A 144,179-nucleotide genomic window follows, 5' to 3' on the forward strand; every position below is an offset into this window, starting at 1 on the left:
CAGAGCCTTAAAACCAGCCGTCAGGACTTCCTGTCACTTTGTGATGTCACAACTAAGCCCCGCCCCCTCACCACCTCCTGGTTTAGAGCCTCCTCTCTTTTGATTGGCAGTCACGAGAGGAAAAGCTGCTAATGAATGTATCAAATATCATCATCTTCTTCTATTTAATTCTCTCAAACAGTTATTTTTGGGCTAAAAGATCAAATTTAACCAAAGAGTGACACTTTTGCCACCTGAACTTGCTTTTATTTTATTCTTTTTTTTACTTTCCTCCAATAATATTTGATTCCTAGAAGTTCTTTTTCCATCATGTTTCCACTGACCTCGAACGCCTCGGCCTCGACTTTAAGCCGCGTCCTCGAAAACTTGGGAAAAAAAGTAAAAAAAAAAAAAAATCTTTAAGCTGGTTTGTCAGAAATCTGTCGAGCTGACTGACGTCTCATTTCAGCGAGAGGCGAGATGGTGAAATCAACTGTCTCCGTCCGTGACTAATCCGGACCGCTCTGTGATCTCAGGCCTCGTATAAATAAACACACATTTAAAAGTACAGTATTTACATCCGATGCATTATCATCGTGCTTCTATTTTTACCCGCGTGAGAGCGTTTTAATCCGGGGGCGTCGTGCGGTTTGCGTGACAGTGGAGCATTGAGCAAACACAAGGAATCTGACCGAGGAGCAGCAGCAGCAGCAGCAGCAGCAGCACGACTAATTACACACACACTGCTGTTACCACACAAACCCATCAGCCATGATTAGGAGCATCGTTACGTGACCGTCAGGACGGACCGAGGAGACGCTGCATGCACGCCGTCGTCCTGTGGGGTCGCCGTGGAGACGCTGAGGGGTGGTGAGGTGATTAGGGAGCAGCGCGTCCGTCCGTCCGACCGTCGTCCTCCTGCAGCCCCGTAACCTCGACTGAGCTCTACACACACACACACACACACACGGGCCGCGGGAGAAACAAAGCCGTGAGGAAGTTATATAACAAACACACACACACACGCATATATATATATATATATTTATATTTCTACACACACACGTAGAGAGTGGCAGTCCTCAGCTGTAACCTCCACTGCTGCTCAACCAAACCAGGAAAGCTGCAGCGAGAGAGCAAAGATGAGGCCGATCTTTAAGATTTTTAAGATTTTATTTTATTTTATTTTATTTAAACCAAATGACTAAAAAAACCTCCGGCTGCAGTTCCTCTCCTGACCACTGACCATGATAAAATGTCCTTTAACTTTACAGTAGAAATTAACATGTTTACAGCCTGGTACAGAAACAGACTTGGTCTATAGAAAACTTTAAATTAATCCAACCTCAGTTATTTAGAGGATTGTAACTGGTGTTTCAAGTCTAATGCATCTCAAAGGAGGTTAAATCGAACTGGTTATTATACAAATAACTAAGTCCAGTTGCTTTCGATTTAACCTCCTTTGAGATATGACCTGGACAAATGAGAATATGCACAGGCTTAAGTCTAATGCACAATTCACAATGCACAATTCCAGTTGCTTTGACTTGTTATTCAACTGTTAATGCACGAAATTATAATGTGGATTAAAAATAAGACAAGAATAGGAAAGGCATGTTTCCCCACTTGATTTGAAATGTGAAATTTCATCTGAAAATAGACTAAGTCGGTTGAGAAACATCACTTGTTGTTTATTTCGAAACGTGTTAAAATTTGAGAGCTGAGAGAAACGAGTACAAAGCTGCTGATTCCTCCTGAGGTCTGTTTTATTAACTGATCTCACCTGGTTTTATTAAAGTATAAAGTTATGTATCGTTGGGGGTGTGGCCTATTTGAGTGGCATTCAGAAGGTTTGATGAACTCTCATGTTTCGCATGTAGTGAAAAGGCTCGTGCACAGAAATGGTGTCTGGTGTGGATGAATGGTTGTTGGTTGTTGTGCTGCAGGTGTTGGTACCTCAGGATTTGAAGCTTTAACTCTGACAAAAGTAGTTTATCTTTGTAAGATGCATCTGAACTGAGTCGTTATTGTCTAGCAGCTCATGAAACGCTGGTTCTGTTTCAAAATCTGTCACTTTTTTCCAGTTTCGGTTTGATTCTTTAACCAAAAAACTTCATGAAACACTGAAACAACCTTTGTCTTTACCTCATTTAAACTCTGCAGAGCTTCTTCACTTCCTTCAGCCTGCAGACGAAACCCAAGGCTCAATACACAACCTAGTAACTCTGCTGATCGTCAATCAATCACCCTGAAAGTTCACTTGTGTTTGTGTTTGTGATAGAAAACAGAATATGACTGTATGTCTTGACTGTGAATCAGCCTGAGAGAAGCAGTGAAGACGTGTAGAACATCGTAGTTTTAACAGTGGAGCCGCTGTGACCTTTGACCTCTGACGGAGGAATTACTGCCTGACGGTAATTAGCATAAATTACATCGTTGGGATGGAGCTGGATGGAGCTAAAAAAGCTAAAATGTTAAGTGAAGCAGAGTTAATGCCCCCTCTCCCTCACCCCCTCCTCTCTAATCTGTGTGGGTGATGGGCAGGACTTAACCCTCCAGTTGCATAAGAAGCGATCGTGAGTCTGAATCCCAGGTGTCCACGTCTTCTCTTACCTGTTAGCGAAGCAGCAGCTGTGTCACACCACATCTGACCTGCTCAACATGGAGACCAACGTGAATGTTTTTAGAGGGAAACGACATCAGCTAAAGACTGTGGGAAGTGGGATTCATATAGAGACTCACTGGGACGGTTATTGATCTGTTGATTGGCAGCAAGACGGACCGATCGGTTTGTGTTTACACACTGTGAAGGACAGGGGAAGTGAAGATGATGTGTTGTATGTTTTTGTTTTAAATATAAAAGCTGAGAGCGGTGGGAATCAGAAAACACTGATATATAACTGGTAAATTCATGACTTTATTTATTCCCCAGGGGGCAATTAAAAAGCACAAAGGCAGCAGCATCGATATCGAGAAGGTGTACTGATACAAAATGTAGAAAAACTATATAAAATTATGCAGAAAATATAATAATAATACAAAGATGATGATCAGTATAACCTTGTACAGTGCAAAAGACGTGTATGTTTTACGGAAAAAGTGCAAATGGAAAATTTAAATCCTCCTCATCCTCCCTATAAACGACGTCATATTAGTTTATTATCAGGATTCACGATCCAGTTAAACAGTTTAAACCTTTAAAATCCGATGCTAATGATGTTTAACGTCCTGTTCTGTTAATTTATTACATTACACATTAATAATTATTATTCATGTTCAACTTACAGGACTGACTCAGAGATTAATGCTGTTATAAATATAATGCATTTAGATTCTGACCTTGGCTTTAGTGTTATTCATTAAATCCTTATCTTTATTCAGTAACAGAGAGGAAACATTTTTCTTCCAATGTGAGTTTTATTTGCATTTCCACTTAAAGACTGAGACGGTGTTAAATCAGATTGAATATATATAGAGATATAGATATATATAATGAGAGGTTGTGAGCCTGAGCTGAACTGTGCTTTGTTCTCTACAAATATAAATAGACGGTCGTTTCTGAACCGGCTGTAAAACACACACACAGACACGCAAAGACAGACACACACACAATAAACCGTGAGTGCAGTGAACGCCCCTCGCGCCCACACACTCCTCAACAAAAAAAAGAAAGAAAGGACCGATCAAAACGGCCTCGTGGAGTTCACTACGTCCTCAACGTAGGTTATTTTGGACCTGGGCTGCAGCGGGTGATTAACTAGAGCTGCGTGTGTGTGTTAGTGTGTGTGTGTGTGTTAGTGTGTGTGTGTGTGTAGAAGTAAATAGGAAATGATTTGCCTCATTGGCGTGTGATAATTAAGGGTTTTCAGCCGGAGCTGCTCAGCTGGCTCGAGGTCTGTGACATGGAAATGTAAGACTCATATGAGCTTATGTAACCTAATTGTTTAGCCTGGGAGAAGAAGAAGCGCTTATCTTTAAAAATGGAAAAAGCATTGTGAGGCCCCGAATTAATCGAATATAAACTCTGCTGAGAATGCTAATTAATCCCTCTGCATGTTCCCGCCCTGCACTGCTGCTGCACATGGTAACATCATCACCTCCACTTTAATACCACACACTGACTCATCCTGACAAACGTCCCAGTGATTAATGAACGCTTAACATGTGAAACGCAAATAAACAGATTCCTCATTGTGCTCCGAGGAGGAGGAGGAGGAGGAGGAGGAGGAGGAGGAGGAGGAGGAGGAAGAGGAGGATGTAGGTGCAGGAAATAGTCAAGAGAAGAGGAAGTAACAAAAATACAGTTTTTATTTTTTTATTTTTTAAAGGTTAATTTGTGCATTTTTTAATTTCAAGTCAACACAGGACAGGACGTTGAATTTTTATGCTCTCATCCCACAGAGCCACAGGGCACAGCTTCAGACTTTTATTTTGAAAATGTACTATAACAGAATATAATAAATATGTTATCCTATATAATACATTCTACATAGAAATCACATAAAATAAGATAAAATTGGAATATTATTATAAGATAAGATAAGATAATCCTTTATTTGTCCCATGATGGGGAAATGTACAGGGTTGCAGCAGCAGACAACAGCAAAAGAAATGTATAGGACAGATAATAAATAGCAGATGGCAATAGTAGTAAAAAGAAAGCAGTAATATTATTGAGATTTTGATTAAGACAAAATAATAAATAAGAAGAAACATAAATATATGATGTTGAGTGCTGAGAGCAGCTCTTGTTGTGGAGTCTGACAGCTGCAGAGGGGAAGAACTTGGCATTAATAACATCATTATTTATAATAATAATAACATTAGTGGTTGTAAAAGTGCATGTTTACATATAAAATATATGAATGTGCATGTATTATGGTATACAATATACTATATATATATAAAAGACAAATATGACATATATGATATCATATGTGGGTTTTACGTTCAGACTCTGTGGAGCGTCTGTGAGCTCAGAGAGAAAAATCAAATAAGCAGAAAACAAGCAAACAAAGAGGCATCAGAGGAGTGTGTTGCTGCTGCTGTTGTGTTGTTGTGTCGTTGTGTTGCTGTGTAGTTGTGTTGTTATCTAACCAGACTGACTGAATGCAGCGTTTCCACATGAGCGCTCGCTGCCATCGCTTCTGCATCATCTGCTTTAAGTGCAGCCCTGTAACCGTCGGCCACAGGCCACACAGCACCTCACCGCTGCAGAGTGAGGAGGAAGAGGACCATGGTGATGATGACACCTCGGGGTAGAGCTGCCTGCACGCCGCCGCCGCTCTCAGCCAATCACAGGCCACCGAGGCATCACCTTGTGCGTCCAGTGGCAGTATTTGTCTTTTTTTTTTGCTTGTTGTTATGTAACGTTATACAGAATATCACCATCATCCTCATCATCATCACGGTCTCACTCTTTCACTCTTCACTCGTCGTCGTCTCACTCTCGGCTCTTTGTGTCCAGTCTCCTCTCACTAATTTACTGGCTTTTAGCCGCTGGTGGAGGCCAACTAGTGCAACAGTGGTGATCCTAAAGTCTGAGGGGCCCCGGGCTCAGAGGGGCCACTGAGGGCCCCCCACCCCCACCCACCCTGTAGAGTTAGACTTCAGATAGAGACATAGAAACAGGTTGGAGCAACTTATGTAAATCTGAGATACTTTACATTCAAGGAGCTTTATTTTTTATTTTTTTAAGTACTTTTTCTTCTTCTTTTATTGCTTAAAGCAGAAGTAAGCGATCCGGTCGTTTTGGCTAATGCTGCGTTCCAGGCAGGCTTTTGAAACCGTAAGTTACAGCTTCAAGTCACGACTTACGACTTTGTAGCGTTCCAGGCAACCCACTCGTGTTTTTCCGACCTGTTTTACCTGTGAAAGTCACTATAACGGCCACTCGTAACTTCTGACCCGTGAACTCGTACCAGATCGAACTGGTACCACTTCACAGGTCAGAAAAACACGAGTTACGGGTTGCCTTGAACGCACCATAACGTCTTGTCAGCCGATGGAGTTAGCAGTCCCCGCCCTCGTCCCTACGTCACCACATTCAGGCGCATCCCTTGGCTGCACACACAGAGAGGACCGCCCCTTTATGCCGTTCTCTCTCCTCATTGGATAAAGGTTGTAGGATACAAGGAAAGTTTTCTCCTGGGCTCAGAGCAGAGCAGAGTGACTGACAGACCCGTGTTTCAGACCAAACACTCTATAGAAGTGATTGCTGTCGGAAGATACAACTATTTAAGACTTATATTAACACAAATATTCTGCTTACTTCTGCTTTAATTCTCACTTTGCTGGATTTCTTTTTTTTTTTTAAGGTACAGAAATGGCCGTTTGTCCTGTTTGTCGCGCCGAGTTTTCACAAGTTGCCGCACGAGTTTACCCGAGTGAGGATGACGGATCCAATATCAGTGGCTGATGAATCGTGAGCAGCGTGACTTAAAATCCGTGCGCCTGCATTATCCAATGCGGAAAAAAAAAAAAAAACACAATTTCATCCCGAATTTACTCAAAAATAGAATTTTGCACAAAGTTTGAGCTGCATCGTCTGATAGATGAGTTATTACACTAATGTTAAGACCCACAGTGGGCTCTAATTCAATTTTCTTTTCTGTACAGCTTTAATAAACCAAACGTTCAATCTGATTGAGTAACTGAGAATTTTTGGGGTAATTTGTTGTATAACAATATTTAAAATAATAACTTAACCTGGTTGGTCAAAAAGCTGTACATATCCCTGAATTGTGAACTAATTGATACTTGACGTAGATTTTTTTATTTTATTTTTTTTTACTGATTTTCACTTCAGGACTTTTACATGAAACACAGCGACTTTGTTTACAGTCAGAGGTCAAGGTTCAGCTGCACAAAACAGTGTTCCCCTTAACTCTTCCTTTAAAGGGACAACGAGGAGTTTCTATTTGGTTATAAAAAAGTCTCACGTTAATGTGGATGAATCTACTGTACGTTACCCACACTTGTTAATGGCTCCATTTTCGATAAATATATCGTTTTGTCTCTATCGTTATTTTGTTATTTTAATTAGTGGTGGAAATGCTGGGCGAGCCGACCAGCGTTTCCTTGCTTTCAGTTTCACAGACGCTGCCCGGCGAGTCATGAGAATAACGCCGCCGACTCGCCGTTTATGGTCGGAACTATGATACTATCTGATCGTCTTCCAACCTCTGACTTTCATTCTTGATGAATGAAAACATTCTTGGCAAATGCTTTTGCTTTTGTCCGTCCTGCTCTGGTCCAAGAATTTCACCATGCGCGCGGAGGCTCATGGTAAATGTAGTGTGAAAACACTTCGCTCATTGTCCCTTTAAGATAATAATTTTGTGAATTGTGAACTTCTTGATACTTGACGTAGATTTTTCTTTTTACTGATTTTCACTTCAGGACTTTTACATGAAACACAATGACTTTGTTTACAGTCAGAGGTCAAGTTTCAGCTGCACAAAACAGTGTTCTCTCTGTTCTTCCTTTAAATGTTCACTTCAATATTGAATGTTTTGTCCTTGTCTTAGTCTTATACTTAATCCAGAATCACTTAAAGTCAGTTGAACGGTTGCAGAAAAGACCTTAAAGACTTGATCTTAACTTATCTTATCTTAAGAAAATCAATGACCATGTTGTTCCCCCGAATGCCTCATCTTCTTCCTGAACTAAATGCATCAATCAAATGTTTAAAAAAAATTGACAAGTCTGCTGCTTTGTGCAAATTAACGTCCATTATACACGTGAACCAAAAGCAGAAACTATTGTCCAGACGCCCTCAAAGGCCACACTGTCTTTGGCTCAAATAATAAAAACCACTGCGTCACTGTTTCTGATCCGGTCACATGCAGATTTGTTGTTGCTGGAAGTGAACGTGACGCCGCTGCAGCAAAATCTGAACATAAAGGTCAGTGTCAGAGAGAGAGAGGACGGACCAGAGGACGGACTACTGGACCCTCAGACCAAACACAGACAGAGAGACGAGAGATGAGAAAACAATAAGAAGTAAAAACCAGATCAGATGTTGGACTGAGTTTCCAACTACAACAAACAGCGTTGGCGTGTCTCCATGTTTATTAAGGTGGAGAGAATTTATTTTGGCAGCGACGCCGGTGATGAGCTGTTAAACACTCTGACTCCAAACAGTTTATTCTAAAAAAAAAAAACACATATTTATTAAATCTGTGAATCAGATTAATACTAAGTGAATAAATACATTCATAATCAGCAAAATAAAAAAAGGAAACATAAAAGCCTCAGTTTATAGAATAGGATTTAGTGTCATAGATTAAACCACCTGAAAACACATAAAACAACTGCAAGGTGAGAATTGTTCATTAAAGAGGAACTAAACCCCCAAACCACTTCTTTTTGCTGAAAACAAATATATTTGGGTACAAGGTAGTGTTGTCAGTTGATTCTGGTCCAACTTTTGACATTTTAGTCAAAATATTTCAATTTGGTGTATTTTGTAGTAAAAATGCAGAGTGACTGCCCTCTATGGGTTGAAACACGGCTATTACAATCGAATTTTTCTATTGGCTGAGATGGAGGCAGATGACGTTTTGGAGGCAGCTTTCGTCATCGGCCACCAGCTCCCCGACCAATCAGCACCGGCTGCTGCCTGCGGCTAACGGTTGCTAGGCACTCTAGCTGCTCTGCTGCGGCTAACGGCTGCTAACGGCTGCTAACAGCTGCCTGAACGGGAGTCGTTAGTGCCGCTGGCGCTAACGAGCCGTTAACGAGCTAACGAGCCGGCGGATCAGCTGTAGATGCACTGTGTCAGGGCTCCTAGTAGTGTCCACGCTACTAGTGCTGTTAGAGTCGCTCGTTAGTAGCTCGTTAGCGCTAGCAGAAGTGTCGATGTGTGTTTATTACTTTTTTTTCTCTTTTGTGTGATTTCGCGGGTGTGAGTGGGGCGCAGGGGAGGGGGAGGGGGGATCGGAGAGTGCTCCTGAGTCCCGCCCATAATCAAGGCATTTTTTGAATTTCAAGCTTAGAGCACGTCATCCAAAACTGAGGGGTTTAGTTCCCCTTTAATATTAACTAATCTGTTTAAATGATTCACACACCACTGCTTTTACTTTTTTGACAGAACTTTTGTCACAATGATACTTAAACTTGTGTAAAAAGGAAAAACTATGTGAATATATACATATTCTACCACAGTAATGGTGAAGTCACACATCAAGGTAAAAAAAAAAAAACATCCGTCAGGACTTCCTGTGACTTTGTGATGTCACAACAGAGCAGTCGCCCAAAGCCCCGCCCACCAACAACTTTGCAGGATTTGGTTTCTCTGAGTGTTTTATTCTGAAATCTGCTCTGTTTTTATTTTAGAAAACAGTCAGCCAATCAGAAGAGAGGCTCAGAGCCTCCTCCTCCTCTCTTCTGATTGGCTGACACCGACCTGTTGTTAAGAGATTGAGGAAGAGGAGAGTGGAGATGGAAAACTAGCTGCTCTTTTCTATTCTATTCTTTTCTTTTCTTTTCTTTTCTTTTCTTTTCTTTTCTTTTCTTTTCTTTTCTATTCTTTTCTTTTCTTTTCTTTTCCTTTCTATCATTTTCTATTCTTTTCTTTTCTATTCTATTCTATTATTTTCTTTTCCTTTCTATCATTTTCTATTCTATTCTATTCTATTCTTTTCTTTTCTTTTCTTTTCCTTTCTATCATTTTCTATTCTTTTCTTTTTTCTTTGCTTTTCTTTTCTTTTCTATTCTATTCTATTCTATTATTTTCTTTGCCTTGCTTCTATTCTATCAGACCAACACACAGTATTTGAACACTCCTCTACCTGTTTATCTGTGTTTACCTGTGTGTCCATCAGCAGGAAGTTGTGTGAACACGATTGTTGACTTGTAGCACTTGGAGTTTCATTAGTTTTTGTTCCGTCACCTTCAGACTGTGTGAACGCAGCAGCAGCAGCAGCAGCAGCAGCAGCATTAACAGCAGCATTAACAGCAGCAGCAGCAGCAGTAGCAGCAGCAGCAGCAGCAGCAGCATTAACAGCAGCAGCATTAACAGCAGCAGCAGCAGCAGCAGCAGCAGCAGCAGCAGGTCACCCAGGCAGCTGGATGATGTGAGGCCGCAGCTTTTCACAGCGATGACAGAGACATGAGGTTTGTCCTCGGGGCGACGGAGCGACGCCCCCTGTGAGGCTCTGCTGTCCACACTGATCTGCGGTTTGGGGAGGACTGGACGACGAGCGGTGTTCGCTCGGGCCGGGCTGCGTAATGAATTCACTTTGACCAAAGGTCAAACCGAGGCGGATCTTTTCCAGCTCGCGGTCCGTCCTCATCACTGTCAAACGTCTCCGATCGGACACGAGCGGCCACGTCTTCCTCGTCTTCCTCGTCTTGTGTAACATCACAGACGTTGAGTTCGTGTATTGAACTGTATCTGCTGCTGCTGCGTTGTCTTCATGTTCAACAATCATGCTTGCTGCATTTTATAGGTAAAATACTATTTTTAGGACAATATTTATATCCTAACTTCATATAAACCGTAATATACTGAAATCAAATGATGGATGTCTGACCTGAAAACAATGAAAATCCATTTATGTGCTTAAATATTCATACAAAAAAGAGAAAATATACCTTTGGAAAGTCAGAATCAGTTAGAGTTTAACTTTCAACATTAAAGCAGATATCAGCTTCACGGCCGTTTCGGCTAATGCTGCGTTCAAGGCAGGCTTTTGAAACCGTAAGTTACAGCTTCAAGTCACAACTACGACTTGGTAGCGTTCCAGGTAACCCGTAGCTCGTGTTTTTACCATCCTGTTGTCTGTGAAAGTTCCCTATAACGGCCACTCGTAACTTCCGACCCGTGAACTCGTACCAGATCGAACTGGTATGACTTCACAGGAAGGAAAAACACAAAGTACGAGTTTCTTTGAACGCACCATGAGTTAGCAGCCCCCGCCCTTGTCAGGCATCAATTGGTCCTCGTGCTACGTCACCACATTCACGCGCATCCCTTGGCTGCACACACAGCCCTTCATGCCGTTCTCTCTCCTCATTGGATAACACTTGTATCCCACAAGGAAAATTTTCTCCTCGGGTTACAGCAGAGCAGAGTGACGGAGAGACTCGTGTTTAGGCTGAAATACTTCATGTAAGTGATTGCTGACGGAAAATAGGACTATTTAGGACTTATATTAACAAAAACATTCCACTGATATCTGCTTTAAACTCTGAACAATACATATCACCTATAAATAGTTTATTTTAAAAACTCCACATAGATTAAGATATAAAACCGTAAATGTAAAATAAATGACAAAACTGAAAAACTGAAAAACCACAAACTAGGATTATTTTATCAATTCACTTTCACTCTGAAAAATATATAATAGTAGAGAGATGTTAAAATCTAAAAACAGCTCTGTCTACAAACCCTTTCAAAATAAAAGCCCCCAGTGTACAGTCCATGCAGAAAGACTCCTGTCAGTTAATCTAATCTCATAACTAACTGTCTCAGTCACTTTTTCCAATGATCATATATCAGTCAAGTGAAAAACCAGAATCTCACAAAACATTTATTACATTTACAGATACAGTAGCCTATATTTGCATTTTCTTTTCTTTTTTCCTACAACAGAATCAGTGCATCGTTGTTAACTTTAAGATTTGCATGATCGTGATAAATAAGATGTGATGTCGTAACGGCAAAACACTTACAACACATAATCAAATGAATAACATAGAATATTTAATATAGCCTATTGATTATCTAGTAAAGTGGGAGGAGCTTAAAACAGAAGTTAGTTGTGGATCTATAGTTGAACATGTTGATGTAAAGACGGAGGACAGTAACATGTAACAGTAACTGAATTTGGGATCTATTTATAGGAAGTTAAAGAGGGAAAATCCTGTTATCATTGTCTCATTATTCACAGACGAGGTGGCACAACTGCGTCATGTAACTCTGTGTGTGTGTGTGTGTGTCATTGTGTGTCAGTGTGTGTGTGTGCGCGTGTTGTATTTTCTCATGTTTTCAGCTGACAAGCTACAGTAGCACGTTCGACTCCATGTGCCACATCAGTCATGCATGAACACACAGATTTAATTACTCAGTAATAATATTCACCATGTCTAACCCCAGATATAAATAGACAAAATGTGTGTGTGTGTGTGTGTGTGTGTGTGTGTGTGTGTGTGTGTGTGTGTGTGTGTGTGTGTGTTGTTTGTAGTAATCAGAGCGGAGTCTGCTGCTGCTGTTGGTGTCACAGCACACACACAGCACACACACACACACACACACACACACACACACACACACACACACACACACACACACACACACACACACCAACAGCAGCAGCAGCAGACTGCACAGGAGGCCGAGGTCACATGCTCCCAGCGGCCAATCACGGCGCGGCGTTCGCTCGATCGAGTCTCATCATCATCGTCGGTCGTCCACCGTTAACGACGCGGCGTCCAATAACAATAACGCCCGAGGCCGCGGACGCTAGTGGTCACAGATGTGTGTCAGCGCTGACGGAGACGTGACGACAGGCGGGAGAGAGGGAGGGAGGGAGGTGGTGTCGAATTATGTATCAGTTCCACCTTAATAAAGGCGGTAACGATCAGTTTGGATGAAGTGTTGGTGCATTGAGCCGCTGAAAATAGGAGATTGAGGCGTCTTCTCTCTGTAACTCTGTGGAGAAAGTTGTTGGAGGGTCTTTTATTTTGAAGGGCTGATCCATGAGAAGATCTAAAAAAAAAAAAAAACATCTCTCTCTCTGGCGCTCTAGTAACAACAGGTCGGTGTCAGCCAATCAGAAGAGAGGAGGAGAAGGATCTGAGACTCTCTTCTGATTGGCTGACTGTTTTCTAAAGTGATCCAATAACAAAATTAGAGATGAGATTTCAGAATAAAACACTCAGAGAAACCAAATTCTGTAGAGTTGTTGTTGGATGGATGGTGGGTCCAGGTGGTGAAGGGGCGGGGCTTAGTTGTGACATCACGAAGTGACAGGAAGTCCTGACGGCTGGTTTTAAGGCTCAGTTTCTGAATACAGGCTGTGTGCATTTCTCTGTGGACTGAGGCTTTGATACTTTCACAGTATTAATATAGAACCTAGAGCTGCTTTATAATCACACTACACATGGACATCTACCTTTATACTGTATGGAGCTTTAATACAAACATCTACCTTTATACTGTATGGAGCTTTAATACAAACATCTACCTTTATACTGTATGGAGCTTTAATACAAACATCTACCTTTATACTGTATGGAGCTTTAACACAAACATCTACCTTTATACTGTATGGAGCTTTAACACAAACATCTACCTTTATACTGTATGGAGCTTTAACACAAACATCTACCTTTATACTGTATGGAGCTTTAATACAAACATCTACCTTTATACTGTATGGAGCTTTAACACAAACATCTACCTTTATACTGTATGGAGCTTTAACACAAACATCTACCTTTATACTGTATGGAGCTTTAACACAAACATCTACCTTTATACTGTATGGAGCTTTAACACAAACATCTACCTTTATACTGTATGGAGCTTTAACACAAACATCTACCTTTATACTGTATGGAGCTTTAATATTCTGGTCATCTGGCTTTTATTTTTGACATAATTGTTGAATAGAGCTTCATTTTTCTGGCTCAGTGTTAATGACTCTATATGAAGTGTTTGTCCTGCTGCTCTCTCTGGGCTCAGTTTGGTCACTTCAGTGATGTAACTCTGCAGAATCTTTTGGTTCGTTGGTGAAATCAGCTGCCGTCGTCTCCTCTGAGACTCTGGTTGAAAAACAGCTCTGTGGAAAAAAAAATGGAAAAAAAAGTGTGTCTCCATCACACTTCTTCTTCCCTCTCAGCGAGGACGCGGGTGTGAAGTCGTGGGCTGTGTCGAGTCGACCAAGAATGTTCTTTCATTCATCTCAGTCAGACGGTTTAAAAAAAAAACAGTGAAGGAGAAGAAGGAGAAGTAGAGGAGCGTCAGGTTTCTTCTCTTAGATCATGAGGACAAGTTATAAACCAGAACACATTCATAACATCCATTATGTCCTCATAGATCGACGATGAGTTCATGAAAATCAAAATATATTAGCGCGAGTGTCACTTTGAGAACTGTATGAGAAAATAAATGTGCCCTAATCATGTCCCACAATCACAATCCTTCAAAATAAAAGTCACCACTCTCTCTACAGAGGATTTTACAGCAGTGTGAAATGTTCTGTTCATAATTCAGTGCAACAGCAACATATTTTGTATGAATGTTTTTTTATGGATGTTGTGAATTATTAACAGGATTTTAAATTGCTGTTAAACGATGTTCAGTTTCAGTGGAGACTTTTATTTTGGAGGATCCTGTCGATGCTTTGGATTTGACCTTTATGTTTCATACAGTTCTTTAAGTGTTGATAGTATTTTATTTTATCTTTTACTTTTCATGAATCAAGAGTTAAGAGTCATTCACTTTCAAGAGATTATTCCATATTCAACATTCAATATTTAGCTGCTGTTTTATTTTGTACCTAAATGTATTTAGTTTTTTTAGTTAATGATAAGCTGGTGTTGCTAGCTTCTCTTGTTGTGTTTGTTTTGGACTTTTCCTCAGAGTTTTGACCCAAACTGATCGATGATCGGTTCTGTTGATCGATCGCTTTGATCCAGACTTAATTATTACTAATTATCCTGACAGTGATTGGATTGGTGTTCAGGCTATGCTGTTGTGCTAACGCCGTAGTTGCATCAGATTAGCATCCTTACAGTAAATCAGTTTCTGTTTCTTCAGGTTGTGATCAGTAGAAAAATACAAGTTCATATGAAGTTTTGTTTAGTTTGAACAGTTTGTCGTCAAGTTTGAAAAGTTTTTGGAAGTATGTTTAATCTGCTAATTAGAAGAGAAGCTCATTAAGGCGTAGTGGGCGGGGCTTAAGATGCTGCTTATGATGCTTATGAGGATCTCGTCCCACCACAGATTATTATAATTAATGCGACAGCGTCCTGAGAGTGAACTGAGTCAGTCACGTCTTCTGTTTCGTCAGTTCAGGTTAAAATCCGACACCTCAGAGTCACCGACACCGTTTGTTTGATTAACAAACTGAAGTTGAACTGATGTGAACCTGCTGCTCTGGAGCGCTGCCAACGTCTCATGAATAATTAATGAGCTGCTGCTGCTGCTGTGAGTTTATCAGTCAGTCGACATGAGTCAGTCGATCAATAGTTTCTCTGACGGAGGAGAAAATAAATTCCTGTTTTTGATTATCTAAAGAGAAAATCCTGTAAAACATAAACAATGGGTTTTTAGACTCATAAGTAATGTTTAAATGATCATTTATGTAATGGCATAATAATGAGCCTAATCTATTTCATCCATCTTTAAAGGGATAGTTCAACATTTAGGCAAATTGGCCCATTGCCATAATCCCAGCTGTAGGTTTGTTACCTTTAATTGTCGGTGCAAGCTGTTTTTAGAACGGCGGAGCAGAGCCGTGAGCTGCTCAGAGCTACACTACAGAGGCTCATTATGGGATTTCTTGGTTTCCCTCATCAAACTCATCAAATACACAATCCAACAACTCCACAACGCTCTGGTGGACAAGTTGTGACCTGCACATTCACCACGCTATGAGATAATAACACAACGTTACCACACAGAGTTGTTTTAGAGGGAAATTCATCTCAAACCAAGAAATCCCATGAGCCTCCGTAGCGTAGCTCTGAGCAGCTCGCCGTTCTAAAAATAGCTTGCACCGACAATTACGTAAAGCACCTACTGCTAAGACTGTAGGGGTTATGGCAATGGGCCAATTTGCCAAAATGTTGAACTATCCCTTTAACCGATCCTCATAATGTTAACTATAAATAATCAAAGTTTTAAGAAGTTATTTTATACTTTTTAATGTTTAAAGCTCCATTGATCATGTTCAGGCTCATTTATCTCTATAATTACATTGGATTTTAATCAGATGCAAAAACACAACTCTATATATTTGTAAAACAACTCGTCCTTTATGATTTGCAAAAAAGAAAAAAAAAAGTTTTTACTCACAGACTAAAAAAAAACAAACCCTAATGATTTAAATCCCCAGGAGATATTAAGTGAAGGAGATGGGATTTACAGTTTACCCTCCTTTTTTTTTTGTGTGGCAACGACGTCAGTGATGAGGCTCAATAAAAAAAAAAGAATATGTGTGTAGCCCCATTAAGGCAGGATTAACGTTACAGAGGGAGGTGGGAGTGTAATCTTCACCGAGCTCCTGAGTCATTTAACTCGACGTTTTTTGGGATGTTGTTTAAAACCCCCGTGTGTGATCTGTGTCAGACGTGAAGCAGGACGACGACACGACACGACACGACACGACACGACACGACACGACACACATATCAAACCTGTCGGTGACAGAAAGAAAGAAAGAAGCTGCAGCTGAGTTCATTCAGAAAAAAAACAGAACAAATATGAGTTTTTATTTATTTATAAGTTTCCTGCAGCGTCACAGAGCGAATCAGTGACTTGTGTGTTTATTATTGTTCAGTCAGCTTCAAAATTTAACGGTGATGTCGTCAATTTATCAACCTGTAGCCGCTTGTAACCATGGCAACGTGAGCATCCTCTCCTCTCATCCACGTTCTCCTTTAAATCCAAACCACACTCATCTTTTTGTTTTGTTTTTTTCCCTTTCCAACATCTAAACCAATGTGTCATTATTGTTATATTATTATTATTATTTTTTGACTGCGTGTTTATCACCGTCCTCCTCCTCCTCCTCCTCCTCCTCCTCCTCCTCCTCCTCCTCCTCCTCCTCCTCTTTGCTCTTCAAGGACTTGTTGAATAAAAACACAGGAACATTCAGCTCTTTGTGCAAAAAAACACAAAAGATAGATAGATAGATAGATAGATAGATAGATAGATAGATAGATAGATAGATAGATAGATAGATAGATAGATAGATAGATAGATAGATAGATAGATAGATAGAACAATAGATAGATAGATAGATAGATAGATAGATAGATAGATAGATAGATAGATAGATAGATAGATAGATAGATAGATAGATAGATAGATAGATAGATAGATAGATAGATAGATACACATACACATACACATACCCTCACACACACACATTTTAAAATAAAACAATTGTAAAAAAAAATCGCTCTCAGTAATAAATAAACTAAGATAAAAAAAAATTTAAAAACACAAATAAATAAAAGTCAGATCCACTTTACAAAAAAAAAAAAAAAAAAAAAAAATGAGAACACGACTCTGGGACAGGATTTAACAGAAAACACTGTGGGTGTAAGTATTACTGTGGAGGGGGGGGTGGGCGATGACAGGATTAAAAGCAGCGACCAGAGCAGGTGAAGTTAAACTCTGCAGGTGGAAACTGATCTCAGCTCTGCATGTGTTGTTTCATGTGTGTGTTAGTGTGTGTGTGTGTGTTAGTGTGTGTGTGTGTGTGTCGACACATATGTGGTGCGGTGGTTCAGTGTGTGACAGCTGCAGGGCCTCGTCTCCGCAGCCTGTCACTGTCACAGATTTCCCATAATTCCCGGCCGGCGTCGATGCTGGAAACAGCCTCAGATTACGTAGGTTGGGTGTGAAAACAGATTTGGATCCAGTCAGTTCAGTTCATGATCCAGACTTCAGATCTGTGTCGTGTGTCGTGTTGTGTGTTGTGTGTTTGTTCTCTTTTTCTTTTTCTTTTTTTCAAACTGCCGTGGGAATAATAAACCCTCTATGTGGTTGTTTAGGGCCACAGCCGTTAGGTGGGGGGCCACATGATCAGAAAGGTACCGGGGTTCATCAAGTCATTTAAACATCCTGAGGTCTGCACGTGCAGCTATGAGCTTTATATGTAATGTGAAGTCAATATTCAGCTTCTTTTATCTCACATTTGAGACATTTGGTGAAAATAGAACGGCAGAATGACAACATTTATGCTCAAAAAGCAATCTTACAAAATGTCATTTTAGACTTGTTTTCTACACTTCTCTATTACTGTATTCATATCCTATTTCAAGCACCAAAACAGTTCATTCTCATGACTGAAGGAGTGTTTTCACAAGGGATTTGAAATGTTTCAAAAAGCAGACCTCAAATTTCCAGCATTTTGCCTAAATTATTTCTTTCTACAGTGTTCTAGGACAAACTGGCCTCAGTGTGCTTACAGCGGAGGTTCTAATATTTAGCAAGTATCTTAAAAATATAAATTTAAGAAAATATGTAAAAGTGGAGAAAATGGCCTCAAACCTCAGAGGGATAAACACGTCTGTATTCAGTTTTAACCAGTGATTTGGTGTTTGCGCTTAGAGTGCAGGGCCACAAACAAAAATCTTGTTTAGGGGGCCACCAAAATCCTAGGGCCGGCCCTGCGTGGGATCTGTGTGTGTGTGTGTTCACAAAAAAAAACACCCACACACAACAGCCCTTTGGCTCAGGCTAAGTCGAGCTGCAGGCTGCACGCGGGGCTGACCGCCGCCGCCGCTCGGCCTGCTGGGATTTGCAGTGTGTGTGTTATTAAGAACATAAAGCTGAGCGTGCTGTGTGATCCTCGCTGCCAGAGGTCACCGAGGGTCGCTGATGAAAACACACATCCACACCTCGAACACCACCACCAACATCCTACACAAACATGGAGGCGCTTTCTTTTTTTCTTTTTTCTTTTTTCTTTTTTCTGTTTTCTTTATTTATTTTTTTTAACCCTCCTGTCGTCCTTCTGGGTCAAATTGACCCAATCTGTTCCCTTCCTCCATCCTTCCTTCTTTCCTCCCTTCTTTCCACAATCCTTTTTCCCTTCCTTCCTCCCTTCTTTCCTTTCGTCCGTCCTTCTGCTTCCTTCCTTGACCTAATCTTTTCCTTCCCTTCATTTTTCCCTTCCTTGCATCCTTCCTTCCTTCCTTCCTTCGTTCCCTTTGTCCTTACTTCTTCTTCCTTCCTCTTTTGATCCAATTGACCCGATCTGTTCCCTCCCTCTATCTTGCTTTCCTTCCTTTCTCCATTCCTTCTTTCCACAATCCTTTTTCCCTTCCTTCCTTCCTTCTTTCCCTTCGTCCTTCCTTCCTTCAATCTGTTCCCTCCCCATCTATCTTTCCTTTCTTTTTTCCCTTCCCTCCTATCTTTCCCTTTGTCCTTCCTTCCTTCCTTCTTTCCCTTCGTCCTTCCTTCCTTGACCCAGGAGGGCAACAGAAGGGTTAAATCAATGCTGTTATTTGTGTCAAAGCTGCAGACATAGAGTGAGAATAATCAATATTTATAACATTCACAATATTGAATATTTATATTTGGACTCTCTGGGACACATTAATGACGTTATGTGGAGAATTATGTAACACAAAAACACACTTTATTGTCACTTTTAGGACGCCATACTTGTCTGACACACCCCAGTGTGTTTGTTTCTAGCATGAAAATGTAATAAAATTCAAGAAAAGTGTTAAATACAATCATGAATAAGAGATAATATCAAAGATAATCAGTGCGCAGGATATAATCATAAATAAAAGAGTGAATTCAAGCTGCTAACTGAGCCAATTATCATCTGCCATGCCATCAATTTATTCCATTGTTTATTTAATTTCGAGAAATATAAAGATAATGAATAAAAAAATAATGAAATAAGTGAATGAGTGGATGAATAGATGAATAATATTAGTAAATGATATAAATTTAGTAGCATTCAGTACTGACTAACCTATAATGGACCATCATTTATACTTTAGGGCCATATAGAAATGTTATGAAATTGATGAAAGATTTAATATATATCAATTATATTTCCTTTAATGTACATTGGCTACATGTTTTTTGTTTCATTGTGTCCCTACTGGGCCACCGTACTCTCCAGTCAGACTTCATCTCTCTCTGTTAACAACCATCAGCAGCCACTTATGATGATGTGACAATGTTTTTTTTTCTAAAAAGGTGAAAGTCAAGGTCACTCCTCAGTATGGGAAACAGTTACCGTAGCAACCAGGGATAAAAATCCAAATTAGTGTTGGTCCCATAAAAAAAGAAGAAAAAAAAGCGAGAACATGAAATAAAAGCTCTCCCACTTTGTGAGCTGACAGCAGAAAAAAAAAATAAAACCACACAACACCACCAAACCCAACAGCCTGCAGGTTAGCGTGATGTTTCACAACCACAGCAGTGAATCATCAGATCTAACGCACACACACTTTGTTCTCTGTGCATATTTTACCACCGTGCAACAGCAGATATGGAGGACGCGTCTCCATCTGAACCAACACACACACACACACACACACACACACACACACACACACACACACACACACACACACACACACAGCTCTTTGCATTTAATCTGCTTTGCATTGACGAATAAATTCATGCTGGAAAAGAAAAAAGAAAAGAGAAACTAAAGAGGAAGCAGTCCGGAGGGGAATCACAGCCCAAATGTCACTGTTTCTATCTGAATGTGAAATCACATCTGCAGACGTCAGAGGTCACAGCCGAGGTGAGACCAGACCAGACACACACAGACTAGACAGACCATAATGACCAGTCTGTAGCCTTGTCGTCACGGTGATAAACGCCCGTGTGATCACAGGATGAGCAAAACAGAACCAGAACCAAGAAAGAAGTGGAGCTCTGCAGAAACGCTGCAGCTCCACCTGCTGGTTGTTACCGAGACCGACCGGCAGGAAGAAAGAAGAGAAAGTAGCTACAGTCACATCCTGAGGTCAAAGGTTCACTAAAACTACAAAATATATATTTAGTAAACTGAAATGAAAATAAAAACTAAAGTAAAGTAAAGTGTAGTCAGATAACAGCAGCTTAGTTGTAGTTTTCTTGTCGATGTCTAAAGCTGCAGGAAGAAAACGCCACAGCTCAGTATGGGACGACTTGGAGTACGACCCACAGCTAGATAAGAGAGAATGGAACCTGATGGGAACATTATGGGATGGATGCAACTAAAAAGGAACAAGTTCATCTTCAGAGGTCTGACAGAGACTTTCTCCTAAAACCTGAACAACTACAACTAAGACTTGACTGAATAAAAACTAACTAACTAAAACTGATTCATCACTTGTAGAACTCACTAAAACTAAACTGTTTTAGTGAAAACTCCGACATTTAAGTAAAAACACATCAATGTAAAGTAAAAGTTTAAAGGGATAGTTCACCCAAAATTGAAATTTCACTCATTGGACTCACCCTCATGTGGACTAAGGGCTGGGAGAAGTTTCAGAGTCCTCCGTGGCTTCTCTGAGTTACAGCGGGGCTCTGTGCAGCACTGCATGTCCATATGACGGTTGCGAACAGAGCTCACTTTTCTTCGTCCAAAAAGACACACCAAAAAACATCCAAATACCTCCATGCTGCTCGTCTGTAATGTACCTCTTGTACTGAAGCCCCGACATGAGAAATTGTTCCGAAAAAAATTTAATAAGTCTATATTTGAAGCTTGTTTGTAGCGGAAGCTCCCAGTGTCTCAGTTCACTGTTCTTCCTGTGTCAGTGCAAATCTCGCGTGATTTGCACTGACACAGGAACTATTTCTCATGTTGGCGCAATCGTCATATGGACATGCAGTGCTGCGCCGAGCCCCGCTGTAACTCAGAGAAGCCACGGAGGACTCTGAAACTTCTCCCAGCCCTTAGTCCACATGAGGGCGAGTAGTAGATAATGAGTGCAATTTGAATTTTGGTTGAACTATCCCTTTAAATATTCAGTTCGTGTTGAAGAAGCCGAGGACAGCTAGAAATCACAGCTGCACTGATGTTTAGGATTTAAAGCGATCAGCAGACAGAGTGGACGGCTCAGGGCAACAAAAGCTTTTTACATCATTTGATTAATCGCTAATGTGTCGGACATTTGCACCACTTTACTACATCATCAGCTGCTGTAATGGAGCCGCCGACCGAGGCTCCCAGCTTCATTAATCATCTCATTTATTATAAAACTCAAACCAAAACGAGTCACTGAAGCTGCAAACAGCAGTCGATGGTTTTTACACATCTGGAATTTGACTCCAAATTTGACAAATATCTATAGATACGAATATAAAATGATGATGAATGAATGTTCATTATAAATAATAATACAAATATTCACTATAATGTAAAGTCAGCATATTCTGACACATAAACCTTCATAGAAATGGAAGTCTATGTTTATAATGTGATAAAAATAAACTGAGATCTAATAATATTTAATATTTACAGTTGTGTCATATGTATTATAACTGATCCAGATGTTCAATAACCTGTCGATTGATCCGAGGCCGGAGACTCGTCGTCGTGTCCTTGATGAACTTTGAGGGGTTTTTTTTAAAGGGGGGGTGGATCAGTGTCTCGTCCGTCTGTCAGAGTGATTACAGACGGACGGAGGATAATCAATGATTAAGCCATTCAGAAAAAAAAAGAGAAAAAAATGCAGCAGCAGAAGAGAAGGTCACAGGAAGGTGAAAGGGTTTATTGATGTTATGAATGAAAAAAAAAAACAGAGACACAGGTTTTAGATTTATGATCTTTGCTTCGATTGATTTTATTATTTTATTATTTACATTAAAGGGACAACGAGGAGTTTTGTTAAAGCGAAGTGTTTCCACACTACATTTATGAGCCTCCGCACCGTGAAATTCTCAGACTCATGTTTTCATTCATCAAGAATTAAAGTCAGAGGTTGGAAGACGATCACATACCGTCGTAGTTCCCACCATAAACGGAGATTCGGCGGCGTTATTCTCATGACTCGCCACAAAACCGAAAGTAAAGAAACGCTGGTCGGCTCGCCCAGCATTTCCACCACCACTAATAATAACAAAATAACCATAGAGACAAAACGATATATTTATAGAAAATGGACCATTAACAAGTGGTAACGTAGATTCATCCACATTAATATCAGACTTTTTTATTGTCGCGGAAATTTTTCGTTCTGCCGCCGGAGAAACTCGTCGTTGTCCCTTTAAATATTCTGAAAACAGATGTTTTTAATCCACTTGAACACAAGAAAGTCATCATTCATCATCGTTTCATCAGTTATTTCAGTGTGAAATGAAAAACTACAGACTGGGTTTGCACCATTGGCTGAAACGCTACCTTTGTCTGCTCAGAGACGGTTTGTGATTGGTCGATGCCACAGGTTAAAGGTCGTCATCATCCCTGTGATCGATGCTGATGCTTTTAATCCTTCAGATCTTTACAGACGAGCTCCTTCAGATTCAACTTTTAAAAGAATAGTTCACCCAAAATTCAAATTTCACTCATTATCTCCTCCCCCTCATGTGGACTAAGGGCTGGGAGAAGTTTCAGAGTCCTCCGTGGCTTCTCTGAGTTACAGGGGGTCTCGGTGTAGCAGTGCATGTCCATATGACGGTTGCAAATGGATACCAACTGTCTTCATAACAAAAAGACACACCAAAAAACATCCAAATACCTCCATGCTGCTCATATGTAATGTCCCTCTTGTATTGAAGCCCCGACATGAGAAATTGTCCCGAAAAAAATGAAATAAGTCTATATTTCAAGCTTGTTTGTAGTGGAAGCTTCTCGAAGCTCCTCTTCCTGGTTCGTCCAAATTTCACGCTTCTTGACGCTTGTTTGTAGCGGAAGCTGAAATATAGACCTTTAAAAAAAATTTCGGGACAATTTCAGGGCTTCAATACAAGATGGACATTACAGACGAGCAGCATGGAGGTATTTGGATGTTTTTTGGTGTGTCTTTTTATTACGAAGACAGTTGGTATCCATTTGCAACCGTGATATGGACATGCACTGCTACGCCGAGACCCCCTGTAACTCAGAGAAGCCACGGAGGACTCTGAAACTTCTCCCAGCCCTTAGTCCACATGAGGGTGAGTAGCAGATAATGAGTGAAATTTCAATTTTGGGTGAACTATCCCTTTAAAGGTCGTCACCATCCCTGTGATCGATGCTGATGCTTTTCATCCTTCAGAGCTTCACAGACGACATCAAGCTCCTTCACATTCAACTTTTACTGTAGTTTGACCCTGAATTATTTGTTTAAACGAGCAGCAGCAGCTAAGTGAGGAGGAGTCACATGACCCGGCAGGTCGGCCCGGCCCGTCGCCATGGTGTCGACACCTCGCGGCATCCTCGGAAAGAGAGAGAGAGTGAGTGAAGGAGGGAAGTTTCTCCTGCTGCTGGATTTGCCCCGGCGGGCGGTGCGGGCGGGCGGCTGCATATGCTGCAGTGGATTACACTGATCTGACTTAATGCCTAAGACCGTGCAATCATTCATAACTACAGGAGCCGCTGAGGCCACGGACGCCGCGGCAACCATCTGCTGCCGGGGATTAACTTCCAGGAAGATGTTGGAAAGATGGGGGGTGGGAGCACGACACATATGTAGACCATCCATCTATCCATCCATCCATCCATCCATCCATCTAGACAAGAACAATCATTTTTTAAAACTGTGGTGTAGTCTTTTATTTAGAAAAAAGCCTGACATTTTTCATTCTAAAAATTGTAAGTACTGTTCGTTTGGCTTTTATTCTGAAAATTGTGAGGTTGCCTTTTATTTTGAAAACTCCAGGGTCGTGTTTTAGCTTGACAGCTCTTTTATTTTGGAAAGCCTGCATTCATGTTTTATTTTGAAAACTCTGAGGTTGCGTTTTATTTTGAAAACTCCTAGGCTGCATTTTATTTTGGAAACTTGTGTTTTAGTTTGACAACTCTTGGGCCATCTTTTATTTTATGTTTTATTTTGGAAACTCTGAGGTTGCCTTTTATGTTTTATTTTGAAAACTCTGAGGTTGTGTTTTATTTTGGAAACTCTGAGGTTGCCTTTTATTTTGAAAACTTCAGGGTTGTGTTTTAGCTTTGCATCTCTCTAGCCGTCTTTTATTTTGGAAAACCTTCATTTATGTGTCATTTTGAAAACTCTGAGGTTGTGTTTTATTGTGAATTTCCCGGGCTACGGTTTATTTGGAAAATTCTGGGACTGTGTTTTATTCTGAAAAGTTGAAAATGAAGTCTAAAGAAGATGAAGCGAGTTATAAAATAGAAAAAAAACTAAAGACAAATCTATCAATATCTGAATATGTCAGATAAACATGAACATAAAATAGTTAAAAATCCGTCCATATATAAGAAAAAGACGAAAATATAAAGTAGGAAGGTGACCTTTCAGTTTGCACTTGAACACATCCATACTTTATTGTGTATCAGACCTCAGTTGCCATGGTTACACTAGTAAACACAACAGCACTGTGTGTACCAACCTTTTGACCTCTGACCTCTGTGTGTTTGTGTGTTTGTGTCTCCACAGAGTTGAAGCTGCCGTCCTCCCACCTGGAACAACAACAACAAACTGCTGCTGCTGCTGCTCTTCAAAATAAAAGACAAAAATACAAAACAGAACAAAAAAACAAACCAGAAAAAAAAACAAAAAAAACAGCATCTACGACTACGACCCTTTTTTTGGAAACTGTGCCTTCAACCAAAAATTCACCAGTGATACTTCTGAAGATTTTTTTTTTTTTGCTCTTTTTTTTTTATTATTTATTTCTTTATTTCTTTTTTAGTTTTTTCGTTCTTGGAGCGACTCAGAGGATTTACAGCATCTATCTGCCTGATGTGGGACGACGGCCTGGGACCGTGCTGCTTTGTCTCTCTGGAGAACAAAAAAAAAACTTACAATAATAATAATAATATGAATAATAATAATATAATAATAATCAAACCTAACCAGGACATGATGCAACGTTTGATCATTTTAATGTCCTAACGTTATTTATTTTTCTTTTTTCTACGAGTCGTGTCAGTGATTTCCTTCGTATCAGAAGGAATCCCTCTCTGTGCAATATCGGTCCATTTCTGTGAAGTTGTCATGTGGATGTAGAACTTTGACTTTGACTTTGGACTAACTTTTTGGTTTATTTTTGTAATGATGTTTTTTTCTTGTATTTTTTTTTTCTTTTTGTTCCTGATTTATATTTTTCTAAAACGATAAGACGGAAGAAGAAAAAGAAGAATTAAAAAAAAAAGAAACATATGATGTGAGTTGTTGTGGAGGAGAGAGGATGGACGTCTGCTTGTTGCTAAGGTTTAGTTGTTCCTCCTCCTCCTCCTCCTCCTCCTCCTCCTCCTCCTCCTCCTGCTCCGTCAGGGCCGAAGCCATAGCTGAACTCAGATAACATTAACCCTATAACAGCAAAATGCATTCAGGGTCTCGTTTTATTTTATTTTTCTTCAGCCTCTTCGTCGTCGTCGGCTCGTCTTTAGCTGTTGGACTGTGGAGGAACGTTCAGGGGCTTGAATCTGAATCTGAATCTGAAGTGTTTAGTTTTCTCTCTACCTTCGTGTGGCCTGTTCTTCTTGCTGTTCTCTTTTTGTACTTCCTCCTACATATCAACGAGCAACTAGAAGTGGCATGAGTTCATCTGTGTGTGACACACCGAGTGACTGAGTGACTGAGTGAGTGAGTGAATGAGGAGGTGAAACACTGTAAACTCTCAAACCAAACACAAATCAACAAGTGGAGATACTTCACTGACCTTCTTAACATCTGCAGTATGAATCAATATCACATCTGTCGATTAATTAAAGGAATAGTTCAACATTTTGTCAAATTGGCCCATTGCCATAATCCCTATAGTCATAGCAGTAGGTTCGTTACCTTTAATTGTCGGTGCAAGCTGTTTTTAGAACGGCGGAGCAGAGCCGTGAGCTGCTCAGAGCTACGCTACGGAGGCTCATTATGGGATTTCTTGGTTTCCCTCATCAAACTCATCAAATACACAATCCAACAACTCCACAACGCTCTGGTGGACAAGTTGTGAGCTGCACATTCACCACGCTATGAGATAATAACACAACGTTACCAGACAGAGTTGTTTTAGAGGGAAATTCATGCAAAACCTCTGATGCACGTTGCCTTCAGGGACAGTTTTTCATCAACATTCTCTGTATTTCCCTCTAAAACAACTCTGTCTGGTAACGTTGTGTTATTATCTCATAGCGTGGTGAATGTGCAGCTCACAACTTGTCCACCAGAGCGTTGTGGAGTTGTTGGATTGTGTATTTGATGAGTTTGATGAGTTAGAAACCAAGAAATCCCATAATGAGCCTCCGTAGCGTAGCTCTGAGCAGCTCACGGCTCTGCTCCGCCGTTCTAAAAACAGCTTGCACCGACAATTAAAGGTAACGAACCTACTGCTGCTATGACTATAGGGGTTATGGCAATGGGACAATTTGCCAACATGTTGAACTATCCTTTTAAAGATTAAAAAAAAAAAGAAAAGATTTGACATTTAGTTTTTAGGCTATTAGTTTTGTAAAGATGGCGGCTGAGGATCATAAAATGTCTCCGCGCTCAGTTTGTGTGACGAACGTTTTAATATCAATAATATCTGTTTACCTGGATGTAAGTTTCCTTATTGATTCTATATTTTTATACACAATAACATGTTTTATTTATTTATTAGACGGATCGTTTCCTCCGTATCGAGCCGAGACTTTCAGTGATTCTCAGCCAACGCACAAAGGAAAGAAATCAAATTTAAGGATTTTTTTATTTCATTTACCATCCGGTAGGGATCAAAGATCTGTTTGGAAAAAACCTCTAAAATTCCCTGTGAGATTTGTGCCTTGTTAAGATTTCTCTCCTGCCGGTAGATCTCAGTCAAATAAATATCATATTTTCTGACCTCTGACCTCTAAAGGACGAGATCTGACCTTAAAAAAAAAAAAAACTCGAGCACAACAGGTCTGAAAGCAGCTGTTCGTCCAGATGTTTCTGTTTGGGAGTTTACAGTGAGTCCAGAGTTGTGTTGTTTCCGCCCTGTTTTTTCTGCAGTTGTGAATCGTGTTGTGTGTTTTTTTCCTCGAAGCTGCTAACCCTGTACTGTGTAGATCGGAGATGTCCAGCCTTACCCCTCGAGTCCTGCAAACATCCTCCACTAAGCTGTCCATATACCTCACACACACACATAAACACACATAAACACACACACATAAAGACACATATTTATCTTATAGGCTGATCGGGTTTTATTGATTGGTTGATTTCAGTTCAATGCATCAGTGGTTCAGTTTGTGCCTTTCAGAGGATTTTGTTTGTCACGTTGAACCAAACAAAGATGGAAACTCCTGCAGCGTCGTTGTGTCGTAAAAACCAAACACAGTCACAGTCTGAGGTTCACCAGTTTAATATGACAAGAACAAACACGATATAGTTGTTTGAAACAGACTCAGAGTCATGAAGAGGAGAGATTATTTGGAACAAATGAACAATTCATGTGGATTGTAGGTTTTAAAAACATGCAATCACATAGGATGTCATGCAAAAGTTTGTCCCCCTCTGGTCCAAATGTCTGTGAACAGTTCATCAAGTGGAAGATGAAATGATCTCCAAAAGACATAGAGTTACACATGACACATTAACTTTACATTTGAAACCATACTTTTTTTTTTTATATATTGTTAATAAACTATCCCAGTGTGTAAATAGTAAATATCTTGTCTGATACCTCGGTCAAAGTTCTCTGGGTTTGTCATTCTTCTGCAGGCTGCTTTGTTTCCCTTTTTCACTCTGAAACTGTAGAAAACTACAATAATACACTGATATTGATTAAAATATTGAAAAAAAAGAGTGTTTTTAATGTTTAACTTTATGTCTTTTGGAGATCGTTTCATCTTCCACTTGATGAACTGTTTAACACATTAACACACATTTTAAACCAGGGCGGGGGCAAACTTTTGCATCATGACACTGTAAGTTCATTTATAGAGCACATTTTACAACCTCAATGAAGAAACTTACAGGTTTAGGACCAAAATAAAATCAACTTTGGGACAAGAACAACACTAAGCCAAACTCTGAGCTCAAACAGAGGGAAACTTCAAGTAGAAGTTGTTTACAGATGACTGAGATACTCTGGAGCAAAGTTATTCAAGGCCTTATACATGATGATCTTTAAATTAAATCCTACATTTAATTAGAAACCAGTAGAAACACTGAACGATACGAGTCCTCAGACAGGATGAAGGGATTATAATCACAACAGACTCAGGATAAAGACACAAGAACAAGACTGTGTGTGTGAAGAGACAGAAAAGTGTGAGAGGAGGAGAATCATCAGACTCAAAACAAAGAACATGGAGACGAGTGAATTTACAAAGAGTTTAATTGACTAAATGTCTCATTCACATTCACACAGCGACGCCTCAGCATCAACAGCCTGTTTGAAGTCAACAGGGACACATTATTCTTTTTATATGGAAGTGATATGAAGTTGGGTGTTGATAAATGTTTGGTGACTGTGAGTTTCCATCTTTGTTTGGTTTGTGACACTTTGAAAAATAATAAACAGTTTAAAAATCTGCTTCAGGAATATTTTTCTACTGAAAAGAGTCTCAACGTGTCTGAGAAATACAACAAAACAAACAGGAAACCCTCCGAGGCACAAAGTGACGTCACATTATAAGTCCACAATGTTTCAATCAAATTCCACATTTTGCAGCAGTTTTCAACGTTTTTTGAAAAGCAAAGTGTTTTCATTTGTTTATTTTTCTTTTTTGAGAAGATTTGATTTATTTTTTTGTTTTATTTTTTTATTTTTATTGCATGGTCTGGACTGAATTCAGCCCTCTGATGTTGTGTTCTGCCAACAGTAGTGGAGGTAGATCCCTTTGCTGCCTGTGAGTGTGAATCACCCGTGAAGCTGCTACCTTTACTGACTCCGTCCCCCCAAAACAAACGCTGCCAAACTGGTCTGAAGAAGCCAAAACTTTCTGACGTACGTTTCTCTGTGTATAAGTGGTTTAAGTGTTTCACATGTTAAACCTCGATCCCGTTAATGTTACATTGTGTTTTTAACAGAAAAAAGAATCCTGTTTGTTAAAATGTTAATAATAATATATGCAGAAGAGTTATGAAATAAACTGAAACTAACTCAACTGTGGCTCTTTATTGTTCACTAAAGGAGGGGGGGGGACAGGAAGCTGCAGGTTTGTTATTCTACCACTCGATGGCGCCATCAACTCATACATAGATACTGTAGATCCCAGCAGCACAGTGTGGCCAGGGCCCTGAGAATAGGACTAAGAATAAGATAGTTGACTAGTTTTGATTGATTGCTTAGAGCTTGATAGTGATAGGAGATAAAAACAAGGCAAAAATGCAAATAAACCAGATAAATAAATCCAATTTTTTAGTTAAAACAAACGCAGGCCAAGTTGAACGGCCCTAACATACTCCAGTGTTACTAATAAGTGTAGGTCAGACTATAAGAGTGAATAACTTTATGTTTAGAAAATATAGTTTTAAAGTAATATAAGTTTCATTATTCTGTGTTTCAAGATTTGAATACTTTAAGCTCACAATCCATGATAAAAAAAGTGCACAGGACTGAGAGAAACTATGATAGCCCACTGCAATCTGATGGAGCGTCAATTAGTGTTTAATCAAGTTAGTTTGGTTTGTTTGCTTGTGTGGTTAGAAATGCAGCGTTGTCTGTTGTTATTACATCGATAACAGTGAATAAAACTCTGAAATAAAAAATAAATAAGCTTCAATAGTCATAGTACGGACTGTGTAGTGCAGCAACGATGAGTAAGATAAAGAGTAAAACATTAAAAACATATAAGGACAAACCATATTGATATTAATATGTAGCCTATTGGAGAGAAAAGTGTTGTGATGATTTAACGTCTGTTCACGGAAAGAGGCGGGAAAATGTTATTAAGGAATATGAGAATAAACCATTAGAGACGTTACAGACGTTTTAATTCAAACACACAACAGACACACAACTTTCCATCAAACAAAGGGTTAAACCAACGGTTCCTGACTTTCCCGCCCAGTTTCCCGCTCACTGGTCACAACATGGATCTACACTCTCAGTCTTCAACTCACTTTTTAAATAGAAAACAGTGAATAAAACTCTTGTTTGTCAAAGTTAGTCCAACATGTAGATCTGCTGCCTCTGTAGAAATCACAGATCAACACTGTTGCCACTTAAAGTGAACTGTATTGTATCTATAACAGATTTATTCCCTAAAAAAAAAAAAAATTGAAGCTTTTAGTTTTATTTTTGTAACGATAAGAAGGAATTAACATTTGAGAGAAGAGCTGTGACCTAAACAAAGCTTAAAGCTGTGTTAAAATGTATAGATTTATTGACATAAAGACTTGACGCCACAAAAGAAACTCCTTTTAAATTTGACTAACATTTTTATCCTAATTCTTATTTCATGAATGTTATTAAATATGAACTTTTAGCTTTGATCATCTTTTATTTATTTAATGTATTGCAGTGTCTGTTTTTGTATTGTGGTCTGTAATACATTTTAACATTAAACAATCACTAAACAGAAACATGAATAAAAACAGAACTTAAGTTTTATGAACATTTCTAAACATAAACCAGAGTTCAGCTTCATAAACTCAGACTTAAACCTCACAAAGCTTCACTAGTGTTTTTCTGTTGATACTGTCTTCTCATGGTGCATCTGTGTAAATAAATCATTTCTTAATCTCAATGGTTCCTCTGTAGTAGGCCCAGATTTACACTGTTGGAACTTTTGTACCATTTAACACATTTATTCCCTAAATAGTAAAAGAAAAATGAAGCTTTTAAGTTTATTTTTTGGAAACAATAAGAGGGAGAGAAGGAACGAGAACTAAAGTATAAAACAAGTAAACAGAAGTTAAGTTTTCTGACCATATTTAAACATAAACCGGAGTTGAACATGTTTCTTGGCCAGGCCTTGCTTGGAAAAGAGATTTTTTTTTTTTATCTCAAGCAATCTGCCTGGTGAAATAAAGGTAAAATAAATAAAATACAATCTAATGAAGCTTCATGAGCACAAAGACTTTTCTGTCCCTGTCCTGCTGAGACACATCCGCGTCCCGTTACTTTGTGACGCGTCGGAGAATCAGCCAATAGCAGAGCAGCGACGGCGCAGCCTGATTAGCATGAGCCGTGTAGAAGAGCAGCAGCGCAGCGGAGACTCATCACACTCTGAGGATTCAGAACAAACCAAACCATGCCCGAACCAGCAAAGTCCGCGCCCAAGAAGGGCTCCAAGAAAGCTGTGGCCAAGACCGCCGGCAAGGGCGGCAAGAAGAGGAGAAAGACCAGGAAGGAGAGCTACGCCATCTACGTATACAAGGTGCTCAAGCAGGTGCACCCCGACACCGGCATCTCCTCCAAGGCCATGAGCATCATGAACTCGTTCGTCTCCGACATCTTCGAGCGCATCGCCGGTGAGGCCTCCCGTCTGGCTCACTACAACAAGCGCTCCACCATCACCTCCAGGGAGATCCAGACCGCCGTCCGCCTGCTGCTGCCCGGGGAGCTGGCCAAGCACGCCGTGTCTGAGGGCACCAAGGCCGTCACCAAGTACACCAGCTCCAAGTAAACTCTCCACAGTTTACTGCTACCATCCAACGGCTCTTTTAAGAGCCACACACGGACATCCAAAAGATAAATATTCCTCCATTACATTATACAAGTTATTGAAAAATGGATGTTGTATTTAGAGAAGGTGTGTTGCAGGTTTTATTGATTTGCTTGATAAAGTTTAAAAGCACAAAAAACATGAAAATAGGCTATATTATCACTCACTCATTCCCTACTCAACAATATAGGTATATGATATTATAGTTTATAGAAGAATAGTTGATGTAAACTACATCAGCTAATGGGGATCCAAATAAAATGACTTAAATCTCTGGTGTTCTTTACTGAATAACTGGATGAAAACAGCTGTATCAACGTCTATAGATGATGACATGAACAACATTCACTGTAATTCATTAGGCCTTACTTTCTGCTGTACGTTAGTGTAAGTTAACTCATTGAGGCCAACAACTACCAACCAACGGCTCTTTTAAGAGCCACACACTCTAATCCGAAAGACAACTATTCCTCCATTATAATATAATGTATAGATGGATTACAACATTATAGACCAGTTGTTTTGTTGCATGTTTTTTGCAGGTTGTTATATTATGTTTAACCAAGATGAAGTTGCACAACCACAAATTTACTGACTACACATCATCTTGACGACTGAGTAGTGACACGGAAATAACAAACATATTTTGAAGCTTCAAGACTCAAACTGTCATTTGCACAGTAGGAAACATGTTAACTTGACAGTTAAATTAATTTTTTGTTGTCCACAGCACAAATACCATAAGAGATGAGCTAACCTTTATGTCTGACATGGACATTTTTGTCCAATGTGGTACATGTGCCAGTAAAAAAATATTAGGGTACAAAAAGTTAAAAAGGAAAAAGATGAACAACAATTGGTAAAATAAAAACAAAAAATGAAAACTAAGCACAACTACAACTGCTCAGTGACTCGACATGATTGAAGTCAGGTTGGTCGTAGTCTGGTTTGAAGAGTTCACACAACACTGATTTGCTCCTAAATGTGGGGCTGTTGTGGGTGAGGTGAATGTAGCTTGTAAAAACACACAAGTCCAGTCGATTCTTAACTTGTATAAAGATTAATGAAGCACATTAAGACTTCTGAGAGTCGAAGTTGAAGTTGAAGTTGAAGTTTATTTCGGACATGTTAAAAGAAATAAAACATAATACAGAAATGGACAGACATAACATATAAAAACTTTACAAAAACAACATATGAACAAAAAAAATATATATATATACTGTATATATATATATAATAAAAAAAATAAAAGAAAATAATTGAAAATAAAGGTATTTTGATTTTTTTGTTTGTTTGTTTATTTGTTTGTTTCATATTCGAAAAGGAGTGGGAAGAAGTAAAACTTATTTACTCCAACATGCTTCATCTGCATGAAGCTAAAACTGGGTTATTGGCGTAACTGACAACAAATCAGATGTTTCCAACATGCAGAAATCTGGACTGAACTGAACAGCAGAAACTTTCTATTCACTTTCTTTATTGTCAAGTAAGTAACTTTACTTTTGTAACACTCTTCCAAAACGTATCATGAAGTTATTTACTGAGCTGAAATAGAAGTAAATAGAAGCAGAGAGAGGCTACAACACAATAATGTTCATAAAGAGAAAGAGTTTTTGTAAATATTAGATCTTTTTTGTGAACATTTCCTCTTTCTGTTTTTATTGTTATGACCCATAACAGTTTACTTGACTCTCACAGCCTTTTTATTCTGTAGCACTACATGTAGTTGTGCATTAATTTTCTGATTATGCAATGTATTTATCTATATCTATCTGTATTTATATTGTATATACACACTGTCTGTCATGTTCTTATGGTACATCTTTTGTGTTACATACTTGCATATTTGAAATAAACACATTTCAATTCAATTCTGTGTGGTAGAAACTAGTTTTACACTCTTATTATTCCCTATAAATGTGTAATCTGTCCTGTCAGGACGTTCACTCACTGTCTGTAAAGACCCAGCTTCATGTCTGTTTTAAATAAACACCACACAATAATAATAATAATTAACCTGTTCTGATATTTACAGTACTGTCTTGATAGAAATACAAAATAATAGTAGTAGAGAGTAGACTGTGTAGTGCAGCAAAAATATGTAAGATAAAGAGTAAAAAAAGAAGCTACACACAAACACACAAGGACAGACTCCATATATTGATATATTAATATGTATTGGACAGAAATGTCTTGAAATATAAATATATGAAACTGACGTTTTAATTCAAACACACAACAAAAACAGACACACAACTATTCACCAGCAAACAAAGGGTTAACCCGGCAGCTCGTGACTCTCCCACCCACTTTCCCGCTCATGTGTCTTCACCTACGTCCGCAGGCAGGGTATATCCTCTCAGCGGTTTACCAGCGGAGCATCAGTTTGTTCATTTCACTTGAATCGACACCATGAGCGGAAGAGGCAAAGGAGGCAAAGGACTGGGGAAAGGAGGCGCCAAGCGCCACCGTAAAGTCCTCCGCGACAACATCCAGGGCATCACCAAGCCCGCCATCCGCCGTCTGGCTCGCCGCGGCGGAGTCAAGCGCATCTCCGGACTCATCTACGAGGAGACCCGCGGGGTGCTCAAGGTCTTCCTGGAGAACGTCATCCGCGACGCCGTCACCTACACCGAGCACGCCAAGAGGAAGACGGTCACCGCCATGGACGTCGTCTACGCCCTCAAGAGACAGGGCCGCACTCTGTACGGCTTCGGGGGTTAAACACCACAACTAGACAACAACAACAACAACACAACACAACGGCTCTTTTAAGAGCCACACAACTACTCTACTGACAAAACATTCTCTTATTATATCATTTAGAAATATTGATATATAAACCTAGAATAATTTATTGCTAACCCCCACCAATTATTATAGAAACATCTGACGACTATTAAATTAGCTGTATTCTAATGCAGGGTACAGCTGTTGAGGTTTAAACAGGTTTTGATAATAAACCCTGTGTGACTTTCTACTAATGAAGTGTTGTTCACTCATTTTCAGTGGGATGCGTTTTAGTATTTATCATAGGTGTACATAAATAGAAGGGAGCTCTTTTTAAAGGTTAAAGTAGTTGTGTGGCTAGTTTAAGAGCCACACAACTACTCCACTGACAAAACATCCTCTTATATCATTTATTCATCATGAGATATAAACCTAAAATTTGTTTCTTTAATCACAAATGGTATTTGAATGTGGTAAATGTTTTTACCAAGTAAAAGAAACAGATTTACTAAAGCAATGTGATTCATTTTTAGTGGGATTAATAATACTTATTAGGAGTAAATAAATAAAATGCTGCTGCATATCATTTATGATGTGATTTATTATAGTTTATCTCTGGTGTTCACATGGTGAAGGTCTGTACCGAATGAAAACAGCTGTATCAAAATCTGTACATGAACAAAATTCACTGCAATTCGTTAGTGATTACTTTCTGCTGTATATTAATGTAAGTTATGACTAAGTTTAAAATGAGGTTCGTTAATAAAAGCCTTTTGAATTTGTACATAGTATGTTAACGATTTTTTTCAGTAAAAGCATCTATCTAAACACGGCTCCATTACAACATAGAAGGAAACACCTTGACTTGACCATGTTTAGTTGGATATCAAATAAAAAGGATACTGTTTAGAAACTATGAACTATGAAACTATTAGGACAGTTATGTGTAATAAATTTCATGAATGAACGCCACTGTTAAAGGTAACAACACAACAGCTCTTTTAGATATTATCAAGTTTGTAATGTATAAATATGAATGTAAATATATTAATTAGAATGTATTGTAGGTGTATGTATATACAGAGGACTTTGCTCTCGTGTGAGGTGAGTGGCTTGTCGTGTTGGACAGGTTGATGATCTCAAGTGTATTATGGGGTCATTACATCAAAACTGATTCAATGATTCTGACATTTTAAAATTATAATTAACTTATTACTTTTGTCATATATAAATATTAATATATTGTAGGTGTATACACAGAGGACTTGTAACAGAAAAAATATTTGTCTTAATGATAAATTTAGGACTACATTCAGTTATGTGTATAAATATGAATGTGTAATGTAGATACATGGAGGACAAAGTACTTGAGATTGATGTGTTTAGGGTTATATTTTTAAATAGGTCATATTCCTGAATAGTATATAAATTATCATGTACATAATGCAGATTTATATACAGAATTGAGTATGAGGTTAGTGGCTCGCTGTTGTCATGTTGGACAGGTTGATAATCAAGTGTGTTATGGGCCCAATGTTGGTGACTTGAAATATTGTTACTTATCAAGTTTGCAATGTATAAATAAATTATAAAATATATTAATGTAGAATATATTGTAGGTGTATATACAGAGGACTTTGCTCTCTTGTCTGAGGTGAGAGAAATGAGTTGTCATGTTGGACAGGTATCAAGTGTACTATTATGGGCTCATTATATCAACTGATAGAGATTCAATGTTGGTGACTTGAATTATTATTGTTACTTATCAAGTTTGTAATGTATAACTATGAATGTAAATATATTAATGAGAATGTATTGTAGGAGGACTTTGTTCTCTTGGGTGAGGTAGTGGCTCTTAAAAGAGCCGTTGTTGTTTGTGGTCAGAGTTTAAGCTCTCTCTCCACGGATGCGGCGGGCCAGCTGGATGTCTTTGGGCATGATGGTGACCCTCTTGGCGTGGATGGCGCACAGGTTGGTGTCCTCGAAGAGGCCGACCAGGTAAGCCTCGCTGGCCTCCTGCAGAGCCATGACGGCGGAGCTCTGGAAGCGCAGGTCGGTCTTGAAGTCCTGAGCGATCTCTCGGACGAGGCGCTGGAAGGGCAGCTTGCGGATGAGCAGCTCGGTGGACTTCTGGTAGCGGCGGATCTCCCGGAGAGCCACGGTGCCGGGCCTGTAGCGGTGAGGCTTCTTGACTCCGCCGGTGGCCGGGGCGCTCTTGCGGGCAGCCTTGGTGGCCAGCTGCTTCCTGGGGGCTTTGCCTCCGGTGGACTTACGGGCGGTCTGCTTGGTTCTTGCCATTGTTAGCGACAGAGAGCGTCTTGTTCCTCCTCAGAGAAAGAAAGTTGTGTTTCCTCGGCGGCGCCTGTCTGGTTTATATAGGCAGAGCCGGAGCGCCGCGGCACGCTGATTGGTCCAGTCTGTGCACGTGATCAACGGCTGTTTTACGACGTCATTCCGTAAGGAGTCACGCACGTTTCAAGTGCTCTAGTTTCAAGGGTATGAAAAGTTTTTCAAACCTTATTTCATCCCACACAGATAAAATGTATAAAAAATATATCAGAATATTTGAAAACACGAATTAATGTAATGATTAATCAATATAATAATAATAATAATAATAATAATAATAATAATAATAATAATAATAATAATAATAATAATGTAACTGTCATATAAAAATAAAGTTTATGACATAAATAAAAACATTACACGTTTGTGTGTGTATGTTCATAAGTTGTTGTTTGTTGTTGAGTGCCTGTATTTAGTTTATCAGTGTGTGTCAACAGAGTGTACATGTCATTTCACTGCAATGATCTTGTGTTGTATGTGACGAATAAATCATCTATCTATCTGTCTATCTGTCTGTCTGTCTGTCTGTCTGTCTATCTATCTATAAGCTTAATTTAAAACTGTGTCTAAACTCAGTCTTTACTGAATATTATGGATGTAACTGGAGTTTAAAGAGTAGATTTACACAGCTACTTTATGTCAAATGTATTTTCTGATTGACACACGTCAGGTGTTTCCTTTAAGTTTCTCATGTATTTACTGTTTATTACACTGTTTTTCTTTTCTTTTTTTCTTTTTTTCTATAAATCCTAAATTGTATATTTTTTGCACTTGAGTATTCTTCGTTTATTCTATTTTATTTTACTTTAATGCTACTTTTTACTATTGTTTTTAACCTGTTGTGTTTGCAGCTGACACCACATCAAAGTTCATCGTGCTGTAAAGTGATCACTGCTCTTGGCAATAAAGCATTTTCTGATTCAGATTTCTAATCTAATTGTGTTTTGTTCTTCTCAGTGGACAAAGTTTCTTCATTTGAATTTGACATTTATGTCTAATCACAAGCTTGAGTCTCATATGTGCAGATAGATTTCCTCCACAGGTGTCAGTTAAACTCACTAAACAGTCTGTGCCTTTTTTATTTATCCCTTCTACATCTACATAATGATATATTATAATACATATAATATAAAAGTTTGTGTTAAACTGTAGTGATGAGCTGTGATAATTAACAGTCAGACATGAAGACAGTGGTGGGAATAAAGTTTGACATTTATTGATCCCAAAACTCTCAAGAGCAGAGATGAAACACAAGCCATCAGAAATAAATAAGAAACTGTACAAGAGCAAATAAGTTCTTCAACATTTAAGGGCAAAAAACACCTGGAACCGGAGTTAAAGATGGAGATGATAAAAACCAGAGTGATAATAAACAGTGATTTACTATATAAAAATAATAAACACTAATAGAAAAACACAACAGTTAATGCTCTTTTCACATCGTCGTTGCCCGGTGTACAAAAATAGATTTACAGTCCTGGAGATTATAAAGTATAAAAATAGTCTTTTGTTGACTCTAAAAAGAGCCGTTTGTCCTCTATCAGTGTCCTCCTCTTTACTTCTTCCCAGTCTTCTTGGCCGCTGCCTTCTTGGGTTTAGCAGCTTTGGGCTTCGCCACCTTCTTGGCCGGCGCCGCCTTCTTGGGAGCCGCCGCCTTCTTCACCGCGGCCTTCTTGGGGCTCTTGCCGGTCTTCTTGGCCGCCGCCGCCGCTGGCTTCTTGGCGGCGGGTTTCTTGGCCTTCTTCGGGGTGGTCTTGGCCGCTTTGGGCTTCTTGGCGGCTGCGGGCTTCTTAGCGGCCGCTTTCTTTGCTGCTGCAGCTGCGGGCTTCTTGGCCTTCTTCGGGGTGCTCTTCGCCGCTGCTGGCTTCTTCTTGGCCGCCGCTGTCACCGCCTTCTTCTTGGCCGGCTTCTCGGCGCTCTTCGCCGCCTTGAACGAGCCGGACGCCCCGGTGCCTTTGGTCTGGACCAGGGAGCCTTTAGCCACCAGGGACTTGATGGCGCGGCGGACGTGGGCGCCGTTGTGCTCCACGTCGTAGCCCGCCGCCTTCAGAGCCTTCTTCAGGGCCACGGTGGACAGACCCTTCCGCTCCTTGGACGCCGCCACGGTCTTCAGGATCAGCTCGCTCACGCTGGGGCCGGACTTCTTGCTCGGCTTGGCCGCCGCCGGCTTCTTCTTGGCCGCTTTGGCCGGAGCGGCGGCGGCGGGAGCTGCGGGGGCTGCGGGAGCGACTTCTGCCATTATTCTATCTCTTTTCGTCTTCTTTTTTGCTGTCAAACAACACTCGCTGTGGACGAGCTCAGGATCAGACTGATACACGTTGTCCCGCACACCGAGGAGGCACTTAAACACACCATGAGAACCGTGGAGACTCAAGCGCAGCGAGCTGCTCCGAGCGGCTGCACCAACTCCTCACACTTTTGTGTTTTCTCTCGCCACATAAACTCCACTAAATCACCAAAACACGCACTCCGGTCACCTCACAACACATCCACGGGACACACAACGAGTTTCTCTCCGTGTGTGGCTCGGATAAAGCTCCGGAGGGGTTTGTGTTTGGATCGGGAAGCCTTCAAACCTCTCCGGGCTGCCGCCGAGCGAGGCTTCTTTCCCCGGCTTTTCTCTCTCATTTCTCCTATAAATGTTCAAAAATCAACCACAAACTCGGATAAACGACTCGGACACAAAGATGACAAGTTTGTCCACAGATCTGCTGTAAAAACATTTCACTACTGATGCTGGTTTTTCATTAAACACACTTTACTTTGGTGCCTGCAAACACACTCCGACGTTGTTTACACCTGCAATGGGAGACAGTCACTGTGTTGATAATCTGTTTAATCCTGCTGCAGGATTTATTTTTACTTCATCTGATATGAAACTTTTTACTTTTTATTACACTAGAATCTCATTGAAACGGACAGAGACTTATAAAAACTGTGATATTTAACTTTACGCTGGTCTGATCCAGTGTTGTACTGTAACTCACTGTGAGCTGCTGCTGTGGCCTCAGGCCTCGGGCTGGGACCTGCATCATAGGTTTGTGTTTCATTATGGATATAATTCATGATCAATACATAAAACATACTTACATTTAACATATATAACCAATGATTTAGTCAGCTATGTTCACTGATCAAATCCACAGGCATAGACCCTGCTGTTATCTGGGTCACAGTTGTTTTGTGCTTATTAAACACTACACCTCCTGTTGGGCATTATGGAGGCTGCTAATATATTCCTGAAAGTTTTATAATGTGTTTTGCTCATTTCATTTGTTTTATTAGTAGTAACATTAACACAAAATGACTTGCAATGCACACACTGAAACACACATAACTCATAATAAGTAAGAAACATCTGTTATTTTGGATTTTAAGTCTCCAAAATAACAAATGAAATGGATCGGTGCAGATTTTTCATCACATCAGTAAAGAAGTTAGAAAAACCAAATCTATTTACAGCCTGTAGGATTTTGCATAGATTAAGTCACAGAGTGTTTTACATGACATTAAAATCAAAACAACGGGTACAAAAACACAGCAAACACAATGAAATGAATATGAAAAGACTAAACCGTTCACTGCCCATTTACATTCAGTACAGAGTCAATGGTCTTCCACAGAATCACAATGGACTGATGAGTAATCGTAGTAGTAGTAGTAGTAGTAGTAGTGATGGGTGTGGTCGGTTGGTTTGAACCAGACTGAGTCAGTAACAGGAAGTGAGAACATCTGTTTGACCTAGTAACACGTCAGCTGGTGAAAGTTACTGTACATGTCTGATTCTGCATAGAAAACAGTAGTCTATGATCAATATTAATTAGAAAGCACATCATTAAAAAAATATAAAAATGCAGTGTTTATAAATATGAATAATATGACTTCAAATGACTATTTTAGTGTTGTTGTTTTTGATTATTATTTGGGTAATCATATTTAGTAGCGGGTCACATGATTACAGGAAGGGAAGTTTATTATTATGTTCACCTGTTGCTTTTCTTTTCTGAGAGAGAGGCTGAGTGTGGGTCGCTGTGTTTTTTGTTGAGCGCTATTTTCTCAGTCGTTGATCACTGTGATAACTTTGGCTTAAGTTTGTACACTTTATTATGAGTTAATCTTCTTTTTTTGTTGAAAATAATAATAAACAATTTGATCTTTAGTTCAGAAATCTCAGTGAGGTTCTTTTGTCTGGGCCCAGTCTCAGCATCTCAGCGGCAAATAACAATATCATATTATATGTAATACAATAACATAACTTTCTTCTCTTTTAAGCAATCAGCATTTTTTCACCCACTAAATTCAATCACAATATGATATTTAGATTCTGACTCATATATTTCCTTATGTCCTGTGTTGATAAATTCCTGTATCCAGTGTCAGTGACACAAACAGCAGCCGATTGTACCTATTTGTCCACTTGTTCAAACAAACTGGTCATTCATGTTTTTATCTGATGAACTGGTGCAGCCTTAGAGGTTTTACACTGATCCACAGATTATTTGTGCAGATGAAGAAACAGACGGACGACCGAGCTTCATTTCTGACACAACTCTGCATGTGAACTGAGGCTCACATGCAGAGTTTAGGTGTTGTGGTTGTTCTCACCACTAGTCAGCAGGAGAGAAATAACAGAGGGGGGAGGGAGTCCAGTCAGGGTCAATAGGTCAGAGAGTTTATCAGAGCTGCTCTGATCTCTGTGTCTCCTCTGATTAACTCAGCTTCATTATCAAACTGAATCTGCTCCAAAGACCCTTGTACATGTGTTATCTATTGTTTTATATGTAGTCAGTGCTTTTAGTTTTGAAAAATACACTTTGATAATGAACCTTCTTCTGCACACGTTCACATGAGGCTGCAACATAAAACTAAAGGGGTCTGAATACTTTCTGAACGAACTGTAAATTCATGAAACTGATACGTTAAGTCACACCTGCAGAGTCACACTTAAAATAATCAAAGAGAGAATACAGAAGCCATCTAAACCACTTTAAATATAGTTGTTTGGGATGAATTAGATTTAATGTTGAGCATTGATTAGCTTGTTTCTGATGTTATCACATCAAAATAAAAACAGTTTCACCACAAAGTCAATGTTTAATGCTGTAAATGAACTACTCAAAAACAAATCATTTATATAATTTATATTATACATGTCAGAATACATAAAAATAAATGACTGATTGTTGTTACAGGCTGATTATTTGTACCATAAAGATGAAGAACATGATATGAATGAGTAAAATAGCCAAATAAAACCATATAACAGTAGTTTAATGTAAAACAACAGCATAAATCCTTTCTTCATCTATTCAGACATTGATTCATGCAATGATCATTTAGATGATTGTTGTTATCTTATTGATTATTTTATTACTATTGTTGGGCATGTGTGGCTTCTGTGTACCCGCCTTGGGATTAATCAAGTGATTTGTGTTATATTGTATTATACTGTTATTATTAGCTTTTATATTCCCACCTGTTTTACATCAGTTTGAACTCAATGTGGCTCATGAACAGGAAACTCTGTTTCGTTACACTGCAGAGTATTGATTTACATCACATTCAGGCCACATTCATTAAAGCTACACTGTGAATTAAATATAGCCTATTTTTTTTTGTGATTTCTCATTTGACCTTTCCATAACTTCCTGATTTCACCTCATGTTTATTCTAGAGGTTAATGTTATTATTGTGTTCAGGTGACATTTTATTGCATTTCAGCATCTACATCAAACCTTTGACCTACAAACCTGAGTTGTGTTATTTGTGTGGTTGAACCTTTATTTACTTGTGTCATTACTGACTTTCTGCCCAAATGTCTCAAGTATTTCTAATTCACCTGATTGAATCATTTGTTTGTTGCTTCTTTTTATATTTAAATCAATAAACAAATGTATTGATGATGATGTGGTGACTGGTACATAGTGAAGTGTAATGAGCACATCTGCCACCTCTGTATCATGGTGTGTTTGTGTGCACGTGTTGTGTTTGTTGAAGCTTTTGTGTCGTGACAGTGACGAATTAATGTTTCGCAATGTTAAAATGACAGTAAAAGTGATGACTAATGTTTAATTGTGTGATTAATTATAAGTGAGTAACGGTGATAAACCGGAGAGTCTCCGTGTCAGGAAGTGGCTGAGCCAACCGCTCCGACCGACAAAGTGTGTTTGCAGGCACCAAAGTAAAGTGTGTTTAATAAAAAACCAGCATCAGTAATGAAATGTTTTTACAGCAGATCTGTGGACAAACTTGTCATCTTTGTGTCCGAGTCGTTTATCCGACTTTGTGGTTGATTTTTGAACATTTATAGGAGAAATGAGAGAGAAAAGCCGGGGAAAGAAGCCTCTCTCGGCGGCAGCCCGGAGAGGTTTGAAGGCTTCCCGATCCAAACACAAACCCCTCCGGAGCTTTATCCGAGCCACACACGGAGAGAAACTCGTTGCGTGTCCCGTGGATGTGGTGTGAGGTGACCGGAGTGCGTGTTTTGGTGATTTAGTGGAGTTTATGTGGCGAGAGAAAACACAAAAGTGTGAGGAGTTGGTGCAGCCGCTCGGAGCAGCTCGCTGCGCTTGAGTCTCCACGGTTCTCATGGTGTGTTTAAGTGCCTCCTCGGTGTGCGGGACAACGTGTATCAGTCTGATCCTGAGCTCGTCCACAGCGAGTGTTGTTTGACAGCAAAAAGAAGACGAAAAAGAGATAGAATAATGGCAGAAGTCGCTCCCGCAGCCCCCGCAGCTCCCGCCGCCGCCGCTCCGGCCAAAGCGGCCAAGAAGAAGCCGGCGGCGGCCAAGCCGAGCAAGAAGTCCGGCCCCAGCGTGAGCGAGCTGATCCTGAAGACCGTGGCGGCGTCCAAGGAGCGGAAGGGTCTGTCCACCGTGGCCCTGAAGAAGGCTCTGAAGGCGGCGGGCTACGACGTGGAGCACAACGGCGCCCACGTCCGCCGCGCCATCAAGTCCCTGGTGGCTAAAGGCTCCCTGGTCCAGACCAAAGGCACCGGGGCGTCCGGCTCGTTCAAGGCGGCGAAGAGCGCCGAGAAGCCGGCCAAGAAGAAGGCGGTGACAGCGGCGGCCAAGAAGAAGCCAGCAGCGGCGAAGAGCACCCCGAAGAAGGCCAAGAAGCCCGCAGCTGCAGCAGCAAAGAAAGCGGCCGCTAAGAAGCCCGCAGCCGCCAAGAAGCCCAAAGCGGCCAAGACCACCCCGAAGAAGGCCAAGAAACCCGCCGCCAAGAAGCCAGCGGCGGCGGCGGCCAAGAAGACCGGCAAGAGCCCCAAGAAGGCAGCGGTGAAGAAGGCGGCGGCTCCCAAGAAGGCGGCGCCGGCCAAGAAGGTGGCGAAGCCCAAAGCTGCTAAACCCAAGAAGGCAGCGGCCAAGAAGACTGGAAGGAAGTAAAGAGGAGGACGGAGAGAGGAGAGAGGAAGAAAAGATAACAAACGGCTCTTTTAAGAGCCAACACTTCTATCTGAAAGCAAAACTCCTACATTTGTTTATATCACTGTTTATATATTTTATTTTTATACAAAGTGTTTGGCAGCTTTATAATATTCATTGATCATGATGGTGATGCCGTTGTGAGGTTAGAGGAACTACTGTGTAGTTATTTATATCTTGAAATTGCCACTGATAGTTCAAACAGTCACGGGTGAGTAAATGTAAACGTAACTTGGTAGTGACAGTAACTGATTCTTCTGAGTTTCACTAAAATCACTGCAGCTACTGTATTATCTCTAGTGAGTCCTGACTGACACACCCACAGCTGTGTGAGTGAAGATAACAAGGTTAGAGATTTACAAAAGTGGCAATACTACTGACACTTCTTATCAGTTGCAAGAAATTTCCTGTCTATCTTGTAGATCTTTTAATCCAGTGTGTGCAAAAATGTGAAACTAGTTACATCTGTCTGATATGAAATAATGTAGCTGTAATACATGGTTTAGTCTCAAACACAAGGAGTGAAATGTTACAATTCACATCATAATCTTGGTTAGTTGTAACACAACACCCTGGGGTGAGATGTAACATTATTAAATAGGGTATTAAGACAAAAACTTGATATTGAAAGCTTTTAATTAACACTTAAATTACTTTTTTAACGTGTGTGGGTGTAGGTCAGGGGTGTTAAACGTGTCCAATCTGGCCCACGGGAAGAATTTAGCAAGTGGGAAAATTACACAGAAGACAGAAGAGACATGATGTTGTTGAAACTGCACATATTTTTCTCAGGAGCAACAGGTTGTTCAAAATATTTTGTAAAAAGATAGTTCATTAGTTAACATCTTAATGATGTACTTGTACTTCTTTACTCTACTGAAATTCAAAGTAAACAGCTAACAACTTGCATGAAACATATCTACATAGACACACACATAAACGGGATGTAAATTTGATGAGTTAATTACAAACTTTCAACTCTAAAATATGTTTTTTTCTTCTAAAACTTCCTCATATATGGAAATTGGACTAAACTGAGCGTGATTCAAGTGATTCTTAACTTATTCCTGATTACATCCCCAATCTCCCGTTTTGTGACTGAATTGATTTTTCAGAGTTTCTCTAAAATCACTGCAGTTGTCTACAGTGACACACCCACAGACACACACACACACACACACACACACACACACAGCTGTGTGAGTGAAGATAAACAAGGTTAGACATTATAAAACAGTATTGACATATTTTATCAGTTACATGAAACTGTTTGTCTAAATGATCATTATATTATTTTATTCCCGTGTTTTAGCGTAGATGAGCTCCGCAGGATGTGTTCATTCAGTCTCTGTGTGTGTCTTTGTGTTCCTTACATTTATTATTTATTTAGTCTTAACTTGACAAGCAATATTATTATTGTCTGATTATTATAATTATATTATATAAGAAACACTTGACTGCTGCTGTTTGCAGTGAGTCAGTGGAGCATTTCTTCAGTGAGGGAAATTAATGAATTACTTCTCTGCACGTCTATAAAAGGACATATAATAAGGTACATTGATTGTTGATGAGGAATCTCCATCAAGATCAGGGCCGGCTCTACTCAGGGGCAAGAGTGGGCAGCGCCCCCTCAAATAAATGTCTTGCCCCCTCAAATCCAAATTTTAGAAGTTGAGAAAGCACATTTTAATATACTCAAAAAATGTGTATATTACAAGTTGACAAAATTATCTGCAGTAGCACACAAATCCGCCGAAAAAGGGACACTGTTCTTTTCTAAAATGTTTTTTAGTATTCATAAGACTACCTTTCAGTTTTGTAAATCTTGACCATAGTAGAGTTGCAATGCCTCTTCAGGTATATGCACCCCTAACCCCCCATATAATGTGGCTCTTTGCATTACAACAGTAACAAATTTGGGCTCTAAGACCCTGGTTGGCCCCCCGGCCCCTAGTTGGACAGGTCTGAAGGTAGAGGCCTGACAAAGTGCAATCCACTTCTCCAGGTTGGGGTTGGACACATAGTCAACAACCCAATTCAATGAAGTTACTATAAGCACAGAGAAAAAAAGGTGCTGGAGCTTGATGTGTTCACATGATGCCCCTTCACATTTCTGACTGCCCCCTCATATATGCTGCCTAGAACCGGCCCTGATCAAGATCCTGTTTATTGATCAGTAATACACCAACACCTAGTGATGGGCAACCGAGGCTTTGTTGAGGCTTCGACACCTTATTCGAGTAATGGTTCATTACTCGAGGCTTCACTGACACAGTCGCTCCAGTATGACATCTAGTGTTCAATAAAATGAAGTGCAATTGAGACGTGTCATTCATTGGTTCATTGATTGTGTGAGATTTGAGTTGCCACGCACACTTCAACAACAGTACACTACATTTATGTATGGTTTTAAGATGAGACAATAAAATATAAAATCAACATTAAGTTGTGGCTAAGACTTCTGTATCTTTTTTGGCATATATTGATTCATATAGGCTACACGTTATCTTATGAAACAAGTCCAAACAGTTTATGGTGTAGAGTGATGTCATTGCAAACTAGATAAGCTTTATTAAAATTACGTGATATAACTTATAATTCTTGCGCCAAGACCTAGATTCGATCCCGGGACATCTGATCACCGAGCGTGTATAATCTGTATGCGCCACTGATCTGACTAGCATTTCCAAACGGTTATATTTATTAGTCTTCAACCTCAGCTGTACTAATGCTCATACTTCTTCAAATCCTACAAGTATGAATGTTAGAACGCTTCAATCATTTTCTTTCCCACTCCTCCAAACCTACCATGGTTTAGTAATATCCTTCCATTTCTGATAGGCTAACGGCCTGACGCTACACTTAACAACCAAATCTCTGTCGCCTCAGTTTGTAGCCTATGTGCTTTGATGGCTCAGCTCAGCTCCCACAGAGAGCCGAGACAACCAAAACATTAACGGTGCTTCATGAGCGACTGAAGCAGTGAAGTGGTTCATACGTCACTAGTCACGTGATCTTTCCGAACCGAAACACCAACTTGATTCAAAGAGTGGTTAACGCGTGGATGTATCATCATACTAACGTCGGAACGGCACTGGGGTGGTGTTACTTTCGATTGGGTTGCATAGGGTAGTGGAGAGAGATATGGCTTGAAATGCGGGGGAGCGGGGTTCGATTCCCACCCTAACTTTCTATCTCTTCTGTCATAAAATGTTTACTAGTCTTAACAAGTCTAAACGTTTTATGACAGAAACGTTGCAAGTAGATGGGTGTATATTTTCCTTTTGCATCTTGTAGGCTATGTGAAGCCGGCGAGAAGCATGATTAGGGTCAGGATCAGGGATTACGTTGAGAGAGAGAGAGAGAAAAAAAAACCCTTCCAAGATTCGATCCTAGGTTGCTTGCAGTAAAGTCTGATATACTAACCACTGCACTACCACATGTAGCACCTCCAGGAAATATTCAGAGTTATTAATTTTATAACCTGATGGCAGACCTCCTTTCAAATTATTGATTTGGGCAAGGTTGGGGGATATTGATCATTCATGGTTAGGCCTATGTAAGGATGTTGTGCTTAGACAGTGATGTTGTGCTTAGACAGTGCAGATGTTGTGCTTGAAGAACTGGGCAGAGGGTGTGCTTCTGTAACATGTCGTGAATTTTTATTTAAAAACAAAAGTTGAGGCACAGTGTGGGGGTTGAGGCGATTTCTCTTCTTGCACAATATTTCCCCCGCCTTCGAAAATGTGCGTTCGCACGGGACAGAGGATGCCGGCGTGCACATAAAGTGCTTGGCCTGGACTGGTGCGCCAGGTGTTTCACATGACAAACCGAACCAATCAGGTGCTTCGATTGACGTCTGAAGCACTGAACTGCTTCAAACGTCATACAAGTGGTTCATACGTCACAAGTCACGTGACCAAACCACGCCTCGGCACACTGGTTCGATACAATTTGCTTCATGAGCTACGGCGCATGTGTCGGAGCCTCGGTGTCAAAGGACCATCACTACCAACACCTGGAAGAATATTTGTCATCAGTGACACATAGATATGATTTAATTATATTTTTTCCTCTCTGGTGTTGTTCGCGAGTCTCCTCTGTACTTTCCTCTTCTCTCTGACTTTTGCTTTTTGTTTTTAGTTTCTTCTTCTTCTTCTTCTTCTTCTTCTTCTTCTTCTTCTTCTTCTTCTTCTTCTTCTTCTTCTTTTATTATTTTCTCTCTTAAACAAGAACCAGACAATAAATTATCACGTAAAGGACAAATACTTAAAACACACCTTGTTTAAAGATGAAATAGTATAGCATAATAATTAATTCATGTACCAGCAGCAAAAGTCATAAAAAGTCATTAAAGCAGAAGTGAGTGATCCGGTCGTTTTCGCTAATGCTGCGTTCCAGGCAGGCTTTTGAAATCGTAAATTACAGCTTCAAGTCACAACTTACGACTTTGTAGCGTTCCAGGCAACCCACTCGTGTTTTTCCGACCTGTTTTACCGGTGAAAGTCACTATAACGGCCACTCGTAACTTCCGACCGGTGAACTCGTACCAGATCGAACTGGTACCACTTCACGGTCGGAAAAATACGAGTTTCCTTGAACGCACCATAACAGTCCTCGTCGCTACGTCACCACATTCACGGCGTTCCTTGGCTGCACACACAGCCCTGCATGCCGTTCTCTCTCCTCATTGGATAAAAACTGTAGGATACGATAAATGTTTTCTCTTCGGCTCAGAGCAGAGCAGAGTGACTGACAGACCCGTGTTTCAGACCAAACACTCTATGTAAGTGATTGCTGTCGGAAGATATAACTATTTAAGACTTATATTAACACAAATATATCACTCACTTCTGCTTTAAGATTAAGAATTTAGATTTAAAAAAAAAAAAACAGATTAAAAAATATAATAGAGCCACAATTTTATTTGTAAACGCTCAGATTATGAACAGAGGGTTTACTAAAGACTATTTTGTTCATACAGACAAGGTGACCTATAAATTATCTACAAATTTTAAAATTAGTGTTAAATTAGACAATAGTGTGAGGCTTTTATTTTGTAAATCCGGAGCGGAAGACGCGAGCTCTCTACAGCAGCTTGACGTCAGCAGCTCTGATTGGTCGGTTCCTCTCGGGTTCAGCGTGGCCAATCAGCGTCGAGCTCGGCGCCGCTGCTGCATATATAAAGACGGAGTCGCCAGCGGGAAACCACTTCTCTTCTCTTCAACTTTTCGAAGATTAAAACTAAACCAAACTCATTAATTGAACATGTCTGGACGTGGTAAGACCGGAGGAAAGGCCCGGGCCAAGGCCAAGACCCGCTCCTCCAGGGCCGGCCTGCAGTTCCCCGTCGGCCGTGTCCACAGGCTGCTCCGCAAGGGAAACTACGCCCAGCGCGTCGGGGCCGGAGCTCCCGTCTACCTGGCCGCCGTGCTCGAGTACCTGACCGCTGAGATCCTCGAGCTGGCCGGAAACGCTGCCAGGGACAACAAGAAGACCAGGATCATCCCCCGTCACCTGCAGCTCGCCGTCCGCAACGACGAGGAGCTCAACAAGCTGCTGGGAGGAGTCACCATCGCTCAGGGAGGCGTGCTGCCCAACATCCAGGCGGTGCTGCTGCCCAAGAAGACCGAGAAGCCCGCCAAGAAGTAAACAAGAAGTAAACAAGGAGACCTGACCAACAAACGGCTCTTTTAAGAGCCACACACAGATCAATACTGAGCTCAGTCCTTCAGCAATACACCTCACACTTATTCAACTAGAACTAGATATGGTTCATAGGTTAACAATCTAACACTCCTATGAACACATCATCACTTCCACATAAAGTTTTTGTTTCGTATTTACAGCAGATTACAACAAATATTTTAATTTTACATGAATGCACAGTACACAAAAGCAGCTGAATAACAAGGCTGCTCTTCCTCTCCTCACCACTGTCACTCTGTCTCCATAGATTAATGTTTAATATCTAGTGAAGGCCACAACAAGCCTTGAAGCTTTACTGACAGACTTGACATCACTGATCTCCATAAAGTTCAGCTGTTACAGCTTCTTGTTCTCAACTAAAAACATCAACCACAGGCTGCACTTCCTCTCCTCACCACTAGTCACTCAGTCCTTCTGGGTCAAATTGACCCGATTTGTTCCCTCCCTCCATCCTTCCTTCTTTCCTTCCTTCTGTCCACAATCCCTTCCTTCTTTCTTTCTTTCCTTCCTTACCTTTGTCCTTACTACTTCTTCCTTCCTCTTTTGATCCAATTGACCTGATCTGTTACCTCCCTCCATCTTTCTTTCCTTCTTTCCCTTCTTACTTTCTTTCTTCCTTGAATGAATCTGTTCCCTCCCTCCATCCTTCTTTCATTCCTTTTCCTGTCCTTCTTTCCACAATCCCTTTTCCCTTCCTTTCCTCCTTCCTTTCCTCCTTACTTCTTCCTTCTTGACCCAACCTGTTCCCTCCCTCCATCTATCTTTCCTTCCTTTGTCCTTCCTTCTTTCTTTCCCTTCATCCATCCTTCCTCCCTTTGTCCCCTTCCTTCCTTGACCCAGGATGGTTAAAATGTTTACAGCACAAATCTACATGTTTACAGTCTGATACAGAAATAGTTTTGCTCAAACACCTCACACCCAACTATAATATCAACATGACATGAATAATAGATCTACTATGTGACATGGGTTTATCTGATACTGATCACTCTTCTATTTATTACATGTAAACTTGTCATCACTTATCTACACACAGTTGCAGCTTCTATTTCTCAAACATGAAACTAAAACACTCCACAACCACAGGCTGCACTTCCTCTCCTCACCACTAGTCATTCAGTCTCCACAGACTCTTGTGTTCAAGTTCAAGTTCAAGTTTATTTCTGTAGCATGTTTAAAAACAACCGTTGTTGAAAAGGGAGCTTATTCCAGAGTCTGGGTGCTGCCACCGCAAAAGCTTTTGTATTTTGATCTAGGGACCTCCAGGAGAAGCTGATTTGAAGATCCTGTGGGTGCAGTTTGAAGGCTTAAACGACTACATAAATAGGGTGGGCTAGGCCATTTAAGATCTTAAAAACAAACAATAAAAACTTAAAATCAATCCTAAATCTGACGGGAAGCCAGTGTAATGAGGCCAACACTGGTGTGATATGGTCTCTTTTTCTCTTTCCTGTCAAAAGACGGGCAGCTGAGTTCTGGACAAGTGTGTTAAATGTTTACAGTCTGATACAGACATAGTTTTCCTCTCTCTCCACATCATTTCCTCCATCATCACTTTACAGGAGCTTCTTGGATTTTTATTCTCACTCTTTCCACCACAGTCAGGAGAAAAACTGCAACAAGCACAACAAAATACGTCCTAAATACTGGAAAACATGAATAATGAAGAATAATGACATACAAACACTGTATTTTGACTGAACTGACTCTAATGGTCTGTTTTATTGTCACTGTGTGATTGTTTTAAGTGTTTGTGTTTGTGGGAACAAACTGTTCTTCAGTTCATTTATTATGTTACGTCTTCATTTTAATCTTGACGGAATATTTTACACACAAAAAAAAAACAGATTATTCAAATAAACCAGATACAAACTATGACAACAGATTGAAAGGACAATAATCTAGAGAGAGTTGGTGTCACAGATTTCAGATCTTAACTTCAGTTTCCTCTGTGATGTTGATTATTTAATCAGTTTGAGCTCCTGTTCATATTTTGCCGCGGTCGACGCTTGACTTTTATTTTGAAGGAGCTGTAACCGGAAACGCGCAGGTTGCCATGGCTCCAGCTTGAAGGAGAACCGGTCAACATGGCGGCTCGAGGCGGAGCTGCGTGTCCTCGATCACGTCCGCACTCAGCCTTCAAATAGCCACGATCCCGTCCAGACTCTTAGCAGTTTTTCTTCGGATCAAACTCAAACTAAAGCGACACCATGAGCGGAAGAGGCAAAGGAGGCAAAGGACTGGGCAAAGGAGGCGCCAAGCGCCACCGTAAAGTCCTCCGCGACAACATCCAGGGCATCACCAAGCCCGCCATCCGCCGTCTGGCTCGCCGCGGCGGAGTCAAGCGCATCTCCGGACTCATCTACGAGGAGACCCGCGGGGTGCTCAAGGTCTTCCTGGAGAACGTCATCCGCGACGCCGTCACCTACACCGAGCACGCCAAGAGGAAGACGGTCACCGCCATGGACGTCGTCTACGCCCTCAAGAGACAGGGCCGCACTCTGTACGGCTTCGGAGGTTAAACACCACAACTAGACAACAACAACCACCACAACACAACGGCTCTTTTAAGAGCCACACAACCACTCTACTGACAAAACATCCTCTTATTATATCATCATTTATAAATTGATATATAAACCTAGAATAATGTATTTCTAACCCCCTAATGGTGGTAAATGTTTTTACCAATTACTGAAGACTATTAAATTTGCTGTATTCTAATGAAGGATACAGCTGTTTATCAACAGGTTTTGATAATAAACCCTGTGTGACTTTCTACTAATGAAGTGTTGTTCACTCATATTCAGTGGGATGCGTTTTAGTATTTATCATACTTACTAGGTGTACATAAATAGAAGGGAACTCTTTTTAAAGGTTAAGTAGTTGTGTGGCTAGTTTAAGAGCCACACAACTACTCCACTGACAAAACCTCCTCTTATTGTAGCATCATTTATAAATATTGAGATATAAACCTAGAATAACTAAATCTTTAATCACAATGGTCGTAAATGTTTTTACCAATTTAAAGAAACATCCATACTTTTCTGTTGCGATGTAGGTTACAACTGTTGAGGTTAGAAATAGGCTTTGATAATAAAACCAACTTTTTACTAATGAAGTGTTGTGATTCATTTTCAGTGGGATGCATTTCAATATTACTCCTGTATCACACAATGGAAGGAGACTTAATGTGATTATACATGAAACACAACAGCTCTTTTAAGAGCTACACAACTACTCTGCTGACAAAATGTCCTCTTATTATTGTATCATCATTTGAGATATCATTTTATTATAGTTTATCACGTTAATTTCTGGTGTTCACATATCATCAAGGTCTGTACTGAATGAAAGGAGCTGTGATCTATTTGTTTCTTCTGCTGTATATTAATGTAAGTTATGACTGTAGGTTTAAAATGGCTTCATTTATAAAAGCCTTTTGAATTTTGTACATAGTATGTTATGATTTTTTCTTCAGTAAAAGCATCTCTGGGAGTTAATATGTAAAACACTGTGGCATTACATAGAAGGAAACAGCTGCTACAACACATTGACTTGACCATGTTTAGGTAGATGTAAAATAAAAGGGAAACCCCAATATTAGCACAGTTAATAATAAATATCATGAATGAACGCTACTATTCATGGTAAATGTCATGTATTATGTTGTAGTACTGGAGACAGTCACCACTAGGTGGGGCTATATAGTTACAAGGACTGTGTTATATATGTTGAAGCGGTACTAGTAAACACTGTTCAGTCTGATTCTAGATCATTGACTACTAAATATGACAGTAAATAAGGTGTTTAAAATGCAACAACTCACTATAAACTGCTAAAACTTTTAACACTGCCGCTTATACAATGTATGAATGGCAATGTTTTAAGTTAACAACTTAAACTTGTATAATATACAAGATTAAGTTGTTACAGGTGTTTCTTTTCTGTGACTGCTGAATGAATCCACTACTAAAATGAACATGAAGAATCAGACAGCAAAATACATGTTAGTTTTATAGTTGGCACTTTAAAACAGATGTAATCACTGTACAAAAGTTAAGAAAATAAAGTGGAGCTCACTTTTCTCCATCAGTTAGATCCACTGGATCTAATTATTCTACTGTAGAAGTGAAAACCAGTTCTACAGTAAAACGCTGCTGGAGGACAGACAGGTTCACACTGAGACTATTACATTTACTCCTGTGCAGGTTCATGAACAAAAAGTTGAAACACAGAAAAAACAACCACAAGTAAAAAAAAAAAAAAAAAAAAAAAAAAAAAAGCAACAAACAAATTCAAACATTGTACTTAACATATATTTCTGAGTTTGTGACTGAACTGATCCAGCTCTGTGAGTTCAGACCAGTGTCACATTAGATACAGACATGTGACATGAACTGATCACTTTCTCGTTTCCTGTATTATTGTGCAAAATAAAACCAACATCCACTGGATTGAACAGTTCAGACAAGTTTCCCTACGACAGCAGAGCCTGAACACACGAGCCCAGTTCTGACATCAGGCCCCACGGTGGGAGCAAATCAGTGTCAGATAACTCTGCAGACCAGACTGAGCAGATGTGTCTGTCATGGTGAGTCATTGACCAGTTGTAGAACATATGTTTCCAGGTTATTTTTGCTTTTAAACTTTTATTATTTTATCAATAAAGTCTGCAATACACAGATTAAATAGCTTAGAACAGTAACGGTGGAGGTACATTCGCCTTTTGGATCAGAGTGTGGCTTGTTTGTGATTCCCCATGTTGCTGCTCAGTCAGTCAAGATGTGAAGTGTCAGTTTGGTTGTGCAAAGTGTGATGAAACATACCAACTGCAAAAAACACATGCAACAAAACAACTGGTCTAATGTTGTAGCTCAATGGCACATCTAATAATACATCCTGTTGTAATGGAGGAATATTTGTCTTTTTAATTAGAGTGTGTGGCTCTTAAAAAGAGCCTTTGGTTGGTGGTTGTTGAGCTGTTGATGAGTTTACTTGGAGCTGGTGATGACAGTCCGAGTCTTGAAGCTTCAAAAGATGTTTGCTATTTCTGTTGCTGCTCAGACAGTCAAGATGTGTAGTCAGTAATTTGTGGTTGTGCAACTTCACCTGGTTATCAAATATAATACAACCTGCAGAAAACATGCAACAAAACAACTAATCTATGATGTTGTAATCCATCTATACAACATTATAGTATATTATATATTGTAATGGAGGAATATTTGTCTTTTGGACTGAGTGTGTGGCTCTTAAAAGAGCCGTTGGATGGTAGTAGTAAGCCTCTATGGAGAGTTTACTTGGAGCTGGTGTACTTGGTGACGGCCTTGGTGCCCTCAGACACGGCGTGCTTGGCCAGCTCCCCGGGCAGCAGCAGGCGGACGGCGGTCTGGATCTCCCTGGAGGTGATGGTGGAGCGCTTGTTGTAGTGAGCCAGACGGGAGGCCTCACCGGCGATGCGCTCGAAGATGTCGGAGACGAACGAGTTCATGATGCTCATGGCCTTGGAGGAGATGCCGGTGTCGGGGTGCACCTGCTTGAGCACCTTGTACACGTAGATGGCGTAGCTCTCCTTCCTGGTCTTTCTCCTCTTCTTGCCGCCCTTGCCGGCGGTCTTGGCCACAGCTTTCTTGGAGCCCTTCTTGGGCGCGGACTTTGCTGGTTCGGGCATGGTTTGGTTTGTTCTGAATCCTCAGAGTGTGACGAGTCTCCGCTGCGCTGCTGCTCTTCTACACGGCTCATGCAAATCAGGCTGCGCCGTCGCTGCTCTGCTATTGGCTGATTCTCCGACGCGTCACAAAGTGATGTGTTTCAGCCAGGTTTCAGCAGGACCCGGACAGAAAAGTCTCTGTGCTCATGAAGCTTCATTAGATTTGATTTTATTTATTTTACCTTTATTTCACCAGGCAGATTGCTTGAGATAAAAAAAAAAAAAAAAAAAATCTATTTTCCAAGCAAGGCCTGGCCAAGAAACATGTTCAACTCCGGTTTATGTTTAAATATGGTCAGAAAACGTAACTTCTGTTTATAGCTACTTTTACTTGTTTTATATATATATATTTCTTTATTTCGGACTCTGGGTCCATAGCAAAAAACAAATACACAACACAAGACATAATACAACACAACAACAGACAATGCAACACAGACAATAAAAAAAAGCTAAAACATAGAAATAGAAATTTACACCACTGATATCAAAAATAGAATTACTATAAAGTTAAAAAGAGACAACTGTACCAGTGTCTCCAGAACAGAGATTGATACCTGATGGCACTACAGTTGATGTGGGTCAGACTGTTGATAATATGGTTTTCTGAGGCATCGAGCCGACACATAAATCTATACATCAGGTTTCTGCATTAAAGGTGTTGACACGTGCATTTACAAACATTTCACTCGCACTTAACCATCAAGGTCTTTTAAGTAAGATTCTTAATGCATCATTATACGCAACCTGTAACTTTTTCATGCTTGCTTTCTTGTAGTTAACCCACAGGTATGCGGTGTACAGTGGTGTACAGTACGCTTTAAACAAAGATTTTTTAACGTCATCTGTACACGAATGAAATCTGCGAGCAAGAGTATTAGCCTGCGCATACATTTTGCAGCACTGCCTTCTAATATCATCATCATCTGTCATGTCCTCTGTAAGGAAATGGCCGAGGTATTTGACCTTTTTACAGGGAGCAATATTATGATTAGACAAATTAAAATCAGGAAAAGCCATTTTTTGGTCGTCTCTAGTGCGGCAGATTAGAACGTGACTCTTGCTGGCATTATATTTTATGTCATGTTCAGCACCATATACAGAGCAGACATTCAGCAGCTGTTGAAAACCAGCGCCGCTCGGGGAAAACACAACCAAATCATCGGCATACATCAGATGGTTTACTTTTTTATCACCAATCATACAACCAGTCCTACAGTCTGTGAGTTGCCGTGATAGGTCGTCCATATACAGGTTAAAGAGAAAGGGGGACAGTATACTCCCCTGTCTGACACCATTGCTCACACCAAAAGGGGCAGACAAACTGTGTTCCCATTTAACCTGCATAGTTTGATTTGCGTACCAGTATGCCAGCACCCTCACTATGCATGCGGGCACACCTCTTTCAGCCATTTTTGTGAACAGTTTTTTATGATTTACTCGATCGAAGGCCTTGGAGGCATCAATAAAACACATGAGAACAGACGAATTCTGTTTTTTATACTTACTAACAATTTCTTTTAGGGCATATATACACAAGTCAGTGCCATGATTACGCTTAAATCCAAGTTGATTGTCTGAAGAATTAATGACATTAATTAACCTATCAAGCAGTATAGTCTCCAGCACTTTAGAGACAATGCTGGCTAACGCTATGGGCCTGTAATTGTCAATGTTACATAGCTTGCCAGCCTTGTCTTTAATAACTGATAACATGGAATCCGGCAAGATCCCATGTATCAGAAAGCCTGTGAAACAAATTGAAAGAAGAGGAAAAATCCTCGGACTAGCAAATTTAAGCTGCTCAGCTGTAGTTTGGTCTAAGCTGCTAGCTTTGTTGTTAGATAGTTTTTTTACTGCTTCACAGACTTGATGTGGTGTGACCCCCACTATCTCATCGCTTGCAATACAGTTTTATACTTCTCTCCCTCTTATTGTTTCCAAAAAATAAACTTAAAAGCTTCATCTTTTTTTTTTTTTTACTATTTAGGGAATAAATGTGTTAAATGGTACAAAAGTTCCAACAGTGTTAAATCTGGGCCTACTACAGAGGAACCAATGAGATTAAGAAATAATTTATTTACACAGATTCAACATTAGAATACAGTATCAACAGAAAATCACTAATGAAGCTTTGTGAGGTTTAAGCCAGGGCTCATGAAGCTTTATTAGAAACATGTCCAACTCTGGTTTATGTTTAAATATATGAACATAAAACTTTAGTTCTGTTTATACTTTTACTTCTTGTATACTTTGGTTCTCTTTTCTTCTCTCATGTGAAAATCCCCTCTTATTGTTTCCAAAAATGAAACTAAAAGCTGCAGTGTATTGAGTATTGTAGAAAAAACCCTACACCTATGAGTGTCTCTGACTCCACACCCCACTGCTTTACCCTATTGTATTACCCGATCTTGTGTCATGCCATTCACTTGTATTACGGTGCTTCCTTCCCCCAACACACCTTCTCGTCTAGGTCTTTGTTTCTCTGTATATTTTGCATTTCCTTTACCTCTTGATAATTCAGTTGCATGTATGCTTATGTTAATTCAATCATTTCTGGCCATCACAACATTGAGATGCAAATGTGACCCCCCTCTTGGGTCAGTCAATCATCACAGACCCACTGTGTGTCAGTAGGCTCACCGTTTTCTGGATTACTCACCACACCTTTGGAACCTGGACTTTCTTCAACAGTATTCATGGAATAAATGTGTTATATGATACAATACAGTTCACTTTCTATGCCAAAAATGTTAATCTGTGACTTCTGCAGAGGAAGCAGATCTAAATGTTTCTCTTACTTGGACAACATTGATAAATAATGATTTTTTGTTGGTGGTAGTGGTGGTGCTGGCAGAGGACAAAGAAACAGGGTTAACTCTGGTTTATGTTTATTAATGACAGTTATAAAACTTAAGTTCTGTTTACTTATTTATTAATGTCACCTCTTTAGTTTAGTTCTCAGCTCTTCTCCCAAATGGAAATTCCCTCTTACTGTTAACAAAAATGAAACTAAAAGCTTCAATGCATAAAGTATAAGGGAATAAATGTTTTATGATACAATACAGTTCACTTCCTGCCAACGATGTTCATATGGGCCGACTACAGAGGAACCAGTTAGATTACAGAGGAACTATGCAGGATTTTTAGCTTAACTCTGTTACATGTTTACCTTAATTAGACAGCTTCGGAGTAATTGTGATGGTTAAATAAAGATCTGTTCACATTCATAGGTCTGTTCATTCAGTTCTCAGCTCTTCTCTCAAATGGATATTACCTCTATGTGTTTCAAAAAATGAAACTAAACATTCTATGTATTTAATTTGGGGAATAAATCTGGTATATTGTACAATACAATCAGGCCCGGCTCTAGCCATTTTGGTGCCCTAGGCGAGATTACTCTCAGGCGCCCCCCCAACAATGATCATAATGATCATAACGATAACATAACAGTGTATCTCTATGTCCCCTCTGACCCTGAGATACACAACTTGCACAACAATCAGTAAAATTGCATTGAGTAAATCCTGGGTGAAGACATGAAAAAATTAGTCTCTTCACAATCAATCAAACAAACTGTTGTGGTGCTTGAAATGGGTATACGAAAGTCTGGGCTTCACAAAAGCAGTGGAATATACTGTATGATATAAGGCGATAAGTGTGGAAAAAAAATTGTGAAATTGCTTTTTGAGCATAATGTTAGGCCTAACTGTCATTCTCACCAAATGTCTCAAATGTGGGATAACAGAAGCTAACTATTGACTTCACGTTACATTTCAAACTTCATGAAATGTGTGTAGCCCTAAATGAGAAATTTTCTCCAAATATCAACTAAGTAGACAAAAAACACACAAAATGTACAATATTTAGCCTAATGTATCCTATAGCCTATGTGTTGCCACTGTGGTACTGTTTGAGAGGTAAAAAAAATAAATAAAAAAAAACTAGTTTGAGAGCTCAGCAGGTCTGAATACACAGCTGGAGCTGATCTGGAGCTGTGGCCCACTGGCCCTGCTGTGAGCAGGCTGATTATTCATTAATCATTATTATATATATATATATTTTTTTTCCTTGACTGGCGGCGCCCCTCCAGCAGTTGGCGCTCTAGTCTAGGCGACCGCCTATATCGCCTATGCCTAGAGCCGGCCCTGAATACGCCAACACTGTTAATCTGTTATATCTATCGCTCTGATCTGGGCCTACTACAGTGGAACCAGTTTGATAAGCAAAATCAAATGCCCCAAAAGGAAAAACACTACGGACACAGGGTAAGGTTAAAGTTTAGACATTTAGAAATGATTATGGAAACACACAGTAACAATTCCCTCCCAATGTGGACCCGCCTTTCCTGAGTGTATAGAGGTCACAGTCCCAATCAGCAACAGTCACATGCTGTATGTAAATCAGGCTGCGCTGTTGCTGCTCTGTGATTGGCTGATTTCTGATGCGTCACCACGGACCAGCTGAACCCGGAAGAGGGCGAGAGTTTACTTCTGTTTACGATGGACTCGACGAGCTAGCTCTCTCTCAGACCTACGAGTGACAACAAGATGTCGGACGAGGGTAAATTGTTCGTGGGAGGCCTGAGCTTCGACACCAACGAAGACTCACTGGCCGCGGCCTTCGGCGAATACGGAACCATCGAGAAGGTGGATGTGATCCGAGACAGAGAGACGGGGAGATCTCGCGGCTTCGGCTTTGTGAAATACGACAACGCAGAAGACGCGAAGGATGCCATGGACGCCATGAACGGCAAGACCCTCGACGGCAGGTCTATCCGTGTGGATGAAGCCGGACGCGGCGGCGGCAGCGGCGGCGGCGGGCGCTCCAGAGGAGGCTTCGGATCAGGTCCACGCGGCGGCAGATTCAGTGGTGGTCGGGGCGGCGGATACAACGGAGACCGGGGCTACGGAGACCGGAGCTACGGCGACCGGAGCTACGGTGGTGGAGAGAGGAGCTATGGCGGCGGTGGCGGCGGCTATGGCGGCGGCGGCGGCTACAGGAGCGGCGGTGGCGGCGGCGGTGGCTACAGAGAAAACAGGGGACAGGGTGGATACGACGAGTAAACATCTCCCCTGAATCAAGATCATCACTTTGGTTGGCTATATTTCAAAGATGGCGCTCCTCAAGAAAAATGTCCACGTGTTATCGCTCACCGTAGTTTTGTAGGCCTAGTTCTGTTGCAGTAGGCCCAAGTTAGCTCAAGCATCTTAGCTTAGCATCGTAGCCTAGCCACGAGTTAGGCCGGGTCATTCCTTAATATACCATGTTACAAATTACAGTTCAGGACTCTTTTGCATTGCTCAAATGGGCATCTTTACTGCTCCGAAAGATCTTTAATTACAATACTCTACATCTATAATCTGACTAAATCCACTAGTCCCTATCTGGGGGCTCAATGACTCAATGGACCACGTGGCTTTTCGTTGAACAGCCATCACCATCGCTGTAGACTTTTCGTCCAGCATGTTAAAGTGTTTCCTCATTTAATTCCTTAGTTTTTGATTTTTTTTTTTGAATTGAAATATCCGATGGGGGCTTGTTTGGTTTTCTTCTTTCAGACTGGTTAACTACACATCCGAAGTGGCCGGCTGTTCATGAAGTTGCAAATTGCAGCATGCTACAGTCTGTCCAAGGTATCTTCTGTGCTCTGCTCAACATCTGCATTTTAAATGTGCTGTAAAATGGACTAATCTTGTTTAAGTGATCTTTGTTTCCCCAAAGTAATATCTCAACCGGGAACAGTTTTGTACTTTATGTTCTTTGTATGATCAACTTTTTTTTCTTTGTCAGTTTGGCTTCATGGATCCTATTAAAAAAAGTCTACAAGAAAAAAACAACTTCTGTTTCCGTTTTTAGTCCATAAACTACTGAGCAGCTTTTAACAACACAACTTCTTTATCTTCTTAAATGATTTATATGCCTCTGTACATGACTTTGAATTGTCTGGTGTATGAACTGTGTTACACAAACAGGTTTGCCTTGCTATTACTATCTTCTTTCACAGTGGATGATTTTCAGCTGCTGCAACACTGAGTCCAACTGATAGAGACACAGTTTAATCTGCAGGAGTATAGTGAACTTTGTTGTCAATCACACTATGTAATTGTGAATTACACAGAGTATCAAAATTATGTTTCCCCAAACTCCAATGTGCTTATCATTTCAACATAGGGAGGAGTCTCAGTATGAAGTTACCTGGAAAAACCAAGACAGGTTATACGGTAAAAGCCAGTGAATTTGAATATTTTGAAAAACTTGATTTATTTCAGTAATTGCATTCAAAAGGTGTAACTTGTACATTATATTTATTCATTGCACACAGACTGATGCATTCAAATGTTTATTTCATTTAATTTTGATGATTTGAAGTGGCAACAAATGAAAATCCAAAATTCCGTGTGTCACAAAATTAGAATATTACTTAAGGCTAATACAAAAAAGGGATTTTTAGAAATGTTGGCCAACTGAAAAGTATGAAAATGAAAAATATGAGCATGTACAATACTCAATACTTGGTTGAAGCTCCTTTTGCCTCAATTACTGCGTTAATGCGGCGTGGCATGGAGTCGATGAGTTTCTGGCACTGCTCAGGTGTTATGAGAGCCAACTTGCTGGTATACGGCTGCGTTGACCCTGGATCTCAGGAAAGTGTAAAGTAAAGTGTAAAGTTTCCACCATCAGTGATGGTTTGGGGTGCCATGTCATCTGCTGGTGTCGGTCCACTCTGTTTCCTGAGATCCAGGGTCAACGCAGCCGTATACCAGCAAGTTTTAGAGCACTTCATGCTTCCTGCTGCTGACCTGCTCTATGGAGATGGAGATTTCAAGTTCCAACAGGACTTGGCGCCTGCACACAGCGCAAAATCTACCCGTGCCTGGTTTACGGACCATGGTATTTCTGTTCTAAATTGGCCAGCCAACTCCCCTGACCTTAGCCCCATAGAAAATCTGTGGGGTATTGTGAAAAGAAAGATGCAGAATGCCAGACCCAAAAACGCAGAAGAGTTGAAGGCCACTATCAGAGCAACCTGGGCTCTCATAACACCTGAGCAGTGCCAGAAACTCATCGACTCCATGCCACGCCGCATTAACGCAGTAATTGAGGCAAAAGGAGCTCCAACCAAGTATTGAGTATTGTACATGCTCATATTTTTCATTTTCATACTTTTCAGTTGGCCAACATTTCTAAAAATCCCTTTTTTGTATTAGCCTTAAGTAATATTCTAATTTTGTGACACACGGAATTTTGGATTTTCATTTGTTGCCACTTCAAATCATCAAAATTAAATGAAATAAACATTTGAATGCATCAGTCTGTGTGCAATGAATAAATATAATGTACAAGTTACACCTTTTGACTGCAATTACTGAAATAAATCAAGTTTTTCAAAATATTCTAATTCACTGGCTTTTACCTGTATATCTATTATGGGTCATTCCAGAATTGGAGGACATTTAAGGACTGAAACACCTCAAAATTTTACTATTTATTTGATCATTTTCTGCTATATATTTAAGAAATACAGGTAATTAATCATCAAATAATTATGTTTGGCTAGCTCAGGACTCAAAGTGACACTTTTTATTAGATATTTTATATATTGTGTGTGCTGCTTGGTGCAACCCTGTTACCAATACTCAGGAACCTGTAAAGGTATTATATAAGTATTTATCTATAAATATTTGCCAAAATACATAATGAATATAATCATACACACAACCAAAATGACAATAGGATAAACCCTCATGAGCTGATACAGTCATTTAAGATCATTTTAAGATAAATTACACAGTAACAGGGTTGAAATTAGAGTAACAGGGTTGAACAAAGTAACAGGGTTGAATAGATGCATTACTTTTGATAGTAGATTATGACATAAATCTCAACCCTGTTACTCTGAAGTAACAGGGTTGCAAGTAACAGGGTTGCAAATCAATGCTTATGTCAGCTGTTTAGCAGAAGAAAGATGCTATTGCTAGCTATGGAATGTAATGTTACTGTAAGGTTGAGAACAAACTTATTATTTAAAGGAACAAAGAAAACTTTGAAAATATTTTTGCCTGGTAATATGAGTAACAGGGTTGCATTGGTTAGAGTGACGCACTCAATCAGGGCAGACAAAATATGAAAAATAGAAGAGAGGACTTACCTTGTGTCTACCCATGCTATTATCTAACAGTTTGATAATACAAATTATTTTGTGTCATGTGTCTCATACTTCTTTTTCTTCTTCTTCTCTGCTAAAAAGGTTTTGGTAACAGGGTTGCGTGGATGTTGTGGGACACAACTTTAGTGCAAAATTACTTTTATTTAAAATATGTTTATGATTAAACTAAGTGTTTTTACACTTACAAAAGACATAAATCAACAAAATCATACAAAAAAAATTAAAATTTTAAACTTATTTTAACCGCTTTATTTGACATGCATGTTGGCCATTAAGAGGGTGGGACAAGAGAAAAAGGCCATTTTAGGGGGTGCTTAGAGTTATTTTGTATTTTAAATAATATTTTGGAACCAGTTTTTGTATAACTATATTTATATTTTGTCTCAGAGTAATTATAATTTTCACCACAAATGCAAGTTTTGGAATTTCATGCATGATTTATTGAAAATGAATGGGTGGGACATGAAATGTCCTCCAATTCTGGAATGACCCTTATATGATTTGAGCATTTGTTCCCATTTGTGTGGCAACGTTATTTTTAATGTTATGTGGCCATAAACCTTACATTAGCTAGCTCAGTATTGTCATTTTAAAATGGAAATGATATGCACAGCAAAACTTATGTTGGATCAGATGTTCATATTAAGCTGTAATGGGAGGTTTTAGATGTGAAAATGTGAGAATCTGCTATTAATTTGAATAACACACCAACCTGATGATGTCTTTGAATAATGTGTGAATAACACGGGTGCATGAATAAAGTATTGACTGTGATGCTAATGATTTAGCAACTACCTGAGGGCAGTTTGGATGCATACATCCAGTCAAGGTTTACACGACTTGGTTTTCTGGTGGTCACATTTAATTGTGCAGGGTATCCGTGGGGTCTTGAAAAGTATTAAAAGGTGATAAATCAATTTGGGGAAAATTAAGACCCTTAAAAAGTATTAAAAAGTATTTTCACGACTTTATAAAGTCTTAAATATTGAAGGTATGAAGAAAAGAAGTAAGAAAAGAAGATTGTTGTTTTTGTTTTTTGAGAGTGGAGCAATGTTTTTTGGGTTTTTTTTTATAAACTTTGCCTTATCCCAGCCTATTTTGAATTATGTTGCATCTATAGTCTTTATCACAAACTAAAAGTTGAAAGTGTCACTGATGTAAATGGTTACAGCTTGAAGCGGCGGTGAGGTGTTGAAAAATATTGAGAAGGTCTTGAAAAAGTCTTAAAAAGGTATTAGAATGAACTTCAAGATTCCTGTATAAACCCTGTTGTGGTTCTCAACCTTTTCCGGGCACTGGACCCCCTGCATATCTTTTTAGCAACCCTGAGGACCCCACCCCACCCCCTCACCATTTAAAAAAAAAAAAAATCCAAAACCAATTTGACAGAAATAAAAGTAGCCTTTTTAATTGCATCATTGCATATTTATTATCGGTTCTGAAGGCAAATATGCGATTTCAATGCTCTGTTTTTCAGATATTTGTAACAAACAGTCAATTTATGTACTCTCTTGAAGGTAAATAACAAATTTCAACAAGTTTAAAAGCTTATTTTAAAAAGTTGCTGTACACTGCACATTAGTTTTACACCACCTTCCAATGCAATGCAAATTATTTACTGCCAGATGTAAATAAAAAAATAAAAAATACTTTAAAAAATTTAATTTAATTAAATTTTAAAAAAATCAAGCGACTATGTCTGTTGCTGCTTCCAGTGTCATCACATCAGTCAGTTCTGGACATGGAGGTTTTTAAATTAGATTAAAGCAGAAGTGAGTGGTCCGGTCGTTTTCGCTAATGCTGCGTTCCAGGCAGGCTTTTGAAATCGTAAATTACAGCTTCAAGTCACAACTTACGACTTTGTAGCGTTCCAGGCAACCCACTCGTGTTTTTCCGACCTGTTTTACCGGTGAAAGTCACTATAACGGCCACTCGTAACTTCCGACCGGTGAACTCGTACCAGATCGAACTGGTACGACTTCACGGTCGGAAAAATACGAGTTTCCTTGAACGCACCATAACAGTCCTCGTCCCTACGTCGCCACATTCACGGCGTCCCTTGGCTGCACACACAGCCCTGCATGCCGTTCTCTCTCCTCATTGGATAAAAACTGTAGGATACGATAAATGTTTTCTCTTCGGCTCAGAGCAGAGCAGAGGGACTGAGAGACCCGTGTTTCAGACCAAACACTCTATGTAAGTGATTGCTGTCGGAAGATATAACTATTTAAGACTTATATTAACACAAATATATCACTTACTTCTGCTTTAAATAAGACACACATTAGTGTCACACAAGACATATATCAGGTGTTTTTTAATTATTGACTGTGCCTTTACTGCTGATTTATGTGTGTTAGAGCCATTTGCACATAAAATGGTAAATAATTTAGCTCCATAGTTTATTGCAGAGTGCTTATTTAATACTAATAACGATGCAGTTGTCTTATTGGTTAAGACTTATAATGTGATATATATATATTGATTAAAGCAGATATCAGTGGAATGTTTTTGTTAATATAAGTCCTAAATAGTCCTATTTTCCGTCAGCAATCACTTACATGAAGTATTTCAGCCTAAACACGAGTCTCTCCGTCACTCTGCTCTGCTGTAACCCGAGGAGAAAATTTTCCTTGTGGGATACAAGTGTTATCCAATGAGGAGAGAGAACGGCATGAAGGGCTGTGTGTGCAGCCAAGGGATGCGCGTGAATGTGGTGACGTAGCACGAGGACCAATTGATGCCTGACAAGGGCGGGGGCTGCTAACTCATGGTGCGTTCAAAGAAACTCGTACTTTGTGTTTTTCCTTCCTGTGAAGTCATACCAGTTCGATCTGGTACGAGTTCACGGGTCGGAAGTTACGAGTGGCCGTTATAGGGAACTTTCACAGACAACAGGATGGTAAAAACACGAGCTACGGGTTACCTGGAACGCTACCAAGTCGTAGTTGTGACTTGAAGCTGTAACTTACGGTTTCAAAAGCCTGCCTTGAACGCAGCATTAGCCGAAACGGCCGTGAAGCTGATATCTGCTTTAATTTAGTGAAGCTATGGAGCTTCACAGTTTTTTTTTTATAACAGAAAGTAAAAAAAAAAAAAAAAGTTTTTCAGTAAACCCTTTAAATGAAGAACCCAGTCTGTAGAGTTTTATTTTGAAGCACATGCAGCTTCAGGCTCAGGCAGCGCTAGTAGGAGAAATAGACGGAGCCACACTAACAATTTACACATATTTCCCTTTAAAACTTTAGTAATTTTCGACACTGAATGAAAAACACCTCTGCTCATTGTTCACATTCAATTTTAAACTTCTATTCTTCTATAACTCTGCTCTTTGTCAGCTTGTTTTTTCTAATAAAAATTATTGATTTGTGTTTTATTTTTTTATTTTTTTTAGAAACTTTATTAAGACATCATGGTGCAATACAATTCAATACACCAACAGAACATCGCCAGGGGGTTTCAATACAGACAATGCAGAGACAAGCTTTCATACAAAAACATTATAAAGGGTACATAAATTCAAAGTCTTTATAGCTTTCATGTTGATGGATTTTTTAATAGACTTAAAGCAGAAGTGAGTGATATATTTGTGTTAATATAAGTCTTAAATAGTTATATCTTCCGACAGCAATCACTTACATAGAGTGTTTGGACTGAAACACGGGTCTGTCAGTCACTCTGCTCTGCTCTGAGCCGAAGAGAAAACATTTATCGTATCCTACAGTTTTTATCCAATGAGGAGAGAGAACGGCATGCAGGGCTGTGTGTGCAGCCAAGGAACGCCGTGAATGTGGTGACGTAGGGACGAGGACTGTTATGGTGCGTTCAAGGAAACTCGTATTTTTCCGACCGTGAAGTGGTACCAGTTCAATCTGGTACGAGTTCACCGGTCGGAAGTTACGAGTGGCCGTTATAGTGACTTTCACCGGTAAAACAGGTCGGAAAAACACGAGTGGGTTGCCTGGAACGCTACAAAGTCGTAAGTTGTGACTTGAAGCTGTAATTTATGATTTCAAAAGCCTGCCTGGAACGCAGCATTAGAAAACGACCGGATCACTCATTTCTGCTTTAATGTATTGTTTGGCTTCATTTTCAAAAATAAGAAAAAGTGGTTTTTGATTAGTGTAACGACATTTATGAATGTGCCATTTGGCTAATTGTATAATAAGATTGATGATATAGTATTGTTTTTCTTTAGAAGATGGATTGTCAGTGAAGCCAAACAATACATGTTCAAAGCACAGGGAAAAAAGAGGTTCAATCGAAAAACAAATCAGGTTACAAATATCTTCCCATAATTTAGTTGAGAAAGGGCAAGACCAAAATAAATGAAAAACATCTTCAGGGTGTCCTACACATAAAGAGCAGTTTAAATCTATATCTTTTTTAAATCGTTGTAAAAAAAAAAACAGATTTGTGTTTTATTTCCGTGTAGCTCCTGTGTTTGTGCTGTATCATTGTGAATCACTAACGTCACTAACCGTCCTGAGCGGCAGGAAATTTGAATTTCAAATTCCAACGTCCAATAAACGAGCCGCTACGTCACGTGCTCTCGGCCAACCAATCAGCGTCGGGGGCGCGCTGCCGTCCTGTATAAAACCCGGCGTCTCGTCGTCCTTCACCACGTTCAGTTTGTGAAACACGAACCGAGTCTCTAACAATGGCAAGAACCAAGCAGACCGCCCGTAAGTCCACCGGAGGCAAAGCCCCCAGGAAGCAGCTGGCCACCAAGGCTGCCCGCAAGAGCGCCCCGGCCACCGGCGGAGTCAAGAAGCCTCACCGCTACAGGCCCGGCACCGTGGCTCTCCGGGAGATCCGCCGCTACCAGAAGTCCACCGAGCTGCTCATCCGCAAGCTGCCCTTCCAGCGCCTCGTCCGAGAGATCGCTCAGGACTTCAAGACCGACCTGCGCTTCCAGAGCTCCGCCGTCATGGCTCTGCAGGAGGCCAGCGAGGCTTACCTGGTCGGCCTCTTCGAGGACACCAACCTGTGCGCCATCCACGCCAAGAGGGTCACCATCATGCCCAAAGACATCCAGCTGGCCCGCCGCATCCGTGGAGAGAGAGCTTAAACTCTGACCACAAGTCAACCACAGCTACAACAACGGCTCTTTTAAGAGCCACTACCTCACTCAAGAGATCAAAGTCCTAAAATACATTCTCATTCATATATTTATAACAATATTTACACATTACAAGCTTGATAAAGATTCAATGTCAATCATTTGATATAATGAGCCCATAGTACACTTAATATCTGTCCAAAACGACAGTCACTCACCTCACATAAGAGAGCAAAGTCCTCTATACATCTACAATATACTCTTCATATTCATACATTACAAACTTGATAAGTAACAATATTTCAAGTCACCAACATTGGGCCCATAATACACTTAATTATCAACCTGTCCAACATGACAACAGTGAGCCACTCAGCTCTGTATACATTTGCATTTATGTACATGATTATTATAACCTATTTAGAAATCTATCTCAGTTTAAGTACTTTGTCCTCCATGTATCTACATTACACATTCATATTTATACACATAACTGAAGGTAGTTACTGAAAGTAGTCGTTAAATGTATCACTCACATTAAGACAAATATTCTTTCTGTTACAAGTTTTGTCAAAATCTTATGTTTAAATATGTAAATGAGGCAATATCTAATGAAATATGCACTAATTTGCATATATTTCCAGAACAGAAATCTGAACAATGGATAAAGTTACTTTCAAAAAACAATTTTTATGTACACGTGCAGATGTCCCAAACAATGTTTGTATGTTTTGCTTATTTCTGTCCTCTTGTATCACAAGTCAAATTATTGTTCATAGTTACATGAACTTCTGAGAAGTTATAATATATATGAAGTTATATTATAATAATTAATCAGAACATTTCATATGTAGAAAGTTAAATGGCTTTTATTAACAAAGTTTATCTGAAACATCCACAGCTGTAACATACATGAACATACAGCAGAAAGTAAGACAGTTTACAGTGAATTTTATTAATATGTAACCATCTATAGATGTTGATTCACCTGTTTTCATTCAGTTACTCAGTAAAAACATTTACCACATTTGAACACAGAAGACGTGACAAATTATAAATCTGTATTAGGATTCATAAAGATGCCACAATACAATGAGGATGTTTTGTTTTTGTAGATGTGTTTCCTTCTATGGTGCATCTTATTTATTTACTCCTAGTGAGTAGGCTTATTAGAAATATTTAAATGCATCCCACTGAAAATGAATCACAACACTTCATTAGTAGAAAGTTGGTTTTATTATCAAAACGTTTAACCTCAACAGCTGTAACCTACATAAATATTGCAGAAAATAATCTGTTATGTGTCTCTTAATTGGTGAAATATTTACCACACCATTATGGTTAGAGAGACAGATTATTCTGGGTTTATATCTCAATATTTATAAATGATGATACAATAAGAGGATGTTTTGTCAGTAGAGTGGTTGTGTGGCTCTTAAAATAGCCATTGTGGTGGTGGTGGTGGTTGTTATTTAACCTCTGAAACCTTTAACAGTAGCGTTCATTCGTGATATTTATTACACATTAACTGTCCTAATATTTATTTGATATCTGTTTAAACATGGCCAAGTCAATACAGTCTATGGTTGTAGCAGCAGGAGTTTCCTTCTTTGTTGTAATGCAGCAGTGTTTTATATATTGACTCCCAGAGATGCCTTTACTGAAAAAAACCCATAACATGTACAAATTCAAAAGGTTTTTATTAATGAAGCTCATTTTAAACCTATAGTCATAACTTATATTATTATACAGCAGAGAAACAAATCACTAATAAATTGCAGTGAATTTTGTTCATGTAGTAACTACAAAATGTTGATACAGCTAGACCTTTATGAATCAGAAATTGACAAACTATAATGAAATCATCTCATAAATGATGATATAATAAGAGGATGTTTTGTCAGTAGAGTGGTTGTGTGGCTCTTAAAAGAGCCGTTGTGTTGTGGTTGTTGTTGTTGTTGTTGTTGTCTAGTTGTGGTGTTTAACCCCCGAAGCCGTACAGAGTGCGGCCCTGTCTCTTGAGGGCGTAGACGACGTCCATGGCGGTGACCGTCTTCCTCTTGGCGTGCTCGGTGTAGGTGACGGCGTCGCGGATGACGTTCTCCAGGAAGACCTTGAGCACCCCGCGGGTCTCCTCGTAGATGAGTCCGGAGATGCGCTTGACTCCGCCGCGGCGAGCCAGACGGCGGATGGCGGGCTTGGTGATGCCCTGGATGTTGTCGCGGAGGACTTTACGGTGGCGCTTGGCGCCTCCTTTCCCCAGTCCTTTGCCTCCTTTGCCTCTTCCGCTCATGATGTCGCTTTAGTTTGAGTTTGATCCGAAGAAAAACTGCTAAGAGTCTGGACGGGATCGTGGCTATTTGAAGGCTGAGTGCGGACGTGATCGAGGACACGCAGCTCCGCCTCGAGCCGCCATGTTTACCGGTTCTCCCTTCAAGCTGGAGCCATGGCAACCTGCGCGTTTCCGGTTACAGCTCCTTCAAAATAAAAGTCAAGCGTTGATCGCGGCAAAATATGAACATGAGCTCAAAAACTGTTAAAGGGACAACGAGGAGTTTTGGAAAAGCGAAGTGTTTTCACACTACATTTATGAGCCTCCGCACCGTGAAATTCTTTGACCGGTGCAAGACAGACTCATGTTTTCATTCATCAAGAATTAAAGTCAGAGGTTGGAAGACGATCACATACCGTCGTAGTTCCCACCATAAACGGCGTTATTCTCATGACTCGCCACGAAAGGAAACACTGGTCGGCTCTACCAGCATTTCCGCCACCACTAATAATAACAAAAATAACGATAGAGACAGAACGATAGATTTATCTAAAATGGACCATTAACAAGTGGTAACGTAGATTCATCCACATTAACGTGAGACTTTTTAATAACCGAATATAAACTCCTCGTTGTCCCTTTAAATCATCAAATAATCAACATCACAGAAAGTAAAGTGAAGATCTGAAGTCTGTGACACCAGTTCTCTAGATCTAGTGTTGTCATAGTTTATTTCATTCATTTGGTTTTGTGGGTGTGAAATAGGTCAAATGAAGACAAAGCAGAATAAATGAACTGAAGAACAGTTGACACAGTGACAATAAAACAGACCATTAGAGTCTGTTCAGTCAAAAATACAGATGGTATGTCATTATTCTTCAATATTTATGTTTATCAACATCCATCCACTACTTATTTATTTGTTTCAGTGCTTCTGTGTGATGGGTGTGATTTATCCCCCATTTATTTATTATTATTCTTTATTTCAGTTGTTTAATCTTTCTCTCTCCCTCTTTCTCGCTCTCTGTTCCCATGTTAGTTACTGAGAGTGAAGACAAACCAGAGCCAGTTTCCTTGTTTGTGTGAGCAGCAACTGCTGAGGTTTTTCTCCTGACTGTGGTGGAAGTGAGTGAGAATAAAATCTAAAAAGCTCCCGTAAAGTGATGATGGAGGAAATGATGTAGAGAGAGAGGAAAACTGTTTCTGTATCAGACTGTAAACATGTAGATTTGTGCTGTAAACCACAAGAGTCTGTGGAGACTGACTGACTAGTGGTGAGGAGAGGAAGTGCAGCCTGTGGTTGTGGAGTGTTTTAGTTTCATGTTTGAGAAAAAGAAGCTGCAACTGTGTGTAGATAAGTGATGACAAGTCTGTTTACATGTAATAAATAGAAGAGTGATCAGTATCAGATTGACTCATGTCACATATAGTAGATTTATTATTCATGTCATGCTGATATTATAGTTGGGTGAGAGGCGTGTTTGAGAAAAACTATTTCTGTATCAGACTGTAAACATGTAGATTTGTGTTGTAAACATTTAACCCTCCTGTTGTCCTCCTGGGTCAAGGAAGGAAGGAAGGAAGGAAGGAAGGAAGGAAGGAAGGAAGGAAGGAAGGAAGGAAGGACGAAGGAAAATAAGGAAGGAAGGAAGGAAGGACAAAGGGAAAGATGGGAGGTAAGAAGGAAGGGAAAAGGGAAGGAAAGATAGATGGGGGAAGGGAACAGATTCGTTCAAGGAAGGAAGAAGGGGAGGAAGGAAGGAAAGGAGGGGATAGGATTGTGGAAACAAGGAAGGGAAAAATGAAGGAAAGAAAGATGGAGGGAGGGAACAGATTTGTTCAAGAGAGGAAGAAGGGAGGAAAGAAGGAAAGATAGAAAGATGGAGGAAGGGAACAGATCAACTGAATCAAAAGAGGAAGGAAGAAGTAGTAAGGACAAAGGGAGGGAGGGAAGGAAGGAAGGAAGGAAGGAAGGAAGGAAGGAAGGAAGGAAGGAAGGAAGGAAGGGAAGAGGAACAGAAAAGGGATTGTGAAAAGAAGAAAGGGAGAAAGGAAGGATGGAGAAAGGGAACAGATTAGGTCACTTTGACCCAGCAGGAAAACAGGACTAGGGACTGAGTGACTAGTGGTGAGGAGAGGAAGTGCAGCCTGTGGTTGTTGGATGTTTTTAGGTGAGAACACGAAGCTGTAACAGCTGAACTTCATGGAGATCAGTGATGATGATGTCAAGTCTGTCAGTAATAAGTGGAGAAAACTTTTAACCTGTTTTTGAACCAGTTGGACAGAGAAAGCTTCAAGGCTTCACTACTGTAAAGATTAAACAGGAGTCTGAGTGACTGGTGGTGAGGAGAGGAAGTGCAGCCTTGTTCAAACTGACACACCTTGTATTCATGTTCATTATTAACATAATTGTTGAGTACTTTTATTTCAGTGTTGCAGTTTGATCCAAATATGAAGCCAAAACTTTACATACAAGTGATGTAGTGTGTTTATAGAGAAGAGTGATTGAGTGTCAGATTGTAAACCTATGAACCATATCTAGTTGTTATCGTTGAATGAGTGTGAGGTGTATTGCTGAAGGACTGAGCTCAGTATTGATCTGTGTGTGGCTCTTAAAAGAGCCGTTTGTTGGTCAGGTGAAGTCTCCTTGTTTACTCCTTGTTTACTCCTTGTTTACTTCTTGGCGGGCTTCTCGGTCTTCTTGGGCAGCAGCACCGCCTGGATGTTGGGCAGCACGCCTCCCTGAGCGATGGTGACTCCTCCCAGCAGCTTGTTGAGCTCCTCGTCGTTGCGGACGGCGAGCTGCAGGTGACGGGGGATGATCCTGGTCTTCTTGTTGTCCCTGGCAGCGTTTCCGGCCAGCTCGAGGATCTCAGCGGTCAGGTACTCGAGCACGGCGGCCAGGTAGACGGGAGCTCCGGCCCCGACGCGCTGGGCGTAGTTTCCCTTGCGGAGCAGCCTGTGGACACGGCCGACGGGGAACTGCAGGCCGGCCCTGGAGGAGCGGGTCTTGGCCTTGGCCCGGGCCTTTCCTCCGGTCTTACCACGTCCAGACATGTTCAATTTATGAGTTCTGTTTGTTTTTATCTACGAAAAGTTGAAGAGAAGAGAAGTGGTTTCCCGCTGGCGACTCCGTCTTTATATATGCAGCAGCGGCGCTGAGCTCGACGCTGATTGGCCACGCTGAACCCGAGAGGAACCGACCAATCAGAGCTGCCGACGTCAAGCTGCTGTAGAGAGCTCGCGTCTTCCGCTCCGGATTTACAAAATAAAAGCCTCAAACTATTATCTAATTTAACACTAATTTTAAAATCTGTAGATAAATAAAGGTCACCTTGTCTGTATGATCAAAATACTCTTTAATAAACACTCCATAATCTGAGCTTTTACAAACAAAAAGGTGGTTCTATTATATTTTTTAATCTGTTTTTTTTTTAATCTAAATTCTTAAATGACTTTTATAAATTGCTGGGACATTAATTAATTGCTATGATATACTATTTCATCTTTAAACAAAGTGTGTTTTAGGTATTTGTCCTTTATGTGATTATTTATTGTCTGGTCCATGTTTTATACTGTAGATAAAATAATAATAAAAACAGAAGAAGAAGAGAGACACAAATCAAGAAACAAAAAGCAAAAGTTACATGAATCAGAGAGAAGAGGAAAGTTCAGAGGAGACTCATGAACAACACCAGAGAGGAAAAAGATAATTAAATCATATCTATGTGTCACTGTTGACAGATATTCTTCCAGGTGTTTTTCTCGTATTACTAAACAGGATCTTGATGGAGATTCCTCATCAATAATGAATGTACCTTTTTGTAAAGCAATAATAAAGTTGATGAAAAAAAGAGTCTGTGGGATTTACAAAATAAAAGACTCAAACTGGTTTCTAATTTAACATGAAGTCAACTTAAAAATCAGTAGATAAATAAAGGTCACGTTGTCCGTATGAACAAAAGACTGTTTAGTAAACACTCTGTTCATAATCTGAGCGTTTACAAACAAAATCCATCTGATCTTTTACTGTGGTTCTATTATATTTTTTAATCTGTTTTTTATCTAAATGCTTAATCTTAATAAATTGCTTCTACATGAATTCATTACTATGCTATTTCATCTTTAAACAAAATGTATTTATGTGATTATTTATTGTCTGGTTCTTGTTTAAGAGGGAAAATAACAATATAAGAAGAGAGACACAAGAAACAAAAAGCAAAAGTCAGAATCAGAGAGAAGAGGAAAGTTCAGAGGAGACTCATGAACAACAGAGGAAAAAAGATAATTAAATCCTATATATGTGTCACTGTTGACAGATATTCTTCTTCCTGATTTCCTTTTGGGGTGAATTGCTATTATATTTCATCTTTAAACAAAGTGTATGTAAGGTATTCTGTGATTATTCATTGTTTGTTTTAGAGAAAAAAGTAACTTTGAAAACAATAAAACAGCAACATATCAATTTATTTCAAGCTTTCGGTTATTGTGACCTTCTTTAGAGAGAAAGTAACAAAAGAAGAAGAAGAGAGACACAAACTAAGAAACAAAATGCCAAACTTACACAAATAAATCAAAAGACAGAGAAAACCAAGCTCCATTTGTGGGCTGTTAAAACACACAGTAAAATGATTGTGTTTGAAAATAAAAACACATTTTCATGTAGAAATCTTCATTATTGAAACATTTATTTTCACATATTGATACGTACGTAATTGAATGTTAAATATGAATAAGACAAGTTTTCTCCTATAACTCGCTGAACAAGTTTCCCTTTTTGCTGGTATTGTTTCATAACCAATAACAAACACATCAATACACAACTATTGTGGATTTAAATGAAAAAATAACTCTTTTTGTTTCCTTATCTATGAATCTGATGAACAGCAATTGTCGCAATTGCATCAAACCTAAATTCTAAATTCTTTAGTCTCAGAGATGTTTTACAACACTTGCCTACAGAATTTATGCATAAACAGTAGAAATTATTTTAATTAATGGGATTATTCCAAATAAAAAGTAAAACATCTACCAACCACAGGGCCTTTTGTGTCAGTTATTGTCTTTACATGCCATTAGCAGGACATATTTGCATATTTGTTATCATAAGTCTAATATATAAAACATATATGGGCTGTTTTTGTGATGTCACATCATCAAAACTTAAACAAAATTCCATACACATGTGAGTGAAGTCATGTGTTTCAACAGAAACGGTTTCACTTCACCTTTAAAAACAAAAGCAAAAGCAGATTAAAGTAAAAGTAACATAAACCTGTCACAACAGAACCAGAACCCAGCTGTATATTCCCTGAAAACTAGTACTTTATTATTACCTGTTCTCACCAGGTAAAGAATCACAACAATAAAACAAGTAAACATGAATCAGAAATCAACCATGATCCATAAAAACCAAGAAAAGCTGTGCACAGCGTCGCCGGCGGCTGCCTGTGGGCCTCCACAGAGTCACACCGGACAAAACCGTTTGAAAGAGGCTTGACGGGCTTGACCTCACGCCTCAGTGACCTCATGGAATCAACGGGCCTCCCAGGAATTCACCAAGCAGAGTCACTACAGACAATGTGGACACCTCAGCAGAGAGGGAAATAACCAGACACTATAACTTTAAACTCCCCCAAACTCTCTGAATCCTTCATCTCTAAGTTCCTCAACAACATCCAAGTCAAAGGCCTCCGACATGTTACACTCTTTCATCCCCCCAGGCAAGAACAGTTATAGTAGAACAGTTACTGTACATGGCTCCACACGGTGAGGATGGCTGAGTCGAAACGCATCATATTTCATTCTTTGCCAAATAAATTTAGTATCCGGATTTGGAGAAATTTGAAGAAACTTGATTTTTGGTCCAAAAAAACTTTTCCGACACCCGACATCAGGGTTAAAAATCTTCAAAAATCGCCTCGGTCATTTTCTCCAAAACCAATGGCCCGATTTCGACCAAACTTCTGCGTTGGACTCCCCTCGGCCCCCCAGATGACATATCCGGATTTGGAGAAATTTGAAGAAACTTGATTTTTGTAAAAAAAAAAAAAAAAAAAAAAAAAAAAAACTTTTCTGGCACCCGTGTAGCCGATGTCGATCTGGCCCTCTGCGTTGTGTTTCTCACGGCCTGCCCTAGGTGGGGTTCGATCCCACGACCTCCCACACCGGAGGCGACGATGCTAACCTCTTCGCCAAGAGGTTGACAACCGCTTGGCAAGTTGGTTAGCACGTCTTTTATGGGTGGAGTGAGTGCACATCCGTTACACCCGCAGGGGTTAAAAATCTTCGGAAATCACCTCAGTCATTTCCTCCAAACCACCGGCCCGATTTCGACCAAACTTCTGCGTTGGACTCCCCTTGGTCACCAGATGACATATCCGAATCAGCCTCAGTAATAAGGATATTCTCTCTCTTTTGGCACATGAACAGTGGTCATAAGTAAAAGGACGTTGAAGAGACTGTCGGAAACTTGGTTTGTTTAGGAGGATAAACCACACAAACTTGGAGGAAGTGGCCGCATTCATACAAAATGAAATAGCAGCACTTCAGAAAATCACCTTCACACTGTAAAGACATTCACACTCCGGCTGCTGTCAGTGAGCCGTCAGTGGCTGACTGTAGGCTACTAAGTTAGTTGTGGTGCTGTGGTCAAAACTCAGCAGTTTTTTTGGCTGGCCCTAATACTCCTTCGTAGTGTACGACTTTACAGTGTGAAGGTGATTTTCTGAAGTGGTGCAACTGTAAATCAACTTGATTGTCTTGTTGTATCTTGTAGGCCTACCCAGGGCCGGCCCCTGGCATAAACACTCTATGCGGTTGTTTAGGGCCACAGCCGTTAGGTGGGGGGCCACATGATCAGAAAGGTACTGGGGTTCATTCAAGTCATTTAAACATCCTGAGGTCTGCACGTGCACGCCATGAGCTTTATATGTAATTTGAAGTCAATATTCAGCTTCTTTTATCTCACATTTGAGACATTTGGTGAAAATAGAAGAGGCAGAATGACAACATTTGTGCTCAAAAAGCAATCTTACAAAATTTCATTTTAGACTTGTTTTCTACACGTATCTATTAGGCTACTGTATTCATATCCTATTTCAAGCACCAAAACAGTTCATTCTCATGACTGAAGGAGTGTTTTCACAAGGGATTAGATTTTTTTTCAAAAAGCAGATCTCAAATTTCCAGCATTTGGCCTAAATTATTTCTTTATACAGTGTTCTAGGACAAATTGGCCTCAGTGTGCTTACAGCGGAGGTTCTAATACTTAAACATAAAACACATGAGTATTGTTACATCTGCAAGTATCTTAAAAAGATAAATTTAAGAAAATATGTAAAAGTCGAGAAAATGGCCTCAAACCTCAGAGGGCATAAACACGTCTGTATTCAGTTTTAACCAGTGATTTGGTGTTTGCGCTTAGAGTGGGCCACAAACAAAAAATCTTGTTTAGGGCCACCAAAATCCTAGGGCCGGCCCTGGGCCTACCCCAAGGGGGCAGTTGTCGGTCTGAGAAGTGAAGCTCACTTCCACGTTCAAATAACTGCAATCCCCTCTTCTTCCTCTGGGGGCTGGTGTCAGAAAGCAGCATTCTCCATAGACCTCCATGTTAAAATCACCAACTTTACATCCTCAATAAACATGATCAAAGCCTGGTGTCAGAACGTTTTTTGGTCTCAATCGATAGTTTCTACCCCCGCACACAATCTGAAGGGGGTGAATTTTTTTTAACTCTACCGTTTTACTGTTATTAGGTTAAAATTCTGGCCAATTAGGGTGCGGAAACGTTGAGTGACAGGTCCAGAGCAGCTCCATGGACAGCTGCTTCGAGGCCAGTGGGCGGGTTCTCGGCCAGTAAGTCCAACATGGTGCTGTTCAGGCCGCCATATTTGAGTCACAAAATTTGCCAGAATTTTTTTTTTTTTTGCCTGTTTTTTTCCCCACTGGCCCTAATACTCCTTCGTATATTGTGGATAAGGTGATAAATGATTTAGATTTGTTGTATTTATCCTGCTGTCATATATTGAGGTTATAAGAATGCCTATAGTTAATAATAACTGCACTCTTCTTATTGGCTGAGACGTGTGTAATGTGATATGTGTGTACTTTGGTTTAGCTGTGACCATGGAGACGAGGAGGGCACACTAGTTTTTGACCGTGCTCATGATTATTGCCCTTTTTTGGATTGCTGCACAGTTTTTATTTTGTTGTAACTTGACGAAAGGTTTCAATAAACCCTCGTAAGAACTTCATTCTTGCACTCCATAGTTTTAGTGTGCATTTATTAAAAAGTAAAAAGAGACGAGCCACACTAACAATTACTATTGTTATAATAATGATATGGTTCTTTATTTTTAACATGGGTAGTATAGTATTGCTGTTATTATTTGTGTCATAATTAGAAACATAAATGTTTCCTGTTTTTACAGTTTTTCATAGTCACTAAAAGCCCATTGTCTGAACCAACTTCTCAGTACAGTGGCCTAAACTCATTTTTTTAATCAAACACTCTTTTGGCCAAAACCTTAAACACTGTTCAGGTTCTTCAACGCAGTTTGCAAAACTCATCCGCTCTTTTTTTGCAAAACCTTAAACACATTCTCAGTCACTAACCACATTTCACACTGTGATTGCAGAACTGTAAACACTTGCAGCAAACTGTGAACACAACTCCAACACAGCTGTCATCTTTTTTTAGTTTTTTCTTTTCTTTTTTGTTGTTGCTAAAAGCAGTTACAATACTAAACATTTCTGTTACATAACTACATGTTCTGGATGCTGTGTCCTAAATTATCTTATGTAGCCTAGTGTCTAACGACTGCTCTGTTGTGTATATGTTTTTACTTGCTGTGTGTTTGGTTTTGAACATAAGATAACTGGTTTTGTTTGTTTGTAGAAAAGTCTGGGGTTTTGTGAACATAGTTTTGAAGTTTTGGATTTGTGTTTAAGGTTTTGAGAAAACGGGTGGAGGTTTCAAGAAATGTGTTTTAGCAATTGAGGGGGGGGAAAAACTGTAACATATCCATTCTCTTTCCTATGTCTTGATCTGCTCCATATGAGAAGGTCAGAGGTCAGACAGGACAGGAGAGCGTAAGAGAAGAGAAGAGAAGAGAAGAGAAGAGAAGAGAAGAGAAGAGAAGAGAAGAGAAGGAAAGGAAAGGAAAGGAAGAGGAGAGGAGAAGAAAAGAAAAGAAAGGTAAGGAGGAGAGGAGAGGAGAGGAGAAGAGAGGAGGGGAGATTAGAGGACAGAAGAGAAGAGGAGAGGAAAGGAAAGAAGATAAGAGGGGGCAGGAGGAGAAGAGAAGAAAAGAAAGGTAAGGAGAAGAGAAGAGAAGAGAAGAGAGGAAAGGGAGAGGAGAGGAAAGAAGATAAGAGGGGAGGGGAGGAGAAGAGAAGAAAGGTAAGGAGGAAGAGAAGAGAAGAGAAGAAAGGAAAGGAAAGGAAAGGAAAGGAAAGGAAAGGAAAGGAGGAGAGGAGAGGAGAGGAGAGGAGAGTGGAGTGATGCGGGCTCAGAGGTCAGAGGTGAAAGGTTTCCCAGCATCCTCGCTGATTGGCGAAGAGATGTCGGCCATCTTGGATTGTAGCGGGGAAAACAGATTGATGCGGTGAGCTCCTTCTTGTTTCTTCCTTTAATTTATTATTTTACGAGCCTTTAACCAACTCAAAAAGTTGTTGTTTGGAGTAACAACAGGTCGTGCCGGGTGCGGGAGTCGTCGGGCTGTGGACGGAAGTCTGAGATAGAAACTGGGACTTTAAACGCGGCGGAGCAGCTTCGCTTCTTTTTGTTGTTGTTTCTGGGAGCTGAACGGACGGCAGCGCAGCAGGCCCAAACTAAACCGGGACAAAAACACACCTGTCCCCGCGGTGTGCCGCCTGCTCGGTGGCCTGTCCACATAACCGCATATAAACTCCTCTTCTCCTCCTCTCCAGATGTGTTTAAAACAGCTTAAACTGGCCCGTTGGAGCCACTTTTAGCCGATTAGCTCGCTCAGCGTTGAAGCGTTAGCTCCCAATGCTAACATCTTCATAGATTTCAATGGAACCTGCTAGTAGCTTACGTGCGCTTGTTAGTTAGCCGTAGCTGTAGCTCCTTAGCATGCTAAACCGCTAACAAACAAGCAAAGTGAGGCTTTTGTTAATATTCCGATTATATATATTATATATTTGTTCGGGATTTATTAAAGAAAAGAAAGATAAGCAGGATTCGTCGGTTTATTTGTGCTGCAAAAGTAAATAAAGGTGTTAGCTTTAATCGGAGCTTTCGTTAGCACGCGACGCTAACATTAGCATTAGCACCTTTTTTTGCGACACTGCTGCAGCTTTTAGCGGAGAAAGATGGAGATTTGAAACGGGACATTGACGCTTCAGCTCGTGTTTGCAGCCCACAGCGGGAGATACAAGCAGATTATAAAACAATACAAGTGTTTTAAAGAATGTTAGCTGTGTTAGCTCCTCCTGTTAGCCGCCGTTTGTTTCCTGTGTTGAGTGTTTTCAGTGTTAACCTACTTTAGTAGTAAACAAAACTAATCCCGAGAGGAGGAGGTCACCGTCTGTAAACTAACACACCGACAACACCTCATGTTGTTCAGCATCCACAGGTGAACACAGGCTGGTTACATGATGTGGGTCAGATATTACATGATGGGATGTGTCTGCAGGAGGAGACTGTAGTTTAGTATTGGAGTTGAACCTGTTTTGCTTTTGGACACTAGAAGAACATCCCTACATATACATATACATCTATACAGGATGTGCACTATAAACTAACTTTATATCTAAATGTGCAAAACAGTTGCAGTAAATTTACCGGCATATATTTATATGGATTATACAATAACCTGCATTTTTATTATGACTATATTTATATGCTCAGGGTTCCCACACGTTCTGGAAAACCTGCAAAATGGTTGACCAATTTTCCAGTTGTCGAAAATGAGAGGAAAAAAGTCAAATATCCTGAAAACATAATATTTATCAAATTATAATGTGACGTTTTCAGATCCCACCAAGGATTTCTTTTCCAAAGAAAACTAGAGACTTTGAGTGTTTCCAGTGTTGGACCGCGAGCATGAGGGTTTTCTCTCCTGCAATGTGGTTTAAAAACAAAAACACCATGTTTTTGCGTCTTTCTATTATAAATTTGTCCCAATTTCTATGCATGTAAGAGATTATTTCATAGATAAGTTAAAGAGCCACAGACTGCACATCTTTAAATCAGACTTCTGGGTGTGAAAGGAGAATAAACAGAGAGACAATCGTGTCTGAAATAAGTTACAACTGTCGAAAAGAAAAGTGAAAGAGAGAGAAAATGTCCTGGAAAATGATTTCAAGAAGAGAGTGGGAATCGTGATGCTGTTGTCTGCTCTAATTGAGCTTCTCTTTTTTATTTTTTAATTGCTTACCTTTTTAACTTGGAGACGCACGCACAATAATCAATCTATCTACTATGGATGGGAACCTATAACAAGTATTTCTCAGTATTATCTGGACTTCATTAGATATTTTAAATAATCTTCACTTGTTTAATAGAGACAAACAGCAGCTTCTGGAAACATTTTAATTTTGTTAAATCTGTTTGTGCAAAAAAAAATTGACATCTTGGATGCAGCAGCTGTTTGTTTTAATGACGATCACACACTTCAACTCAACATGAAACTAGACTGAAAACAGTGACTCAGTTAATTTATTCACTCTGTTTCCGGGTTTGCAAAACTAGTTTGTGTTTTAAGAGTCGGAGCCAGAATCAGAGATGCAGAGTTGTTGCTTAGTGTCTCAGCCTGGTGTGTGTTTCATTTACATATCTGGAGATGTGTGATTACCTGTGTGTGTGACCGTTTCCTCTCCGATCCCTCAGGTGACACGCGGTATGTTTGGTGCTAACCGGAAGAAGTTTATGGAGGGGGGGGTGGAGAGTGACTACGCGGACGACTCCAGCCTCTACTACAGCCAACAGTCTATGTTCCCCCCTCACCGCCCCGACAAAGATGTAAGAGCTTCACTTCACTCACGTGACGCCCAGTCTGCAGACACACACACACAAAACTACACGGAGCGACATCATCACATAGAAAGTTAGCAAAAAAGTCCAGGTGCTTCATTCATCGACCGTGTGTAGAGAGAGTTTTAAATTCTGTCGTAATGAAACGTAGGATATGTGCAAGTACCGTACTTCCCAGACTATAGAGCACCTGAGTATGAGCCGTGCCAGCTAAATTTTAAAAGAAAATGCATATTTAGGCTGCACTTGAATGTAAGATGCAGGTTTTCATGTTGTAACATGAGATATTTACACAGAAAGACAGTAGGGACTGTGACAGTCCGCTCGCTTTTCCTCTGTTCTCGTTACGCTCTCGAAGCCGACGAAAAATCAATAAATGGAGCGACTGGATAACGTTACATAACATATACGATGTTACGCCGCGTGTGTTTGTCTTAACTGTCATAAAAGATGTAGAGCAGAGACGAGAGCTGGGACAGAAAAAAAAAAGTAGCAGCTTATAGTCCGAAAAGTACGGTACAAAAATATCTGTATTTAACAAAACGTGCGGACGCCGGTCGTACACACATTACTAACTAATCACACCTGGTCTTAACCACATGCTCGTGCACGCTTAGGGTCGTTTGTAGGGATGCACGACAATTATCGATACGATATCAAGAAATTATGACGTCATTCCAATAAGTCTTAACGAATAGCCCCGATAAGATTTAATATATTTTTTGTCAGCACTGCGGTGTGGGTTGTTTTTTTTAATCAAGCGCTCTCACTCCTACAATGAGACCTGAACGCCCTGCAATTTATTTATATTTATATGTACATATTTTTTGTTTTGTGCCAAGAGTCAGTGAAACGAAATTTTGTTCTATGCACACTGTGTATTTGAATGACAATAAAGTACCTATTCAATTCAGTGAATGTTGTGTTCAAGTGGCGTCGGTATAATCGGAAAAAGAACTGTCTGACTGGAAAAAATCATCAAAATACTCCCTCAGCAGAAATCCCGATATTCATCACGTTACGTCGTTGGATATTTTTTGGGAGAAGGTCGAAGATGAAGATGGTTTGACATCAAACTCGCAGCCAAAAAACGTGTCACAGCGCACAAGCAGGAAATAACAGTAACTGGAGGACGAGTAACAACCCAACGTTCACCTCTAGTTGATGAATTCCAGACTTCCCATGAGAATGTTTTCACGCACTCGTTACGCACACATCTGAGCGTTCGTACGGTTGGTGAATGAGGAACCTGGAGCTTCTGTGTGAGAAAGTTCAGTCGGAGATTTAGTGAGGGTTTTTTTTTTTTAAACGCTGCAGCTCGTTCTGTCGTCCTGTATCTGGACAGGTGTCCGGTGTGAGTCTGTGTCTCTGAGCTCAGCAGGAAAACGCTTCCAGCCAGGTGTTGTGTTTTACATCGGTGCTGATCACAGACAATAAAAACTGTTCACTGCAGAGTCATTTGACCCAGGTGTGACCTCAGGCTGCTGACAACACACTGATGTCAGCTCCATGTGTCCCTTAGCTCCAGCTCCAGAGTCCTAGTGCTGGTTAAGGGATAGTTCACCCAAAATTCAAATTGCACTACCTCATGTGGACTAAGGGCTGGGAGAAGTTTCAGAGTCCTCCGTGGCTTCTCTGAGTTACAGCGGGACTTTTCTTCGTCCAAAAAGACACACCAAAAAACATCCAAATACCTCCATAGTGCTCGTCTGTAATGTCCCTCTTGTATTGAAGCCCTGACATGAGAAATTGTTCTGAAAAAATAAATAAGTCTATATTTTAAGTCCAAATCTCGCGCGATTTGCGGAGCCGTGAACTGGGTGTCAATGCAAATCGCGCGAGATTTGGACGGACCAGGAAGAGCAGTGCTGGGAGCTTCTGCTACAAACAAGCTTAAAATATAGACTTATTTAATTTATTTCGGAACAATTTCTCATGTTGGGGCTTCAATCCAAGACGGACATTACAGACGAGCAGCATGGAGGTATTTGGATGTTTTTTGGTGTGTCTTTTTGGACGAAGAAAAAAGCCACGGAGGACTCTGAAACTTCTCCCAGCCCTTAGTCCACATGAGGGGGAGTAGATAATAGGTGAAATTTGAATTTTGGGTGAACTATCCCTTTAAATGAATGACTAGTAACTAGTTCCAGGGAGAATGGAGCGTCTCTTGGCTGAAAACCAACCTTGTAAGATCAGAGCCTCCGACCCGTAATCTCTTGTTGATGACAGATAAGACTACACAGATATACATGGTAACATGGTAGATGATAAATAACCTTATCCACCGCTCCATGGATTGATTTCTCACCGGCTTCGTTGTTGGAAACAGACGATGCACATGGAGGAGAGGAGGGTTAGAGACACAGAGGAGGAGTCGCCGTCTGTGTGATGTTGGTTTCTAAACTGAGGATCTGTTTGTGTTTCAGATGCTGGTGTCTTCCTCTGCTTCCTCAACGGGTCAATTGTCACAGCTGGGAGCCAGTTTATATGGCCCACAGAGTAAGACACACACACACACACACACACACACACACACAGTCGTATATCAATAGTTGTTGTGATGTCAGTGATCAACGTGTGTCTTCTCTCTCTCTCTCTGTCCGGCTGCAGGTGCTCTGGGGTTTCCTATGCGCGGGATGAACAGCAGCGCGGCGCCTCAGTTAAGTCGAAGTGGACTCAACCAGACGGCCAGTCAGCTCTCCAGTCATGCCAGCACGCCCAACGCTGGGACAATGCACACACCTCCCTCGCCGAGCAGGTACGGTACACACACACACACACACACACACACAAAAAGTGAAACTAACACATTATATAGATCCATTACACACATAATGAAACATCTCATGTCTTTGTTTATTTAATTTATTTTAATTGTAATGATCACTGCTTCACATTTAATGAAGAACTAAATATTCAGTATCTCAAAATAAAAAAGATATCAAGAAATACAGTGTATATATACCAGTGTACATGTTTACATGACTCCTGATTGTAAAAATGAAACACACGGAAACGTAGCGGCGTCCAAAACCACCTTTTTCTTGTTTGTTTTGAAAGTTTCCACTTCATAAACACGGCATCGTTTCCAGAAATATCTGCGTCCACTGAAAATGACATTAAAGGAAAAGTTTGTGTTGAGGTTTTAGATAAAAAGATCAATCAACCTTTACATCTAAATCTGTTGATTTCTCTAAACTCAAACTTTTCCTTTAATTTATTCCGTTTAATTAAAGTGAAATCGACTAAAAACCAATTTACTTTTAGGCTTTAAGTTGATTCTTAACACACTCAGATGGAAACAGCAGCAGAGTTGTGTTGTGTTTTCTGGAGCAACACCTGCTCAGACCTTTAGCGTCCTCTTTCTGGTTCTGGTTCTGGGTCTGTTTCTCCGTCTGAACTTCATCTTCTGTTCACGGCCACAAAACCACAACCCGCCTCCTCCTGCTGCTGCTGCTTCTTTAACTTCACACACACAACGCCACTAAAGATGTTAGAAAACTTCAAACTGCACAGAACAAAGCAGCTGGAGTTGCTCTCAGTTGTTCACTGCACACAGATACCTTAAAAATGCACCGGGATTTATCACGGCTTCTAGTTGAAAACAGACTAAAATGAAGTCTTCTAACTTCTAACACAATATTTCTTAGATCAGATGGTTTTCACCAGAAATGTGAACAAATATGCAACTAGACGATCAAGATATGATAACTTACTGACACCTAAACCCAGAACAAACTTTTTAAAACATACTGTAATGAACCGAGCCGTTACAGGATGGAACACATTACTAAATAACATCACAAATATCAACTCAAAACACATTTTTAAAAGGGTAGTAATAGACCATTTAACTAAATTGTAAATTCAATGAATAAGAAACATACGGTGGAATAATATATTGTAGTAAAAGCTTGTGAGTTGAACTGTTCTGATAATGAAATGTCATGTCTGGTGTATTCTTTAAACCTAATCATGTAGTTTATGACCAGACCATTTGCTGTTTGTGTGTATGTATGTGTATGCAGCTACTGAATGAATGAATATGAGATTACAAGACACATTTAATAACAAATACAAGAAAAAAAGACTAGACAGTCCTTCCTGTTGGTGTAATAATTTAAAATTACTTTCAGTACTCAACTATATATCGCTCTTCGTCTCATTGCCCATGAGCCTTTTCAAGAAATAAAGAAAATGCAAAAATATTCAACTGAAAAAGATGTTTTAGCTTCTCAGCATCGTCTAACCACACAAATTCGTTATTTGGATCTACTTTACTACACAATTTTCGTCTTATAGTCATAGAAAGGACAGTAGAACACAAAATGAATTTCATTCTCCACCTCTTGGATGTCACATGAATTACAAATTCTATTGTCATCTAATGTAGATCCTAGAAATAAACCACTAAACCCAACGTCTTCTCTCTCTCCCTCTCTCTTTAGGGGTATTCTGCCCATGAGCAGCCGGAGCGTGATGAACCACAGCCAGCAGGTGGGGGGGCCGACGGGTCAGGGCGGGGGGATGGGGGGAGTGGGAGTAGAACGAGGAGGAGGCGGAGGAGGAGGAGGAGGAGGAGGAGGAAGGAGCGGCAGCATGGGGAGTCCAAGCCGCTCGTCACCCAGCATCATCGGGATGCCCAAACAGCAGCAGGCACGGCAGGCCTTCACCATCAACAGGTAACACACACACACACACACACACACACACACACACACACACACACACACACACACACACACACACACACACACACACACACACCTGTCTGCATCACCTTCACATCTCTGTTAACACACACTTCACCAGCTCTGATAATAACAACTGTGTGTGTGTGTGTGTGTGTGTGTGTCAGTATGTCAGGGTTTGGTGTGAACAGGAATCCCGGCTTCAGTTTGAACAACTCGTTATCCAACAACATCTTCAACGGCACAGGTACAAACACAAACTCTCACAGTTTTTTTTATTCTAATGTCACCGTTACTTTTTACATTACAATTAAACGTGGTATTAAACGCCACAATTGATTAAATAAAATGTAAAGATTCCTAAATATGGTCACTTTCCAAAAAAAAGGGTATGTCTGAACCACATCGGCAGATCAGCGTGACTCCCACGGAACAAAAACAGAGTTGTAAAAGAAAGAAAAAGCCTGAAAAAAAGTGTTCAAGAGTTCAACTGTTTAACAATTTAACAGGGTTAAATTAAACGTAACCCTGAACTGGTAGGAATTTAAATGTTAGAGTAGGGTGACCTTATTTTGACTTCCGAAGAAGAGGACACTCGGCTCTACCTTGAGAAACTTAAATGATACTTGAAGTTTACACAAAGATGCCTCATATATAAAGTACATATATGTTAAGTCTACGCTTCGTCTGCATGGATGGAAAATTCAGCTGTACAACAAAATATCTCCATATAACCATAAACACAAATTCAGATAGGCTTCCAACGGTAGAAAAGTACGATAAAATAAAATAAAATACAATAAAACCAGCCCTCTGGAACGAAATAATGATAAAAACATTATTGTGTTGGAAAATCACACTATAAGACGTTTGCTCACACAACAACACAACAAAGTATCGTAGTATATAAACTGTACAAAGCTCCATCGATTTAAGTTCAGGCTTAATGGTCCCGTGAAAACAATGAAAACTGGACATGAAAAATTCATAAACCGTCCTGGACAGGATGTGAAAAAGTGGACATGTTGAGCAATGAGCTATTCAAACATCTTAAAAAATTGATTTTTTAACAAAAGTAAGACTGAAAGCCCCTGAAAATATCAAATGGTGTAACCACAAAAGAAAATGAACTTATAAATAATACATTTTTTTCTGAAAACATAAAAGTAAAACAGATCTTTTATCTGTGTTTCTATATTTAAATTTTAAAGCATTTTGACAAGGACATATCCTAAAACCACCGATTTCTTCTAAACATCACAAATAATGTTGTTACAAATTATGTAAAATTTGTTAAGAAACATACAGTAAGTGTTGCATCACAAAGGTGTGTTAAGTTACAATTGACTATGTCATGTTCTGTTGGGTACTCTTATTGTGAAAAGCCCTAAAGAGGATGTAAGGGGGGGACTAAGCGGATATATGTGAAGCTTTACGGAAGTTGTTGTTGTTGTGACTTTTTGGCGGCGGTGAAGTAAAGTGGTCGCTATCAAACAGAAGAAGTCGTTTCGTTCTTGTTTATCATGGTAGCAGAGGATGGTTAGCAACTACAGAGTCCCGCCGAGCTTCGACGAAGGGAAGTCGTTTGAAAGCTGGAAGAATGAAGTCGCCATTTGGACTAGAGTTACGGATCTGGAAAAGAGCAAGCAAGCGCTTGCTGTGGTTTTGGCGCTGTCGGGGAGAGCGCGAGAGACGGCGATGGAAATACCGGTAGATGACCTAGATAAAGACTCCGGTATGGAAACGCTACTTGCAAAGCTTGACAACTTGTTTCTTAAGGAAGAAAAAGACCTAATCTACGAAGCGTATTCAAACTTTGACAAGGTTACGAGAGACAGTAGTGTGTCAATGTCGGACTATATAATTGATTTTGAGCAACGGTACTCCAGGATGCGCAAATACAAGATGGAGCTTCCCGACGCAGTGCTAGCTTTCAAACTGCTGGATACTGCATGTCTAGAAATGAAAGATCGACAGCTAGCTCTGACAGCATGCACAGATCTGACATTTGCATCAATGAAGTCAGCATTAAAGAGGATATTTGGAGGAAAAGTCTCTACATCCTGCATGGGAATAAACCAAGAAACTGCATATATTACTGAACAGAGACGACAAAGGGGCAAGTCAGGCCCACAAAAGGATCACAGCAAAACACCATTGCCTGGCACAAATCCACTGGACAGGTATGGTCGCAGATCAAAATGTGCTGTCTGTCAATCCACATTTCACTGGGCCAAGGACTGTCCACACCGAGGTGAGCAGGTCAAACTCACAGAAGAGAGTAGCACAAATGAAGTTGAGGAATGTAACATTACTCTATACACAGAAGAGTCACCCACTGAAGCAGAAATCTTTATGACAGAGTGTTTTGGTTCAGCAATTATTGACACAGCATGCACTCGAACTGTATGTGGACAGGAGTGGCTGGATAACTATGCCACTGGGTTAAGCAAGAATAAACTAGATGACTTGACAAAAACAGAAGAACCAAGTTGTAGGCCATTCAGATTTGGTGATGGAAAAGTAGTGTATTCCACTAAAAAGTTAAAAATTCCTGCAAAAATTGGACAGACCAATTGCCACATTGAAACAGATGTAGTCCCAGCCAACATACCACTGCTTCTGAGCAAAGCTTCCATGAAAAGAGCAGGGACAGTTCTGGACATGGAAAACGACAAAGCAGTGATGTTCAACAAACCTGTAAAACTGGACTTTACAAGCTCTGGTCATTACTGCGTGAACATAATGGACAACAAAACCAAGGGACATGAAGAAAATCAGTGTGAGAATGAAATACTGATCATCTCGGAGGAAATGAACACATCTGAAAAAAAGAAGATTTTGCTGAAGCTTCACAAGCAATTTGGTCATGCTTCTGCAGAGAGACTTCAGAGACTCCTAAAAAGCTCAGGTAACAAAGATACAGAATGCAACAATCTTCTGGAAAAAATTGTGAGTGAATGTGAACTGTGTCAAAGGTACAGTAAAACTACACCAAGGCCTGCTGTTGGTCTACCACTCGCATCTCAGTACAATGAGACTGTAGCAGTAGATCTCCACGAACTTGAACCAGGTGTGTGGTATTTACACATTATTGACCAGTTTACACGGTTCAGTGCGGGCAGCGTTCTGACTACAAAGAAATCCTCTGAGATAGTGAAACATTTTGTCCATGATTGGATAAGTGTGCATGGTCCACCTCAGAAATTATTCAGTGATAATGGAGGGGAGTTTAATAATGAGGAAGTGAGAGACATGGCGGAAAATTTTAACATAGAAATAAAGACAACAGCTGCTTACAGTCCATGGAGTAATGGACTTTTGGAGCGACATAACCAAACACTCTCAGAGATCATAATGAAGGTGAAGTCGAGCAATAGCTGTGACTGGAGCACAGCTATGGACTGGGCTCTAATGGCTAAAAACACCATGCAAAGTGTCCATGGCTACAGTCCTCATCAGTTAGTCTTTGGACAAAATCCCAACCTGCCGTCTATACTAACTGATAAACCCCCAGCTCTAGAGGGCACAACTAAAAGTGAGTGGGTGGCAAAACACATCTCTGCCTTACATGCATCGAGAAAGGCATTTACAGAAGCAGAATGTTCGGAGAGAATACGGAGAGCACTGCGAAAACAAATCCGGCATACAGATGAAAAATATGAAACCGGAGACAAAGTTTATTACAAGCGAGTGGACTGTCAAGAATGGAAAGGACCAGGAGTTGTAATTGGTCAGGATGGTGCAGTGGTCTTTGTCAGACATGGTGGAACCTGCGTTAGGGTACATCGTCTCAGACTAAAAAAAGAGAACACAGAAAATGTGGATCAACATGTCACAAGAGTTGATTATGAAGATGATACAAACTTTGAGCGAGTACAGAACACTGTTGACAATAACACAACAGACACTGATGACACTGTACCTGAAATGCAACAAAGTACGAGTCAAATGGAGCCTACAGCAATGTCCACTAGGGTGCAGGAAGAACCAGAACACCACACGCGTAACACTACAGCGGCACAGACTGCTGTAGAGAAGGAAAAAGATACTAACCTGAAAATGGGACAAATTGTGACATACAGGGACAAAGATGGAGGGACTTTACACACAGCTAAGGTCTTAGGCCGAGCAGGAAAAGCTAAAGGTAAATACAGAAACTGGTTTAATTTACAATTTATTGAACCAACTGTTGATGCAGGCACCACAGGAGCGGTTGATATGTCAGATGTGGAGGATCTTCAGGTGGAAATGAACATTACTGACGCAAACGCTACAGACGACCATGATGATGTTTTTGTAACAAAAGATGTATCATTTAACTTGGCAAAACATGAAGAGATAAAGAACTGGACTAACAACAATGTGTTTGAGGAAGTCAAAGATGAGGGACAAAAGTGTATTTCCACCAGATGGGTGTGCACTCTCAAAGACACAAGCAAAGGACAAATACCCAAAGCACGACTTGTTGCTCGAGGCTTTGAGGAGTTAGAAGTATCAGAGCTGCAAAAGGACTCACCCACATGTGCTTCTGAGTCTCTTCGGCTCCTTCTCGCAGTTATTTGTCAAAGACAGTGGACACTTCATTCTATGGACATAAAGTCTGCTTTCCTACAAGGTATGGCACTATCACGAGACATTTACATTAAACCACCTCCTGAGGCTAAGAGTGAAGGAACATTGTGGAAGCTAAAGAAATGTGTGTATGGTCTTGCAGATGCTTCCTTATACTGGTACAACAGAGTTAAAGAAATAGTGCTAACAGCAGGAGGTAAAATGTCAAAAGTTGATCCAGCTGTTTTCTACTGGCTGGATCAGGACTGTGCTGTAACTGGTGTTCTTGCCTGTCACGTTGATGACTTCATATGGGGGGGCACACAAAGTTTTTCCACAACTGTGATACCTCAGCTCAGATCTGCATTCTTGGTTGGTCGAGAGGAACATGAAAAATTCTGCTATGTGGGAATAGACTTTGTAACAGTCGGCAGAAAAGTGCAGATACACCAAGAGAACTATATCAAGCATATGCAGCCTATACACATGGATCCCTCAAGAGCTGTAGAACAAGATTCATCTCTCAGTGAACAAGAAAAAGCCCAACTCAGGTCCAAAATAGGCCAAATTCTATGGGTAGCAAGACAGAGCAGACCAGATGTGATGTTTGATGCCAGCAACCTTGCATCAGGCCTAAAAGGTGCAACTGTTCAGACTATTCATGAAGCAAACAGAATAATATGCAAGCTTAAGTCGAAGAAGGTGGTTCTGAACTTTCAACACCTAGGAAGTGACAACGGCTTGAAGATGATTGTGTACAGTGATGCTTCATTCGGAAATCTCTCTGATGGAGGCACACAAGGAGGACACCTTATTCTCCTGATGGGGAAGCATGGGGACTTCTCACCTCTCTCTTGGCAGTCGAGGAGAGTCAAGAGGATTGTGCGTAGTACACTTGCGGGTGAAACATTGGCAATGTCAGATGGGATTGATAATGCCATCTTTCTGTCGACACTCTTCTCAGAACTTACTACTGGAGATGCTAAAAACACTGTACCAGTAATCTGCATCACAGACAATCACTCACTGGCTGATGCACTGAAGTCAACAAAGTCAGTCACCGAGAAAAGACTTCGACTAGAAATGAGCAGCATCAAAGAACTCATACAAGCCCAAAAGGTTCAGCGGATCCTTTGGTGCAACACGGAAGAGCAGCTTGCAGACTGTCTCACAAAGAAGGGAGCTTCAGCTCTGAAGTTACTCAAAGTACTAAGTGATGGACAGTATAAATTGTGTTAAAGAACAAAACTTGTGAGTTGTTATTAGTTCACACATATGATATGTATATATACTGTATGTGTACATAAATATGTTAATGGTTGTTAATACTGCTATATTCATATACAGGTTTTGTGAAAAAAAAAAAAAAAAGAGAACAGTGAGTTTGTTAAGTTACAATTGACTATGTCATGTTCTGTTGGGTACTCTTATTGTGAAAAGCCCTAAAGAGGATGTAAGGGGGGGACTAAGCGGATATATGTGAAGCTTTACGGAAGTTGTTGTTGTTGTGACTTTTTGGCGGCGGTGAAGTAAAGTGGTCGCTATCAAACAGAAGAAGTCGTTTCGTTCTTGTTTATCAAGGTGAATATCATTTATTCCACATTTGAATCTGAATGTATTTTTCTGTATAAAGACAGATTTTTATGAAAAAATACCAGTTACACCACATTGACACTGGGTTGCATCACGTCACTGAATAAGTAATGTTATTAATAATTACATTACTTATTCAATGACGTTATGCAACCCAACCCAAACTCGGTAAAATCCAATATAGTGAAAATATAATTAAATTACATTTTCACTATATTGGATTTTACACATTCATAGTGTGGTGAGATTAATTAATGCATAATAATTGTGATAATGGTAACACTCACCAAGATAATCTATAATGGTGACCTCCCTTGTGTGTTTTTCTAATGTAATATTGTAACTGACCGTTGCTCTTCTGTTCAGACGGCAGTGAGAATGTGACGGGTCTGGACCTGTCAGATTTCCCAGCGTTAGCAGACAGGAGTCGGAGGGACGGAGGTTCGAATCCCACCCCGCTGCTCAACCCGCTGGCCGGTCGGGCTCCTTACGGTGAGACAGCGTTTCTATTAAAGAGATAAAAATCACATTATTATCATTTTATACACACGTACGGAAGCTTATTGCACTCACTTGGGAAAAAAAAGAAGAAAGTTCTGTTTTTCTGAGATTTTTTTTTTTCTGACCTAACGATATTTCAAAATCCTGCAAGAAACTCCCTCCTTTAAAGGGATATTTCGCCAAAAATTGATAATCCACCAATCATCTACTCCCCGTCATGCCAAGGAAGGGTTTGGAGAACTTTCAGAGTCATAGAGTTCACTTTTGTATGGTCCAAAACACACACTATGAAACATCCAGATACCTCCATACTGCTTGTCTGTACTGACCCAAGTGTCCTGAAGCCGCCACATGGAAAAGTTGTTCTGAAAAAGTTTGTTGGTCGTTGTAAACCATTGGATGTTTGATGTAAACACGGAAGAACATCTGGTGCAGCCACTGGGAGCTGCTGCTACAACAAGGATAAAAACAGAGATCACATTAATTGTTTCCCAACAACTTTTCCATGTGGCGGCTTCAGGACACTTGGGTCAGTAGAGACGAGCAGTATGGAGGTATCTGGATGTTTCATAGTGTGTGTTTTGGACCATTCAAAAGTGAACTCTATTATATGAAAACCCGTCACCAGCCGGAACTCTTAAAGAGTTTTGATGACTCTAAAAGTTCTCCAAACCCTTCCTTGGCATGACAGAGAGGAGATGATTGGTGGATTATCGATTTTGGGTGAAGTATCCCTTTAAGTAAAGTTTAACCGCTGCAGTCAAACCTCCACTTATACAGTATGTAAATGCTCCACTTCAAAAAAATACAGTCCAGTTCTCCCCGGCCTTGTTTTGTGCTACATGTTCATATAATACAACAATAAGAGCGTGTAAGGACTGATTTCAAAATAAAAGTGACTTTCCAAAACAGATTCAACTGCATAGTTTGCAAGGTGATGTAGATTTTCAAAGGAAAAGCAACACTAATGTTTCTTATTTTCACTGTTTTCTACCTCAGAGTCACTCAGAAAATATCAGAGCAGTCTGACGTAGCACCTTTATTTTGAAATCAGTCCTCACGTTACCTGCAGGTCGGAGTTTCTCATTTTTGGATTTTGAAATATCGTTAAGTCAGAAAAAAAAATTAAGTGAGTGAATGTAATCCGCTTCCGTACTCGTGTTTTTCTGAAGCATTTTAATAACGTATTTATTTTTGATCTCACCTGTTGTCATGGTGATGATGATGCTGATGATGATGATGATGATGGTTTTCTGTGTTTCACCAACCTGACTGTGGTTTTGTGCTCTCATCATTCTCCTGTAGTGAGCCGGTTATTAACTGCTCTGTCCTCCATGTCTCCAGTTGGCATGGTAACCAAGCCGTCCAGTGAGCAGTCGCAAGACTTCTCCATCCACAACGAGGATTTCCCAGCTCTCCCTGGGCCAAACTACCAAACAAAAGACCCCACCAGCACCAACGAGGACAGCAAAACGGTTCGACCGCTCGCTTTGCTCCGTTTGGTTTCGTTTTTTTGGCTTTTTTCGTGGTTTTGGCTTTTATCAATTTGCACATTAACCTCGTCTACTTAAACTTTATTCGTTTTATATAAATCCTAAATTGTATATAGTAGGGAACTAGAATATTTTAATTTATTCTATTTTATTTAATCTTATTTTATTTAAATTTTTATTTTATCGCTACCTTTAAAGCAGAAGTAAGCGATCCGGTCGTTTTGGCTAATGCTGCATTTCAGGCAGGCTTTTGAAACCGTAAATTACAGCTTCAAGTCACAACTTACGACTTTGTAGCGTTCCAGGCAACCCACTCGTGTTTTTCCGACCTGTTTTACCTGTGAAAGTCACTATAACGGCCACTCGTAACTTCTGACCCGTGAACTCGTACCAGATCGAACTGGTACGACTTCACAGGTCGGAAAAACACGAGTTACGAGTTGCCTTGAACGCACCATAACGTCTTGTCAGCCGATGGAGTTAGCAGCCCCCGCCCTCGTCATGGATCTATTGGTCCTCGTCCCTACGTCACCACATTCAGGCGTATCCCTTGGCTGCACACACAGAGAGGACTGCCCCTTTATGCCGTTCTCTCTCCTCATTGGATAAAAACTGTAGGATACGAGAAAAGTTTTCTCCTGGGCTCAGAGCAGAGCAGAGTGACTGACAGACCCGTGTTTCAGACCAAACACTCTATAGAAGTGATTGCTGTCGGAAGATATAACTATTTAAGACTTATATTAACACAAAAATATCACTTACTTCTGCTTTAACTATTTTTGGTTCCTTTATGTTTGCACCCGACACCACGACGCGTTCCTTGTTCTGTAAAGTAAAGTGACCGTTACTACTCTCGGCCAGAGCTGCGACAATTAATCGATTAATCGAACAATAATCGATTATTAAATGAATCGTCAACTATTCTGATAATCTAATAATCAGTTTGAGTCGTTTTTTTTAAAGAAAAAAAGTCCAGATTCTCTGATTTCAGCTTCTCCAATGTGAATATTTCTGGTTTCTTTGTTCCGTTACGACAATAAACTGAGTCTGTCTTTGGTTTGTGGACAAAACAAGACATTTGAGGACGTCGTCTGGTGGTTTGAGAAACACTAATTGATGTTTTTAACACTTTTTAAAACATTTTATTGACCAAACAACTAATCGATTAATCGTTTAAATAATCAATAATGGAAATAATCGTTTGTTGCAGCTTTGGTCTTCGCAATAAAAACCATTTCTGATCGCGTCCTGACTCTTTCCCTCTTTCCGTTGTTTTTCTCGTCCAATCAGAATCTGAACTCATCAGGAAAGCCCACCTCTAACTCAGACGGTCCAAAGTTCCCCGGCGACAAGAGCTCTGCGCCTAGCAACAACAACCAGCAGAAGAAAGGGATTCAGGTGCTTCCCGACGGTAAGAGAGACACACACACACATAAACACACACACACAGGGAATTAAACAAAACAACAACAGTGTGTGAGTGTGACCCGTCGTCTCTGTGTCTCAGGCCGTGTGACCAACATCCCGGTTGGCATGGTAACGGACCAGTTCGGGATGATCGGCCTGTTAACGTTCATCAGGGCGGCGGAGACGGACCCGGGCATGGTCCACCTGGCGCTGGGCTCCGACCTCACCACGCTCGGCCTCAACCTCAACTCACCAGAGTACGACACACACACACACACACACACACACACACGCACGCACGCACACACACAGACACACACACACACACACTTTCTTTCATTCATTTTGATTTATACCATTCATGGTATAGACCGAATCTCCTTGTTGTTTACATTCTACTTCCGGGTAGAAAACCAGCACGTAATTTGAATGAGATCAATAGTAACGAACAAGAGTTTAGCTATATATCATATTTTCCACGCCCTATCACCGTTTAGACAAATCTGAAATGATTGAAGAAACATTACTATTTCTGTGTGTGTGTTTTGTGTTGCTATGTGTTGTATTTATTCAGTTTGGGGGAATCACAGTGTCTAGAAAGCATCAGTGGCTCAGCTGACAGGGACAGCTAACGGTAGCTAAGCTAACGGCGGTAGCTAAGCTAACGGTAGCTAAGCTAACAGCAGGACGTCAGCTGTTAAAACCCTCCCGTTGTGGGACACGACATGAAACTACTCCAGTTAGCTCAGTCATGTTGGAACTCAGATATCCGCTGGAGAAAATATTTTTTCATGGAGCGTTTATTGAGTCACTGAGTTATTAAAGTTAAACAGGTAGCTAACCGTTAGCCCGGCTAATCTATGATAACCATGACTAATTACAAAAATGTGCACACAGAAATAGTAATGTTTGTCCAATCATTGGTTTTATAAACTTTACAAACATCAGATTAGTCTAAACGGTGATATAGTGACATGAAAAAGTAGATTTACTGTATATAGTGAAACTCTCGTCTGTCACTATTGTTCTCATGCTGGTTTTCTACCAGGAAGTAGTTGTAAACAACAAGGAGATTCGTCTATATATCTTTTCTTTTTTTCCCTTCTTTTTCTCTTTCTCCTTCTTCTTTTTTGTAGATGCTTATCTTTTCTTTTTTAAACATTTTCTTAAACTGAGACACAGCCTACTTGTACAACTTTTCAATTCATTGCTTTGTGAATGCCATCGTTTTACACCTGCAACAGAAATACACATTTGTTTTAAGCTCAGCCTTGCAAATGTATGTTTAAAATCAAGCTTCAGTCTGTTGTCCTCTTAAAATGTTCTGGTAATGATCTGTTCTTTGCTTTAAACATTATTTTTAAGGTCTGAAGTTCTGTTATATCGGCCACTTTCAACAAACCTGCAGAAATAAAAAAATCTATTTGAGACTTCTCTGTTGCCTCCCTTGTGAATAACTCTTACTGCTCTTTTCTGTAGCAGAAACAGAGGAGCGATGTTACTCACACACTCACTCACTAATATGATCATATTATAATTAAATGTTTCTTCTCTCTCAGGAATCTCTATCCTAAGTTTGCGTCTCCGTGGGCGTCGGCCCCGTGTCGACCGCAGGATATAGGTGAGTGGACTCATGATGATGATGATGTGGGATCATTACATCACACTTATATTATTTATTACATCACCACAACACAAAAAAGCTTTGTTTTCTTTATTTAATAGGTGGTTAAACTGTAATGATGCAGCTATGATGCACTTAGTAGTTATTATTAACTATTGAAGATTTAAGATTTTATTCACTATTTGACACTCACATAATTATTACAGAAAGAAAACCACATCCTTATGTGCGCAAAAGAAGAAAAAGTAAATAGAACAGCATTAGAAAAATATAAACAAACACAATTTATTCACTTTCTTAATGCTGCACTGAATTATTTTATCAGTTTTGACTTTTTCTATCGCTGCACTGTTTCTTTTTAAATTGTTTTTGAGTTGCTGCACGGTATTTTGTTTTTATGTACGTACACAAAAATGACAATAAGGTCAAATCAAATATTGATGGCTCAGTGAGTTTTAAAACTAAAATTTCAGTGGTTTCATCTTTCTTTCTTTCTTTTTCTTCCTGCAGATTTTCACGTCCCCTCAGAGTATTTAACCAACATCCACATAAGGGACAAGGTACGTGAGCCATGTTATGTTATGAGTTTTTTAATCTTTTATTTTTTTATTCCCTTCACATGTTTAAAGTTGTAAAAGTGTGAGTTGGTCCTGACGTGTTGTTTCCTCTCCGTCGTGCGTCTGCAGCTAGCAGCCATCAAGTTGTCTCGATACGGTGAAGATCTGTTGTTTTATCTCTACTACATGAACGGAGGAGACCTACTACAACTCCTGGCTGCAGTAGAACTGTACGGACAACACACACACACACACACACACAGTTTAATATCACACACAACACATCATCTGACCGTGTGTGTGTGTGTAGCTTTAACAGGGACTGGCGGTACCATAAAGAGGAGCGGGTCTGGATCACGCGGGCCCCGGGGATGGAGCCCACACTGAAGACCAACGCCTACGAGAGAGGGACCTACTACTTCTTTGACTGCCTCAACTGGAGGAAAGTGGCCAAGGTGAAAACACACACACACACAAAAGACACAAAAAAGCTTTATTATTATCACACTGGTGAAACAATGTCCACCCATAGCAGCATATCTCAATAAATAAGAGTGATGGCTTGTTGCAAAGTGCATTAAAAATGACTTTATAATTGAAAAAGCTTCCAAATAACTTTAAAACAGTCAGAATAAATACTTAAATAAATAAATAAATATTTCACATTAAAAAAAAATAAATAAAAAGCATTGGTGCAAAGATAGGAATAAGAATAGAGTGAATATTGCCCTGCTTGTTTCATTCTCCATGAATCTGGGAGATAAAGCTGGAGGAGGTTTGTTACCAATAATTATTTCCACTTCACTTTTATTTAACTCACGACCACATATGGAGCAGAAACATTAAACAATATCAATAATCAGCTGTTTTCCAGCTCTGATAATCAGAAAAAACTAAAGGGATAGTTCAACATTTTGGCAAATTGGCCCATTGCCATAATCCCTATAGTCATAGCAGTAGGTTCGTTACCTTTAATTGTCGGTGCAAGCTATTTTTTAGAACGGCGGAGCAGAGCCGTGAGCTGCTCAGAGCTACGCTACGGAGGCTCATTGTGGGATTTCTTGGTTTCCCTCATCAAACTCATCAAATACACAATCCAACAACTCCACAACGCTCTGGTGGACAAGTTGTGACCTGCACATTCACCACGCTATGAGATAATAACACAACGTTACCAGACAGAGTTGTTTTAGAGGGAAATACAGAGACTGTTGATGAAAAACTGTCCCTGAAGGCAACGTGCATCAGCAGATTTGCATGAATTTCCCTCTAAAACAACTCTGTCTGGTAACGTTGTGTTATTATCTCATAGCGTGGTGAATGTGTAGGTCACAACTTGTCCACCAGAGCATTGTGGAGTTGTTGGATTGTGTATTTGATGAGTTTGATGAGGGAAACCAAGAAATCCCATAATGAGCCTCCGTAGCGTAGCTCTGAGCAGCTCACGGCTCTGCTCCGCCGTTCTAGAAACAGCTTGCACCAACAATTAAAGGTAAAACGAACCTACTGCTATGACTATAGGGATTATGGCAATGGGCCAATTTGCCAAAATGTTGAACTATCCCTTTAAACAAAGCTCAGATTGTGACTGTGAGTCTGAACTGAACCGAGTCTCTGTGTGTGTGTGTGTGTGTGTGTGTGTGTGTGTGTGTGTGTGTGTGTGTGTGTGTGTGTGTGTGTGTGTGTGTGTGTGTGTGTGTTTGTTCAGGAGTTTCATCTGGAGTACGACAAACTAGAAGAGCGGCCTCACGTTCCCTCCACGTTCAACTACAATCCTGCCCAGCAGGCCTTCTGATTGGCTCTCCCTCCTCCTGCCTGCCTGCCTGCCATTGGCCGCGCTCCTGGCTCCTCCTCCTCCTCCTCCTCCTCCTCCCTCGCTCTAGGTTTCTCCACCTCCTCCTCCTCCTCCACCTCTCACAGTGAATCTGGCCGTCGAGGACTCGGGGACAGCGGACGACGTCCTGCCTCCTCCTGCTCTCACTCACTTCTCTGAACAGACTTTATCATTTTAACTTTTCAGATTTTTCTTTGTTCTTTACCTCATTTCCTTTTTTTTTTTAATTTCCCACCCCTCCTTCCCTCCCTCTCTCCTCCCTCCTCCCTCCCTCCATGGGTTTGGTTCAGTTGGTCTGTCATGTGGAGCACAGACTAAATGTCAACAGACAGCACAGCACATCAAACACAGACACACGCACTGTAAATAACTGTCCATCTGATGGGAGTGATTCACGTTTCTATTCAGTCTTAAAGAAGAATCGACTATTTTTGTCTAGAGAAGCTTTTAAGAACCAGATTTTAACACAAGGATCCAAATCACCTCCGTCAGGATGGATAATTATTTCACACCGTGTCGCAGGAACTGAAGATAATTTATCTTTTATTTTTACCAGGTTTCTCCACCATCACTGATCAGAACACAAACACACACACAGACACACACATAAACACAAACACACACACATCAGCAGACAGACAGACAGTGGACAGTCAGGAGAGGAAATGCAATGTACATTGTAGCACTATTTCATAATAAAAGGAGAAAAAATATCTTTTTTTTGTTAAGTTTGTTTTGTGTTGGTTTGATTTTTTAAGGCTCAGCTCCGTCAGGTCCAGTTCAGTCAAACAAACACCAGCGTTTCAACACATTCACGGGTTTCGCTCGTTTTTTTTGGTCTTTTTTTAACGCATTTTCAGTTTTCTTCCTGTCAACAGCAGTGTCTCTCTAATCGTCCTCCTCTGTCTGTGGCTCAGCACTTTGGTTCCTACTTTAAAAACTTTAAAAACTCCTCTTGTTTTTACCTAAAACAGCTCAACGGCGTCGTTTTAAACCAAATAATATTGAAAATATTTGTCAGGGACTATTTTCAGTGGCGGATTAATCCACGTTCAACCTCTTTTTGGCCTCAAATGAAACAAAAGCTGCTCAAATCTTCATCTCATGAAGCCACTTCTTTCTAAAATCAGATGAAACTGATCATTATTGTTATTTTATCTGATTATGCTGCAGATTATTTTTCTCAATCAATCGAATTGTTTGATCTTAAAAACTGCCAGACAATAGTTTAAAATGCCCAAAGATATTCTTCATGTGTATTTTTAACTTTTTTTTTTATCAGAAGTCTTTTTCTATTGTTACGATAATATTTTATTGCTGATCAACAAATGGATTAATTCAGTATTTCTGCTTCATAAACAACATTTTCAAAAGGAAGTGAAAGCAAATCTGTGGTTAAAGTGAGAATCTCAATGTTTCTGGGGAAAAAAACAGTATTCTCAGTTCAATCACAGATTCTTTCTCCTGTTTTAGGAAAATTAAAATGTAAAGATTAAGATAATAAAACAAAACAGCCGCCACAGCTCAAAGGAGTGAGATTGTTGGTTTGGATCGGATGTTGACAAGAAGAAAAAAATATTACAGATTTTCATTAAATTCAGATTTTCATTAAACAACAGAAAGACAAAATGATAATCATGTTTTTGCCAAATCTCAGACTTTTTTTTATTATTTTTAATTCATCCTCAGCTCAGATTTTTTTCCCATTCTCTCCCCGTTCCTTCACTTCTAATATTTAATTCCTTTATTTATCTTCCATCATCTTCATCTTCTTCTCCTCCTCCATCACCTCCCTCGTTCATCAGTAACAGTCATGAACCAATCAGACTGAAGGAGCGACCTCTCCCAGGTTCATTAAAGGGAAAGTTTGTGCAGAGATTTTAGACGATCTTTTACTTTGAATCCGTTTATTTCTCTAAATTCAAACTTTTCCTTTAATCTTTTTTTTTTTTAGTTTTTTTCCGTTAAATTAAAGCGAAATCGACCAAAAACTCATTTATTTTTTTAGGCTTTAAGTTGATTTTTTTTTTTTAATTTACGTTTCATTGACATTAAATTCCCTCCAGGAGGCGCCAATGTGCAGTTTACGTGTTAAAGGTTTGTGTGTGTGTGTGTTATGTATATGAATATAAATATAAACACACACACACACAAATATGAGGCAGTATTTATAAGGGGAAAAAAAGGGGGCGGAGCTTCTCCTCCACTGGCCGCCACTACTTATTACCGATGCAATACTAGACTTCCCGTCACCACGGAAACCGTCATCACGGTGACGTTCTACAGGGGACCACGCCCACTCCGACGACGACGACTTTCGGCGGCGGTGACCGTGTCAGTTGCCGTGCCAACAACAGGAGCCAGCTTTGATCACACTGCAGCAGGAAAAGCCAAGGACACGCCCACAGACCCCATGTGACCCTGTTCGAGAAGATTTGATTGGATGGAGAATAGAATGAGGACTGAGGCACTTGGCCATTGGCTGTTTTATTAAATATGGCAGCTAGTGTTTTAATAGAAAAAAAGAATAAAATAAATATTCTGGTAATGAAATTGAAAAACGAGTCCGAGTTGTTTCTTTTGTTTTTGGTTCATGTTACTGTTTTTTTTCAGGTGAGAAGTTGCTGAAGATCCTGAAGTTTTTATCGTTTTCCTCCTCCAACTGTTCAACGAGACGCCTCCTGGTAAAGATAATGTTTAGTCTTAAAGGGATAGTTCACCCAAAATTCAAATTTCACTCATTATCTAGCTACTACTCCCCCTCATGTGGACTAAGGGCTGGGAGAAGTTTCAGAGTCCTCCGTGGCTTCTCTGAGTTACAGGGGGCAAATGGATACCAACTGTCTTCGTAACAAAATGACACACCAAAAAACATCCAAATACCTCCATGCTGCTCGTATGTAATGTCCCTCTTGTATTGAAGCCCCGAAATGCGAATAAGTCTATATTTTAAGCTTGTTTGTAGTGGAAGCTCCCAGCACTGCTCTTCCTGGTCTGTCCAAATCTCGCGTGATTTGCATCGACACCCAGTTCACGGCTTCGCAAAGCGTGAGATTCCGGCAGAGCAACACTGGGAGCTTCCACTACAAACAACCTTAAAATATAGACTTATTTAATGTTTTTCGGAACAATTTCTCATGTTGGGGCTTCAATACAAGAGGGACATTACAGACGAGCAGCATGGAGGTATTTGGATGTTTTTTGGTGTGTCTTTTTGGATGAAGAAAAGTGAGCTCTGTTCTCAACCGTCATATGGACATGCAGTGCTGCACGGAGCCCCGCTGTAACTCAGAGAAGGCACGGAGGAATTTGAATTTTGGTTGAACTATCCCTTTAATAATGAATGAAAATAGGAGGGAAAAGAAAAGTCCAAACAGACTGAGAGCCGCTTTTTTTAAAAAACTTTTCTCCTCAGTGTCATTTTCAGATGATCAGTAATCTATTGAATAATTTGTGGTGAACGTCATGAGGATCAATGAAAGGTTGGTACTGTATCTCTCGTCTCCGCCTGCAGACAATATTTGACACATGAAGTAAACACATTGGCCTTTGGTCACCCCTATATATTATGGTATTAAACTACATCTTTTTATTTAACTAGGCTAGTTAAACCACAGTAGCATATATACTGATGTGTTGAACTTACAGGCTTGTTACTAAGTATGTATTAATTATCATGATAAATAAAACACAACCTGTCACACAGCTCCATGTTGTCTCTGTGTGGTGTTCAGGGACAGTCAGGACAGTCTGAGGACAGAGTTTATATTAATGCACCGTGACACTGTGGCAGCTTCTGCTCACCTGACTCTGTGCAGCTTCTTCATTAAATCCAACCAGTCCGACACAGCGACGCACTGCTCCTCTTTGACTCTAAAGTCTCTGTAGCTCATCAGCCCGGAACTCGCAGAAGCGACGGCGGCGTGTGGCCTCAGTGTCTCGGACTTCCAGAGCAGCTACAGCAGCGTTGTGACCTCAACCATGGTTGGTGAGAGCAGAAATGCTGTTGTAGGCCTGTGCATATTCTCATTTGTCCAGGTCATAGTATTTCAAAGGAGGTTAAATCGAAAGCAACTGGACTTATACTGAGTCTCCACACCAGATAGTTGGTCCAGTCCCAGCCTGGTCAGATGCTACATGAACTGATGAAGCCTCTTGGATGAGAGGTGAAACGTCTTCCTAGACAAATAACTAAGTCCAGTTGAACCTCCTTTGAAAAAAAAAAAAAAAAAGTTGTTGGCGGGCTGGTGAATTTTTTTTTTTGACACGAGTCAAAAGGAGCGTCAAATCGCGTATCTCGCGTTAGGTCGCGCGTCAAAGCTCGAGCGAAAAAAAAGCGTTCCTCGTGTTTGGTGGGAAGCCCCTTGTGGGTCTTGTGCAGGTTGTGCTCTTTTTGTGATTTTCCCGGTTCACACATGTTTGTTTTTTTTAGGGGCAAATGCCAGTGAAATGCTCATCCATGGTGGGCATAAGAAAATGTAAGACCTGTCTAAAATTATTTAAGACTTGATCACAATAATTCAACAAATTTAAGACATTTTAAGACCTAAAATTTAGATTTTCACATTTTAGACTTTTTAAGACCCCGCGGATACCCTGTTATTTCATATAAAAGTTTAAGTGCATACATATTTTATGATGCTGTGTATTATATATTATATATTTAAGACCATCTTAGAATTTTCTAATACGTTTAATACTTTTTAAGGCCTTAATTTTAGATACATGAATTTAAGACTTTTTAAGGATCCGCGGATACCCTGAGAAGTTGTGCGCTCGCAGCAGGACAGATAATCAGATGGATAATCGGTAAAGTTAATAATTAAACGCAAATCTTGAATAGGTCTCCGCTGTTTTCACATTTAAAAAGGTCTTTATTGTCTTTGTACAGAGACAATATGAGATTTGCTTCGCAGCACTTAAAGCAGATATCAGCTTCACGGCCGTTTCGGCTAATGCTGCGTTCAAGGCAGGCTTTTGAAACCGTAAGTTACAGCTTCAAGTCACAACTACGACTTGGTAGCGTTCCAGGTAACCCGTAGCTCGTGTTTTTACCATCCTGTTGTCTGTGAAAGTTCCCTATAACGGCCACTCGTAACTTCCGACCCGTGAACTCGTACCAGATCGAACTGGTATGACTTCACAGGAAGGAAAAACACAAAGTACGAGTTTCTTTGAACGCACCATGAGTTAGCAGCCCCCGCCCTTGTCAGGCATCAATTGGTCCTCGTGCTACGTCACCACATTCACGCGCATCCCTTGGCTGCACACACAGCCCTTCATGCCGTTCTCTCTCCTCATTGGATAACACTTGTATCCCACAAGGAAAATTTTCTCCTCGGGTTACAGCAGAGCAGAGTGACGGAGAGACTCGTGTTTAGGCTGAAATACTTCATGTAAGTGATTGCTGACGGAAAATAGGACTATTTAGGACTTATATTAACAAAAACATTCCACTGATATCTGCTTTAAAAAACCCACTGTAACCTATTTTCATAGGCACACCAGCCTCGCTTTCAATAAAACACACACTCGCGTTCCGTAATTGCGATCAGTGAAATATATGAAAACAATAAAATACAATTTAAAAATGAGAGAAAAAAAATCCAAATTCTTCGACATATTTAAACTTAAAAAAAAGAAAGAGAAGAAACGCAATAGTTACTTTCCCTGGTAACTAGTTACTATTATAGTGAAGTAGTGGAGTTACTAACTCAGTTACTTTTTGGGAGAAGTAATTAGTAACTATAACTAATTACTTTTTAAAAGTAACGTTCCCAACACTGATAAGCACTGACCCATCTTTCTGAGGTGAAATGGAACATTTAATTTGATTTATCTGAGATTTAATCATCAAATAATTGATTAATTAACAGACTTAAAGTTTTACTTTGGAGAAAGATCCAAACACGGTGGATATGGAGGACAAACTTGGTTCAAAACCAGAGATTTTTATTTAGCTATACTATTCATAACAACATGAAACAAAATAAAGCAGAAAAAACAAAGAGGATATTTGGTTGTTTCTTTTTGACAAATGACTGAAATAATTGAATCTATCAAAGGCTTAAAAAAAACCTGTTGAACAGAGGGAATGAAGCTGTGTTTGTGTAGTTTGTCCACATGGGGGCACCGTACAGCAAAATAAGGAAGACAAATGAACTGATGGAGACATGTCTGTGTGATATTCAATCAAATTATTACTGAAACTAAATGAATCAGTTATTTATACCTATATATTTTTCTTTTTAATGAATCTGTGATTTTTTCTGTAAATTATGAACAGTGTTGATTAAGTGAAACTAAAATGATTCATGTTTATTTCATATAAAGAAGACATGATGATGTTTAAAAAATGTTATGTTTTATTTTGTGTTTTTATACCATTAATAGTTTCAACTGATCGATATATTGATGTATATTTTTCCTCCATGTTTAGGAGCAGAGAAACAGAAACTTCCAGGACGGGGAGTGGATTATAAACTGGAGGTAAACACACACACACACACACACACACTCTAACACAAACAGCAAAGCCCCAGCCACTCTGAGTGTTTCTCTCTGAGCTTTAAGCCGTGAGCAATAAAAGACTTAATGTGGTGATAAAAGCAGATTTTACTGTGCAGATAAAACTCGTCTGTTGTAAACGCAGCGACGAGCGAAGCTGCTGAGTTCAAGTGGAATCAGAGTTTTAATTTCATAAAATATCTTTCCCCCGAGCTGGAAACTCAGCAGAGTGTTACATCGCACCAGTGATAAAAGAAAAAAATCAACTTTGTGTGATGTTTTTAATGTATAATCCATCAGTTGGGCCCATGTCAAGTTAACAGAGTGATTATTGTTACGTCCATCTGAAAAGTGCTGACAGAAATCTGATATAAATGCCAATAGATCCATAAATAACTGTAGTTTATTGAATTACATCGTTTGAAAAGTCTTAAATATGAAATATTGAGTTGAACATGAAGCCAGAGGACGAGGACGAGCTGATTAAAACCAGAATAAGATGAAGTTTAGTTCAGTTTAACTTTAATCTTCTTTTTCACTTTGTTTCTTTTTCTCTTTTTCTCTTAATTTGACGTCTGAACTAAAGTTACATAAGAGACCAAACTGCTCTAAAAGCAGTGGAGCTGTGGGAGTGAGTGGGCGAATATGAGAAAATCCACTTTATTTGTTAATTAGCTCAGTTTGTTCTTTCTCACTTTAAGAAATAACAACACAAAGAACAAATTAAACTCACAGAAAATAATAAAATCCAGCTTTAGCTTTAATTTGGTCACGTTTTTTTTTTTTTTTAACAGTGAAAATGAGTCTGAGGAGCCGTAAAAACTCAAATATACTATGAAGTTTAATATGAAATACAATAAAAACTAGAACCTTGAAACTTTTTTGGTTCAAAAATGAGTTTAATTATTTGTCAGAATCAAAATATATAAAAAATGAATATGTATAAAAAGAAAAGAAATGTATGTAGGCTAACTATTGTACATGCAAAAGAAAGAAAAAGAGAAATAAAAAAATACAATAAAATAAAGAGCTAAGACATAACAAAACACCACATTGTTTGAAAAAGTAAAAAATATATTAAAAAAATAAAACACAACATAAAATGTTATAAATTTAGAGAAAAGTAAAATATTTGCTAGTTTCGGCTTCTATTTTTTTATTTTATTCAAAAGCCTGTTAAACATTATATTTCACCTCAGATTATTCGAAACTGTTAAATAATCAATTAAGTGTTTAATAATGTTAATTAGTCAGTGATTATTCCTCTTTATCCCTGCAGCTCTGGATTTAACAGCGTTTTTCAGGAAACATTTATATCATGAGCTCATGAATTCAAATTCACAGAAGCTTTATTGACACATGCAGTATAGACGTGTTGTGTTCACTGACAGTCGCCCTGTAAACGCCTCATACGTATGTTGTAACGACAGGATTTTCACAATAAGAGCGCAGCAGCAGCAGCCTGTTTGTTGAGTTAAAGAGGGAGGGACTCGAACTGCAACACGGTGATGTGGCTCAGTGGGTTTTGTTTTTTTTCTGTGTTTTTCCAGAACAGCAGGAGCAAATATTTCTCTTCCTAATCGCATCATGTGACTGTTGAATCCTCCTCCTCTTCCTCCTCCTCCTCCTCCTCCTCCTCCTCCTCCTCTCATGTGTTTGACCTCCTGAAAAAACCACAAACTGCACGTCGTCCTCTGGGTCTGACTCCTCCATGTTACCTGTTGGAGGTTGTGTATGTGTGTGTGTGTGTGTGTGTGTGTGTGTGTGTGTGTGTGTGTGTGTGTGTGTGTGTGTGTGTGTGTGTGTGTGTGTGTGTGTGTGTGTGTGTGTGTGTGTGTGTGTGCAGCTCTGCAGGGACACGTGGTCGCCCTGCTCCTCGGCGCTGATGTCCGTCGTTATTATTTGTAATCTTTTGATCTGCAGAGATGATAATAATCCTGCCACATGCCTCCCTGATTACCAATGCTGCATGCTGAGGTTTTATCCTGCAGCCGCTCAGAGCTCCGTGTTTACGCAACAGGCAGAGAGAGATGGAGAGAGAGATGGAGAGATGGAGAGAGAGATGGAGAGAGAGAAATGAAAGGATGGAGGGATGAGTCTGTCCATCCTGCAGAGACTATACTCTATGTTCAACCTCAGAAAACCTTCAGGAATTAACGCTGAACTGTGTCAATGAAGCTGAATTTTCTAACAAACGTGTAAATGTCTCGTCTTGTCTGTGTCGAATTCAAAGTTGAGAAACAAATAATTTAAAGTGATAAAAATACAAATTTAGCAACTAGTTCACTTCAGATGTTCATGTTCCTCAGAGGATAAATCAGATCCCTCGACTTTAAAAGGAACATTTCAATGTGTCCAATATGAAAACACAGACCTGGATGTTTGTTGACATAGACACATCTTTATTATGTTATGTTAAGTTTTATTATGGTCCTCTTCCTCTGTGTTTTATTCAAGAAAAGTTGAATAAAGATAGTTCAACATTTTGGCAAATCGGCCCATTGCCATAATCCGTATAGTCATAGCAGTAGGTTCGTTACCTTTAATTGTCGGTGCAAGCTATTTTTAGAACGGCGGAGCAGAGCCGTGAGCTGCTCAGAGCTACGCTACGGAGGCTCATTATGGGATTTCTTGGTTTCCCTCATCAAACTCATCAAATACACAATCCAACAACTCCACAACGCTCTGGTGGACAAGTTGTGACCTGCACATTCACCACACTATGAGATAATAATGGAACACTACAAGACAGAGTTGTTTTCAAGACAAATACAGAGACTGCTTGATGAAAAACTGTCCCTGAAGGCAACGCGCATCAGCGGTTTTGCATGAATTTCCCTCTAAAACAACTCTGTGTGGAAACGTTGTGTTATTATCTCATAGCGTGGTGAATGTGCAGCTCACAACTTGTCCACCAGAGCGTTGTGGAGTTGTTGGATTGTGTATTTGATGAGTTTGAAACCAAGAAATCCCATAATGAGCCTCCGTAGCGTAGCTCTGAGCAGCTCACAGCTCTGCTCCGCCGTTCTAAAAATAGCTTGCACCGACAATTAAAGGTAACAAACCTACTGCTATGACTATAGGGATTATGGCAATGGGCTCAATTTGCCAAAATGTTGAACTATCCCTTTAAGTTAAGACTTTATTTGTCCCTCAGGTAGAAAAAAAAACCTTGAAAATCAAATTCAAAAATATTTGTAAATGAAATAAAAAGATAGATAGAAGAAATTCAGAATAAAAGTCTGACACAGCAGGAGAGACAGATGGATCAATCTGTGGTTCGTCAACAGGTGCCTCTTTATTTATTTGTTTGTTTGTTTGTTTATTTATTTATTTATTTATTTCCACTCCGACTGGACCTCGCTCTCCGACCGAGAGAGAGAGAGAGAAAGAGAAATCAATACAGTTCAGCCAGCTCATTGATCGCCCCTCGGTCCTCGGAGGCCATTTTGGACGGCTGGTTGCATCTTTAACAGCGATCAGACTCAGCACACACACACACACACACACACACACACACACACACACACATATACACACACACATTATGACGGTATCGATCCCCGTGTCATCAGAGCAGCAGGTGATGAAGTGCGGTGAAGGAGATAAACTTTGTGTGTCCACAAACTTCTTCTCTGTGATGTTTCTATGGTTTCATCTCTTTCTCTTTCTCTCTCTCTCCTCCTCCTCTGTGCAGGTTGAGTGATGCTCGCTCGCCCCGGTGGTCCCATGATTCAGTCCAGATTTGTGTTGTGTTTGTCTTGTTGTTCTCTGTGTTTCAGGTGGGAGGAGTTAAGCCTCTTAACTCTCTCTCCCTCTCTCTGACATCCTCTCTCTCTCTCATGTCAGACTTTAGACCAGTTACACAACAGGTTTGATTAGTTACTGATCACTAAACACTGAAGCTAATCAGATCAATTATCATCGTTTAAATGGTTAAAATTAGACAGATTTTTTCTTTTGTTGAGTGTTTTAATGATTCTCTGCCTACAGCAGCTTCAGAGCTGAGACATACATAATGATGAAGGGATAAAAATAGAAGTAAACACACAAAAAGTAAAATCTAAAGTCTGACATCTCAACCTCAGTGTAGTTCAGATACAATATGATACGATACGATGAGATAAGATGAGATATGAATAGATACAACAATGCGACGAGATGCGATAGTATTTCATCGTATCTCATGCTATCGTATCTCATAGTATCGTATTTCATTATATCGCATCTCACCGCATTGTATATCATCGCATTGTATCTATTCATATCTCATGTTATCTCATCGTATCGTACCTCATTGTACAATACTATGAGACACGATACGGTGAGATACGATACGGTGAGATACGATACGGTGAGATACGATGTTATGAGAAACGATGCTATGAGCTACGATATGATGAAATACGATACGATGAATTGCGATACGATGAAATGCGATATGATGAGATACGATGCGATGAAATACAATACGATGAGATACGACACAATGAGATATGATGAGATACGATACGATGAAATACAATACGATGAGATACGATACAATGAGATATGATATAATGAAATGCGATACTATGAGATACGATGAGATACGATACGGTGAAATGCGATACGATGAGATACGATACAATGAGATACGATACAATGAGATACGATACGATGAGATACGATACGGTGAAATGCGATACTATGAAATGCGTTACGATGAGATACGATACAATGAGATACAATACGATGAAATACGATACAATGAAATGCGATACGATGAAATGCGATACAATGAGATACGATACGATGAAATGCGATACAATGAGATACGATACGATGAAATGCGATACGATGAAATGCGATACAATGAGATACGATACGGTGAGATACGATACGATACTATGAGATACGATACGATGAAATACGATACTATGAGATACGATACGGTGAGATACGATACGATACTATGAGATACGATACGATGAAATACGATACTATGAGATACGATACGATGAAATACGATACTATGAGATACGATACGATGAAATACGATACTATAAGATACGATACGGTGAGATACAATGAAATACAATATGATGAGATACGATACAATGAGATGAGATACGATACGATAATACAATACGTTGCAATATGATGAGATATGATACGATGAGATACTTTACGATGAGACATCTGACTCCAGCTCATCGCTCTTGTTGGGCAGAGAGTTGACATTTCCCAACATCTCCAGACTTTAACCTTTGCACCAGCAGCAGCAGCAGCAGCAGCAGCACGGCGACCATGACAACACCTCTTCATCATCTCAGCTGGAACAAGGAGGAATCCTCCAGACCTGCTCCTTCGTTTTCAATGAAAGAATAAACTCTTCGCCTGAATAAACTCTTCTCCACACAGAAACATCCATCAACAGTTGACGAAGTACAACAAAAATAAAGTTAGAACTCAGCTACCAGACTTTGCTGCTACCAGTTGAAGCACATTTTCCAGATGTTCATGTTCCTCAGAGGATGAATCCTGATGTTTCACATTCCTCAACTTTTCCTCCAGGAACATTTTAATGTGTCTGATAGAAAAAGACAGACTTGGATGTTGACTCATGTTTATTACATAATCATATTATATTATATTACGTTACATTACGCAACACTACACTACATTATGTTACGTTATAGCCTATATTACATTACGTTGTTATAACCTGTTAAGCTACATTATGTTATGTTTTATTATGTTACATTTCCTTATAATATGTCATGTCACATTTTGTTACATTATTATGTTACTTTTGCTATGTACAGGTTATGTTATGCTACCTTATGTTACATTAACTTTTATTATGATAAATTACATTAAATCATGTTACGATAAATTATATTATAGCCTATTATATTATCAAAAGGATAAAGTCACATTTAGATAGTTCTTCTTTCCCATGATCCTCTGAGACTAAACACTTCCTCCAAATAAAAAATGAACATCCATCCAAGATAAGATCCTATTTATAGCTAAGATAACTCCCTCTCCCTCATAAACACAGTTGATCGAGCCTTTACTCTGAGTTTTACGGTAGTTTCATGTGAAGAGAATTAAAATTAGAGAAAAAGAGACGACGTGATGGAGAGAGAAAGGGAAAGAGAGATAGAGAGAGAGAGGTGGATGGATGGAGGAGTGAAGCCTAAAAATGAATCCACAGGCGGATGATGAGAGGAGGAGGAGACTCTGGTGTTTAAACTCCACAGTTTCTCAGTAGCAGCAGCGTCTCCTCCTCCTCCTCCTCCTCCTCTTCTATCATCCACCCATCCTCTCTCTCTCTTTCTCTCTTTCCCTCAGCCTCCTCCTCTCCACTCCTCCTCCTCCATCCATCCATCCATGCCGGCGGACTGGGTCTCCGCGGGGCTGCTGCCATGGCGAAGATCCGGGTGTCGTACGAGTACTCCGAGGCCGAGGACAAGAGCATCCGGCTGGGCTTGTTCCTGATCGCCTGCGGCATCCTCAGCCTCTTCATCCTGGGCTTCTGCTGGCTGAGCCCCACGCTGCAGAGCCTGCAGAGCAAGCCGGCCAACTGCACGGTGAGCCCGGCCACAGAGGCGCCGAGCTGCCGCTGCCTGGTGCTGGTGGCGGAGCTCCGGAGTTAGAGAGACGAGTTTAGACTAGTTTAGACTAGTTTGGTTTAGTTTGGTTTGGTTTGTAGTGCTGGTAAAAGGTGGTTTAAGTTATTTAGCGACAGAAAACAAAGCTTCCCTGTGATGTAGTTAAAAAAAAAAATCTTTACTCAAGTGTGACAACAACAATTTAAACAAAGTTATAGCCTAATATAGAGTTACACCAGTTTATAGGCTACCTACATTTGATGTGTTTTAAATCTTTTATTCAATGTTATAAATGTTACATAAGCGACTTAAATCTACAGAAGCCACTGCAGTTATTTATAGTTTACAGTGTAATTTAGGCTACATTAATATAGTCAGAGTGACGTCATCGTGTTTGTAGGTTTAATGAGAATTGATATTAGTAGGCTACAAGTTGTAGCCTAATATTATAATATATGCTACTGGTGTCTGTGGGTTTTATAGGCAGCTGCTGCTGTTTTCATTAGTGTGTGGAAGTTTGAATAGTAGCCTATCAATAAATCTGTTGTTATCAATATTATTGATTATCACTGATATCAGCAGTAGATGCTCTCAGTGCTTTGTTTGTTTGTGGTGCTACAGTTCAGGTTTTGTTTCATCAGTGCGTGAGGATTAGATGATATTGTACTAGTTTGGTTTAGTTTGGGTTGGTTTGTAGTGCTGGTTAAAGGTGGTTTAAGTTATTTAGTGAGTAAACAGAGAACAAAGCTTCACTATGATGTAGTTTTTAAATCTTTACTCAGGCGTGACAGCAACAATTTAAACAAAGTTACAATTTTATAGAGTTACTTCATTTAGGATGTGTTGTAAATCTTTTATTCAATGTTATAAATGTGCTAAAATACACATTGTAATACAGTGTAATATACATTATTTTAGTCAGAGTTACGTCATTGTGTTTGTAGGTTTAATGAGAATTGATATTAGTAGTACAAGTTGTAATATTATAATATATAGCTAAGTGTAAGTGTCTGTGGGTTCTTTAGGCAGCTGCTGCTGTTTTCATTAGTGTGTGGAAGTTTGAATAGTATCAATAGATCTGTCTGATCAATATTATTGATTATCACTGATATCAGCATAGATGCTGTCAATGCTTTGTTTGTTTGTGCTGCTACAGCTCAGATTTTGTTTTATCAGTGCGTGAGGATTAGATGATAGGCTATTTGTAGTAGATTCATGTTGGAAAATCCGATAATTGATCCCAAACCTGATGATTAATTGATCAGAATCAGGGTCGTTATCTATAGATTTGATTCATTCAGTTTATTTTAATTTGCATTGGTGTTTAGATTGGTTTTGTCTTTTTCATATTAAACTGAACATCTCTTTGGTTTGATCAAAGTCGATCAGGTTTAGGAGGTTTTAATGAGGATCGATAACAACCTCCTGTATCAACTGAAACGATAAATCGGTTGATTAGATTAGAGAAATGAATATTGATTAATCTCAACAATAACCTAATCTTCAATTTGTCGACGTTTCAGCAGAACAATTTCAGATATTTTTAGTACTGATGATGTCACTGTTGTTTGTTATTACTGATCAATGTCTATCAGTGATTACTGAGTGAGTTTAGATGATAAAGTTTTAGTTTGAATCAGTGTTTCTGTAGTATACGAGCTGCTCCGTCCGTCAAACGTGCTCGTCCGGTGACGACGGTGATTTAAACTGAGATGATCTGAGTTGATCTGCTTCAGCCACTCAGGAGGAGACAACGAGTGGAGGAATAAACCAGGATCAGTGATCAGCGATCCGATAAGTGATCAGTGTGTGATGTGATGAGATGGTGATGATGATGATGGACAGTGAGGATGATGAGGCTGTTATCAGCTCTGACAGGACCAGACACCGAGCTGTCAATCAATCAATCACCCGTCACTCGCTCTGTCATCATCAGAGTCGCTGTGAGTGTCGGTCGGATGAGTTTCAGTTTGAGTTTCAGTCGATCAGCAGCAGAAAACTGAAGCGTTGAAGGGGGAAGTTCAACATTTAGGCAAATTGGCCCATTGCCATAATCCCTATAGTCATAGCAGTAGGTTCGTTACCTTTAATTGTCGGTGCAAGCTATTTTTAGAACGGCGGAGCAGAGCCGTGAGCTGCTCAGAGCTACGCTACGGAGGCTCATGGGATTTCTTGGTTTCCCTCATCAAACTCATCAAATACACAATCCAACAACTCCACAACGCTCTGGTGGACAAGTTGTGAGCTGCACATTCACGACGCTATGAGATAATAACACAACGTTACCACACAGAGTTGTTTTAGAGGGAAATACAGAGACTGTTGATGAACAACTGTCCCTGAAGGCAACGCGCATCAGCGGTTTTGCATGAATTTCCCTCTAAAACAACTCTGTCCTCGTAACGTTGTGTTATTATCTCATAGTGTGGTGAATGTGCAGCTCACAACTTGTCCACCAGAGCGTTGTGGAGTTGTTGGATTGTGTATTTGATGAGTTTGATGAGGGAAACCAAGAAATCCCATAATGAGCCTCCGTAGCGTAGCTCTGAGCAGCTCACGGCTCTGCTCCGCCGTTCTAAAAACAGCTTGCACCGACAATTAAAGGTAACAAACCTACTGCTATGACTATAGGGATTATGGCAATGGGCCAATTTGCCAAAATGTTGAACTATCCCTTTAATTGAAAACTAATAATTTAGAAAACAAGAGGATAATAATAATGTGGACGGCTCAGCTCTGGTTCTGAGCGGCTCGAGTCGGTTTGAGGCTTTACTTGGACCTGGTCCAGACTAAACTCTGCCTCCCTAAAAGCCGCGGAGACTAATTGAAGCTCATAAAACTTCATAACTGCTCTGTGGTTTCAGCCAAGAGGAAACTGGGATTGGGAACGTGGACCTTAAATATACAGTATAGTTGGAAATTCCACCTTAACCACCACAACCTGAGGCCTTTTCTTCCAGTTTCATTTCAGTTCACTCCTCCACCTTCAACCTCCTCCTCCTCCTCTTCCTCCTCCACCGTGGGTTAGTAGCTACAGTGTTTCTGCAGCGTGTTGAGTTTTCATGATATAAATTAGAGGCGACCACAGAGCACGCTGCTGCTGCTGCTGCTGCTGCTGCTGCTGCTGCTGCTGCTGCTGCTCTACTGTTACTGTGGATGATGAATTCATACCAGCCTGATTTATTTGGCTGTTAGCTTATTACATTGTCCTGGAATAATGTCGCTGCATTACAGAGAGTGGAGGCCTTCTGTTCTGTTCTGTTCTGTTTTTTTTGTTTTCTTTTTCTTTTGTCAGAGTGAGTCTGTCGCTCTCTAATCCTGTCGCAACATAAATCTCAATCTTGGGACGTTACTGCGTCTCCACGACGTCCTGATGGAGACGGAGGAGGAGGAAGATCTGCACTGATTGGTCGGTCGTCTATTAGCTCTATTGGTAGTTTAGTTTTATTCCTCTCATGTCTGCGTCTGGGCAGGAGAAGACTCACCGTCACCATCATCATCGGTCTTCATCAACGTGATGAGATATTGTGGAGTTGAATGTTTGTGTCTAATAAAGTTAAAGCTCCATCGAGGTTTTCTTAGTACATCAAGTTTACAAGAAGAAGGACACTGGCCTGAGTTTTGATCCGTCCGTCCTTGAGTTCGGCCAAGTTCGACCAAGACACATCTTGTGTTGTCGCCCTGACTTTGATCTTTGGCCTTTGGTGTTGGGTCTTTGATCACAACATTGAGTCCTCGTCCACACGGAAACAGAGCTTCACACAAAACTAGGGCTGCCCCCAAATAGTTGACCAAGCACTCGTCGACCAAAAAATCAATAGCCGACCAAGTTTTTATCGGTCGATTGGTCGCAGGAAAAAAGAAAAAAACATTTGGAGCTGTGTCTTGTCAAAATTAAGTCAAAATCAATGTGACTGAACTGTATATGAAAGGCTATAGGGCTTTTAATTTGAAGGGCCAGATACAGGAAGTCATGACACTCACTCGCTGTCAGTTTTTTTTGTTGTTGTTGTTGTGGTTACACGGCACGGCAGGTCCCTGCTTTTTTTTTCTCTTTTTTTTTCAAAAGCGACTTTTTCCACTGTTGTTACAGACGAACTGGTTTGGAGACTCCGGCGTGAAAGCACGTCGTGTCACTGCTGTTTTCGGGTTATTAGCGATTAGCGGGTGCTGCCGTGAGCCCCGGTCCCACAGCGCTCACCGGCGGTCAGTCTCACAGTGTCACGGAGCAGAGACATGATCGTCCCCGCTGCAGTCAGAGACCCGGTTAGTCGACTAATCACTATAAATGACGACCACTGATCGACCAAGAAAATCTTTGGTCGGGGGGGGCAGCCTTACTATACCCAAAACCATCTTTTTCTTGTTTGTTTTGAAAAAGTTTCTCCATAAACACGACATCTGCCTCCACTCTGATCCACTGAGATCGACTCTAAACGCTGTAGTACGTCCACCAGGCCTGTGTGTGGCGCTGCTGGGTTCAAACTCCAAACATTGTGGATTAAATGTCGACTGGGAGTCGTGTCAGAGCAAAGATGACGATGATGATGATGATTTAACGGGAGAGATTCAGACGACAGTATAGTCCACTGTTGTTGTTGTTACGTCCAGAGTCTAGACTGTAACGTCTAGAGGTGTAGCTCAGGTCAGGATGACATCATCGCTTCACTAAAGGTTAGTTTTGGGTGTCAACACCAAAACGCTGGGGCAGCGTTTTTAGATTTTCCAACTCTGGAACCTTTTTCCAGAAAATAGCCTAGTTTTCACCTCCCGAAAACGCTGTTTCTGTCTGGACGAAACACAGAAACGATTAAAAAAACTGAACGTCTCTTTGTTTGGACAGTATCCATGGCCTCCAGGGGACCAACCCTTCTGATTGTGTTGATACTTTGAGCTGAACTCAGCATCATGGAGCTAAAAACTGTGATTTTTGACAGAAACATCTCAAGAACTATCAGATCCATCTCCATGAACTTAATGCTCCTGTCAGGATGAACCCTGCGACCTTCACTTTGTGTTTAATGCTGATGACCAAGTGTTCATACATCTACAGGTTATAATGTAATGTGAGATTTTCTTCAACCTGCTGTTGAACAGAACAGAAAGCCTGAATATTTAAACGTAATTGATGACACTCAGAGAGCGAGCTGACTCCAGATCAGTGCAAACCACAAAAACTAGAAAGACAAACACAGATCAATAGACGGAAGCACATAAAGAGACATCTCACTCATAATGACAGACACTTAACACTGAGTGTTGGGATCTGTGGTGGCTTTAATGGAGTCGGCAAATGAGTGCATGAGTTTTCAGTTTCTGCAGCTCTCAGTCCTACAGGGTTGAAAATCATCCTTACGTTAGTTCTTAAAGGGACAACGAGGAGTTTTGGAAAAGTGAAGTGTTTCCTCACTACATTTATGAGCCTCCGCTCCGTGAAATTCTTTGACCGGCGCAAGACAGACTCATGTTTTCATTCATCAAGAATTAAAGTCAGAGGTTGGAAGACGATCACATACCGTCATAGTTCCCACCATAAACGGAGATTCGGCGGCGTTATTCTCATGACTCGCCACGAAACCGAAAGTAAAGAAACGCTGGTCGGCTCGCCCAGCATTTCCACCACCACTAATAATAACAAAATAACCATAGAGACAAAACCATAGATTTATCTAAAATGGACCATTAACAAGTGGTAACGTAGATTCATCCACATTAATATGAGACTTTTTTATAACCAAATAGAAACTCCTCATTGTCCCTTTAACTTTATAAAACGATCAACGCTCAACAGATATCTGCATTCAGCTGATTCTGCCCAAATATCAGCTGGACTAATTTATCAGATGAGATGTAGTCGATCAAAACGTCTAAATTAGTTGGTGTCATGTTGAAGCTCATGGTTTTTCTCCTCCTCCTTCTCCTTCAGGTGGTGTCGGTGTTGCGTCCGGAGGAGATGTTCGAGTGTGTGTTCACCTGCGGTACCGACTGTAAGGGGACGTCCCTCTATCCCTGCCTCCAGATCTTCGTCAACAACTCAGAGTCCAACTCCGTGGCTCTTCTGCACTTTGACGAGCAGCAGCTGGTTCTCAACCCAAAGGTACAGATGTTTATATTATCTTTTATTCTTATCTCGGTGTTTGATCCTGCTGAGAAACAGAAACAGATACGAGTGGAGACAAGGAATCAGCTGATTGAAGCTCCATACTTTGGAGTTTCTGGATTTCCTTAAAGCACAATTTAAGAATCAGATTTAGTAGCATAATGGATGGGAACACTTAAACAACACATTGTAACTCCAAGTATATCACACCTGTGTGAAATCAACCTGGGATGCTAATTTTGATTTACATTGATAATTTTTATGTTATTTTGTTCTCAACACACTCTACTTTATATTGAATAATGATTTTAAACTGCAATATTTCATTAATTGAGATCTAAGATGTGTTGTTTAAGTGTTCCCTCTTTTTTTTTTTGAGCAGTGTATTAACAAAGTTGTAATGTTTTGGCTGGATTTTCCCTTCGGGTTGCCGTACAAACATGGCGGCGCAAGATGGCGACTCTCTCTAAAGCAAGACCCTTGTTCTATGTAGATATAAAAGAATGGTCTAATTATAAGGCTACGAAAACCAAACACATTTTATTTTACAGCGATTATACACTTATGATATATTCATGGGTAGTATATTCAGATTTTAATAATAAACCTTGACAGTTATTACACACTGGACCTTTAAAAGGAAGTTGAACTGGAGTAAATGTGATAAACGCCTCAGTGTGAAGCATCAAAATGTAAAAAAATCAGGCGTTAAATGTCCAAACAGTGAAACGTGGGAGGCTCTGCAGCGTCTCAGGAGTTTTACATTGTGGTTTTGTTTTGTTTTGTTTAGTTTTTTTCTATCTGGTGGTTTTCTTTTTTTTTTTAAAGTGCAGCTGCTCCGAGTCGGGAGGAGCAGAAATAGATCCAGAGAGACGCAGCAGCAGCAGCAGCAGCAGCAGCAGCATCACTCCATTAACGCGGCTCACTTATAGAGCGCCATTAACAAACAGCTGACAGTGAACGCATCACAGCTGACTCCCTGTTTCTGTGTGTGTGTGTGTGTGTTCTTGTACATGCTACATTGTGAGGACCGGAACAAGTTTTTAACCAACAGACTGAGGACATTTTGGCCGGTCCTCACTTTTTTCCCAAGGGCTTTTTGAGGGTTAAGACGTAAGGTTATAATTAGGTTTAAATGAGGTTTAGAGTAATGGTTAAGTTTAGGCATTTGTTTTGGATGGTTAAGGTTAGGGTAAGGGTTAGGGAATACATTATGTCAATGAGTGTCCTCACAAAGATAGATTTACAAGGATGTGTGTATGTGTGTGTGTGCGTGTGTGTGTGGCCAAAAGTTTACGGACACAAGTCACATGGTCGACTCGTCACATTCAGGTGTCCGCATACAAATACCGTCCGTCCGTCTCTTTGGGTTCTTTGGGTCTTCTTCATCTTCTTCTTCTTCTTCTTTAGTGCACGTCTGGGTCGTCGCCAGGGCAACAGAGTAAATATAGAGGGGAGAGACGGCGCGTCACAGATGCTGCTCAGTCGCCATGGCGACCGCGATAGAGATGATGTGGAGGGACAGAGAGGGAAGAGAGGGAAGAGAGACGAGTCACGCTTCATTCAGAAATCCTTTTAATGTCTGATGGAGAGAGAGAGAGAGAGAGAGAGAGGGAGAGAGGGATGGATGTGACCTTTTATTTATAACTAATGACAGTCACACTGCATTTATATATATATATAGATATATGTATAGATATAGTATATTTAGTGTTAATAGGGGTTTGACTGTGTGTGGAGCTCCTCGACGTCTACTGACCTCAGACCTGTGAGTCAGACGAGGGAAAACCTCCGGTGTTGATCAACAAGACGACGATGAGATGATGAGAGACTGAGAAGAACACGTATGAACAGAGAGAGAGGGGGGGGGAGGGGGGGGGGGGGGGGTCGGTGCTTTAGAGGATAAACAAACAGAGAGACAGATGCACTCGTTTAATAGAGTCAACAAGAAAGAGAGAGAGAGTAAAACTGAGAGTTGATGGAGAAAGATTAAAGCTCCTTCAAAATAAAGGTAGATGTTTGTAATAAAGCTCCTTCAGAATAAAGGTAGATGTTTGTATTAAAGCTCCTTCAAAATAAAGGTAGATGTTTTCAAAATAAAGGTAGATGTTTGTGTAAATGCTCCTTCAGAATAAAGGTAGATGTTTGTGTTAAAGCTCCTTCAGAATAAAGGTAGATGTTTGTATTAAAGCTCCTTCAAAATAAAGGTAGATGTTTTCAAAATAAAGGTAGATGTTTGTGTAAATGCTCCTTCAGAATAAAGGTAGATGTTTGTGTTAAAGCTCCTTCAGAATAAAGGTAGATGTTAGTGTTAATGCTCCTTCAAAATAAAGGTAAAGCTCCATATGCTCTTACAGTATAAATCCCTCATCATAAGACTATAGCAGCTGGACGTTAAACGCTGTATTTCCTCGTATCCGTCTGGGTGTTGAACAGCTGACGGTCTCTGACAGACCAGGTTGTGATGAATGTGGACCCACACATGCAGCCGGTGTTGATGTTAATGTCATGTCAGTCATCGGGGCCACAGGCGGCTCCATTAACTAATCGCCCCCCGTGGACACGAGACCAATTAACTCCCAGGTCTCTGTCCCCTTCATCTGACTGTGTCCCAGTCCACTGGTCCACATGGTCCAACACAGACACACACACACACACACAGACACACACACACACACACACACACAGCTGCAATTAAGTCTCAGTCTCGTTAGTTAATACTGTTCGTCAGTTAAAAGGTCAAAGAGTCTGAAGGGTTTTATGATCTGCTGCTTTTATAGTTTCTAATATCTCTCTACCACATTTTACTCAGAGGTGGATTCAGTGTCAAATCTGAGGTCCTATAAAACACTAGTCCAGTAACAACAGGTCGGTGTCAGCCAATCAGAAGAGAGGAGGAGACTCTGAGCCTCTCTTCTGATTGGCTGACTGTTTTCTAAAGTGATCCAATAAAAAACAGAGCAGATTTCAGAATAAGATATAAGAAACTAAATCCTGCAAGTTATTGTTGGATGGATGGTGGGTCCAGGTGGTGGTGAGGGGGCGGGGCTTAGTTGTGACATCACAAAGTGACAGGAAGTCCTGACGGCTGGTTTTAAGGCTCAGTTTCTGAATACAGGCTGTGTGCATTTCTCTGTGGACTGAGGCTTTGACTTTCACAGTGTTAATATAGAACCTAGAGCTGCTTTATAATCACACTACACATGGACATCTACCTTTATACTGTATGGAGCTTTAATACAAACATCTACCTTTATACTGTATGGAGCTTTAATACAAACATCTACCTTTATACTGTATGGAGCTTTAACACAAACATCTACCTTTATACTGTATGGAGCTTTAACACAAACATCTACCTTTATTTTGAAGGAATTTTACTGTAATAATCAAGTCAAACTAGAGTTTCTATTAATAACTCTGACCTGAGATCAGGTTATAAAAACTCATCAGAGTCGAACTCTGAGTTACTGAACATGAAGTCGAGAGAGTTGAAACAGTTGAGAGCTCAGATATTTGATTTTACACCCAGTGAACACGGTGATTGAGTCAAGTAACACACGCACACACACATGGACACACACACACACGTTTAAATGCACTCACATGTTTGCTTTATTTTAATTAAAGATTAGAGCCAAAGGTTTTATCTGCTCACAAACATCAGCTTCACCTGTTTCTGTGTGAGGTCGTATCATGGAAGTCTGAACTAGGTACACACACACACACAGACACAGACACACACACACACACACACACACACAGTCCATCTATTTTTCCTTCAGGTCATTTTCTCTCTCTCGTCTCCACAGTTCATTTCATTTTTTCTGTTCCGACAAAAAAGAAAAAAAATGAAATGAACCCGTGACCCCAATAAACCAGAGATGGATCAGGAGCCGTGTATCACTGTGTGTGTGTGTGTGTGTGTGTGTGTGTGTGTGTGTGTGTGTGTGTGTGTGTGTGTGTGTGTGTGTGTGTCTTCCACAAAGACTTTCTGGCAGGTTATCAATCTAATGTGTTGTTGACGCGGCTCAGCTCAGCTCCTCTCGGCCGTGGAGACACATTTCGTTAAAAACCTCGTTTATTAAAAGATGATCGGACTTTTAAAAACTTAATTTTACTAAAATCTCCAACGTCTTTGCAGTTTTTTAAATTATTTGTATCGTTATTAAGCCCCGCCCCCTCACCACTGGACCCAAACATCCATCCAACAACTTGCAGGATTTGGTTTCTCTGAGCGTTTTATTCTGAAATCTGCTCTGTTTTCTATTGGATCACGCTAGAAAACAGTCAGCCAATCAGAAGAGAGGCTCAGAGTCTCCTCCTCTCTTCTGATTGGCTGACACCGACCTGTTGTTACTAGAGCTCCAGATAGGAGATGGAAAACTACACTGAGATGGTTGGTTTTAGATCTTCTCATGGATCAGCCCTTCAAAATAAAAGTTTGGAGAAGAAGGAGGAGGAGGAGGACTTTTACTTTGAAATCCGCCCTCAGTGTCCATTTTTTTTGTTTTTTTTTAACAGTCGTGCTGATGATTCATGAGTCGTGTTTCACTTTTTTATTTTTCTGTCGTTCGGCCAAACTTGACTGAGACGCAGGGTGGACAAAATAACAGGAACACTATAGTCTGCAGGAGGATTCACATTCAGCTGTGTCCATAATAAACCATAATAAACAGACTGTCGGTAACTCACAGGTTTATTATTCTGGTTGCTGGGAAACTCAGAGATGTTTTTATTTATTTTTTTATGTGTTTGTTTGTTTTTGCTTTTGCTTTTTATGAAATGAAACATTGAATTTGAATTTACAGTCTCAGAGTTAAATCTCTCTCCTCTCTTCTCTTTATTACTCTGAGCTCATAATGTTCCCTCGGCCTTCTGTCAGATATAGACATAACTCACACACACACACACACACACACACACACACACACACACACACACACACACTCACACACACACACAGGACTAATGTAGCCAGCCCAGTTCTCCTTTGCAGACACTATTAAACTAGAAATCGAATGGTGTGTTTTACTTTATCAGCAGCGTGTGTGTGTCTGTGTGTGTGTGTCCATGACATTACTGACGTCCTTTCAAAGTAAAGCTGCTTTTCTCTCCACATGTTTTCACAGCTGTAACTTGTTTGTCCAGTGACGGTGCACGGTGGACGTTTGGACACTGTCTCATTTAATCTGTTAAATAGAGTTGTTTTAGAGGGAAATACAGAGACTGCTTGATGAAAAACTGTCCCTGAAGGCAACGTGCATCAGCGGTTTTGCATGAATTTCCCTCTAAAACAACTCTGTGTGGTAACGTTGTGTTATTATCTCATAGCGTGGTGAATGTGCAGCTCACAACTTGTCCACCAGAGCGTTGTGGAGTTGTTGGATTGTGTATTTGATGAGTTTGATGAGGGAAAAACCAAGAAATCCCATAATGAGCCTCCGTAGCGTAGCTCTGAGCAGCTCACGGCTCTGCTCCGCCGTTCTAAAAATAGCTTGCACCGACAATTAAAGGTAACGAACCTACTGCTATGACTATAGGGATTATGGCAATGGGCCAGTTTGCCTAAATGTTGAACTATCCCTTTAAAAGGATATTTGGAAATTGCGGCGTTTTGTGACAGTGTCAACGTGATGTGTTCAGGGACAGTCCGTATATTGTACCATCGACCAGTTGTCTTGTCTGTCTGCATATGAGGCGTTATATAAAAGGATGTATGTGATATGTTTAGGTGATGTCTGTTTATTGTGCTGTCTCACCAATGCTCAAAACTCACCTTATTAAATTAGCTTTTAATATATAATTTTGTGTTTTATTGCTGTTTTTAATTTTATTTCATTCTGAATTTGCTTTATTGTATGATTTTTAAAGTGTAAAGTGTCTTTGAGCATTTGTAAAAGCGCTTATAAATAAAATGTATTATTATTATTAATAATCTTTAGCCTAATCTGTGATGCTTTTACAGGACATCTGTAAATCATAGCATCCACTGACAGTCTGCATGTGACGTCTTTATCTTTATCTTTATCTCCTTTATTTATTTTTGATGCATTGTAAACTCTGGCTGTAAGGGCTTTATTGGTTCTTCAAAATAAGAGCGTGTCAGAGAGATTTTAAAAAGCGATCATCATGAAGCCGTTATCAGTGATTTAATAACAGTGTCACAGATGTGGCTGTGATTATTTATTGAGGAGAGAGAAACTCACTGGCTCCACTTCCTGTCGACTAGAGAGAGCGAATCAGAGTCGAGTCGAGTCATGTGTTTTGAGCTGTGAAACGCGGCGACATGGTGATGATGAAGTGGCGGCGTCTGAATAGACAGAGGAACCTGAACGCAGCGTGACAGAGAGAGAGAGAGGAAGTGAGGAGATGGAGGCAGGTGGGTGGTTTCACTCAGCCAATTACACCACAGAGTAATTTCCTCGTTTATGACTTAATTATGTTATAAATGTAAATGACAAGAGCGGCGGGTAACCGGAGGACACACACACACACACACACACACACACACACACACACACACACACACACACACACACACACACACACACACTGTGTATTCATACATCCACCTCTATAACCTGCAGCTTCTTCCTGTATTTTAATATTAACACTGAACTCTGATCTCAAACTAATCAGTTATAGAAGAAGGGACTCGCAGGACGTCGCCTGTGTGTGTGTGTGTGAGAGAGAGAGAGTTCATGTGTGTCACTCACAACGAGAACAACACACACACACACACACACACACACACACACACACACACACAGCTGAAAAGGTCACAGAGAGAGATTAATTCATAAAAACATGTTTTTCTTCAGGCGGAGAACGAGGAGAAATGTAATGAAATCACTGACAATGATGATGATGATGGTGTGTGTGTGTGTGTGTGTGTGTGTGTGTGTGTGTGTGTGTGTGTGTGTGTGTGTGTGTGTGTGTGTGTGTGTGTGTGTGTGTGTGTGTGTGTGTTGCTAACTTACATAAACTAATTAACTGTTAACAAGGCGAGGCGTTCAGGGGACACCTGTAAACTGAAGTATCAATGGCAGCTCTGCAGTGAGGCGTTCAGGGAACAATCTATAAATCAGTGAAGCATCTACCAGCAGGCTGCAGGCTGCAGGCTGTGAGACGTTTAAAGGAAATCTGTAAATTGAAGCATCGATGGATAGCTTTTTAATTTGCATTTGAGGCGTTTATGGGTCATTTGGAAATTATAGGAATCTACAGATGGTTGGTGTTCAACTGAGGCGTTCAGGGAACAATGATCCATGACTTGTACAGTATGATCTTCCCTAGGCTGCATGTGATGCATTTAAGGAACATCTGTAAACTTCTTACCAATAATCTGTAGTCTATGTGAGGCGTTCAGGGGACACCTGTAAACTGAAGTATCAATGGCAGCTCTGCAGTGAGGCATTCAGGGAACAATCTATAAATCAGTGAAGCTGCAGCATCTACCAGCAGGTTGCAGGCTGTGAGACGTTTACAGTAAAGGAAATCTGTAAATTGAAGCATCGATGGATAGCTTGCGTTTGAGGCGTTTATGGGTCATTTGGAAATTATAGGAATCTACAGATGGTTAGTGTTCAAATGAGGCGTTTAGGGAACAACCATCCATGACTTGTATGATCTTCCCATGACGCTGCATGTGATGCATTCAAGGAACATCTGTAAATCATATTGTATACCAATAGTTTGTATAGCCTATCTATGTGAGGCGTTTAGGGGGCTTCTGTAAAATGTAGTATCTAATAGTCTGCATGTGTTGTCGTTCTTCTTTATGTAATGGTAAACTCAGACTGTACAGAATTTTGTCCTTCAAAATAAGAGCGTGTCAGACTGAGATTTAAAAGCTTCAAGGTCAAAGGTGTGTGTGTGTCACCTCACATAACGTTTTTCTTTTCTTTTTTTTTACTAACTCAAGACAGAAGTTAGTAAATGTCACACAGACAGTTCGGTTCATGTAAACAGGACAGGAAGTGACCAGGGACTATATCTACGTATATTATGTATATATATAGCATGACTGGCGGAGGGATACGACCTCAGAGAAAAACACTATGATGCTAAAGAAACAGTCGTCTGTGTCTCTGTGACTTTGGTGCTTATTTTAGTAGGAGAAGCTCCAACCACACACACACACACACACACACACACACACACACACACACAGACACACACACCTGCTTTAATGAGCACAGTCCGACCTGCTGATTCATCACTGTCCTGGTCATCAGGCTCCAGAGAGAGGAGGGGGGGGGGGTGGGGGGGGGGGACGTGGCCTCATGTTTAATCTGTTTAGCCGATTGCAGAGTCAGAGTCAGACATGAAGGCAACAGCAGGTCGCACACACACACACACAAACACACACACACAGATCCTGATTATCTATTTAAAATCATAATAAGCCTGAATGAGCCTGATGATGTCATAGCTTGCTGGCAAAATTATGTAAATGCAAATATTTAGGTACTACAATGGCATAAATAGTCATACAACTATAACATTTGGCAGAGAGTATCTTGACACATAGGGGGAGGCATGAAAAAAAGATTCTGGGGTTTGTTGCAACTAGATTTTAAGATATCACCCTCAACATCCCCAAAAAAGACCAAAAAAAAGTACTGTTCGCCTGACAAATTCTCATGAAACTTATTATTTTTCAGCACTTTATGGAGAATATCTATGCTTAACATGTATATAGAAAACTTCCTTAATTCATAAGCTTCCATTTGAGTGTTAGATAGCCTTTCTATCTCCAAAGCCCCACTTGCTGTGGCCAACGGTCTTCTCTATCTATCTGTTCACTTTGATCATGTGTAGTTTTTCATAATAGGTGTTGCATTGTTTGGAGACAGCCTGTAGCTTTCCAGTAGCTAGTAGAAAGGCTATCTTGGACTCAAATGGAAGCTTATGAATTAAGGAAGTTTTCTACATACATGTTAGACATAGATATTCTCCATAAAGTGCTGAAAAATAATCATTTTCATGAGAATTTGTCAGGCGAACAGTACTGTAGTCTACTTTTTTTGGTCTTTTTTGGGATGTTGAGGGTGATATCTTAAAATCGAGTTGCAACAAACCCCGGAATCTTTTTTTCATGCCTCCCCCTATGTGTCAAGATACTCTCTGTCAAATGTTATAGCTGTATGACTATTTATGCCATTGTAGTACCTAAATATTTGCATTTACATCATTTCTCCAGCAGAATGAGCCCAGAAAGGGGTTTTGGCCCCTGTAGCTTTCCAGCAGCTAGTTGACCGGGTTGTCCACCCAGGTTTTAATCCTTGAAGTTCCTAGAGATCATTTCTGGTGTCAGACCTTTTACAACGCTCCCTGTCTGTTTTTTTGCTTTGCCCCCTGGGTATTGACATTTTGTGTTTCCTTTGTTGTTGTTGTTGTTGTGTCTCAGTCAGTGTGTATCGTTGACTTCCCGTCACACTTGTTTCCTCCTCGCTCTGATTCTTCCACCTTCGAAATCCACTTCCTCGTTAACGACCAATCAAAGAACCTTTTGTCCATGACTGATCCAATCAGAGTGCAGCAGCAGCTGTCAGGACGTGATTGATGCTCACACACACGCAGACAATTAACACAAGTGTGTGTTTGTGTGTGTGTTATGGACAGTAACGGAGTAAATTTACTTGAGTACTGTACTTTAGTACATATCCAGAGGATTTGTACTTTACTTGAGTATTAGATTTCTTTGGTACTTATTACTCTTACTTGAATACATTTCCAAGACAAATATTTGTACTTTTACTAGAGTAAAAGTACTCGTTACTTTCAGGTCTTTTTCTAAAATCCTATTGGACACAAGCTGTGTTTGTCAAAGAAGGAAACCCTAACCCCTAAAAGCAGCACATCAGTGCAGCTGCTTTCAAAGAGTTCATTCTCACAAACAAGAGTTAAAGCAGAAGTAGCCTAAGTGATCCGGTCGTTTTGGCTAATGCTGCGTTCCAGGCAGGCTTTTGAAACCGTAAATTACAGCTTCAAGTCACGACTTACGACTTTGTAGCGTTCCAGGCAACCCACTCGTGTTTTTCCGACCTGTTTTACCTGTGAAAGTCACTATAACGGCCACTCGTAACTTCTGACCCGTGAACTCGTAACAGATCGAACTGGTACGACTTCACAGGTCGGAAAAACACGAGTTACGAGTTGCCTTGAACGCACCACAACGTCTTGTCAGCAGATGGAGTTAGCAGCCCCCGCCCTCGTCATGGATCTATTGGTCCTCGTCCCTACGTCACCACATTTAGGCGCATCCCTTGGCTGCACACACAGAGAGGACTGCCCCTTTATGTCGTTCTCTCTCCTCATTGGATAAAGGTTGTAGGATACAAGGAAAGTTTTCTCGGCTCAGAGCAGAGCAGAGTGACTGACAGACCCGTGTTTCAGACCAAACACTCTATGTAAGTGATTGCTGTCGGAAGATATAACTATTTAAGACTTATATTAACACAAATATATCGCTTACTTCTGCTTTAATGTAAATTTAAAAGCAAGTACTTTTTTACTCTTACTGCAGTAACATGTCGACTGAGATACTTTTACTTGTAACGGAGTAAATTTTGACCAGTAGTATTTGTACTCTTACTCAAGTACTGGGGTCGAGTACTCTGTCCATCTCTGGTTGTCATGTCAGTGTCCTGTTTGGAAACTCTTGATCCTGATCAATCAATCCATCAATGTATTGAACACAGTTTCATTTCACTGTTATTACATCAGCGTGATCGGGGTTTGTGTTTCTCCTCCGTCTGCAGACGATCAATAATGAAATTGAAAATGATCAAGGTCATGAATGTATCGATCGGTTTGTTAGTGACTTTATTGATGAGTCACTGTTTGAACAGTGAGAGTCTGAAGCCTGAAGGAGGAGGAGACAAAATGGATAAACAGTTTGATTGATTGATTGATTGATTGATTGATTATTGTCTCAGTCAAAGTGTCCAGATGTCAGTGAACGCATCGTCGTCTCTGCTCTGAATATCAAACCCTGAAACAGCAGCGACACCTGAGAGGAGAATTTAAATGAGTCCAGATCTGTAGGAACCAGCACGACACACACACACACACACACACACACATACATACACACACACACACACACACACACACAGACTACATTGATCTCATTTAGGCCATTTATTAGACCCCACAACAACACACACACTCACACACATAAAAGAACACACGTATACATGTAATTGTAACCTCAGCCTGTTGTCGTGGCAACGGCAATCATCCGGCAGCAGGGCGACCCACTTATGATGTCATCGGGGGTGAGGCGTGTGTGTGTGTGTGTGTGTGTGTGTGTGTGTGTGTGTGTGTGTGTGTGTGTGTGTGTGTGTGTGTGTGTGTGTGATTGGGCGCATGGTGATGAATGGCTGCTGAGCCAAGAGAGGTAGTAAGACGACAATTTACCTGAGAGAGAGAGAAAGAAGAGAAGGAGAGAGAGGGAGAGAGAGAGAGGGAGAGAAAGAAGAGAGAGAGAACGAGATAGACAGAGAGAAAGAAGAGAGGGGGAGAGAAAGAGGGAGAAATAAGAAAGAAAGAAAATGAGAGAAAGAAAAAAGAGAGGGGGAGAAATAAGAAAGAGAGAGAGAAAAAGAAAGAGGGAGAGAGAGGGAAGAAAGAAAAAGAGAGTGAGAAAAAAAGAAAGAAAGAAAAAAAGAGAGAGAGAAGGGGGAAAGAGAAAGAAAGAGGGAGAGAGAAAAGAAAGTAAAAGAGAGAGAGAGAAAGAAAAGGAGAGAGAAAAAAGAAAGCAAGAGAGAGAGAAGAAAGAAAAAGAAAGTGAGAAAGAAAAGAAAGAAAAAGAGAGAGAGAAAGAAAAGGAGAGAGAGAGAGAGAGAGAAGAAAGAAAAAGAGAGTGAGAAAGAAAAGAAAGAAAAAGAGAGAGAGAGAAGGGGGAAAGAGAAAGAAAGAGGGAGAGAGAAAAGAAAGTAAAAGAGAGAGAGAGAGAGAGAGAAAGAAAGAAAGAAAGAAAGAAAGAAAGAAAGAAAGAAAGAAAGAAAGAAAGAAAGAAAGAAAGAAAGAGATGGTCTGGACCAGATGCAGTGAGACAGAAAAACAAACGTGTGACGACGGACGAGGAAAAAACATCTTAAATCTTCTGATCAATAAGAAATAAAATATTAAAGTAAACATTCATGAACATCTGGAGGTGAAGTGTGATGTAATTAAAGATTTAAAGTGAATAAAGTTTTAGATTTATTTTTTTTAAAAAGAGAAAACTCTCAGATAATGAGGTTGAGTTTTAGTCTCAACTTTTATTTTGAAATTCCTCCTCCCCCTCTGAGCCAATCACATCACTGTCATAGAGAACAGGAGCCAATCAACCCCCTGCTGCGTGTGTGTGTTTGTGTGTGTGTGTGTGTGTGTGTGTGTGTGTGTGTGTGTGTGTGTGTGTGTGTGTGTGTGTGTGTGTGTGTGTGTGTGTGTGTGTGTGTGTGTGTGTGTGTGTGTGTGTGTGTGTTCAGTTGTGTGTTAATAAAATTAAACTAAACTCTAAAGAGCAGATCCCCTCTGAGCCAATCAGCATTAACTGTGACGATGACCTCATCACGGCGCCTCCTGCTGATTCGTCGGTGTCGCTTCACCTGAAACAAACAAGAACAAAGAAACTGAAACAACTCAACTCCTCTCTGATCATTATAATGATGATGATGATGATGATGATGATGATGATGATGATGATGATGATGATGATCGCTGGTTCGATTCCCAGCAACACACTGAACAACAGTCCATTCATTTTATCTTTTGATTTTCTCATTTTCTATCATTTCATCGACACCTGTACTTGTATTTATGTCATTTGTTTTTTTAGTTTTATTACAGTATTTTTTTATCTATTTGTTTTTATTATTATGGCCTAATGCAAATGTTATTGTCCTGCAGTATTTTGTGTAATGTCTGAATAAGGCTATCTAATCTAATCTAATCTTTAAAACATCTCATATATAATCACATCACTTTGTTGGAACAAACAGTCGTTTCATTATATTTAGTGGTCGAATAATTGAATTAGTCAATTAATCATCACCAGTTATTGATTTCTTTTGACCTTTTTAAAGCTGTACAGAAAAGAAAATTGAATTTGAGCCCACTCTGGGTCATAACATTAGTGTGATAACTCATCTATCAGACGATGTAGGCCAAACTTTGTGCAAAATTCTGTTTTTGATTAAATCCGGGATGAAAGTGTGGTATTTTTTTCACACTGGATAATGCAGACGATAACGATAACGACCAATCAAATTTGTTTTCCTTACTCGGGTAAACTCGTGCGGCAACTTGTGACAACTATGCGCGACAAACAGGACAAACGGCCATTTCTGAACTCCTTTAAAGCAAAAATATTTTTAAAAAATCTGCGTCCCAGTGAAGTGGATTTGATGAGGTTTGTCTTAAATGTGCTGCTGATGTTACGGTGCAAACCAAAATTACAAAATGTTAAACACTTTTTACAAAGCTTGAGACAAATTTACATTTTTACTTTAAATGATATCATTACATAAGTCCTGAAACACTTTTGCATTTCAGAAAACAAATTAACAAAAACGCAAAACACTTTCACAAATGACATCGTACCAAATCCAGATGTCATTTGTTAATTTGTCTCGCTGCTTGTAAAAGTGTTTCACACCTTGTTGATTTGTTTTATGTAATGTAAATGTGTTATGGTGATATAATTTGATATAAAAAGTGATATAATTGTATAACATGATATTAAATGGACAATGGTAATGTAACTTTGTCTCAAGCTTTGTAAAAAGTGTTTCACATTTTATAATGATGGTTTGCACCATCAGCAGCACATTTAAGACAAACCTCATCAAATCCACTTCACTGGGACTCAGAATTTTTTATATTTTTGCTTTAAAAAGGTCAAAAAATCAATAACTGGTGATGATTAATTGACTAATTCAATCATTCGACCACTAAATATAATGAAACAACTTTTTGTTCCAACAAAGTGATGTGATTATATATGAGATTTTGCTCTGCACCTCCCAGCCACCTTAAAATATAGATAAATAATCATAATATTAATAATAATAATTCTAAATGTATTGTCTTCCTGTGTCCCAGTGCTCGTACGTCCCCCCCTGTGAGAGGGACAACCAGAAGAACAGAGACAGCGTTTTGTGGTGGGAAGATTATTTCACCAAAGAGGTCAGCAGCCAGTCGTTCATCTGCTTCTTCAACCAGCAGAGGAGGTGAGACACACACACACACACACACACACACACACACACACACACACACACACAGTTACAGTTACAGTCTATTTCAAGGTGTGGGTGCAGGCAAATTGGAAACAGGAGGAAGTGTGATGCTGTGAAAGTGAAGGATCGTCGTTACCAGTGGAGTCGAGTCGAGCTGCAGCTTCACCGAGCTTTTTTACCTCGGTACAATTTACAGCCGCGTTGACCTCTGACCTCAATCTAACAGTCTGTCTCCCTCTAGACGGTACAGTCATCACAGGATGATAGAAGAGCTAATTGAACACATTTATGATCAGCTCTCTTCTGATTCGCTGTTTTCTGAGTCAATTAAATAAAAAAATAGAGCAGATTTCAGAATAAAACTCTCAGAGAAACCAAATCCTGCAAGTTGTTCATCTACCTTTATACCGTATGGAACTTTAATATAAACATCTACCTTTATTTTGAAGGAGCTTTAACACAAACATCTACCTTTATTTTGAAGGAGCTTTAACACAAACATCTACCTTTATTTTGAAAGAGCTTTAAGACAAACATCTACCTTTATTTTGAAGGAGCTTTAACACAAACATCTACCTTTATTTTGAAGGAGCTTTAACACAAACGTCTACCTTTATTTTGAAGGAGCTTTAACACAAACGTCTACCTTTATTTTGAAGGAGCTTTAACACAAACGTCTACCTTTATTTTGAAGGAGCTTTAACACAAACATCTACCTTTATTTTGAAGGAGCTTTAACACAAACATCTACATTTATTTTGAAGGATCTTTAACACAAACATCTACCTTTATTTTGAAGGAGCTTTAACACAAACATCTACCTTTATTTTGAAGGAGCTTTAACACAAACATCTACATTTATTTTGAAGGAGCTTTAACACAAACATCTACCTTTATTTTGAAGGAGCTTTAACACAAACATCTACATTTATTTTGAAGGAGCTTTAACACAAACATCTACCTTTATTTTGAAGGAGCTTTAACACAAACGTCTACCTTTATTTTGAAGGAGCTTTAACACAAACGTCTACCTTTATTTTGAAGGAGCTTTAACACAAACGTCTACCTTTATTTTGAAGGAGCTTTAACACAAACGTCTACCTTTATTTTGAAGGAGCTTTAACACAAACGTCTACCTTTATTTTGAAGGAGCTTTAACACAAACATCTACCTTTATTTTGAAGGAGCTTTAACACAAACATCTACCTTTATTTTGAAGGAGCTTTAACACAAACATCTACCTTTATTTTGAAGGAGCTTTAACACAAACATCTATATTTATTCAGCTCATTAATTAACATGATTAACTGATTAAATGAGAGTAAAGTTTCTGTCTCTCTCTCTTTATTCAGGTTACTGTACTTACCTCACTTTCCTTTTTTTTTTTTTTTCATGCCGTGACCGAAAATTGATGAGATGGAGAAAAACAGATCTCCTTTAGCGTGTCAGCTTAATCCTCCTATTACTCAGAGACGATGTTTACCTGCGACCTTGTGAGGCTGCTGCTTTTATTTTTATCTCTGCGCCGGGAGAATCACAACGAGGAAACTCTGCGTGGTAAAGGAGGAGCGGCGGTGCTGCTGGAGATGCTGCAGATACTGTAGAGCTCCGCTTCACTTTACAGACGGAAACTGGAACACGGAAAAAAGCGTTGGAGAGAAAACAATTAGTCTCTAAAACCTATTGGTTTGTTTCAGAGGTGAAGTGAAGGTTGGAGCCAGAAAACTTTCACACAGTGATTTAGTTTTTCTGTTTGATACCATCTGATGCATCACACCAGAGTTATCCTACATCTACAGGTCACACAACATTCTTTTTATATCTTTATTTAGTGATAAATTTATAGTTGCAACTGTTTTAATCTGATAATTGTTAGGGTCCAAGTCTTCTTCTTCCTATAGGAAATCCTACTTCCCATACATGAGAAATCACCAAACTTTGCACAAAGCAAGTGTCTAAATTTGAACTCTACAAGTTCCTTACAAATCAATTGTACCTGCTTCAGTTGTGCAAATCTCACCAAAATGTCGCCCCGATACTTTAGAAACTTTTGTACGATTAAATCCAGTGCAAATTATGAATTCCATCACAGTTTTTTTCTAAAACTGTAAAACTTTAAAACTAAACCTTTCTCCTCTCCACTGAATCTTCAGATCAGATCTTCAGATCAAAGTTAACACCCGGCTTTTTGATATGTGATGAGCCTATAGGCTAGTGCATGAGAAAGTCTGACTGTAGCCTAAACAGAACTCTTGCTAAATACATTTTCAATCTTCCTGAAAGAAATTGACAAGATTTAGTAAATGAAGTTTGGTAAATATCAGATGTTTTTCTTTTTGCAAAAACTGAATTTTTGAAAACATTTTTGTTGAGTCAATGTAAGAGTGGCATTTTTAAACATCAGATTTTCTCTTATGATGCAAAACACTTTTCACGAACATTTCTATTCTTTCGAGATGCAATATACGTACCATCAGATTTTTGTCTTGATAACAGTATTTTTGACATTTTGACAGCAGTTTGAAATCTGCCTTGACAGCTGCTGTCACCATGGTGACTGGTTCAGTCCATTTGTGAAGCCACACACCAGCTGCATGAGTTAGGTGGTTAATGGTGTCAGAGGTTGTGAGTTTAAACCTCAGCTGAAGCTAAATGGATGTTGTGATGCTGATGTTCCTGTTCTCTCCCTATTTTGTCTCTTGTTGCTCAGAATTACCTAAATGTGTCTAAAAGTGCCTGAATCCGACCACTGATGTGAAACAGCTGTAAAGCCAGGAACACATCGGCCCGACCGTCGGGTGTCGGGAGAGTAGACTCGTCGGGTTCTCTGATTGGTTGTGTGCTAGCTATGGCGATTCTGATTGGCGGTGCCCTAGCGAATCAGCGCGGTGTGTGGAAGGGGGCGGAATGAATGAATGAATGAATGAATTTATTTATTTAAAACAGGGACAATGCACAAAAAACATTAATCTTGTAAAACAAGACGAGATGCTTTGAGCCAGGTTATAGCAACAATTGCTAATTTCCGCCTGTCGTCCCTGGGCAGGTAAAGTGGGAGCAGATACAATATTAAGATTAATTGAAATAGGACATAATAACCATACTATTTAAAAAATTGACAGAATGCACTAATAAAAGCAGGGAAACAGGAGCGCCAAATCATAAAGTGCACAATAACAGCACATACACTCTCTCACTCTCATCACACATTCAAACACATACGCATACAATACACAGATAACAATCATCCTCCTCTAATAGTAAACATAGTAGCCTAAACAAACGGTGCGGTTTCTCCTTACTTTTTCCCTCCTGCGACGTCTTTGGGCAATAATGAGCCGAGAGCAGACAACGCCACCATCAGCTCAGCCAGAGCGATCATTTTGCTGCCAAGCTTTGTTTTCCAAAACGTCTTCTCAAAACTAATAACAAGCTAATGCACTTTGTTTTTAATCTCCATGGTTTCTCAGTTATGTCATTTCCTGTTTTCATGTTTCGGATTACTGGCATGAGACTAGCGCCGCCTGCTGTTAGGGTCCTGACTGTGTCCAACGAGAGGCGCCGTGATGTTGATGATACTGTATTGTTGTATTTCATGTGTTTATTGTATTTCATGTGTTTATTTATTTTATTGTTACTGTGCTAGATGTGTCCAGCTGTTATTGTTGGCTGACTACCAAGATGCCAAAGGCAAATTTCCACTGTGTTTTTAAACCATTGGACAATAAAGTCTTCTTATCTTATCTTATCTTAGTCGTCGGATAAAGGCCGTCGACCATCGGCTGGTGTGTGGGGTTAATTCTTTACCGTACTTTGCTTTTTAAAGCCCCACTATGTAGGATTAGTGGTTCTGGTTCTCTGGTTGAGAAAAGCAACTGTCTGCTACTGTGTCTTTCCCAGAGAAGCAGAGTTGCCGACGTTGTTTCCGTTAACATGTCCGGTACCGTTGCTGTTGCCGTCATTACCGGTACCATCCATCCTATTAACCATTTTTCTACCACTTCAATGAGTTTAGAAACATTATTTTACAGTCAAAATACTACATAGTGGGGCTATTAAAAAAAAACAGCACAAAAGATAAAAATCCTTCTCTCACTGCAAAAACTCAAAATCTTACCAAGAATATTTGTCTTATTTCTAGTCAAAATGTCATTTCTAGTCAAAACTAATCTCATTCTACTTAAAATAAGACTCATCACATTAAAGAGTAGCTTGTTTTTAGACACTTTTTTTACTTCTTTCAAGCAGATTTTCACTTGTAGAAAAGTAGAAAAATCTGATTGTTTTTCTTTCTTATTACAAGCACAAAAAACTTGCTTTCACTGGCAGATTTTTCTACTAATTTCAATTGAAAATTTGTTTGAAACAAGTGAAAATTATCTGACAACAAGTCAATTTTTAGGTGATGAGTCTTATAGAGATTCGTTTTGACTAGAAATGAGACATTTTGACAAGAAATAAGACAAATATTCTTGAAAAGATTTTGAGTTTTTGCAGTGCTTACCTGGTTGACTTTTAATCTGTAAAATGTCCAGGAGGAGTTGACCTACATGTTTACTCTCTTCTCCTCTGTCTCTCAGGCCTGATGACGTGCTGTGGCGCCGTTCCCATGACACCAGCGTGCTGCTGCACTGCGTGCTGTGGCCGATGGTGTCTCTGCTGCTGGGGACGCTCATCGTGCTGCTGACCGTGTGCGCCCGCTCCCTGGCCGTGCGGGCCGAGGCGCTGCAGAAGAGGAAGTGCTCCTACGAGGTCTGCCAGGACCTGTCCGTCGCGTCCGATCGCCGCGGCGGCAACAACAGCAACAAGGCCGCCGCGGCGATGGACCCGCTGTCGACGAACTCTGACCCCGAGCTGTCGTCGCCGTCCAGGACCCTGCCTCTGTTCGCGGTGCCGGTGCGGCGCCGCGACCGGGAACATTAAAGCAGAACTATGCAGGATTTGGGCTGTAATTATTGTGGCTCAGAGAGACACTGTGATTGGTTGAGTGACCTGTTATGAGGTGAATGGGGTCTAGGCCAATGCTCCACCCCCCCCCACTGGCTGAAAACCACACTTGCAAGATCCGTTGTAAGTCCGTCTCGGTGTCACAAATCTCGTCAATGGATAGAACTATCGCGAGAAACTACGAGATAAGAACACAGATGACGTCATAGGAAACCAATGGAAACACGAAATGTTTGTACCAGTTCGGCTTGTGGCTAACACGGAGCTAATGCTAACACGGACACACACACACACACACACACACACACTATAGACTGTAAAAAGAATGGACGTAGCGTCCGTGACGTCACCCATTGGTTTTGGGGAGTCGTTTTTGTGACTCCAACATGGCGGCCTGAACAGCGCCATGTTGGATTGGCCGGCCGAGAACCGCCGAGAACCCGCCCACTGGCCTCGAAGCAGCTGTCCACGGAGCTGCTCGGACCTGTCACTCAACGTTTCCGCGCCTTAATTGGTCAGAGTTTTAACCTAATAACAGTAAAACGGTAGAGTTAAAAAAAAAAATCACCCCCCTCAGAGTGTGTGCGGGGGTAGAAACTATCGGTTGAGACCAAAAAACGTTCTGACACCAGGCTTTGATCATGTTTATTGAGGATGTAAAGTCAGTGATTTTAACATGGGGGTCTATGGAGAATGCTGCTTTCTGACACCAGCCCCCAGAGGAAGCCGGGGGGATTGCAGTTTTTTGAACGCGGAAGTGAGCTTCACTTCTCAGACCCACAACTGCCCCCTTGACACACACACCATAGATCTTTTATTAGATAATGTAGGCTAATACATCATGACACACACACACACACACCTTTGCGTTTTGGAACCTTTATTCATGTGTGTGTGGCCGTGTTAGCGTTAGCTCCGTGTTAGCACTAGCCCAATGTTAGCAGGGCTTAGCAAACACCGCTCTCTACCTTCAGCAGCTTCCTTGTAAACACAAGCACGTGTAGGAGGGTGGAGGAGTTGGTGGCAGCGGAAGGCGCAAGTTTTTTGTTTTGTTTGTTTTTTACGACTGTGACATGTGCCTCCCAGGACTGTGGGGGATCGAGCTCCGGAGAGGGGAAACAAAAAGAGAAACCAACGAAGGAGCGAGCTATTTCCGGGCCGACTTGCATAGTTCTGCTTTAAGCGGGAACAGGAAGTTGTTCTGTTTTTTTTCTCCACGTCTCTGAGGACGATGACGACGACCGCCGATGACCACGCTGGCTGCCGCCTGCAGTTGGATTGAACAGAAATTATAAAAACATGGTGGTGGTGTTGGTGGTGACCGTGGCAGCAGCAGCAGAGGGGCATGATGGGTAATCCACCGGGGCTGCCTCTATAGATTCAGCAGAAACACTGTAAAAAAAGAAAAAAAAAAAACATTAGCAGCAGCGTGTGAACGGACTGAACCACAGAGACTCTCCACGCCGCTACGTTTCTAATCGGCGCCGTTCAGTCGTAGAGTCGTTCGTTGTGACGAGGTTCTGCTCTTCACTGAGGTTCTGCTGTAGCTGTTTCCACTCATGTAGTTTCCCAGTAGCCTGAACGTCGCCTCCTCCTCCTCCTCTGCTCCGGAAACCTTCTCCTTGACTGTTTGGGTTCTTATTCTACTTTTCTTGTTTCATTTACGTATTTCTAAGATTAACGAGCTTCTACTTCCGCACTTTGATATCAGCTACAATCACGTTCAATTACTAACAATTCATTGATTAGCAGTGAACAAAACTATACAGTTCCCGTCTGTGTTATCGTGTGTTGTTTTCGAGCGTTTATAAGTGTCTCCACCACCAGGGGGCGCATCACGAACTTGACGAAGTCGTAGCAAAGATGTTTTATAAACCAAGACGCCCCATGACGAGTCAGCTTCCTGTATGATGTCTTTTTAGGAGGCTAGCAGCAGCCTTGAGTGTATTGACTCCAATGGGAAAATTGAACGTGAACACAGATTATGGTCTGTCCTTTCTCCCCACAGTCGCTGAAGTAAATTTTGGACTCATTTTTCACAAGCCACATCTCTTCTGAACAGTTTGACACAAAAATGGCAATTTTCAGACGGACACATCAGGAGAAAATCCACTTTGTTCACGACCTGTCTCTGTCTCAACAACACACTCTCACAAGATTTGGCGCAGATCTCCTAGGCAACGTCAAACAAACGGCCGCGAACTCCCGTAACAATTATTTAAATAATTTTCGTCATGCTAAATATGACTGTTAGTAGTGTAAATATTTAATATTATCATAAGAAAATCTAAATATCTCACTTTCATCTACCTACAAATTTTATAAATCCACACACACGATCACAGATGAGGTGGGGTGACGGTTGGCCACGCCCACTTAGAGAGACAGGAAGTGTAGCTATACAGTTTTTATCAAAAGATGGCCGCTCATGGGGTATCTTGGTAAATAGAGTATCTTTGGTCGTAGCCTACACGTCATATTATGCTGCGTTCCAGGCCGGCTTTTGAACCCATAAGCTACGACTTCAAGTCACGACTTACGACTTACTTTGTAGCGTTCCAGGCAACCCGTAACTCGCGTTTTTCCGACCTGTTAGCCGTTGAAAGTCACTATAACGGCAGCCAAACTTGTAACTTCTGACCCTGTGAACTCGTACCAGATCGAACGGGTACGAGTTCACGGGTCGGAAGTTACAAATTACGTGTTACCTGGAACGCACCATTAGAAATCAAGTTCTGAGCTCCCGCCCCCTGCTGGTCAGTGTGCTGCGTTACATCTCACTCATTTACTAACATTAATATTTAACGACTTTTTCAAACAACTGCTCCCAAACCTGACGTAGCTTCAATGCAGACGTGTAGCAGCGGCTTTAAAAACCGTCTACGACTCTACGATAACGTTCCTGTTCTGTTACGTCCTGTGTTTGTAAGAGCTGGTCACCAGTTTGACCATCACGCCATCAGCTGGTTTCAATCTGTCCAGTTTATTCCTGTTTGTCATCAATCAAAAGCTGCTAACGATAGAAATGTTGAATAACTGATATTAGAATTATAATATAGATATTTTTATGCGATAAAACAGTGTTTCAGAGCTGGATTTGTAGTAACTGAAGGTTTCAGTTGAATTACCTGTTATTTATTTCATGTTTAATGTAAATTCGTCAGGTGAAATATTAATGTAGAGGAGTATAAGCTCATATTTTACTATGAAATGACACAGGAAATTATTTAAAAATGTCTCAAAAGGACTCAGGTTATGTTACGTTAAGAACATTGGACAAGAAAACAGAGATCGTAGAAGTGAAGAGTCTGTGGAGGATATTAAATAATTGGAAGTCATTTTAAATAATTGAACTCACTCTATTATTTATTGATGCGTTCAGGTGCAGTCTGGACTCACCAGAGGGCCCATTAGTGGCTCCACACTGTCTCCTCATTAACACAGTCCTGAGAAATTTAACACACGGACAAAAGGCGAAACTAAAAAAAAACACAGTTCAGTTTGTTCAGTGATTCAGTCGTCAATAATGTTTCAGTCCGAGGTCAGATTTATATATAATGCATCATGAATTCAGAAGTTTCCATCAAATATGAAACAAATATGATCATAATTTTGATGAAAATTGTAAATTATGAAATGTCTCAACTTTATAGAAATGACCAGAGAGACCGAGGCAGATGAGAAATTAATGAGAACAGACAGAAATCTAATTTGATTTTAGAAGATAAAAGAGTAG

The 144,179-nt window shown here is 40.2% G+C and overlaps 14 protein-coding genes across 14 annotated transcripts; 9 read left to right on the plus strand and 5 right to left on the minus strand.

Annotated features, from left to right (window-relative positions):
- Positions 1-31,937: 31,937 nt before the first annotated feature.
- LOC311006671 (histone H2B 1/2) lies at positions 31,938-32,324 on the plus strand (the record flags this gene model as incomplete). Its single annotated transcript, XM_083999564.1, has 1 exon — positions 31,938-32,324. Exon 1 carries the CDS (start codon positions 31,950-31,952, stop codon positions 32,322-32,324), a length of 375 nt encoding a protein of 124 aa, XP_083855690.1. The 5' UTR covers positions 31,938-31,949.
- A 2,443-nt stretch (positions 32,325-34,767) lies between these two features.
- Positions 34,768-35,090, plus strand: LOC311006677 (histone H4; the record flags this gene model as incomplete). Its single annotated transcript, XM_083999570.1, has 1 exon — positions 34,768-35,090. The coding sequence occupies exon 1, from the start codon at positions 34,779-34,781 to the stop codon at positions 35,088-35,090; it is 312 nt and encodes a 103-aa protein (XP_083855696.1). The 5' UTR covers positions 34,768-34,778.
- A 1,893-nt stretch (positions 35,091-36,983) lies between these two features.
- On the minus strand, positions 36,984-37,394 carry LOC311006668 (histone H3.2; the record flags this gene model as incomplete). The annotated part of the gene is made up of 1 exon (XM_083999561.1): positions 36,984-37,394. The coding sequence occupies one exon, from the start codon at positions 37,392-37,394 to the stop codon at positions 36,984-36,986; it is 411 nt and encodes a 136-aa protein (XP_083855687.1).
- Positions 37,395-38,645: 1,251 nt separating this feature from the next.
- On the minus strand, positions 38,646-39,734 carry LOC311006658 (uncharacterized protein). The gene has a single exon (XM_083999544.1). The coding sequence runs from the start codon at positions 39,682-39,684 to the stop codon at positions 39,001-39,003; it is 684 nt and encodes a 227-aa protein (XP_083855670.1). The 5' UTR covers positions 39,685-39,734; the 3' UTR covers positions 38,646-39,000.
- A 4,370-nt stretch (positions 39,735-44,104) lies between these two features.
- On the plus strand, positions 44,105-44,836 carry LOC311006659 (uncharacterized protein). The gene has a single exon (XM_083999545.1). It carries the CDS (start codon positions 44,150-44,152, stop codon positions 44,831-44,833), a length of 684 nt encoding a protein of 227 aa, XP_083855671.1. The 5' UTR covers positions 44,105-44,149; the 3' UTR covers positions 44,834-44,836.
- A 5,288-nt stretch (positions 44,837-50,124) lies between these two features.
- LOC311006669 (histone H2A-like) lies at positions 50,125-50,524 on the plus strand (the record flags this gene model as incomplete). The annotated part of the gene is made up of 1 exon (XM_083999562.1): positions 50,125-50,524. The coding sequence occupies exon 1, from the start codon at positions 50,141-50,143 to the stop codon at positions 50,522-50,524; it is 384 nt and encodes a 127-aa protein (XP_083855688.1). The 5' UTR covers positions 50,125-50,140.
- A 2,254-nt stretch (positions 50,525-52,778) lies between these two features.
- Positions 52,779-53,193, plus strand: LOC311006676 (histone H4). Its single transcript, XM_083999569.1, has one exon. The coding sequence runs from the start codon at positions 52,792-52,794 to the stop codon at positions 53,101-53,103; it is 312 nt and encodes a 103-aa protein (XP_083855695.1). The 5' UTR covers positions 52,779-52,791; the 3' UTR covers positions 53,104-53,193.
- Positions 53,194-55,880: 2,687 nt separating this feature from the next.
- On the minus strand, positions 55,881-56,268 carry LOC311006670 (histone H2B 1/2; the record flags this gene model as incomplete). The annotated part of the gene is made up of 1 exon (XM_083999563.1): positions 55,881-56,268. Exon 1 carries the CDS (start codon positions 56,253-56,255, stop codon positions 55,881-55,883), a length of 375 nt encoding a protein of 124 aa, XP_083855689.1. The 5' UTR covers positions 56,256-56,268.
- Positions 56,269-60,787: 4,519 nt separating this feature from the next.
- LOC311006803 (cold-inducible RNA-binding protein B-like) lies at positions 60,788-62,134 on the plus strand. The gene has a single exon (XM_083999776.1). It carries the CDS (start codon positions 60,845-60,847, stop codon positions 61,358-61,360), a length of 516 nt encoding a protein of 171 aa, XP_083855902.1. The 5' UTR covers positions 60,788-60,844; the 3' UTR covers positions 61,361-62,134.
- Positions 62,135-69,124: 6,990 nt separating this feature from the next.
- LOC311006625 (histone H3.2) lies at positions 69,125-69,535 on the plus strand (the record flags this gene model as incomplete). Its single annotated transcript, XM_083999482.1, has 1 exon — positions 69,125-69,535. One exon carries the CDS (start codon positions 69,125-69,127, stop codon positions 69,533-69,535), a length of 411 nt encoding a protein of 136 aa, XP_083855608.1.
- Positions 69,536-71,507: 1,972 nt separating this feature from the next.
- LOC311006984 (histone H4) lies at positions 71,508-71,833 on the minus strand (the record flags this gene model as incomplete). The annotated part of the gene is made up of 1 exon (XM_084000058.1): positions 71,508-71,833. The coding sequence occupies exon 1, from the start codon at positions 71,817-71,819 to the stop codon at positions 71,508-71,510; it is 312 nt and encodes a 103-aa protein (XP_083856184.1). The 5' UTR covers positions 71,820-71,833.
- A 2,547-nt stretch (positions 71,834-74,380) lies between these two features.
- LOC311006967 (histone H2A-like) lies at positions 74,381-74,878 on the minus strand. Its single transcript, XM_084000041.1, has one exon. It carries the CDS (start codon positions 74,853-74,855, stop codon positions 74,472-74,474), a length of 384 nt encoding a protein of 127 aa, XP_083856167.1. The 5' UTR covers positions 74,856-74,878; the 3' UTR covers positions 74,381-74,471.
- A 6,515-nt stretch (positions 74,879-81,393) lies between these two features.
- On the plus strand, positions 81,394-102,848 carry LOC311006826 (CCR4-NOT transcription complex subunit 2-like). Its single transcript, XM_083999806.1, has 15 exons — positions 81,394-81,406; positions 83,656-83,787; positions 86,226-86,298; positions 86,410-86,557; positions 88,248-88,481; positions 88,658-88,737; positions 95,004-95,129; positions 96,444-96,613; positions 97,922-98,042; positions 98,139-98,295; positions 99,598-99,659; positions 100,173-100,222; positions 100,349-100,449; positions 100,530-100,674; positions 101,928-102,848. The coding sequence occupies exons 2-15, from the start codon at positions 83,668-83,670 to the stop codon at positions 102,012-102,014; spliced, it is 1,674 nt and encodes a 557-aa protein (XP_083855932.1). The 5' UTR covers positions 81,394-81,406; positions 83,656-83,667; the 3' UTR covers positions 102,015-102,848.
- Positions 102,849-114,973: 12,125 nt separating this feature from the next.
- Positions 114,974-140,419, plus strand: LOC311006657 (calcium-activated potassium channel subunit beta-4-like; the record flags this gene model as incomplete). The annotated part of the gene is made up of 4 exons (XM_083999543.1): positions 114,974-115,183; positions 121,086-121,256; positions 135,360-135,487; positions 140,077-140,419. The coding sequence occupies 4 exons, from the start codon at positions 114,974-114,976 to the stop codon at positions 140,417-140,419; spliced, it is 852 nt and encodes a 283-aa protein (XP_083855669.1).
- Positions 140,420-144,179: the final 3,760 nt, after the last annotated feature.

The sequence above is a fragment of the Trachurus trachurus genome (genome assembly GCF_905171665.1).
Source record: "Trachurus trachurus genome assembly, chromosome: 23".
NCBI classification, from domain to species: domain Eukaryota; kingdom Metazoa; phylum Chordata; class Actinopteri; order Carangiformes; family Carangidae; genus Trachurus; species Trachurus trachurus.

What these genes read in the sequence shown, in the direction of transcription:
- LOC311006676 (XM_083999569.1), top strand. Translation starts at nt 52,792, where the DNA reads ATGAGCGGAAGAGGCAAAGGAGGCAAAGGACTGGGCAAAGGAGGCGCC.
- LOC311006803 (XM_083999776.1), top strand. Translation starts at nt 60,845, where the DNA reads ATGTCGGACGAGGGTAAATTGTTCGTGGGAGGCCTGAGCTTCGACACC.
- LOC311006967 (XM_084000041.1), bottom strand. Translation starts at nt 74,855, where the DNA reads ATGTCTGGACGTGGTAAGACCGGAGGAAAGGCCCGGGCCAAGGCCAAG.
- LOC311006826 (XM_083999806.1), top strand. Translation starts at nt 83,668, where the DNA reads ATGTTTGGTGCTAACCGGAAGAAGTTTATGGAGGGGGGGGTGGAGAGT. An exon ending in CAGGCCTTCACCATCAACAG is followed by an intron (nt 88,482 to 88,657) that starts GTAACACACACA and finishes TGTGTGTGTCAG; the next exon opens with TATGTCAGGGTTTGGTGTGA. An exon ending in GATTCAGGTGCTTCCCGACG is followed by an intron (nt 98,043 to 98,138) that starts GTAAGAGAGACA and finishes TCTGTGTCTCAG; the next exon opens with GCCGTGTGACCAACATCCCG.
- LOC311006658 (XM_083999544.1), bottom strand. Translation starts at nt 39,684, where the DNA reads ATGGCAGAAGTCGCTCCCGCAGCCCCCGCAGCTCCCGCCGCCGCCGCT.
- LOC311006659 (XM_083999545.1), top strand. Translation starts at nt 44,150, where the DNA reads ATGGCAGAAGTCGCTCCCGCAGCCCCCGCAGCTCCCGCCGCCGCCGCT.